General features: G+C 59.0%; 8 protein-coding genes across 19 annotated transcripts; 2 read left to right on the top strand and 6 right to left on the bottom strand.

Moving 5' to 3' along the window:
• Positions 1-1,272: 1,272 nt before the first annotated feature.
• PPP3CC (protein phosphatase 3 catalytic subunit gamma) lies at positions 1,273-36,367 on the bottom strand. Of its 5 annotated transcripts, none has more exons than XM_052805631.1 (15): positions 36,122-36,367; positions 20,053-20,250; positions 19,627-19,751; positions 13,483-13,594; positions 11,288-11,433; positions 10,968-11,107; positions 10,314-10,391; positions 10,125-10,219; positions 9,305-9,430; positions 8,276-8,353; positions 7,412-7,438; positions 6,410-6,491; positions 5,822-5,919; positions 3,076-3,105; positions 1,273-1,772 (listed from the first exon to the last, which is right to left on the bottom strand). In XM_052805631.1, exons 1-15 carry the CDS (start codon positions 36,171-36,173, stop codon positions 1,594-1,596), a joined length of 1,566 nt encoding a protein of 521 aa, XP_052661591.1. In that variant the 5' UTR covers positions 36,174-36,367; the 3' UTR covers positions 1,273-1,593. The 5 variants fall into 5 exon arrangements, with proteins under 5 accessions (XP_052661591.1, XP_052661594.1, XP_052661593.1 ...); XM_052805634.1 differs by lacking the exon at positions 36,122-36,367 and adding an exon at positions 34,227-34,343; XM_052805633.1 differs by lacking the exon at positions 3,076-3,105.
• A 4,525-nt stretch (positions 36,368-40,892) lies between these two features.
• Positions 40,893-50,604, bottom strand: SLC39A14 (solute carrier family 39 member 14). 5 transcript variants are annotated; one of them, XM_052806178.1, is made up of 10 exons: positions 50,531-50,548; positions 47,020-47,099; positions 46,483-46,758; positions 46,209-46,395; positions 43,551-43,720; positions 42,891-43,013; positions 42,608-42,793; positions 42,143-42,350; positions 41,436-41,620; positions 40,893-41,097 (listed from the first exon to the last, which is right to left on the bottom strand). In XM_052806178.1, the coding sequence occupies exons 3-10, from the start codon at positions 46,741-46,743 to the stop codon at positions 40,951-40,953; spliced, it is 1,467 nt and encodes a 488-aa protein (XP_052662138.1). In that variant the 5' UTR covers positions 46,744-46,758; positions 47,020-47,099; positions 50,531-50,548; the 3' UTR covers positions 40,893-40,950. The 5 variants fall into 5 exon arrangements, with proteins under 5 accessions (XP_052662138.1, XP_052662137.1, XP_052662139.1 ...); XM_052806177.1 differs by lacking the exon at positions 47,020-47,099 and having other exon boundaries at positions 50,531-50,604; XM_052806179.1 differs by lacking the exons at positions 47,020-47,099; positions 50,531-50,548 and adding an exon at positions 49,201-49,660.
• Positions 50,605-51,886: 1,282 nt separating this feature from the next.
• PIWIL2 (piwi like RNA-mediated gene silencing 2) lies at positions 51,887-60,520 on the bottom strand. The gene is made up of 21 exons (XM_052806495.1): positions 60,243-60,520; positions 60,047-60,143; positions 59,468-59,641; positions 59,259-59,369; positions 58,833-58,950; positions 58,563-58,687; positions 58,380-58,460; positions 57,922-58,035; positions 57,501-57,689; positions 57,281-57,365; positions 57,046-57,132; positions 56,730-56,870; positions 56,520-56,633; positions 55,951-56,139; positions 55,705-55,806; positions 55,494-55,613; positions 55,171-55,259; positions 54,739-54,844; positions 53,764-54,017; positions 53,507-53,614; positions 51,887-52,933 (listed from the first exon to the last, which is right to left on the bottom strand). Exons 1-21 carry the CDS (start codon positions 60,454-60,456, stop codon positions 52,777-52,779), a joined length of 2,775 nt encoding a protein of 924 aa, XP_052662455.1. The 5' UTR covers positions 60,457-60,520; the 3' UTR covers positions 51,887-52,776.
• Positions 60,521-61,333: 813 nt separating this feature from the next.
• POLR3D (RNA polymerase III subunit D) lies at positions 61,334-63,990 on the bottom strand. Its single transcript, XM_052806680.1, is given in 9 exon segments — positions 61,334-61,867; positions 62,177-62,329; positions 62,419-62,672; positions 62,776-62,947; positions 63,021-63,148; positions 63,239-63,390; positions 63,539-63,582; positions 63,817-63,888; positions 63,890-63,990. Coding segments are annotated over 9 exon segments (1,191 nt in total). The 5' UTR covers positions 63,983-63,990; the 3' UTR covers positions 61,334-61,744.
• A 1,219-nt stretch (positions 63,991-65,209) lies between these two features.
• On the top strand, positions 65,210-69,953 carry PHYHIP (phytanoyl-CoA 2-hydroxylase interacting protein). Its single transcript, XM_052806774.1, has 5 exons — positions 65,210-65,455; positions 66,885-67,068; positions 67,877-68,051; positions 68,260-68,377; positions 68,527-69,953. Exons 2-5 carry the CDS (start codon positions 66,904-66,906, stop codon positions 69,059-69,061), a joined length of 993 nt encoding a protein of 330 aa, XP_052662734.1. The 5' UTR covers positions 65,210-65,455; positions 66,885-66,903; the 3' UTR covers positions 69,062-69,953.
• A 1,089-nt stretch (positions 69,954-71,042) lies between these two features.
• Positions 71,043-92,549, bottom strand: BMP1 (bone morphogenetic protein 1). Of its 2 annotated transcripts, XM_052806301.1 has the most exons (20): positions 92,351-92,548; positions 83,091-83,204; positions 82,849-83,001; positions 82,637-82,754; positions 81,517-81,695; positions 81,297-81,402; positions 80,784-80,908; positions 79,030-79,145; positions 78,644-78,746; positions 77,991-78,107; positions 77,761-77,906; positions 77,248-77,443; positions 77,043-77,168; positions 76,770-76,930; positions 76,458-76,638; positions 72,695-72,820; positions 72,481-72,608; positions 72,169-72,382; positions 71,816-72,066; positions 71,043-71,565 (listed from the first exon to the last, which is right to left on the bottom strand). In XM_052806301.1, the coding sequence occupies exons 1-20, from the start codon at positions 92,490-92,492 to the stop codon at positions 71,431-71,433; spliced, it is 2,937 nt and encodes a 978-aa protein (XP_052662261.1). In that variant the 5' UTR covers positions 92,493-92,548; the 3' UTR covers positions 71,043-71,430. The 2 variants fall into 2 exon arrangements, with proteins under 2 accessions (XP_052662261.1, XP_052662262.1); XM_052806302.1 differs by lacking the exons at positions 71,043-71,565; positions 71,816-72,066; positions 72,169-72,382; positions 72,481-72,608; positions 72,695-72,820 and adding an exon at positions 72,927-73,559 and having other exon boundaries at positions 92,351-92,549.
• Positions 92,550-95,425: 2,876 nt separating this feature from the next.
• Positions 95,426-104,350, top strand: LOC128150547 (collagen alpha-3(VI) chain-like). 3 transcript variants are annotated; one of them, XM_052806810.1, is made up of 32 exons: positions 95,426-95,515; positions 96,351-96,500; positions 96,637-96,953; positions 97,051-97,129; positions 97,252-97,400; positions 97,477-97,572; positions 98,073-98,126; positions 98,236-98,307; positions 98,395-98,421; positions 98,677-98,721; positions 98,835-98,888; positions 98,979-99,041; positions 99,118-99,183; positions 99,331-99,393; positions 99,497-99,529; positions 99,626-99,688; positions 99,768-99,830; positions 99,963-100,025; positions 100,102-100,164; positions 100,317-100,367; positions 100,486-100,521; positions 100,636-100,698; positions 100,771-100,833; positions 100,976-101,011; positions 101,184-101,220; positions 101,455-101,954; positions 102,048-102,147; positions 102,225-102,878; positions 103,022-103,118; positions 103,280-103,527; positions 103,651-103,692; positions 103,887-104,350. In XM_052806810.1, the coding sequence occupies exons 2-32, from the start codon at positions 96,425-96,427 to the stop codon at positions 104,123-104,125; spliced, it is 3,612 nt and encodes a 1,203-aa protein (XP_052662770.1). In that variant the 5' UTR covers positions 95,426-95,515; positions 96,351-96,424; the 3' UTR covers positions 104,126-104,350. The 3 variants fall into 3 exon arrangements, with proteins under 3 accessions (XP_052662770.1, XP_052662769.1, XP_052662771.1); XM_052806809.1 differs by having other exon boundaries at positions 98,395-98,721; XM_052806811.1 differs by lacking the exons at positions 95,426-95,515; positions 96,351-96,500; positions 96,637-96,953 and having other exon boundaries at positions 97,067-97,172; positions 98,395-98,721.
• Positions 104,351-105,583: 1,233 nt separating this feature from the next.
• LOC128149824 (pulmonary surfactant-associated protein C-like) lies at positions 105,584-107,106 on the bottom strand. The gene is made up of 6 exons (XM_052805276.1): positions 107,037-107,106; positions 106,434-106,757; positions 106,250-106,360; positions 106,059-106,169; positions 105,791-105,895; positions 105,584-105,678 (listed from the first exon to the last, which is right to left on the bottom strand). The coding sequence occupies exons 1-5, from the start codon at positions 107,076-107,078 to the stop codon at positions 105,800-105,802; spliced, it is 684 nt and encodes a 227-aa protein (XP_052661236.1). The 5' UTR covers positions 107,079-107,106; the 3' UTR covers positions 105,584-105,678; positions 105,791-105,799.
• Positions 107,107-107,730: the final 624 nt, after the last annotated feature.

Genomic DNA, 107,730 nt, shown 5'->3' with positions numbered 1-107,730 from the left:
TCCAGGTCAAAGTTTAAGTGAAAGAACGAGGCTCTGCTTAACAGATCCAAGCTTCGAAACCCTTGACACAGCAAAGGGGGAGTCCTCTGGAAACCCTCCTTTCACCGGGAGATCCCCCTCCCTCTCCAGCACTGCACAAACACCCTTCCAAAATTTCTGCCAGATCCACTCGGTTCTTCTACCTGCCAACCTACCGTAAAACCATCCTCCCTCCCCTGCAGCCGAGGGAGGGACGCGCTTCCCAAAACCAGGGGCTTTTTAGCAAAGCCGCCTCACCGCTGGCCATCAGCCAACAAGCCACATCTCTACAGAAACGAGCAGCACCATCACCCATCCTTCCCCAGATCTTTATCACAAGCCGGCAAACCCCTTCCAGCTGCTTGGAAAGGCTGATGTGCCCGCAGCTCCTTTGGAATAGCCTCTGGCTAACAAGGTAATGGACAGCAGGGTAAGCCCAAGTCGACCGCAGTAAGTGAAAGACCCCCCAAAGACACATGCTGGATGACTGGGAGGCGATGCTGGCTTAGGGGAGACCACCGCCTACACCCACCGCTCAGATACTGATCAGCAAGGGCCAATTTGAGAGCCGGGCACGTGGGAGTGTGCCACAGGCTCTGCGGTATGTGACGGTGGTAGCGGGGTGTCTTTCTGTCCACAGGTTATAAATCACACCCTTTTTCCTTTAAAATTCAGGCCCTGCAGATTTCCCAAAGACCTGCTGATCACTAGAGACAGGAGATAATTCCTCTGCTCTGAATCAGAGGGATTCCCAGAGGGATTTCTGCTGGATGGGCAGCCCCAGCTGACCAACTCTGGCGTACAGCTGGCTGCACTGAATCGGAACGGCCGAAGCTTCGGGAAGAGCTGCAACAAGGGGCAGCACTTCTCCCACCTGCCTTCCCGTTCTTAGTAAGAGGTTACGTTTTTGCTTGGGGCTCCACTGGAATAAAACTGAATTACTGAAGGAAAAGGTGCTGTGATTGGTATAACACACTGGAGTACTTTAGAGCTAATCCTGAATATTTGGATGTCACCTTGGAAGAGGGATGGATCCCAGCCAGTTGCACCATGCAACGTGCCTTCCACAGAATCGGTTGCTAAAGCAGCAGTTGCAGGTAGGCAAGAAGTCGAAGAAAACAACAGCAAACTCTGGGAAGAAGACAGTTGTGAAAAGAAAAACCAAACCAACCCTATCTTCAACGAAAGGACCTGCTGTTGAAAGCACAGGCTAACTTAGAATTGTACCAAAGTCAATGACCCAAGTTGCCTGGGACTGTTTTTGTTTCTTTTAATCCCCCCACAGAGGTTTGCCTCTCGTGGAGGAGAGGTCAGCTGTACAGCACAACACTTCATATATGCACTAGCAGTTAGATTGGTTTCTAAATTAAAAAAAGATGGACTTTTTATATATTGAACATAAATAAAAAAATTACAAAATGGTCACCTTTCTTACAGAATGGATGCAAACTGGATTATGAACGTGCCTCCAGGTGAAGTTGGTTTCTCCCCTGCCCCCACCCCACCCCAATAATAAATAAATAAAATTCATTAAGTTTTGGATCCTTTAGTGGTGCAGATTGGGCGCTCGGACCGTTACTGGGCTTTCTTCCCTGTGCCATTCTTGTCCGCAGAGTTTGTTGAGGTTACCAAGTTCACCGGCCCGTCTGAGTGCATTGAATCTTTGCGTGGCGGCATGCGTTCGTTAATGCGATCCAGCCCTCTGGCTTCTTCGAAGCTGCGGATCTTGTGCTGCGGTGAAAATCCACGAATGGCTGCAGAGAGAAGGGCCGAGAAAGAAGAGTTAGTCTGAGTCGCGGATCCCCGGACAGGAGCCCTTTAGCACAGGCCAGACACGTACAGGACAGAGTCAGGGTGACAGAAAGCACGTGTCTGGCTACGGGAACCACGAGACGGGTCCGTAGGTGGTTTTCAGCATCGCCAGCTCACGTGGATACCACAGTGCAGCTGGGAAGTTGAACTGCGCTAGGTCACAGCGCAGATCCAGACCGCAGCGACTTGCTCTGCTCCCTAACGGCTTCTCTTTTAATACAGTTTAGTAGCAGGAACTTGAAGACCAGACAAGTGCTCAATGTCCCCAAACAGTGAAATCTCAGGAAACTTTCAAAGCTGAAAAACAGGATACTAAAAAAATAAACAAGGCAAACCCAAAACAACACAACAAAGACACGACCACAAGGCTTTAACTCCAACACAAACCACGCACTGCAACACCAGGAGAGGGAAACAGCTAGTCCTCGGATCACAAACGCAACGTTTCTTGCATGACCAGGAGACACACAGGCAGTCTCACGAGTGATGAAATCCCACCAAGGGCAGGCGTATCTGTTTCATCACTACAAGGCTGAGTACATCATCCTTGCGATGATGACACGGACTAAATGTTTTAACTTCTTTGTATTACGGATAATTTAAGAAAGAGGGGTTTGTGCCAAATCTTTTTACAAGGACTTGGCTGGTTTACAAACAAACTTCCCTTGGTAATCAAAAAGTTCTCTACACAGAGGTACAGCCCCATTCATCAGTAGTTGAATGGAGCTATCGAGGAGAAAATCTCCCCAGCCTCATGAATCTGTCATTTCTACACGAACTACAGGGAGAAAACTGCTTCTCCACACTGGGACCACCTTGGCCCACCTGTGGGGAAGGCAAGGATTACATCAGAGCCGCGCAATCTGCTATTTCCTAGTTGATTTTGACCAAGCGTGCTGGCAGCCTTCACCGGATCGAGTTACCCAGGGGATGAACTCAGCCACGAGGCATCCGAGATCAGATTGCAGGACCCCAACACCAAGGTCTTGAGACACCAGAGCACAAACCGCTCCAGAGAGAGGGCAGTCTTGGAATAAAGGTATTGCACTAAGCAATAGCCTAGTTAAGGCTAAAATAGACTTGAACCAGCCCACTGTGTATTTTTTGCTTCCCAGCAGGGGCCCATCCTCCCGCACTTCTGGTGATGCAAGAGTAAAAAGCTTCCATAAGGCTGATAAAGCTCTTTAAAATTAGCGCACGCACACACAGAGATGATTTGAGTCTCTCGCCGGATTCTAGCCATACCTTCCCGTGCCTCTACCGCTTCTACTGTGGCTGCAATACAGAAGAACAGTGGCATGCAAAAATGAAGACAGAAAAAAAAGAGTGACAGTGAGTGATCTAACATCATCGCTGCGAACGCAGAGCCCACAGCCTCCCAGCCCCAGTGGAGACGACCGTAATCAAAACCAACTGGCAAGAGGAAAAAAAGGTGACAGGAGCTTGAGAGGAAGGCTGAAAGGGGACTCTCTCGGGTTTAGCATCTGCTGAGCACTGACACGGGGGAGTCTCCTTTCCTCGCGTTCGCTGGACTCGTCACACAGATAAATTCGATGGAAAGAAACAGAGAAGCAGAGAGATGGCTTTCTGCTGCATGCACTGGAGGGCTTGGGCGCGCAGGCAACCCACGGAAAGGACAGTGATAGTCTCGGTCTAAGCCTTGGGTCTCCACCTGCATTTGCAGCCCCCTCTGCTCCCAGTTTGGTGGCTCTAGGGCACCCTGGCCACCTTCAGAAGATAAACTATGTGGAATTCACCCCAGAGCAAAGCCCCAACCACCAAAGCCACGTAAGGGAAGTGGCCCCGAGGGGTGTGATGACATTTTGGAGCAGTGGGGAAGAAATGGGCAGTTCGTTCTCTAGAGGAGGGCAGGCAGCAGCAGATACCAGGCTGCTCCGCTCCCGATGCCTTGAATTGTAACAAAAAAAATAGGCTGATGCTTCAAATCCACTTTGGCTTCAGCTCCACCTCCTAAAAGTGTTACCAAGCAACAAGGCACCACAAAGCTGAGCAACATCCCCCTTCCTAAATCTGCTGCAGCAGCTGTCCAAGTTTTGGTAGTCCCTGCCTCAACATCTGGGAGGAGGCCCTTCCCTCGAACAGATCCCCTGCTTTTAGCCTCAAAACGCCACAGTTTTTTGCTTTGGACACAATACACAGGCCACGTGGTCCTTGAGAGGCCACGGAGGAAGAATAGAGTTGTGGCTGAATATCTTTGCTCCAGATTCGGTAACTTTATTCAGCCCTCCTTGCTAAGCTGTACTGCGAAAGGTTGGCAGGAGGCTCAGGGAGGGAAGGGGCCCCCCACCACTACTACCTGCAGCCCTGCCTCTTCTCTTTTGGGGTGCAGAGGCACCCCAAAAGGGGGGCAGCCCCCTCCTCTCCCCGCCGAGCAGACGGGCTCCCAGCACGGCTGCTGAAGAAGTGCCTGTACATGCACCAGGAGGCTGCTGCGAGCAGACGGCGCGGTGCGAAGGGACGTGCGAAACGGGAAGGAGTGAGAGAAGGAGGCACGATGGGGAACGGAGCGTGAGAAGGGCACAAAAAGCAGGGTGCTGCTGAGGGGAGCACGGGGTGCTGGGAGCAGCAGGGGTGGGAAGCCTGCAGCCACGGGAGGAGATGGCAGGCAGGGTCGGGTAAGGCAGCAGCAAAGGTCCAGCTTGTTTGTCCTGTCTCAGGGAGATGCGCAAATCTCAGCTTCTTTACTGGGGGGAGCTGCCTGGTAGCCCCTCAGAGGAACCCCCCCGAGAGGGGAAGGTGCAGGAAAGCATCGCGGCACTACCAGTTCCTTGCGCTGTCAGCTATAGGGGCAAAGCTGCGGCACCACGAGCGAGCTGGCTGCTCAAGCCGAGCTGTAACAGCCGCCTTCCCACTCAGGCTCTGTTCCTATGCCTGCAGCAGAACTGGGGCGACAGAAACCATTATGGTTGCTATAAAAAAAAGAAAAAAAAAAATTCATACTCCTCTGCGGGCAGAGAAACCCATGAGTTTGGGAGTGATACCGCATCCTCCTCACCCTCAGGAGCGGGCAGCAATATTTACACGTTTCTCACTTGTGAACTATTTAATCAAGGCAAGGCAATCCCAGAACAAGCCCTCTTCTGAGCCCGCAGGAAATTACCCAGCGCTGATAGGAAGGGGAAAGCAGGCTGGTGAGATGCCAGCATTCAAAGGCTAGCGGCAGGAAAGGATTAAAACACTAGATTACAGGATTCCCTCCAGGGACACATGTTACTATGATAACTCATTCCCTGACCATCAGCCAATCTCCCTGCCCTGCGAGTTTAAAGCACGCAGATTGCTAGCTCAGTCCTGCTCTCAGCACACTAGTAAGACAGACCAGTTGGCTGCTGAGGGAGGGAGCAAAGTATTTGCCAGCAAGCACAGAAAAGAAACCTCCAAAACCAGATCATAAACAGGGGGCCAAGAGAAGTCTTAATATGAAACATACAGGCTTGGAAGAATCTCCTCCCTTCAACTAAATCTAAGCTTCCTCTGTTTGGAATTCACAATTTCATAGGGTCAAAATTGGAGGGGTTTCGTTTAACAAAGAACAAACAAGCAGGCGCATTTACTATTACATTCATATATATATGCTATCACACAACAGCAGCAGATAGATGAAGCACAGGATGCTTATCATGCAGTGTCAGAAGGGAAATAAATGATAAAAATTGTTGCAGAAACATACAATAAAGCAATACACATGCTTTAGGCAGGGTGCTGTTTGTTGTCTTTTTCTTCCTCGCGTTCCCCTCCTCGAGGGTATACAGGGACATCTTGGAAGGCTCTCCACATCCCCACCTACATTTCTGCTTTTTCCTATTTCTGAATCCTTCCTCCCCGTGGGCCTGAACCATCTCTCAGGTCCCCTGGCACCCTGAAGTACGCCTACGGGAACTGATGGGAGTTGTTTTCAGGGTAGCTGAGGGCCAGGTATAAAACTGCAGGGGGGTACGGTGTTGCAGAGAGGAGGATCATTCATACTCACCGGTCTGTAGGGTCTGCCTCCCCCCTGAGAGCACTCCCAGGGGCAGTGTACCTGTGGGAGTCAGGCCTTTGAGAGTCAGCACGCTCTCGCTCTCCTCTCTGCAAATAGGAGGCAACACAACCGGTTACCGAGAGATTAATGCAATGGCCGTTTAGGTTCACACAAAACTGTTAGCGGTGAGCGGCATGAAAACTGGAGTCTGCCCTGTGCTGACCACAGGCAGCGTGTGTCTGATCTGCTGAGCACCGACCACAACCCTGTCTCGTAAATACAGGACCTCTGCTTACTCAGCCACGACGCATCAGAGCTGCGGCACAGCAAATGCATCCTGAAAGAGCTAAATGTACCTCAGCAGCAGCATTTCTGTTGGCAAAAGTGCCAGTGCTTGAGATGAAGGTTTCTGAGAGAGTCAGACCACCAGGCATACAGAAACCACCACCTCAAGCCTTTGCCATCCGCTCTGAAGCAAGAGTCTCGTAAGATTTTACCCCAACAGGGCTCTGCCTGCCTGGTGCACCCTGACCGACGTCCCCCGTTACCCAGACCCCACACGAAACCGAGACCCCAAATCACAAGCTGCTTCCTTACCGAAGGACCGAGAAGACACGTGCCATCTTCCCAATGGCTCTAATCTTATTCCTGATGATCTCTTTACGGACTGTTGTCCCACCTTAGGGAGAGAAAAAACAAACACCAGCATGTTTAAGGCTTCCTGCTTTCCAGGCACAGGTAATGTCAATATGAAGCACCTGCCTGACTCCAGGAAAAGAAATCATGGTTTACAGATTCACAGCTACACTCTTGAGAGAACAGTGCTGAGAGGATGGCGGTCAGGATGGCAGTGAGAAGGGCAACACCAACGAGATGACACACGGACTTAAAGGTCTAAAGAGAGTAGAACCACCAAAGGAAACAGATCGGGTAGGTCTTGTTCGAAGCTCACCAGGTTTGATCACACTACACAGGATGTAACACAAATGACTCAGCCATGTAGACACAGTTTTGCAAGGCAGAACACTGACGAATCTGACTGCTGATGAACACTGCAGAACACTGGGCTGTGCTCGCCGCGGGGAGGAGTGTCACGCAAGCATCAGCTTTGGCATCCAACGCGCACAGTGAACGGCTGGCCGGAGCCTTGCAACTCTGCTTTGACCCCACACAAACACAAAGTGAGATATGTGAACTCCCCTTCTGCTATACAGACCGAACATGAGAGAAAAGCATGGAGGGTAACTGAAAACAAACAAAAATCAAAGTAAAAGAGGTAACAAATACATCTCCTCTCAGCTGAGATTCCTCACATGGCCCAACTACACATTAGGACAGTACAAGCCAAACCGGAGGTCTAACATGCACCGATGGCTCAGCCATGCACTAAGTGGCTGCATTCAGAAGTCAGATAGAAACGTGACCCCGTTTCTCAAGTTCCTGGAGGAACACAGAAGGGTTAAAAAACACACGGCGCTTATGTTAAAACTGAAAGGGGATGAAGAGACTGCCCAACTAGTCAGCTATTCAAATCCACTCCAAGGAATCTGGTGGCACAGGCAGTGAAAATTAAGCTTGTAGCAAATTCTAGCTGGGTACCTTTCTGATAGCTTGAAATGTAGTGATCTTCAGGGAGAGGAGACACCAAGAAACAAGTAGATGAAGACAGAGATAGAAGAAACAAATTTAATTTTCATGGGAGGGAGAAAGAAAAAAAACAAAAACGAAATGCAATGGGAGAAGCGGGTTAAAGTCTCAACCTGTTGACCAAAGCAGCGGCACCTTGTTGTACCACAATGGTGTTCTGCTTCTCTGAGGGACTGACTATCCTCTACTCTACACGGACCTGTACAGGCAGCTCCCCCGGACCCACCCCCATGCATGCTCATGGCCCCACTTCTTGCTGCAGGCCCCACTGTCTGCGCCTGAGCTTCCTCTAGGTCACCACATCGCTCTCAAGCGATCCCCCCCAATATAGAAACTGCAGATCAGATCAGCTCAGCAACTGTTTTGTCCCTTTCATGCATAGCTTAAAACCAGGGCCAAGAACTGCATTCTACTTTATTTGGGGTGACACAAGAAGCCACTTTACAGAGGAGTTCACTGCAACAGATGAGAAGATTGGGTAGATATTTTGGTGCAGAAAATTTTGGATTGGGGGAAAAAATAACCACTTGGGAAGCAGTCTCTGTAAGGAGCAGGAAACCATTCTCCAGAGTAGCTGGCAAGAAGCGTCTGTCGCAGTGAATATAATTTAATTTCTCTGTGACTGAATAGCAAAAGAAAAAAAAAAAGTTTCCTACCCAGAACTGCACAAGGGTTAGCCAAAAAGGAACAGGAGACCCTGGCTGGGCATCCAGCTATAAATCAAGTGCTGATCACTCTTGAGCTAGCATCATATACCTTCCCCACCTTCACCCCCTCGCACTGTTACCAGCTTGGTCGTAACAACGTTTTTTTTACCTTCCAATGTCTCATCACCATCTGAAATCAACTCATCATCGGAGCATATGTTGAGGATGTTAACGAGCATTTCTGTGACTGTAAGAAATACAGACAGGAAGATTAGAGAGGCCTGGTGCACACACTGGGCAGACAGAGGTATCTGGAGGACGAGCTGGACAAGCAAACGATTTCAAGGTCATTTATACTCGGGAAGTGGAAGCCCAAAGACACTTTTAGCTGCATACTGCTGGTACCTCACAGCAGTACCCAGAGCAGACGACATACTTTACACCTTCTGCCAACGAGGTGGATGCAGTCCAAGCACATCACAGATGAAACAGACGTGGGGAGCAGGGTGCCAACATTCATGCAGAACAGCCTGGGCTCACTGAAGGTCCCACCTCCCCACCCCAACCCGCACAACAGGCCACCTGGCTCTAAGTATGTAAAATCTGGGGGGAATTCAACCTTTGGTTCCTCAAAGTCAAAAAATCTTTCGCACTTCAGACCTTAACGTCATACTCCAAACATACAACACTGGGGTGGAATTTAAACTCACCGGGAGATGTAAAAACCCTTTGCTAAAAAGTTGAGGCAAAGTCTTGGTAATATTGTAAGCTGCCTCGCCTCCTTCAGAATGAAATAAGCCTTTAAACTGAAGTGAATGCTTCCTTTTTGGTGGGCCACAAGCCAACAGGAGATTTGAATTTCTCTGTTGCAAACCCAGAGCAAGAGAAATGTCTCCAAATGCCGAGGTGGGGCTACACCACCCAAGATCAGCTCCATTAGCAATGCAGAAATAGCAAGAAAGGATTGTTTTATTGGTAAAAGCTTCCTAAAACAGGTATCAACAATTATTTTCACAAGAACTTTACCCAGTAATATGCAGATCTCCTTGAACTTGAACTGCCTTCCAGTGCTATTTGGTAGTAACGAGTTACAACACTCTCCCAACACATTTAATAGCCTGTGGGACAGGTTTCTAACACTCAGGGTACTATGACCAGTCACTGGGCAACTCGTAACAGATATCCAAATATCTCTTACCCTTTTCCCCTACAAAAGGCAAAGACCATGTGAAGACATCCATGAAGTTTGGAAGCCAGTACGGATGAGGGGAACAGTTGAACTGCCTGATGTTCATGACATTGTTTTCATATTTCAGTACAGCAGCTAGCAGAGAAAAAGGAAAGACAACACATGTCCATAGGCACTGTCAACTTCTGGGAGTTGTACCTGTGCTAATGAAACTTCATTATGAACAGGAGGTTGCACTCATGCAGAATCAAACCACCACCTCTCCAAAATGAGAAGGCTTAAGCAATATTTTTTCAGTTTACCCATTACGTTGATTCACTAAAGCTTATCATAATAGTGAAGGTCAATTTAACAAAGCTGTTAAAATTTATGCAAATCAGAAGTGATGAACACAGAGCCAAGATCCAAAGTGAGGGGTAAAAAAACCCCACAGCTGAGGAAAGTTCCCCATCATACTCATATGGTTTTAGGGGCACAGAGAAGTTAAAAGCTTGCCTATACTAGCAGCTTCTCTTTTATGGCAGCATTCATCAACAGAGCTCAGTTGTCATGTGGCTGGAAATAAAAGCATTATTCTAGGCTTTATAACTTGACAGCTAATTGCCACAGTAATACATTAAGTCTCCGAGTCAGAGAACCCAGCCACTTCCAGCTCCCCAGCTGCCGTCAGTTTAGCATATAAAGCTCTTTTTCATTTCATGCATAAGAATGCAACTAGAGGACAGTGCAGAGTGGGCAAGGCAAGGGAAGATGGAGAGGGATTTCCTAAGCACGTGAGGACAGTGCTGACATCCAAACAGCAAAAGAGCCCTGGCCTCGCCAGCCTTACCCTTGTTGTTATAGACATCTAGGTAATTTGGTGCAGAGAAGATTGTGATTAATGATGGAAAGCCTGTTGTCTGGCTCTTCCTGTACATTCGGTACCTGAAAAACAGGTCAAGTGTTAAACATACTGGTCTTGCTAAGGATAGCACGAATGCAGACGGAGCCTGCTCAGCTATCAGGCTGCATCGCTTACCCAGCATCCTGGGCTTCGTGAGCTCGGATTACGGATAACAAACTATTGTTCTGCAAAAATTCACAAACTGCAGGATAACTGGAAAACAAAAAGCAAGCACACATTAGTGTGTAGCACAGGAGACCAGACAACACCCACGGTCTTGGTTTCAGGAACCAGCCACTTGCAGCATCCATTCAGTTTGTGTCCAGCATCCCCAAACAAGGCCAGTATTTATTACATCATTCAAAAATTAATTGCAAAGCATTCTGTTAAACAGACCCCTGGTGCCAAATCCTCCCCATCAGCTGGGCTACAAGTGGTCTGTCAGCACAAATGCTTCTCTCTTAGACAGGAAAAGATTATTTCCTAGAGCTCCTGGTACTGTCCAATGCCTGAAAACCACTCAAAAGGCACCCTGCCAGCTAAAAGAAGCATCTCTGCTGTCCGATACCACAATTTCATAGAGCAACATATCCAAAGAGAACTCAACATTATAGAAGGAGAAAACAAACAAGATTTTGTGCATAAGAGCCAACTGAAGACTACTGCAGAGCCACGTACACTGTAAAGTCCCACAGAGTGATCTGAGTAGCAATTTATCTCCCTATACACCTTAGTGTAAGGGCAGACAAAAAGCTCTAGTCCATCAGAGCCCCCTAAAACACCACTTACCTGTAGAAATAGGAGCAGCCTCGAACAGTGTTGTGGGCAAAATGCTCCAGCGTTTTCTCATTGCCGTAATCCTCTGATGGATCGGACCAGAGCAGGTCACACATCGGACCAAAGGCTGGAGGCTCCTTAAACCTGTCTAACTGAAAAACGTACGCAAAATCAGGACAATGCTGGTGAAAGCTGCAGCAGTGTACACACACCTACGGTGTGGACTTGCAGAGCACAGAAGCCTTGACCTGGAACTCCATGCAGGAATCAAGCAAGCCATTAACCACACTATTAATCGTAAGCTATGTGAAAGGACCACGGAGGTTACTTACTTTCCTAATGTCATCTAGACACGTGATTTCTGGAGACAGTCCTCCATGAACACACAGAAATTGCTGGTTTAAGAGGGCAGCAAGAGGAAGACAGTCAAATGTATCCATACACGCATCATACACTCGCTCCGAATACTTGATTCGACCTGGAAAGATGGAGGGCAGGGGGAGGAACAGAGGGAAGAATTGAATTCATTTACTCATTTACACAACAAAGACTGCTCAGGCTGAAAGCAGAGGGTTTGTTGGTTTTTTTTAATCTTTTCTTTTTTTCTTAAAGGGGAGTCATTCATGCATCCAAACCTACATGATATAAGAAGCATTAAGCAAAGCTTTGATCAGCCAAAGCACTGATAAATAAGTTCAAGGAACCTAACTCCTAAGGTGATATGGAAACTCTACATCTATGGCCCACCAAGTTGAACTTTGCATCCGTGTATTAGTGAAAATGCTGACTTAGAAAATGCTTGTTGGACATGAAGATAAAAAGGCTTCACAGTAATCTGGACATGGTCAAGGATATTAATCTCCTTTGAAGCTATTTTCTAGAACACCTGCACCAAGATTAACATAGAAAAGAGGCTAGGTGCTTGCCACTAATAGAAAACTTGGGATACTAATAAAGCCATCCTGTCACTTTCCTACATTCATACTGCACCTCTAGACTCCAAGAGTCTTACCAGCCTCAGCTGCTAGGCAGATTATACACTGGAAAATGCAGCAGCTGTTTAATTTGGCACAGCAATATTACACAATCATTTAAGATAGGAATTGACTTTTCAGCTGGACATGAGAGCTTTGAGTCAGAATTTGACCAAGATGCCTGCAGTTAAATGAATCTTCACACAGGATCTTTCAGGACTACAAGTGATCACAATCTCCACTGGATGCCTCATCTTAACAGAGGTGAAGAGGATGTTTCGATACATTAAACAGAGATACCATGGCCTTTCCGAAAGCAGCTTAGCTTTTACAGCAAGCCTCCAAGTACGTTCAGAAATCTCTCTCAACACTTCCAGTTAGAACAGAGAGCAGGAGCAGAGATCACCACACGTCAAGCGCGTCTTCTTGCATCTGCAGCCCCTTCGCAGGGCAGCAGTATGTTAACATAGCCAGATCTTCAAGAAAGCCCCATTACTGCTATAAAACACGTCTCTGCCTAAAGCAAAAAAAGTGCATTAATGGAAAGTTTACGTTTCCCCCAGCTTTATTTCAGAGATACTAACAGGTTTTTTCAGTTGCACGCGATGATACAGGAAGTGGAAAGGCAGTATCTCCTGTTTTCCAAAGGGGGAAAAAACCCCATCACCTCTGGCGCTCTGGTTCAAATTGAGCCCAGCTCAACAGGAGCTCATCTACCACCATCTGATGACTACAGTATCCAGCAGAGAGCTGGCTGGTGTTTTCCAACTCATTTCTGAGTAAACAGATGTCATCATCTCAGCACCTATCAGACTTACCCTGTCCAGCAGCATGCAGAGCTAAAGGGCTAAAGACTGGACTTGTGCCTTGCCTGTAACTATTCCTTGAGCTTGGGTCCTTGAGCAACTATTCCCTAATAAAGAGCTGCATGTTGCTGGTGTATACCTTTTTTATTGCTTGGAGGAATGACTGTCATCCTCTGGGGAGAGGGGTCATTCCCTGACCTTTCATCATCATTGTTTTAAAAATATGTAAATGCTGCATGAAACTATCTTTAACTCAACTAAAATGATCTTAAAGGTAATGATTCTCTCTAGTGCAAACACTGAGGAACAAATCCTTTATTTGCTTCCAATTGTAATCACTGATCCCAGCTGCACAATCTGGAGCTGAAAGTCATTTGGCAGTAATTATATGTTGCTGGGCCTGAAAGTCAGGGAGGGGGGGGTGCGTGCAACTGGCTCATCAGCAAGACAGGGAAGATGTGTTCGCATTTCTTCCATCCACGCTCATTCTTTGTAACCAGAAGGCCACATCAACATGCACTCAGTACTTTACAGGACTTATATATTTTGGGGTTTTTTTTGGTTGGTTTTTTTTTTTTAGCAGGAGCTGAAACAGGAGAAGAGCTATGTACGCAGGAAAAAACAGATGACAGTTTTTACAGCTCCAGAGCTAACCAGTATCACTCATAGCAGGCACAAAAATTAAGACCCACACCTGGTCACAACACATTAATATATTTAAATCCTCCTTATACTGCTGATACTTACATTCCTGCTTAAAGGTGAAGTATTCTGTGAGGTGCCTGCACTCATGGTTCCCTCGAAGGAGGAACAATGTTTTGGGATGATTTATCTTTAAACTCCATAAATACAGCACACACTGCAAGAAAGGGAAGGAGGAGATGGCATGTAATAAAAACCTTTTATAGGGCACTAATCATCCGTAGACTTCACTAAGTGTTTCTGGGAAGACACCCAACAAGCTGAATTCAAAGTGGAACCCTGATAGAAACCCAGCTCCATAATCGGCAGTAGATCTTATCTTGGCCAACTTCACCAGTGGGGGAAAGCCACACTGAGCATTTCTCTATATTAGGCCTGAGTTGGAGAAGTGACAAATGAGATCGCATTCAACTGAAACCAGCTCTGGGCTGGGTGGGGGCAGCTTTTCCTTCCAGCAGAAACCAAAGCAAAAAGCACCCATTTTCAGAGCAGCAAAGCAAAACCAGCTGCGCAGCGAGATGTGCGCTCCAGATGTCCCACTGCAATTGAAACCAGAGACCATCAAGTATAGCAGCCAGCCATCTTGCTAGACATTTTATCAAGTGCATTAAACATCAGAAAAATTAAACTTGATCTTCCCCACTGACTTCCCCCCCCGCCCTGTTTTTCTGCTTACGCTACAGTCATGTGAAGTTCAAGTTCAAAACAGGAAAAGCCTAGCCAAAAAACAAGCTTAGTAAAGCCTTCTGGCTTTGAAGAGGGCTCTCCACATCCCCTATCTGAGCAGCAACACCTGTAAAAAGATCATCTTTGATGAGGTGCAGACCAAAGTCAAACTGAAACACAATCATTTTTACCAGAGACCCAGAAATATTTCATGGTGGCTTTCCAAAAGCCTACGTGAAGAAGGGAAGGGCTGGAAAGCAAGTGTGCTTACCCTTCTGTGCTATACATTGTCAAGCTGACAGCTAAATCAGCTGGTATCTAGCACGGGGAAATGTTATCACATTTCCCTTGTTGATTTTGAGTGCTGGAAGGACAACCCATAATGACAGCAAGCTTGAAGATCTGGATTAAAGTCTCTAATAAGAGCTTACCCTTTAGGCTGACATGTTACAGAAACGGCACACACTTTGAGAACGTGAACCATGAAGTCTGTCAACAGTTTTACACTTAAAAACATTGCTGATCTGGTGCACAGATCTCCGGGAACCAGCTGCTGTGTCATGGAAACAACCTCCAGAACCAAAATAAACCAGTTTCAAGTTAGTTTCCAGTACAGACACCTTAGATATCATGGTATTTAAGCACTGAACCTGGTTACCAAGGTAAGCTCTACATTAGTCATTCGAGCTACACGCAGGGATCCCTAAAACCCTACAGAGCTGTAAAGCACCCATTTCTGTCTAACTCTGAATTCAACCCCACAGAAAAAAGACTGTATAGCAAATTCTGAATTTTAAAATTGAACAGAAACAAAACCAGTGGCAGGTAGTTTAAGCTGTCATTAAGGCTAGCAAAAATAATGCTTTATTGCATCTGTTAACAGGAGGAACATTCCCAACAAAACCATTTATAATTATTCTGTGATTTAAAGCTTTAACCTCCTGTGTTTGCAACCTAAATATCACTTTTCTGGGCTAACATGAGAACTGAAAAGTGAAAGTCGCTATAAATGAACCAAGTGATTTGCTAAGGACTGGAGGAAGCAACCAGCACTGGCATCACTAGTTCAAAGCAAAGCAAGAAAGCAGAGACACAGCATCAATAAAGAGGAGGATTTGGGATGTATAGAAGGTCAGCAACTTGCATAAGAGATATTTAAAAAACACATTTGAAGTGTTTTAAAGTGAAATGGAAGTGAACAGAGTCACTCGGCACCACAATTCTTCCTGGACACACAGCAAGCAAACCACAGACGTCAAGATCAAATGTCTCTGGTATTGCTGCAGTTCCCCGTGGTTTGCAGCTATTTCACAAGGACATGGGGGCTGCCAGGTACTAGGGGGGTAATGATGAGTAAAGGACATTCGCCAGTCCTCGCGAGCTCCGGAGGGGCTGGAACGAGAAACAAGGGAGGTTTCTACACTCGCATGCCTCAGATGCTTCCTGGTGTTTTGTACGGATCCCTTTCCCAGACTTTCAAGGCACTGTGCCCAGGAATTGATTACTGCATGTTTACAATAGCCTAGTAGCAACTCGAGACAATTATGGCTTACTTGGCTTAAATAATCTACTTCTCTCCTTATTCTGCCTATCCGTGTGGAGCCCAAAGCCAAGCATTTGGGCCCATGCCCCCATTTGATTCCCCCCCTTTCACTCGCAAGGGGAAAGCTCAGCAGGTCACGGTGGGGGAACTGCAAGAAGAATTGCTACCCGCAGCCCCACACAAATGCAAGAGGGGCTACTGCCAAACCTGCCCGCAACAAGCCACGCCGTAATCTCTCGTACCATTTACAGAACCCAGCATTTACAAGAAAGTTATAAACATAAAGCCTGCCAGCTCTTCCTGGAGTAGGCACAGAAGAAACAGCACGGCAAAACTCCATCCCGGTCCCACGTTTGGCCCACAAATCTACCTTTGCTTGTGCCTTATAACATTGACTGGATCTCTTTAATATTCTTCTGGGTAAAACAGTGCATTCAATCCTGGCTAGATTACTGTACATACAATTCTGTAATTAGACGGCAATCATGTGTCCCATTGTAACTGGATTTGAAAAACTAGCCTGGCAAAGGTGTATGCCATTATCACGCCATTTTTACTGATAAATCTCCTCTTTCCATACATTCTAGTTTTCGTCATAATAATTGTTTCATTTTATAATTTAATAAAACAATTCTACTCATCGTATTCTGGCAGTTCTGGGTTCATGGACAAGGATGGTCCCTCATTGACTAACATGGCACAGACCTCTCTTGCGTAAGGGCTAGGAGATGTAACTAAAAACTTAAAGCACTTTGAAGGAAGCATCTTTCCCACTCGCAGACTGATGACAGAATCCTTCATCAGGATGCTGTCTCATCAGCATCTCCAAATGGAGGTGTTCAGCCCGATTTCCATGCTGCCTGTCAGCCCCTTCACTACAACGTTTGAGTCCGTGGCCAGTTAGTCTCGCTGTCGCAGCGGGCTTTGTGGCATGGACTGAAAGCAAACACTTTGCAGGGTCCTCTTCCACTAGACATCAGCCGCTGCAGCTTTCACACCGTTGCTTCCCTCCCCTCTCCCCCCACAACTCTTTTCTTTTAAAAAAACACAACCAAACCACACTTCATGGCCTCATTATACTTACTGGGAATGAATGTTTTTAAATGAGAATTTCCCTAAGCCAGAGGTCCAGAAATAATTTGTTGAAGACATCCAGCTGAGCTGATGAACAGAGGCTTTCGGGGTTTTTAAAGGTTTTGCCTGAGCCACAAACTGCTCCTTTTACCTTGACAACCAAATACTCACAGCAATGGGGAAAGCTTGCAAGGGTTATTTGGGCTGTTAATAAGCAACACGGTTTGCCTTAACACCTCCTTGGCCCCCAGTTTTGCATCTTGTTTCCTGATTGCCTGCATCAGGATGCAATTATACAATTACCTCCTATTTCATTCAGTTAAAAGGTCATGATTATCAGCTGCTCTGGGCAGGCACTGGATTCATATCCCCACCCAGCACATGGATGCACAAGTTTGTGTGGTGACTCATGAAAGCCTGATGATGCTGGCTCTCCACCTTCCCAGTGGTGAAAGCCCAGGGAAACCTGGATGCCTTTCCATCACCTGAGCCTCTGGGATAAAGTGATCAAAACTCCAAACCCAAAACATTCACAGATCAGCCATCTCTGCACTTTAGAGGACAGTTGCTATAGCTTTGCATTTTATAGAAGTCTTTAAAAAAAAATATAATGCAAAGACACCCATTCGGCATTGTTAACTCTTTACTTGTAGTGATCCTCCAAGCCAGCAGCAAACCTGTTTGTTTCACCACAGAAATCAGTTTCTGCACACCCAGGTGGGAATCTCTTAAAACACATCGGCTGCACTTTGCAGTAGGTGGAAAGAAGAGGCACACATCAATAGGAACAAGGGAATCAAGCCTTCTAGATTCTGCTTTATCAGTGACATTTGGATCAGCCCCCGCATGTACTAATCAAAGCCCACCCTGATTCATGAAAGATCAATGCTAGCTCTGTGGGGTAATGGAGCACTTGGTGGCTTTCCCTCTGCAGATGCAGGGTGAAAGAGGAAGGAGGAGGGTCAAGAGCAGCATGAAGTAAGAACTTTGTGCTCAGACCTTACAAAGACCAATTGCTCCAAGGCTTTCCAGCCTGAAAACGCCAGGCTGCCTTGCACAGGCCCTGGGTTGGAGTGGCAGGCCACAACAGTGACCTGATGAGGTTTACCTATAATTTTCAGACCTTCTTCCTCAAAAAAAGTAAAAAGCCTCTTCCCACCACCTCTGTTCTCCAAGGTGGACTCATCATCCACCCCCCTGGAATTCTTCCATACTATCACAGCATGGAGAGACAAGGGCACCGATCCCCAACTCCAGCACTCACTTCTGCAGATCTGGGAGTAAAATCCCCATGTCAGATCAATCGCAGGGTAAGAGCTAAGAGTGGGAGAAGCACTCCACCACCCAGGATCTGTAAAATTTGTGCGTAGACACAGGGTACGACAACTCTCATTTGAAGGTTTCTTGGTTAACACCAAAAAAAATCCACACCTTATCTCAGAAAGAGTTGCTGTGCTATAATATAATCTCTTTTCCAGGCAAATACACTTAAACTGCAAACCCAATTTGCACAAGCCAAGCCATTTAAACAAGTGGTCAGATGCTTGTTGTTCCCCTTCCTCCCCAGGGGTTATGGGGCTCCTCCTGCCAGCACCACCAGAAATCCCAACGGCCACAACCCCACCTTTCGAGCATCCGTCCCTGCTACCCCGGAAACTGCTCATCGTCACACCTTGGCTCACCGTCAGTATTTAGGAACACACGAAGCACAAGGCTGGAAGTAAGCCAGAACGCTACTAAAGCACAAGCTGTCGGCAGTACCCTCCTAAATCCTCTGCAGAATCCTTCCAAGAGCCGCTCGCATTAACTGCTTTCATCGCTGTCCGTGAGAATTCCTCCCCAAAATTTAAAGGAGAAAGATTCCTCTGCAGACCCAACAGCTCAGCTATTCCTGCACTATGATATGCACCCTCCCTCTTTGAAGAGAAACCACTTACTCTGTTATTCCAGGCCAGTTTTGCCACCTTTCATGCCCCCATTTTCCCAAACACCCCCCGTTATGTTGCCTCCAACTGGAATAAGCACTCCTTTTCCACTCAGCTCTGCCTGTGAAACCAGAAGGCTGCAATCCCTTGGGGTTTGTGGCATTTGCTAATAGCTCTCCCATCCTGCCTGCCCTGTCTCTCACAGGTCTTCAGTGAGTTAGCAGCAGCCACGGGGACCCATCGATTACTTTGCCCTTTAAGACCAACAACTCGCAGTGTTACCCAATACTTGGTTGGTGGCATCCCACAGAGCTGCAAAATCCTAACACTATGCCAGATGTTTGGCTGATGTCTGTAAGGTGACAGTGTTACTGTGACAAGGCAGATTGTCACACGGGCACAGCATGGCTAGATACACAACTAAATGCCTCGGCACTAAGCTCGTGGGTCATAGTGAGATGTACAACAGCCTAGGTGATTTATTGCTCCTTTCTCCTGACCCCGTCTCTGGCATTGCAAGGTTGATGCTTTCAGGGGGACGGTAGGGAAGCAGTGACTCAGTAGTGTAGTGCTTTCTTTTCCCTGCTAAGCTGAATCCTGAGAGTTTTTAAACATTTGCTTCCCACTGCCTGGTAGGATCCTGTTGCCTGCAACATACAATCAACTCTCCCTCTTGTTCCCCTGACTGACAGCTACAAGTGATATTAAAACTTGAGTTCAGAAGCCAGAATTTAGTCATTAACCCCACTGCTGCTGTTTAACTCTGTCACTGGGTGAGGATCCAATTCAAAATCATGACATTTGGCCATCACTTTTCTGCCAAAAATCATACCGTAAGTTACCTACAACATGTTCTTCCTTGCATGCAAAACTAGACTAGAGCATAAAATCCAGCATAAGAGAGGTCTGTATTTGCTAGTTTAGTTCAACACTTTCAGTTCGTTTAGTACGAGCACCCCCAAGCTCAACTTTATTTGTCACCTCTATACTGAAGTAGCCTCTGTCCACGTAGTCTCCAAGGAAGAGGTAGCGGGTGTTATTGGGTGATCCTCCAACTTCAAACAACTTCATTAGGTCAAAAAACTGCCCATGAATGTCACCGCACACTAGGGGAGGAAGAACAGCACAAAAGGGGGACAGAATTACATGCCAAGAAAAGAAAGGTCATGACAGCAACAAGGAGCATAGCATGGCTGTGCTCTGACCCAAGCTCTGACCCCTGCTTTACATCCAGCTTCTGCAAAGATGTACTCGATCTACACCAGCAAAATCCTCTCTTCTGAGAGTTCAGGCAATTTAAAAAACCTTGTTGATGGAAGGAACACAGAAAAAAACCTGCTACTTTGAGCAGCCTGTGCTTCCTAGATGGCCCTTATTTAGGACTCCAGTCACAGAAAGCTCTCTGACCTGTGATCGGAGCCTCCACTTCAATCATTGTCTTCTCATGCCTAAGGATGGCAGCCCCATCGTTGATGATCTTCAGTGCCGCATCCTCTTCCAGGCGCCCTTCCTTTACCAAGTGGCTCTTCAAGACGTCAAGCCTAGGCTTCCCATCCTCAAACACCTCCTTCAGAGTGAGCCGCTGTGTGGGAGGAAACGGGACAGCTGGAAATGGAAGTGAAGAAGTTAGCAACACGTCTCTTTTCGGGGGGAAAAAGAATTACAGTCTTTTCAGCAGAAGGCTTTCATTCCAAGCCTCAAGACGAGCATATACTCAGAAACATACTTTCACTGAAATTATGCTCTCAAATACTGAAAGAAGAAAAGCTATGCTGCCAGAGCAACTGAATACACCCCTCAGCATGTTTAAAAAGCCACCGTATGCAGACTAAATGCCATATGCATCCGCAGAAAACGCGGGCACCAAAGCTGTCTCCTAATTCGGTGTGGATAGTTGTCATCGTAATGTTGCACTAAAACAGGACTGCATGCAAATATCAGCAAAAGCAGGAGAAAAACACACTGGTTCCCAGGAACTAGCAATTAAGGTAGGAGGACCAATATGTAAAATTCTCGCTTCTCAGGAAACTGCACATACCCGCAAAGCAGAAGCTGCCTTTACCAGGCAACAGCCTTGCACCTCTCAGTACGGGTCACTTCAAAAAGCTTAACCCCAAACTTAGTAATTGGTAAATCTTGATGGAATCCAACATTTAAGGCAAGTTAAGGCCTCATCTATTTGCAACACATTCCCTGCTTTTTAACTCTAGATAGAAAAACACCCCATCAAAAGCCATTATTATTATTTTCATGCTAGGCAATTGTATTATTTGTGAGAAGGTGACCTCTAGCAGAAAAGAAGCATATGAAACAAAAACAATAGTTACAAGTGAGAACCATCTGACTTCCTCATCTACGTTCTCCTGGGCCCGGCTAATTTAAAAAAGAAAAAGATGGAGAAGACATGACCCCTGCATAATATTTAAAGGCTATATAGTGTCTTGATTTAAAATAAATTCCAGGAAGAAGGCCTGGATGTTTGGGAAAAAGAGAAAAACTGGAAGTAAAATCCTGTCAAACAGCCCCAAATGTGTGGCCCAGCTGCTGGCAGCTCCCGCACACCACAGAGCAATTTGCATCTTATCGCAGCGATGCAGTGCAGAGATCGTCTCAGGTCCCGGAGTCCATTTCCTTCTCAAAACATCTCGAATAACCAGCATCTCCTCAGCCCTCTGGGTTCAGCCCTTTCAACACCGCCAGGTCACACGAGGACCAAAACAATTACGACCAAGCCCTGCCGACGGAGCGATCCTGCAATATGGATGAGGAGGAGATGCTGGGATGGGTTTTGCTTTGGGGTGCTCCCTGGGGTGCTACACACACAGCGGCACCCACAGCCCCAAGAAAAGCCTCTTACCAGCCTCTTACCCCAGTGTGGGTACCGCAGGGAGCTGCCGCTCACCCTCCTGGCCTTAGGGACAGAGCACACCTCTGCGAAAGGTCTTGGAGGCACTGCTGCCCGTGAGACTGCAGGCAGCCGGACAGACCGCCTGATCTTTACTGGGCATCCCCCAGACTACCCCAAAATCTGGAATGCAAACGGGCCTTTTACAGCCGTTTTAATGATTCTGGTGCCAGCCTGCTTCTGAGTAAGCAGTACCTCCAACACACCCCGCGTGTAACGGAACCCACTCACTAGATAATGTACCATCGCTTCCACAGCTCCCGCTTCTGATGTGATCATGTCATGTGGTAAAAGACAGATTTGCACTTAACTGTAATCCAGCTAGAGAAGAAAAATATGATATGCAAATGAAGTTGATGTCCTTACCCATCACCCAGTAAAGACATCCCATATGCCAAAATATGTTCAATTTAACAGGCAAAGCGATAGCGCTGGTCAAATAATACAGTGACTAACAGTAATGCAACCGATCTCTTTTAAATGCAAATAGAGCAGGTATTTAGCTTGGAAACCCAGGGGGCAGAGAGAAAAAGCAGAGAGGCAGCACAAGAGATTCTTTGCAGCTGAACATCAATTTTCAAATAATGTGAAATGTAGGACAGAGGACAACAAGAGCGGATATAATGAAAGGGGAGCCAGCGTCTGCAATAAGGTGGCCCTCTTTCATCAGTCTCTTTGGAAGTTTTGCTCTGCTGGGTGCTTGCTAAGTGCCCTGCGTGCCTTGAACGGTCCAGGGCACACGCAGCGCTTTCCCCACGGAGCTGCCAATTAAAGAGGTTTAAGCAAGACCCCTGCTTATACCAACACAGGCTGGACAACATTTTTTTACTGCATGTATAGCTCATCTCTACAGCCAAAGGAAGAAAAAAAAAAAAAAGAAAAAAGACCCCTCTGGTTACCAATGAAAAACTCGACGTTTTGCAGAATTTCGCATATATTTCCTCCCCCTGCCCTGCGCTCTCTGGGTCTGTGTAAGGATGGCAGTGCTTGCACTGCAGAAGGAGGCAGAGGGAAGCTGCAGGTCTGACACAAATGGGTTCAGCTGGAACAAGGGAGGCCAAAAGGAGCTGGGTGGAAACGTGGGCATGGGACTCGGAGCGAGGGGCAAGGGAGGCTTTGGGACTCCCAGCCATTAAGTGACTGGAAAACGACTTGTAAGTACTTCTACAAAACTGGGCAGTTGTCCTAGCATCTGCCATCTGACTCCAAAGGAAGCGAGAGTGCTTGAAGGTCAAATGATTTATAAGGAAGAGAACAGAGAAATGTGAACCGTTCAGCAACATACTCCCCGTTGTCCCAGGCCTTCAAACACGGCCACCGACTCCGGAGCCACCCTAACAAAGTAAAAAGCCCACCAAAGTTGAGACGAAGAGCTTAATGGAGATGACATGCGACCATAAGAGCAGTACTGCCCATCACACAATTCAGAAGAGATCCATGAAAAGCTCCTGGCATGGTCTGCTTTGCCTTTTCTTGGTAGCCCTAGTGAGCGGAGTTATGCAAGATAAAATATGAGGCTACGCCGATGTGAGCAGCCAAGAACTTTTATGTAAGTTCCCTCGCTGGCTTTGCATGGCTCCACTCCCACAAGAAGCTGGGCACGATAAGGAACCGGCTTCTCCTCTGCTGTGCCTGTCTGCCAGCCAAGCTGCAGCCAGCACGGAATGCAGGAAGAAAAACCTGCTTCAGAGATGCCAGAGAGACCAGCACTGACCTGGGGATGCACACACACAGCAAAGACATCACGCTAGGCAAGGGATTACTCCACATCGCCTCTTTTCTACCTGCTATGCTTCCTGCTAACCCACTCCCCCAAAAGACTTCTCAATTCCCCGAGCCGGTTGTGCAGCGCTGGAGCAGACACTTGTGCCGCGGTGCACCCAGAGCTGTCGAGCACTTCAAAAGCTTCGTGGGGGCTGCATGAAAAAATCCTGCACACGCCAGAGAGTCACGAGAAGCATGCACTGGAGGCCGAGTGTTGGGAAAACCAAAACCCAGCGATGCCCATTTCCCCCATGCAGCAAGGGATGAGGACGAATACTTAAGTAATTAGTGTTGTCAAAGCAAGTAATCCTGTTAGCCAGCATAACCTGTGTAAGGGCTTTAGTCAACTCGGTGCAAGTGGTTATCTGATGCACAAATATCCACTTTTTTAAAGATCTGAATTTTATCCTTATTAATGCTCAATTCTGTTGGAGTGACCAGCACAGCAGGAGGGTGCAGAGGAAGGGGGCTCCTCCTGCAGCCAGCCTGGGCTCACAGACAGTGGGAGCAGCGCTGGCACGGCCGTCAGAGCAAAAGCTGACCTGAAATCTTGCACCCCCAGGGCACTGAGAAGGGTGGAAGAGTCTTGCCCACTTCCTGCTCCTATCTGCAAAATGGGGAAATAACTCCTTATCTCACAAAAAAATGCTGTGGCTACTCCCAGAGTGCCCAAGCAGTGAAAAGATACAGCGTGCTAAGCTCACCCTCAGAGCCAGCTCCTTCCGTGCACTGCCCACAGACTTTGACAAAAACAATGGATAAAACATTCACAACATTGGAGCAGCAATCGCTGTGATCTTCGTGCCATCTTCCCTTTGTACACAAAACCACGTGTTGCACCCAGTCTAGTTTAAATAGTGAAATCTTTAGGTCTGGGACTCATAATTTTGCAAGGGCATCAAAACACACTCTGTAGATCGCTCCTGAGAAGACTACAATTCCCACTCTACCAACAGGACATAGGCTGCATGCCAAAACACAAACAAAAGGACACAAATGCAAGTGAACTTTTGAGGTGTAAAATGGATTAAAAGGTCAGCTGTGCTCAAGGGGCTTCAGTAAAATGAAGAGGATAGGATATCTTTGCTAGAGTATGGTGCAAGACTCCATTTGCTGCAAAATTAACACAGATTTTATTTGCCAGACCAGTAGCAAGTGGGTATTCGCAGCACTCCAAGAGGACATGGATAGTTAAGGATGGGAGAATTTGACAAAAAGCTGCTTCTCAACCACCAACTCTACAGAACTAGAGCATCACAGCCCATTCATTTGCCCCTCAGTGCAAAAAGACTATATTCTATATTCCTCCGGGAGAAAAGCATGTGTTGCATTTCTACATCTGTACTTAAGCTATGCCCCTATTAAGCTTCATCATGGCTCTTCCAGCACAGATTGGGTTGGACCACGTAATCTATCACGCATCTTCGTAAGAGAGTGGTTGAAACAAAGCTGAGATCCTCTCCTCCCAGAACTGGAGGCAGTAGCAGCAGACAGAGCAGGGCTGACTGATCCACACCTCCAGAAAGAGCCAGTACCATGGAAGAGAAAACAAAGTGATCCTCAAATTATTGTTTATATATCTGAAAGTCCCTTGGATTGGTACAAAGCAACAAAGTGAGATTCATTACTGAAAAAGGAGCAAGTACTATTTGCCTGAAGTGGCAGCTACAGCAAAACTCAGTTTGTTCCCTGAGTGTTTGGGTCTCTAAGGAAAAGAGGTGTCCTCCCACACTGGGACATGTGGGACTTCAAGTCCAAAAAAATCACCCAGGATTAAACATGCTTGATAACAAACTTGAGAGAGATTTCTCTGCAACTCCTGACACCCATCTGGGAGTGAATCTGAAGGGCAGTGAATGCAATAGCCCCCTTCCCTGCTTGCTCCTCATCAAATGAATGATGTTACAGATAGATAGTTGAACAGATGGTTACAGATGCACTTTGGGGAGGAAAAAGTACATTTTGGGCAATTTGAAGCAGCCAGTATAGCTCAGACAAAACTAAGCACAAGTAAAAGCTGTCTTTTTCTTATGCTGAGACACATGACGTAAGGTACTAACAGCTTCCAATTACTGTACCCTCTCCACCTGTGCTGGAAGGCATCTGAAATATTTGACTGACATTCGGCTAAGGGTTTGACGACTGGGGATGACAGATGTCCATCTGCCACAACGGAGATCTGGCCGCCACCGAAGCTGGACCCGGCTGTCAAAGGTAGAAACATTCACAGGGAAAAGTCTGTATGGGAGCCATCTGTACCCCCTTTGAAAGGCAAAGAGAAAGCTGCCTCCTGTGTTGAGCTGTGCATAGCAAGAGCAGCAGGTCAGGGGTTTTTTTTTCCCAATTTCCAAATAGCCCAACGTTATTTTTATCAGACATTTCTATTCCCATTCACACCTAACCTACATTTGTCTATTCAAAGTTGAGTCCAGGGCTCAAACAGAGCCAGGCAACGATCTGGAGAAGTTCAGCAACGAAAGGCAACAGCAATGCTATTTTGTGCTTGCAGAAAGCCTAAGTTTCAGGATCGTGCAGAGCTTTGACAGTCATTAACGGGGAACTAAACCTTGAAGGCAAGTGATGCATGCCATCGTTACCTACAGCAACGCTCTAGCCAACCTGCTTCAGTTCTTCCCTATTAGGGAGTCCAGACCAAAAACAAGGATGGGTTGAAGCTCAACAGCTAGAGTAAGCTTGTAAAATTCAAACTTGCTGTTAGTCCTAATATTTATTAGCAGCTACCCAGTTTTCCATGGAATAATCTTTATTTTCTTGAAATTATGAACAATACAAATTTCTGGTCATAAAATGCTGAGATGTCTTTGCTTTAAGAATCCCTATGCTGGTTTGCATGACATTTTCTCTCCCCTGGGGTGCCTCAGGGCAAGTTTACATGAGAGTCTGCAAAAACAGATGTATGCTTGATACCAATTTTTCAAAGCCTGGACCAAGCCCTGACAAATAATCTGTGTCATTTTTCAGTCTGAAGCAGTGCTGGCACAGGCACCCTGACCCTGCTATGTCAGAGAAGTACTGCTCTCTCCAGCTACAGAAGCTATGTGCAAACAAAGTGATCATGAAGTAGAGCAATATATAGCCTCCTACCACCTGAGAAAATAAGTAACTTTTCCCCTTGCCACTGGATTGTGCTAGCATAAATAACATTAACGTCTCAGAAGAGTCACCAAGTAAAGCAAACACCTTCCTTGCATAAATGCAGCAAGAGCCAGAAATTATTACTACTGCCATTTCTGTCTGCCCTCCTCCAAACTTTTGCATGTTCTTTCTAATCTTCCGAGGGCAGCAATTTTCCTTTCTTGCTATGAGTAAGAAACCCCAGATTTCAGAAGCTCCAAAGACTTACAAATGGAGAAAAAGAAAAAAAGGGAAAAAAAAAAAAAGTTTTGTTTCTCACCCCTGGAAGAGCTGTAGGAGGACCCAGCCCTGCACACAGCTCCTGCACTAAGCATCAACCAAAACCATCGCACACCCCATCCCCATTAACAGAGTATCTGGCACACAAGACTTTGGTATCTTTCTCATCCATTTTGCCAGTCTAAATTCCTACTGAATGGCAGCTCCTTCAAATACAGAGGAGCATTAAATGCAGTTCCAGCTTTATACGAAACTAGTCAGAGCTGTGCTGCTAGAGCTGAAGCTGGCCTCCCAGTGTGCAACTGGTTCAGAGAGCTTGCTCTGATCCTTACCTTGAGCCAGATTCCTTTTTGTAGGACAACCAGAATATGTCCTCACAATAACCCTAAAAATATCTATATTGTGTGTCGAATTCTATCAGGCTGAATGATTTCTTTGAAGGGGGAGAGACACAGTCATCACAATACTAGAGTGAAGCGAAATGGAGAAAGACTAATCAACTGAACCGTTCCCATCAGCAAATCTGTCTTTACCTTACCAACTACCTTTCAGTCATTCAAGGAGTAACACCCAAATTTTGAGGCCATGTTGACTTTCGGTTACTAGAATCTGGCACACACAGTCTGTGCAGAAGCCAGGTGCATTTAATTCCAAAAAAAGCAAGCGACAGTCCTGTGCATCAAAATGCAAATACAAACATAATGTGTGCCAAACGAGCATAACCCAGGCCATGCTTAAAGCTCCCACAGACCAGCAGAAATACTAAGTGCAAAGCCAAAAGGCTAGGAAACCATAAAAGCTACCTAAATCAAAAGTCCATCTGTGCATTGCGGAAGCCATACAGCTTCTGAAACTTTATAGCTACCTGAACTGTGCTCATGGACTCCTAAAAACTTTAATCGGGATAGAAGGTAATTATCCTTAAACTGTTCTGATGGCAAAACATCTAGCACGGACAGTAAACAGTGTTATCAGACTACGAAAAAAAAAAAAAGGTGTCTTTGCCAAAGTAAACAGCGGCTACTCAAGGAGGGTTCACCAACAGAGCTGTGTGCCAAGATTTGCCATGGTAGGCAAGCCCAGAAGCAGCTACGATGGCCCCTTGCCGGGCTGCTGACCCGCGAGGTGGAGCTGGCACTCTGCTCCTTCTCCACGCTCCTCAAGGAGCCGGTTGAGATTAAAACCGGGAGTATTTAATTAGAACGGAGGTGACTTAAAACTGTCACTGCACATCAGCCGCCCAGCTCTCAGCCAGGAGAGCTGTTCGCAAAGCTTTCCCTGCGTCAATCGGCTATTCATGCCGGGGTTCCCGCCCTGCCACCGAAAACGAAGCTGAACCTCGGCCATAGCCGAGACCCAGATCCATGCTGTGCCAAAGCACTCTGCGGCTCAGAGGCTCTCCCGAAAAAGTATTCAGTGCGCACTGAATTTCCTCAGCCTCCTCAGGAGTGATGCAGACATTAAAATCATACTTGCTTGCAAGGTCCGTCAAGTTTCCAGCGCCCACATTGCTATGCGTAGGTCCCTCTCTTAATGACCAGCACTGATGCGGATTTACCTGGGATTGTCATTGAGACAATCTGTCCAGAGCGAAGTCCTCTGCTGGGGACACGGGCTCCTTACATCACTGAGTGCCAACTCGCTAGCTACTGTCAAGGAGAGCACATAAGCCCTCAATACCAGCCTGGAAAAAAATCTCTTTTTTTGACCCTCAAGCTCTATAGACTTTCCAGCAGTTAAAAATACACTTATTCCTACAAAACGATCACTCAACAGCACACTGACCCACAGCAAACCTGGTGTCTTCCTCTCAACGTGTCCGTCGGTGGGACGGTCTCTCAGCCCACTCAAGGGGGTCACCGCTAAGCTTGAGTGAAAAAGAAAAAAGAAGGAAAAGGCCGAGGTCTACAGCAAACAGCTGCAGCTACTTAAAAAAAAGTGAGCTCACCAAAGGAGACGGGAGGGGATTCCTAGATGTCAGCAGGCAGGGAAATTCACCACCTGTTTCACAAGGTTAGCAAGCTGCCAGCATGTCCACTAATAGATCATTAATACAAGAACAGCGGGGTCTTTGTGTCAAAGGCAAATCCCCCACCTGCTGGTGAATGTAAACCTGACCCCACCACCAGCAGTGGCCGGGGAGGGGGTGCTGGCTCCCATTTTAAAACTCCTTTAAGCAGACACAATTTTGCACATTGCAAACTTTCAAGATCTTGCTCAGGACAACACTGTAGGCAGGCTGTTCCACATGGGAAACCTTAACAAAATAACACCCAGAAACACTCAGGCTGGAGCCCAAGTACCGCAGTGGAAGCACGCAGAGCCCAGCCTGCAGGCCCTTGGAGAAGTGACTGTTTCATTGCATCCAGCAAAAGGTGGTCACATCACCCATAAACAAGAATTTGAGCACTTGCAATCCCCACTGCAGCAAAAAAAGACAAACTCATACACAGTAGGGTTCTCAGTTTCTCTTCTCTTCCCACCTCACGCTTTAATGCTTCAACCCGAGCTGCATTCGCACTGGATCAAAATAGCGTTGGTTAAAACATTTCTTGCAATGTGCTTACTCCAATGTTTGACATTTATACCCACATATCACCTTATAACCACACAGACGTGCAGACGGTCTGAAGGGAGCTGCAAACTAATTAAAATCTTGCCGGTGGCCATACTGGAGATCAGCCAGAGCAGCTTTCTTGCAAACCAAAGAGTAAGTAGCCCAATAAATGGGCTAAGTAAGTTCTAGCAATGCTTTCAGAGCAGCTTCACAGACATTCACGTGCCAGGGATGGAGCTCAGTGACAGGAGCCCCCAGTTATCGCTGAACCAGCAAAACCAGCCCTCTGCGCCTCTGTCTTCCTCTGGAAAACCTTTGTGATACATATCCGAGACATCACCTTTGGGATAATATTCTCACCGCTGTTTGAGAAGCCATTTTACCACGTTCGCTACACCTCAGCAACTGATAAAAGGGAATATTTTCTACAGCAGGCTAGGGAACCGAAGACTCTTACTGGGATCACTGTTGACACCGCTTCTCCCCGTTTTCCTGAAATTTACCCCGTACTGCTTGTCCTACACAAGGGAGATCCTTGCACACTCTCACCAGATACGGCTTGGAGCAGTGAAGGTGCTTTAAACTCACGTCTTACAGCCACCACCATTGCAAAGGTATTCACTAAAGGCAGGGAAGCACTCAGAAGCCAGGAGACTGATGCAGACTTTTGGAGAGAGAAACCCCACAAGCCCTCTCACGGCGGCATACCCAGGCTCCCAGCTGGAGGAGGTCACATTACTCAACACGCTCACATCCACCTCTGCTCCTAATGGAAACACAGCGAGATCCTATTAAGGTTTCATAGCTGGAGACACTGCAGCCAGAGACAGCAGCAAGGTTTTGCTTCGGAGGCTGCAGGTCTGAAGTTAGGGTGCAGCCCGGATAGCCTGACACTCCTCCTCCCTGCCAGCGAAATCTTTAAAAGCTGCACTGAGATTTCTTTTTCCTACCGCTTTTGAGCACCCTCTGCATGCAGGAGTGCCCACCCTTCATCCTCCATCTCACTTCTGGTCCATGCCATCCTAACCAGAGATGCTCTGGGTGCAGAGCTGCTCCGCATCCCTCCCTCTACCCCTACACCAAGCTCCCTGCCCTGAAGTGTCTTCCCAGTACACTTGACCCGGCTCTTAAGTGTCATCAGTGTATGCCTCTTCGGCACCATGAGCCTGGCAGACCAGCCTCCAAGAGCCATTCAGAGCCAAGTCTTGCATTATAGGATAATGCTGATGCCTTTACATAGTCTGTTTCCTTGCTCCCGCTGCTTAATGATGTCTAATTCCATTACCATCCAAGACATTAATGCACTGTACATCTAGTAAATACACCGGCCATCCCAACACAATCTGCAGAGGAGTGCAAGGGATTGAACAGGGAACACCTGGAAAACCAACCAAGCCAGGAAGGATCCCGGACAAATATAGGTCTCCAAGGAGTATCTTTAGATTAGCAGGCGGCTCTGCCCCCACCGAGACCCCAGGATTTACCTAAATAGCTCCCTTCATCACAAGCAGCCCAGCGTTCATTGCTATTTTAAGCCAGCACCCTGCCCTACTTCCTAAGGAACAGCCTGCCTTCTCCTGCCCATGCAACCAAATGAGCACCAAAAACATTACAGCTAGAGGAGACAAATTCTTCTCAACTCTGCCTTCTTTTATTAAATGAAAAATACTATTTCAGCACAGTACCTAGCTAATCCGGGCTCATTTGTTCCAATTGCTACAGAATGGGCCCTCCAAGCAGCCGGCACAGCCTTGAACCAGGAGAAATGGGATTAACCTTTCACAGGCTGATAGCCAGATAGCAGGGAACCAGAAAAAACATATTAAACATGGGGGGCTCCAGAGGGACACGACCTTCCCTCCTCTCCATCCCACCTCCAGCGCCGATCTGAAGCATCTGGTGTTATTCTCAGAGGAAATAAATAAAAAGACAGCCCAATCTGCTTTCCCTGATGCCTTATCACAGTTTTCCAAACAGGTTTTAGTACCCAAGCCCAGCATTGGGGTTTACGTTTTGCCACCAGTGGTGGCATTTCTGTTAATTAGCATGGCAGCAGAGCATCTCTGTTACAGGCTACAGAGACACCTGGCTCTGGGAAGTTTCATACACAAAAAAAGGGTACCGCTGGCTCGCTCTGGGACAGACGAGGGCTACATGAAGCATACTAGTGCTTGAACAGCTTGCATTACCCTAAGATGTTTGCAGAAGTGCCACTTAGCACTGCATTCGACTTCCGATTCATTTTTGGATGAAGTGCCACATGATCTGGCAAAATCAGCACCAATTCTGCAAGACCCAGTCTCAGCGCAGCCAGAAACCTACCCCTTTTCCTAGCACATCCGATTTACAAATAACAAACCATCTTTCCTGCAACAAAGACTCCCAAAAAACCAGGTTCCCAAGTAATCTGGAGAGATCCTATGGGGTTCATGCTTTAAGGGTTATCTACACTCAGGACCTTCTTGAGCTCTGTCCAGACAAGTTGCTATATTATGACACAACTTGCTTTTTAAAGATCCCACCACCGCATCTTGACCCTGATGGTATTTGCACTTTTCCTCTGGCACGCCCCAGGTCTGAGAGCACGCACCTTGGCCTTTACCTCCATTTTTAGCCATTTTCGCAGCTCTTTTTTCCCCCTCAAGTATTCCTTATTAGCTACAAAATAGCAACACTAAACAAGACAAACCAATTAAAGCATTACAGAAGACAAACATGAAACGAACAGCAATCACAGTGATGGTACTACATATTTTTTCTTTTCAACGACCGCAATTTCCCTTGTATTCAAGATTTTCCTGAGCCTTCCCTTGCTTTCCATGCAATTACAAAGCTACTTTGACTCTTGTATTGGCGCGCTCTGTTATAAAAATTCTCTACAGCTCCCAACCTACTGCTACTGGAGAAAGCCCAATGCTCAACCATCCAACTGCATTTCAAGAGTAGTAGTTCATATTAAAAAGGTAGGAAGGAATCTACACATTTTTCGTAAACTGAAAGCGTCTTCAGCCAACAAGATGAACTAGCACACCCTCTGAACCCTATCCACCTGGCAGCAGCGCGGGGGAAGCTCTCCAAAGCCTCTGAAGACAGCATCTATTGATCTGACGCCGGTTTTTGGCTCCCCAGAGGCACAGCTTCTGCTGAAGGCACCGGGAGCCTCGCTGAACAAATCCCGTGGGATTGGACTCCATGCCTCTAGCAGCATCTCTGCCATGCTACAAAGGCACGCGCTCACTGTGTGCAGAGAAGGGGAGCAGCTCGTCGGGTGTTTTCTGTTCGAGCATGACCTCACCCAAGCTGAACACGCAGGTGGTATGAGATATTGCTGGGGTAAGCGTGCTCAGATTGCCCCAACGTTCCTTCACTCCCACAAACCTTAGCTAGGTATTAAACAGATGATTTACAACACATCTGAGAGGTTCACACCACGAACCAGGCAGCTGACATGTAAGAGAGCATCACGTCAGGGGTCTTACATTCCATACACGCACTTTAAACATCTTTCAGCTGCGGAAAAAATAAACTAGATATGCAGAAAGGTGCCTGAAAAAGCCTTATGAAAGTTCTTATGAAAGGACAGCAAAGCGCAAACTTGAAAAACCCACCTGTTTACAGGACACTTTTAGTTACGCGGTCTCAGCACCGGTCCCAGCTTTACCACCACCGCACAATTCCTCAATGTCAACCCACTGATGGCGGCTCAGTCTGCCTATCTACAGAAAAGCAGAAACCTAGCAGTACTTCATAAAACATAGCACAGGCACTATTGAACAGTACGTGAATTAGGCACGTCACTAATTACTGACAAACACACAAGGGCTGCCAAAAAGAGGGCACCGGATCCTAGCTGCTCCTCGTTCACAGTGCAATGCTTCAATAACACACACATACAGAAAATCACTCTAGATTATCTGCTCTGGCTCAGCCAGGTGTCTAAATACCAGTACCCTGTTTTTTAAAACAATTTTTCATGGGTGCAACTGCAAACACAGTAAGCTGGGTTGCCTTCCACCATTCAGCCATGCTCACGTGTCTTTGGAAAGGATCCTCGCAGCACACAGCTACGCTTACCACTGCTGTTGCTTCCCAGAGGACGTCGCACCTTGCAGGCATGATTCGCTGGAGGTGGAACGAAGCAGGATCGCTTCTGTGCAACAAAAAGCTCTGCAGGTTTGTTTTCACGGGGCTCAGGGTGGGAAGGCAACCACCATGCCCGAGTCCTGAGCTCGAGCATCCAACCCACGTGTGTCAGGGGCACTGCAGCAGCCCAAAGCATCGCGCCCACGTGCCTGCGTAACGTGTATTTCACAGGCTGTGGATCCATCAGTTAATTCAAGCCTATCTTTGGCCTAATGTAGATAACCAGACCTAGCTAATCACTCAGATTTCCAGCATAACCACCCCAAGTGCTCTTATGAGAGCACCAAGTCTGAACATTAATGATCTCAGTTAACATCAGCCATCAGTTTGCTGCTAGAACTGGGCTACTAAAAAGCAGTTCTTGACATACCCTAAAATTAGAGATTTTAATAATGAACATGAAGCTACCCAAGTACAAGTTTAAGCACAAAACTGAGGCAAATGGAAACACTGTATTTCTCCTGACTAAACGTAATTATAGTTAACACTTCTACAGGGCTCTAGAGATGTAAATATATAGGTTAAACATAGTTAAAATTCTACATCCTACTTAATTGTAGGCATTTTCAATTGAACAAAATTAGCTTTTATCTTCAGGTTTAAATTATTAATAAGTGCGAACAATGTCACCACCTTTAAACAATAATCACAACCATGGAAGAAGCTATTCCTCCCCAGATTTCTAGAGACACTCGAATCAGCATCCCAAGCGTACCTGGGGGAAATCAAATCCTCTCCTTGACAAGTTCCCACGGCTCTCGGAGCATTAGTGCATGGAGCGAGCAGGCTCCAGCCAACACCACGAGCCTCCACCCCACCTGGCTACAGACTAATTACCAAAATTAGCGGGGGCCATCCGGATGTGGCAGGGTTGTCAAGCCCCCGAGCGGCATTGGTAACATCAGCAGGATTGCTGATAGGGTTTCCTGGGATCTGGAAGCCCGAGCAGCAGGGACAGCATGTCGGTACGGACGACTCAGCTGAATCATAATGGCTGCATTGACATTACCTTCCCCGAACAAGGCCAACCTAAACACACGCAGCTGCCTGGGATTTAGCAGGAGATTTATGGTTTGCACCAGCCACTCGGGCTGCCTGCAGACCTACAAATCACCAAGCCGCATGCACGGCTCTGGGGAAGACCCCGGGTCCCCCAAATCCATAAGCCCACCAGCCTTATTTTGAGCGGCATGCTGAAAGCAACCCACGAAAGACACCCGCGGTCAGTGTGGAGCTAACCAAGCCCGAGGGGCCTCAAAGTGCGGGCTGCCACCCTAGTCCACTCTCCTTTCATTTGAGGCCACAGTTATTAACGTTTAAACATGTGATCAGCCACATGACAGGCTAAAAAAAAAAAAACAACAAAAAACCAAACCAATTTGGACACATCCAGAAGAGAAGGTAGAGATGGCAGCATGCATCTCTCTGGTGGGCACACCCCATACCCGTATATTATAACCGTTCCTGGGAAACCGCTCCTTTCATCAGCCGGCTCGGGGCAGCACTACTCCCTGCAACGATTCAAGCCATCCAGGCGAGAAGCTTTAATAACCGGGCGATTGTGTAACTTTGACAGCTGGGTGCCTCTTGGCTACAGCGGTGGGTGCTGAGCAAAAGTTTAAGCAAGCGAAGGCGCGCAGTGGATGTTCCCCAATGCGTGGGTACGATAATGGCACTAGATCAATTAGGGCAGTGAAATGTACATCATACGAGCCTCCTCCTAATCCAGGAGTTTCTCAGCTAACGTATTTCTCTCCTCGTTAACTGCTTCGGTGTCTTCTGCTCTTTCAAAAATAGTACCTACTATAACGGGTCCTGAAGAGGGGGCCAGCTGGCACCCGCCTCGGGGCATCGAAAGAGCGAACAGGGCTTTGGGGGAGGCAAGGCACAGGCAAGCAGGCAGGGAGCTGCTGGAATGAGGGCAGGGTGAGCTCTCGCCCCCCCCCCCCAATCCTCAGGGGAAGATACAAAGCAGGGCCAGGCCAGCGCCCTGCTTCCACCCAAAGCAGGGTCTCAGCACCCCAGGCTGGGGGGCGAGGACCTCATGGGTGTGAAGGAACGCAACGCCTGCCTCAGCTGCCCCCCCCCCCCCGGGGCTGGCACCTCTCCCCTCCGAGCCCACCGCCCATGCCCTCCTCTGGGGACTGGGCTCTCCCCAGGACGGGGATCCCCCCTGCCAAAGCAGGGCAGGGATGCCAGCCCCCCCCCCCCCCGCCCCTTGCCACCACCTGCCTCCCGCTACCCGTGTGTCCACAGCCCCATGGGGCCGGGGCTCCCCCAGCCCATCACCCCCGCAGCAGGACCCCCACCTCCCACGCACTGCACCCCCCCCCATCCTTGCACTGCACCAGCGTGAAGACCTGCACCAAAGGAGAAATGAGGCAAGACTGCTCATCCTCTCAGACCGGGGGGGGGTACCCCCCCAAGCCAAAAATGTGTGTGTGTGTGAGACTCCTCTCAGAGCAGGTGCTGCCCCCAGCCTCACTTAAAACCGAGATGCCCCCCCCCAGGCTCCTCCGCAGAGGTTTCTACCAGACAAGGGGGACCCCCCCGGCCTGCCCCCCCCCCTCAGGGCTCTCCCTCAGGAGGGGTGCCCCACCGGAACCCCCCCCCCCCCCCCCAAAAAAAAACCCCAAACCCAGGCTCCCCCCTACCCAACGTGCCCCCCCCCCCCGGTCAGTGCGCGCCCCCCACGCAGACAGGGGGCGCCCTCGCCGCCCCCGGCCCCTCACCCTTGACGATGCGCTCGGTGGTCGGCAGCTTGTTGTGGCCGCGCCCGGACATGGTGAGGGGACCCCGGCAAACTGGGCCGCTTCGTACCGGCCTCCCCGCTCCCCTCACCAAGGAGGGGACCGCGGAGGTACTTCCCGGCGGAGTTGAAGCGGGTCCCGAGTGCTGGGATGAGCCGCTGAGGTGCCCCCGGCGGCGGCGGCGGCTCCGCGGCTGCTCCGCTCCCCTCCCCCCTCCCCCCGCCGCCACACCGCCCTCCTCCCTCTCTCTCTCCCCCCACCGCACTGCGCAGGCGCCGCTCCGCGCCCGCCCCGCCCCTCCGCGCCGCGCCTGCGCGTCAGCCGGCGGGGGGAGCGGGGAGGTGCGGCGCCTGCGCTGCGGGTCACGTGAGTGCTTTCCCCGCCCCCTTTCCTGCCGCCATCTTGGAGGGCAAGGGGGTGTTGCTAGGCGACGGGAGGGCGGGAGGGGGGCAAGATGGCGGGAGGGCTGTGAGGAGAGGGGCGCGATGCCTCTTGCTTCCATGAGGCCAAGGGGCTCCTCACTCCTCAGCAGCCCCCTGCCATGGCCTGGTTCAGGGCCGAAAGAGGAGGGGGGGGGGAGACATAGCAGGTAAAAATAAACCTCCACCGCACCCATCTGGCAGCACAGAATGGGAAATCGGGCACGGGGCGTGCAGCATTCGCGCAGCCCAACAGCTTGTGATATATGGGGAAGCAGAGACAAGCGTTAACACTCCCACTGCAAATAGAAAGAAGGGCTAGAGCTTGTCTGAGGGCCGAGGGTGACCCCAGCCAGGGCAGCTTGCTGGGTTTAACCTTTCTGCTGAAGTGGGTAACTGAGGTTGCAGGCGTTCATCAAAGCATGAGGATTTTGCAGCAAAAAAGAGCCCACCTGAAGCCTCGATGCACAGGCCAGGAGCACTGCTGTCTGACAGGCCCCTGGAAGAACTGCGCCAGCGCTGAGGAGGAGAGAGAGCGAGTCAGATGCATTCTGTGACCTTTCTTCCTTAATGTAGCATTTATTTTTAAAAAACACCACATTATTTCAAGATTTGTTTTCTTTAGCTGTAACGGGGTTTCTAAAAATTGTGCTTGCCACTTGGAACTGGCAGCTTGAGGGTAACGGTATATAAAAAGGCAAAAAAAGTGAAGTAGAAAAGCAAAGTATGCTTTTTTTTTTTTCCCTCTCCTAACGCAGGGTGGGGAAGCAAGGACACAAATAACACTGCTCCGAGTCAGGCTCCCTCGTGTGAGCTAGAGAGGAATACAACATCCCACAGCCTTGCTCCGAAACCTCAGCCTCCCTCCAGCCAAACGTCAAAGCTTGGAAATACATTTAAAAAAAAAAGAAAAAGGGCTTTTTGACTCTTAAAGGCAACTCCTGGAACGCTGTGCCACGCGGGCAGGCTTGGGGGGGGGGGGGGGGTGTCAGTGCCATCTTCCGTTGGGCCTGCTGCACTGCACAGCCCTGGAAATTGGGGCTGGAAAAGCAGGATTGCATCACCCAGGCTTTCCAGCCCGGCTCAAAGCCTTCCCCTTGGAAAAATCCTGAACCAGCGGAGCTCCCGCCCCTTCACACCCCAACTGGCTCTGGCCACAGGGAGGTTTCTGCCGCTAGAGCATGCTTGCAACCCTCCGTCATTACAGAATATATTTTATTTATGGAATTTTACAAATAACTTTACAATTCACGTGACATAAGTTATGTTCTTTGTTTCAACGCTTATCTCTTACAACACCTGAGTTACTGAAATACTGAGATGGAACTTGAGCTTCAAACTGGACACGGGAAGGGAAACACGGATGAAAATCCATAACAAGCTCAATTTGGGTCGCTTTCCCTCCTCGTCCTCCTGCCTGCCCCATCCCTTCTCCGACAGCAGGTACCAGCCTGCCTGAGCCAGGGACAGGAGCTCTCTCCCACCAGTCCTGTGGCGGAAGGAGGGTCCCTCTCTGCGAGGAGCCTTGTTTCTCTGAGGGGTTTCACCCCCACCCACACACCCAATCTTTGGGTCGCAGATTTCTCAAAGTCAACTCAGTTGGCAAGAAACAGGGTTAAACTTGAAATGAGAAGACGACGGACTCATGATCCCCACCGTCATGTGCCGAGGGGCCCGTACCAGCTCCGAGGAAGCCAAGCGTCAGTCCTTGCCACGTTTCCAGCTCTTGGGGACGCAGAGGACCTCCCAGCCACAGTCTGCAAGCACCTTGCGGTCCCCAGGGGACAGAAAACAAGATTTCCCCCCCCTTCGCCTCCAACGCAGAGGCTGTTCCATCTGTGCGCACCGCTGAACGGCTCCTGCCAGCCACGACTTAGCCCTGGCAGTGCTATGGCTGCCCTCTGCTCTGTGGAAAGCAGCCAGCGATACAGTGTTTTCCAAATACTTCCTTGAGAGAGAAGAGAGGGCACATATGCCATTCAGAGGACTCAGTTTTTCCACATCAAGTCGGTCAGACGGGGCTGCAGCTCTCTCAAGCAGGGAAAGGGAGTTTCCAATACCACTTTCCTCCCAACTACTGATAAATTAGCAGCAACATAAAGCACGGGTAATGACTGCGAAGTGCTGCAGAGGTGGCTGGGTGCCCGAGCCAGGACAGGTCACACTGCTTGGAGGTGGCTCTGTCCCACGGACCAGCCGCAGAGGGATGAGTGACTTACGATGACCGTCCACACGAACAAGAGACACTTGCACGGGATAAAGCAGAGCCCGTCTCTCCTTGAGGGCATCACCAATGGCAGCAAGCGGCCCAAGGACCGTGTGGGACCTCTGGGTTGAAGGGTGCTCCCAAGAAGGCTCCCTGCTCCTTGACATGCTGATATTTAACCTTCTGGGTGCGGGACAAAGCCAACAGCCTCCTGGGTGCCAAGGGGACAAAGTCAATGCCTGGCCTAGCCAAAGCCCCCGAGAGCAGAGGTGCTGAGCCACGAGGATACTGGCAGTGCCACATCTCAACAGGCAGAGACCTACAGACTTAATTGCAACTGTTAGGAGCCTAAGAGGAACAGCATCCAGCTGGTACCTAAGGCAAATTAAGAATTACAGTGAGGTACTGGCAGCCAGCGATCAAACCAGGGTACAACGCTACCAGATGGTGCTGAGCCTGCCCCAGGCTATGTCAAGGGCTGAAGTCCCTTGTCTCTTTTGCGATGGGCAGGAAAAATACCTGGCACACCTTCCGCTTTGCTTTCCAACAGGGGTGGAAGGGAAAGTGTGGAAGGGAAAGTGTGGAAGGGAAAGTGTGGAAGGCAAGGTGCGGGGAACCTCAGCTCCAGCCCCCGGTGCTGAGCAGCACCAAGCCGAGGTGGCAGGATGGCCATCACCCTGTCACACACCCCCACGGCCACCTGCACAGGCAGGGAATGAAGGAAGACGCTCAGTGACAAGCCATCCCCGGCACATACACCAAAGCACTTCTCAAAGCCATCCGCACCACTCGTTCATCCCAATCCAGCGCCGTACCCACTAGGGTAAGCCGCCTAAGTCAGCTCCCGCCTATCAGCGTGGCCACAAACTCACCACTCCTGGGTGCAGGATGAGGTCTGGGGGGAAAAGGAGGTGCAAGGAAACCTCAAGCAACACGGGCGGGGTGGGCAACGTTATCAATATGATAATAAGTCAATTCACCTAGTGAATCTGGGGAAAGCCAGCCCAGAAGCAGAGCTGTGAAGTGCCTGTAACACCCTTCTCTGGCTACTCCCTAAGGCTGGAAACACACAACCTAAAGAGGTTTACAGTCTATTTTTTTTTTAAAAAAACACCCACCCCCCACCCCCGAACCTCAGCAACTCAGCAGCATCAGTGTTTAAAAACCGGTGTCCGTTCCCAGGTGTCGGCGTGAGCTTGGTCACAGTCTAAGGACCGATCCCCTGGCTGGGGAGTCTGTGGCTGGGCAGAGGCTCACCGTCCCGGCTCTGCCCTTGCCCCGCGCTGCTGTCATGCCCTTCTCACCAGCATCGCCACATGGGTGCCCTCACAGAAGGAGAAGGGGGTTTCTTCCCCCCCCATACAGCAGCAGGGACCTAAGGGAGGTAAGGGCATCCTGCTAGCCTTCTCCCAGCCGCTGCCCCACGCAGCCCATGTGTCAGTCCGACCCGCATGAGGTGCGGTTTGGTGTCCTCTGCTCCGAGCGCTGACGCCCAGAATATGTGCTTTGAAAAAAAAAACCCTCTTCACCCTGCTCTTCCCAGGGCATCGTCTGGGCTGCCAAGGCAGAACAGGAGCAAAACCAGACGTGGCTCCAGAGACACGCTTCTGAAGACAGCAAGGGTGACGCTCAAATCATGAGCTGTGCTCCTCGAGCCTCCTCTTCCTCGGCAGCCCTCTGTGCTTGGAGAGCACAGCTCCGAGGACTGGCTGGTAGGTAACTCTCCAAGAAGGGTCTGTACTGATCTGTCCCCATCACACACCCCCCACAAAGGGGTCAGGAGAGCATCACATCCCATCGCACCACTCCGAGCACAAGGAGGGGAGCAACGCAGCTAGAGGAGCTCCTGTCTCCCAACTCCATCCTTCCCAGGACATGTGAGGAGAGAAGGGATATGACACTGGAAAGAGATCCTCTGGTCACTTCAGTCCTACAGCAAAGGGGATTAAGCTCCCCTCAGCCTTAAACCAAAATAAAATGAAGTCTGTGGAATAGCTTTAAAAGCAATGCCTCCTCTTCTGTAGTGTGATGTCAGTGCCCACACAGATACCATTGTTTGCTTGCAGCAGGAAAAGGAAAGAAAAAAAAGAAAAAAAAAAAAGAAATACCCCTTCCCCCCCCCCCCAAACCAACCAAACAAAAAAACAAGCGGAAAAACTGGAACAGGGCTGTGAGTCGGGCTGGTCCTACCCTATCTGGATCTGGCCGGAGTACATGGTCAGCAGCACCATGATGGTGAACCCCGTCAGCAGCCCTGCATTCTGGATGGCGAAGGTGATCAGCATGCTGCCGTTCTGCTCGTCCTCCTGGCTGACTTCATTCATTTCAGGGAACTGTAGGGAGAACAGAGAGCGATGGCTGACTTCAGAGACTGGAGTGGCTCCGTCCTTCCTCACTGCTTCCCACCCCGTGCCACCATCCCGGCAAATATTCACACCACCCGTCCTGGGGCTCTCAGCCGGGTCACCGTGCCACCAGCCCAGGAGGCAAAGCAAAGCAGAGACGAACGCCGGCCACTACAGACAGCATCTGTGTTTGCCAGGTGGACAAAGCAAACATCCCCTCTCCAGGCTGAGAGCAAGCCAGAGCTCTTCCTAGCCAGGCAAAAAAAAACCAAACCCTGGCGAGGTCCCAACCATGCACCTGGCAGCCCCCCTGGCCCATCATTTACCATGTCAGCCAGCGCAATGTACAGAAACATCCCTCCGGCCAGCGCAAAGATCCAGTTGGCAGAGAAGTGGCTGCCGGCCACGATGCCAAAGGCCAAGCCCACGTAGCAGCAGCAGGCAGAGATGAAGTTGAAGAAGAGCGCTTGGCGGATGGTCATCCCGGCGTTCAGCAGGATGACAAAGTCCCCTGTGGGAGAAGAGGACGGGGAGGATGAGGAGGGAGGGGGCTATCACTGGGTGGGCAGCAGCATTGGGACAGCACCAAAGTGCTCGTATTCAGCGCCTGCTTTTGCGTGAGGTCAAGCGTGGGCTCCCCATCCCCGCTGGCGCCGAGCGCTGACCACACCAGCTGCCTGCCAGCTCCCGGCCCTGCCCGTGCATAAATTCGGACAGTCAAACCCAAACCGCTGCCCGCCTCCCCCCTCCCAAACCAACGAGGTGTTGTTTTTTTTGTTTTTTTTTTCCTTCAGATGTCTCCATCTAAATTTAAATCTCAGACATCATATTACCTCGTTATTTTTAGAGCTGTGATTACTCAGTGTAGTTTACAGCCTCGCCTTCCCCCCACCCTCATTACTCTGTTTATTCCGCCCAACATTTGCCTTTCCCTCAAGAAACAACGGGTAGGACGAGGAAAGCGGCAGGGTTAGCCTTAAAGAGGGGCAGATCTGAAAGCCCTCGCAGCACCTTTCCCCAAGGACTCACGTACCCAGCTCGTGCGGGAACTCCTCGCAGAGGATGGCCACGGAGGTGCTGATCCCTTGGAAGACGGAGACGGTGAAAGAGGCCCCGATGGCCAACCCGTCGATGAAGTTGTGGAGGCCGTCACTGAGGGTGATCATCCACGCCAGCGTGCCGATGTCGGAGTACCGCACCTCCTTCAGCCAGTAACACGCGCTCTGGGAGGCCTGCAGATCCTGCCATGGCACCCCGACAGCGGGGACTCAGCACCCAGCCCGTCTCGGGGGGAGGTCACCGCTCCCTCCACCGGCCAGGGGAACCCACCCCTCCACGCATTAAATCCACACGAGGCTTGACCCGAGCCGTTTGCTTTCCACTACACACAAAGGATTTTGTCAGGAAGGTGCAACGGGCTTCAAAACTGCTCTTTTTCACTGACATGAAGGTTTTTTTCCACGCGCCCACCCGCCACCCGACAGGAGAAGGCACTAACCTGGACAGAGAGGGAGCCCACCACAACCTTCTCGTCCCCAGAGGGGGTCTTGCACTCCAACTCGCTGGTTATGTGCGGGATCATGTGGTCCAGGTCCCCGTTCTGCAGCTTCTCCGTGATCCCCTCCTCCTGGTCCTTCTTGGAAGGCAGAGCCTCGGGGCCGTAGTGGCTGTGCCCGTGGTGATGCTGCGGGACAGCAGGGATTCACGGGTGTCAGCTACCCCTGCCATTTCTGCTGTTTCCCACCCCAGCAGCACTCCAAGCAGCCCCTGCTCAGCCTCACCTGGTCCTTCTGCTTCAGGAGCATCTTCAGGACCTTCTCCGTGAAGAAGAAGAGGTAGAAGCCCCCGAACACCACGGCGGATTTGGAAACGTAATAATCTTCTTGAGGATTGAATCCAAACGCCTGGAGGCAAAAGGGGACAAGTGACAGGACTGGGGAACAGTCTCCAGCAGCGTGTCTGCCTTTGTCCCTGGCACCTCTGGGGCAACATCACCGCTTTCTGACCTCTCTCTAAGCAGCAGCTGCTTCAGGGGCAAGCTCAGAAAATGCCTTCATGCACCTTTAATCTCCCTCACTCCCCCAGCCAAGCTGGCTGTGCCCCAAGCCATTGGATCCACCACCTTGCACCAGGGCAGGGATGCTAAAAGCAGGCTTAGAAAGCCCCCACTGTCTCGGCACAAAGGTGACCTGCAGGGCTAGAAGGGCAATAAAATAGCACTTCTCTGCTTGAAGCAGACCGGAGGCCTCCCTGGAGCGATTCCCTTCCAAAGAGGGGCGAAACGCCAGCTCCAGCTGCGGTCCCGAAGGGCTTCCAGCCTCTGTACCTCGCTCTCGGCTCCCCTCCGATGTCGCCTTCCCCTTCTCCAGCCAGCGAGCGCCCAGAGAGAAACAGCCCCCGAGAGAGAGAGAAAAGGACAGACCCGACGATCCTCACCCTACCTCGGGAATGAGCTGGAAGAGGGCGTTGGAGTAGAGAGTTCCAATCGCCAGAGCTATGAAGTAGAGGAGCAGCCGCTTGTAAAAGGTCTTCTTCATGAAGGGTACCACGCTGGCTCCCACCAGCGAGCAGAGGGAGATGACGGTCACGCAGAGGAAACCGTAACCCCAGACTGCGGCGTGCGTGCCAAACCCACCCCGGGGGAATCGGACGAGGGGAGGTTGTCGGGGGGAAAGGAGATCAACGTGGGGAAGGGGAGGGAGGGGAAGGAATCCACACCAAGAGGAAAGAGAGAGGAGGGAGGGAGAGGGGGGAGAGAAGAGGACATTCATTAGTGATTGCTTGTTCATCTGGCATTGGCTCAAGAGGGGTGAACCTGGTGTTGAGTGGCTTTGGAAACAGCTCTTTGGGAAGGGTCAGAGGGACACTCCGCTGTGGAGCTCGCACCAAACGACCAAGAGAGGAGCCCTCCCTTGGATCAAACAGCTCTCTTTTAGCACTGGGCTAGAGCTGAGTTTTGGCAGCCAGGACGTTTCAGAGCCAGCACCCTAGCTCTGCTCCCCGAGCCCCCGTGGGACATCGGGTGGCTGTTCCAGTGCCACAGAGCACCAAGGTCCCCCGAGCATCTCGTACGCTCCATCCTTGTCCTGCAGCCTGGAGAGACGCAGCCGGTCCCCGCAAGCCACGCTGGGATGCTCTGACTGACGGCAAGGGTGGAGCGTACGTAAGGCACTTCAGATCCTGGCAGATCAGGAAATATAGGCACTTGGTTTTTATGTTCGGCAAATAAAAGTCGCAGTTCTGGAGTTGGATAGGAGCCTTGAAAAAACATCCCCCGCCAACACGGATGAGGCATTCGCTGCCCAAGAGCAAAGCAGGCAACACCGGGGAGCAAAACCCAGCGGCAGCAAAGGGTGCTCTGCTCAGAGGGAAGGCTGCACCTTAAATGCAGCATTTTAAGGCTGGATGTGCACGAGCTCGGATCCAGCTCATCATCTACCCAGGCTCCACAAGGGCTATGCAAAGCCTCCCAGACCGGGGAGCTGAGGAAGCATGCGTGTTTCAAAGGTGTCCAATCTGAGGGCACGTGGGTGTATTTATTCAACTCCGGAACTGTGCAATTACAACACAATTAATTTGCAATATATCTGTCAGTCCCATCAGAGCACCAGGAAACCTCATGTAAGCCTAAACCCTTGTGGGAGCATCGGTCTTGTAAATCAGGGGGGAAAAAAGGGCAATTAAAACATTTGTAAAAGTTGGCTGACTCAAGAGGAAGCTGGTGCTTCTCTGGGCTGTTCTCTGTGCTTTTACACTGATATTTCCTCCACCTTGCACGTCTTCCCATCTGGCTCACGCCACTAGTGCTGCCGCATCTCAGCGGCCTCAGAGCCAGGTAGCTCTGCATGAAGCAGGGCTGAGCACATCCCTCCAAGGGATAAACTCCCTTGCAAAGCAGACACAGCCCGCGGGGCAGGAGCAAACAGCTTCTCCCACCATCTTCCCGGACCTCAGACCTGGCCAGCAGCATTGCAAGGACCCAGCAGGGCTGAAGGACACAGCCTCCCCGCGCTGCCTGCACACTCTCGAGGGTTTCCTGGTGCTCAGAGGGGCGAGAAAAGCCCTGCGGAGCCCCTGAGACAAGCCCTCAGCCTTGGGTGACGGAGGGATCGGTTCGATTCGGCAGGGTGGAGGCAGAGAGGGTGCCCGGAGAGCTGCCCTCAGAGACGGGAGAGAGGCAGGGACTTTCTACCGCACCTCTGGGATGAGCTGGAAGAGCGCGTTAGAGAGCAGCGTGCCGATGGAGAGTGCGATGAAAAACGTGAGGACCCGGCTGAAAAATGCCTTCTCGGTACACGGTACGATGAAGACTCCGAGCAGGGAGGCCACGTTAATCATTGACACACTGAGAAAACCAAAGCCCCACACTGCGGAACGAGAAGAAACGAGGGCCAGACATTACCGAGGCTCTCGGTGCGGGGAGACGGGGAGGACCCCGAGACCTCGGATCCAGGCAGGTGGAAAAGGCTGGCTCTGGGTCTATACCCTGACGCCGGGGCCAGCCTTGCAGCACCGGAGTGTCTCTCTCTGTGCTCCAGACACTTCAACTGCGACACAAACTGTCATTTTTGTTGCTGGGCAGGTGGAAATGAAGCCACCAGGTTACTTGGAAGAGGCTTTTCTGAGTCAGCCCCGGCCTCATGGCGTGGGACAAGCCAGTGCTGTGCTCAGGGCAGCTGATCCAAGACCTTGGGCATCGTCAGGATCTGGATGTCTGGAAGCTCATTTCGCATCCGCTGGTGGCTGGAGGCCAGCGGGTCCCTAAACGTGCAAGTCACCCCCACCTACCCACAAGGACTCACAGCAAGGTCCCCATCATCCAGCTGTCCCGGAGAGCCGTGCTGCAGGCACAGCTCTGACCTGCGGCGTGTGCGATCGGGGGCAAAACCATGCCGCGAGCCCACGACACAAACCACACCGGGGAAAAACCCGTCAGGACTCCCAGCTGCTGTAGGCAAGCTGCCTCCTCTTGTCTCTGCCAGACTCTGCCTGTGCTCCAGAGCCGGGAAGGAGAACCGGCTGTCCCACAGGTCCCAGGGTGCCTCATATCCCTGAGCTCCGTGCCCCGGGCTGGGCAGCGCTCGTGCCCCCCTGCTTACCTTCGGCCGAGCTGGGTCTGCTCTCCTCTGTCTGCTCGTTTTCCTCATTTTCCAGGTTCTCAGAGGCGCACGCCCCTGACTCCAGCTGCTGCAGGATGGTGGGGCAAAACTCCTTGAACTCGCTGTGCCCCACGGCGGAGCCCTCGCTCAGGTTGTGGATGGCGAAAAGCTCAACGGAGCTGAAGCACTGGGGAAGGGAAGAGACAAGCACATGCCTCAAGACTCCCGCAGCTCTGCAAAGAGACTTTAGGGGTCTGCAGAGCCCCTGCCTTACCCGGGAGAGGTTCACCCTCTGCTGCGGCGGTTGGGAGACATTGGCGTGCCCCACTCCCACATCCAGGCGGTTCAGCAGGGCCTTGAGCTGCTTCAGGCTCAGAGTTTCACTCTCGCCATACCGCTGGAGGAGATCCTGCAGGAAGGAGGCTGCGGAGAGCTCCAGTCCCGCGGCATCCCTGCCCGCCCAGACCCGCGGGCAGGGGAGAAGGCAGAGCAGCATGAGCAGGCAGCAGCCCCGGGGGCCTGTGCTGGGGATCATGGTGTCTCCGGGATGCTGGAAGAGAAACCATGTGCTGCCATTAGCTTTAGCATCCCCAGCGGCTCCAACCACCGCTCTTCCACCCCACAGCTCCATCAGGAGATGGCAGATTTCTTCCCCAGGGAGCCCCAGGCTGGGGAAGACACAGCTTTGCACAGTGCTGAAAGCACCCAGATCCCGAGGAGGAACATCCTTTCACGAGCAATACAAGACCAGCCGCTTCTCCTCCACCCTGAGCCAAACCCCCAGCACCACCTCCCCAAGCACCCTGCTCACTGCAGCCGTGTGCTGAGGGGTGGGGGGCTGCCGGGACACGGCTCCCAGGGGCTCTCCAGCTCTGCAGCACCTCGGGATCCCTGGGGAAGAGTAGCCAGTGGATGGAAAGCAGGCAGCAGCGTGCAGGCAGGGCTGCGATGGGGATCCCGCACACATGCCTCTGCCAGCGGTGCAGGCAGCAAACCCCAGCACAGTTAATTCCAACGCCGGCTGCCGAATTCGGCTCTCCGTGGGGCAAGGAAGTCAAGCACCGGCCATGCTAACGCCACGTTGGGTCCCCCTCGTGCCACCAGACCTGGGACACGCACCCCGCGGGGACCTCTGGCCACCCACGCCAGCGTTCGGAGGACACGGGAGCCCAGGGGACAGAGGTAGCATTTTCATTAAGTTATATTTTAACTACGATAATTACAGCGAACCAGGTCCTTCCCAGCCGCAACTGTAGATGCCTTTGTAGTATTTGCCTAGAATCAATCCTTGCCCTCTCCGCTCCTTTCATATAAGCTAGGAATCAATAAAAGTGGGACGGCAGAGACTGGGGGAGCCGGGGTTCGCCCGCCAGCACGCGTTGGGTGCAAAGGAAGGGGCTCGGAGAGAGGGTGGGAGGCCAGGCACGACCCGCACGTCTACCTTGGGCAGCACCCAAGAGGCTGGAGCAGGGCCCAGGCTGCCTTCCTGGAAGAGCTTCACTGAAAGGTGGACGGCAAATTTGGGATTCACAAGGACAAATAGAAAATAATTTGCTATCCACCACCTCCATACGCCCGGCAGCCATCCCGTTCCCAGCCCAGGGCTTCGCTCCCCTCCCAGAGGCTTGGGCACACACTGCCTCGTGGTTTCCCCTTCCCAGGGGAAGTGGTTTGCAGCCCCTGGATGGTTCCTGCACCATTGTGCATGGGGCCCCATCCAGCCCAGCTCTGCCCTGGCACAGGACCTGCCACCCTGGCCAAGCCGCGCTCCCGCCGGCTGCTCCGGCACCCCGCCATGCTCGTCCCGTGCTGACGGCTTGCAGATTTTGGTCTCCTCCAAAAACAAGCCCGAGACATTTTTGAAGCCCGGCCAACCAATTGTTCTGAAAATAACCTGGGGCCGGGTTTGCGAGGCACAGTGCTGCTCGGGGCGGCGAGGCCAAGCCCAGCGGGACCCCGTTCCCCCCTCCGAAGGTGCCCACATTCCCGCAGGTTTTACAAGCTTACCACCACTTTGTGAGCTTTGTTCTCCAGGAGGACGAAGGCCTTGGAGGTTTTAGCCTCCTCCTGCCAGGGCTTAGCTGGGATGCTTTGGCTTAACCCCTCTCCTCCCAAAATGGGGGAGCGAGCTCATCTGGCGAGGTGCTGGTGATGGTAACACCCTGCTCGGTGGGGGCTACCTGAGGGACCTCTGACTCTTCAGCATCCCCCAGCGAAAGCAGGGCACCTTCTGCCTCCCTCCTACCCAAATCCACCCTTCCAGACAGGTCCTCCCTGGGCAATGCCCTGTCGCAGCCCCAGAAGCAGCCACCGGCCAGGGTGGCCATGTGGGACATCTGGGCAGCCAGTGACTCCCACAAGGTACACAGGCACTGGCACACAGCCCACGGTGGCAAAGGCCTGTCCCTGTGGCACCGCATCCCGGGAATGGCTTGGCTGCCTTTCCCTCTCCGTGCCAGCCGAGCGCTCCCCACGTCCCTCGTCCTGCCGGGAGCCATTCTGCCCGGAGCACGCCGATTATCGCCAGCCCGTGCCAAGGCATGCAGCCCTCTCCAGTGCCAAAATCACCCCTGGGGTTTCTCCCAAAACCAGGTTGAGCCAGGCGCACCCAGGGTGGAAAACAGGACCTCAACTTTTACCCAGCTACCAAACAAAAGGCAGGAAGCGGTTTGCAGGCAGAGCCGGGCAGGGGTTTGAATTGCACAGGCTCGCCACCGTTTTAGGGCAGAAACAAGGTAGAGGAGCCATCCCTTGGGAAGAAGGGCGCAAGGTGGACCAGCCTTGGGGTCTCAGATCCCCCCGAACACCACGGAGACCCCAGGACAAGGCAGGAGGGTTTCAAACACATCCAAGCCCCCCCATCCCAGGGGCAAAGGGGAGCTGCAGCAAACACCCCGGGGACGTAAACCCCTGCTGCGGTCTCTCCATCGCTGCCGCCAGCTGAGCGGGACACCCCCCCAAAAAAAAAGTCCCCCAGCCTCCTGCCTGCTACCTTCAAGGGCGTCCTCTCGCCAGCCACGGGACCTGCTCCTGGGGCCCGGGGAGCCGCGGTGCCGCGCTCGGCCCAGCGCCTGACCTACTTTATCGCTCGCTGCCGCGCTGGGACGGGGGAGAGGGAACAAACCTCTGCCGTGGGGAGGGGATGCCCAGGAGGGTGTCCTACGGGACGTGCCCGGGAACGATGCCCGGCAATAAAAAGAATCGCGAAGGAGCTGCCAGGGCCAGGCAAAGCCCCTCTTCTTTCCCACCTCCCTCGGGTTCGCTTCCCAGAGCTCATCGATCCCGGTTGCAAACCACCCCCCCTCCGACCGCGAAGGTGAAGCCGGGAACAAGAAACGCTGGCAAAGCCGAGCACGGCCCCGGCGACGTCAGCCCCACGCCACACGCTTCCCAAAATCCCACGCAGGGACAGCTCGCTGTCGCAAACCTGGAGGGGAACAGCGGGGGCCCCCCAAAACCCCCTTGGTTTGCATTCCCCCCCCCCCACCTCCCGCAGGGGTGGTTTGCAGCCAGCGGTCTCGACCTCCTTCCGGAGCAAAAGCCGCTCCACGTGTCTGGCAGCGAAGGCAGGACCTGCCTGCTGGCAAGGAGGGTTTCCATGTCCTGGGGCACGTCTGCAGCCTGGAAGGACCGCAGCAGCCTGCCACGCTCACGCCGGGCCACGGCCTCCGGGCCACGGCCTCCCTTTGCTCCCCCAGGCTGCCTCCGGTCACTTTCTTGTCCCTTAATGTCCCCTAAACCCCTGCCCGCGGGCCCTGGTACAGGCAGGCAGGCAGCAAAACCGGCTGCCCTGGAGCTACCCAGGCTAGCCCACCCCAAACAGCCCACTCCCCCACTCCTGCCCCGGTCCCCCACTCCCTTGCCGGACCTCCCCGCTGCCAGCCCCACTCCCTGCCGCATCCCAACACCAGTCCCCACCCCACAGCAGCCCCCCTAGCCCTTCTATCCCCTGTCCCAGTCCCGCCTGGCCCCGGTCCGGCCCCGGAGCTGGTACCGCTGGTACCAGACCCCATAGCTGGGTTGTCCGCCCCACACCTACCCGCACCCTCCCCTGGCCCCACACCCCCACGGGCAGTCCCAAAGCGAGCCCCATAGCTTCTCCTAGGCCCCAAACCCGACCTTAGGCGAGGTCCTAGACCCCCAAACCGGTCCTAGACCCCCAAACCGGTCCCTGCATCCTTCCCTGCATCCCATCCCAATCCCGGGGCTCGGATCCCGCTCCCCCACCACCCTCCCCGCGGTGCCCCGTCCTCGCAGCCGCTTCCCTGCCCGCTCCCGCTCCCAATCCCATCCCATCCCATCCCATCCCGGCCCGCTCCTACCTCCCGCTCCCGCCGTCGTCGCCGCCCGGTCCGCCCGGTCCCGGCCGCGCAGGGCGCACGCTCGGCCGGCGGCACGGGGAGCATTCCCATTGGACGGCGTCACGGCAGGTCCCGCCTCCCTCCTCCCAACCTCCCCCGCCCCGCGCCCGCCGGTCGCTGCGCAGCGCCGAGCACCGCGGCGGCAGCGGCGCGGCACGGGCGGTGGGCTGCGGGGGAGCGGGCACCCCCGCGGGCCTTTCCCGGGGACACGGGGGTGTAGGGCGCTGCAGAGAGCCCCCAGGCGCCCCATGGCGCTACGGGGCTCCCCACGGAATCCTCCCGCGGGGACACAGCACCGCACAGAGCCACCCCCCCCCCCCCCCGGGTGTATGGCACCGAACAGACCCCCCAGGCATGCCTTGGTGGCATGGAGCACCCCATGGACCCCCCCAAGCACCCCTTGGGGTTATGGAGCACCCCTCAGACCCCCCCCCCAAGGACTCTCTGGGGGCATGGGGCACCCCACAGACCCCTCCTGGGGGGATGGGGCACCCCATGGATGCCCCCTGGCCATCCCTTAGGGGTATAGGGCACTGCACAGACCCCCCCCCCCAGGAACCCTTTGGGGGCACAGGGCACCCCTCAGACCCCCCCAAGCACCCCTTGGGGACACAGGGCACCCCTGAGCCCCCTCCCAAGGGGCCAGAGTACCAAATAGACCCCACCTGAGGGGACGTGGCACCCCAGGGACACCCCTGGAAGGGACCGGGGGGGGGCTGAGTATGCCAGCCAGGGGCCATCCCAGCTCTCCTGCCGGTGCCAAGGAGCCGGCAAGGACAAGGCAGCCTTTCTCCCCGCCGGCAGCGGCGACGGCACGATATAAAAAGCCGGCTGGTGGGAGGCCAGGCACACCGGGGGCCCGGCCAGCTGCCCTGAGCCATCACCCCCACTTTGGCCCCAGCACCCCCCCAGCCGCTCGAGGCCAAGCGTCCCCCTGTGCCAAAACACCCGCCCGGGCTGGGCGAGCGAAGGCTGCCAAAGTCCGCCGGGACCGGCAAATAAAAGGGGTAAAAGCTGTTATTGGCAAGGGTGAATGATTAACCCAGGGCGCAAAGGACGTGGTGACAGGCTCTGCTCCTGCCTGCCAGGCAGCATCGTGTCACTGCTGTGTGTCCCCCTCCCTGTCCCCTCCATCCCGGGACCCCCTGGGGAAAGAGCGGTCAGGACGTCCCCACGAGCACCCAGCCCCTTCACCCACTGTCAACCAGCCTACACCGAGAGGGAGCAGCTTCCAGCAACACTTTTAATGAAGTTAACTGAAAACTACAGTTACAGGAAAAAAAAAAAAAAAAAAATTAAATATTTTCAACTTTTTTTTTTTTGCAGAAAAAGGGGAGGGCTGGGAGAGGCTCCCGCCGTACCCCCACCCCTGCTGGTGCTTGCACAAGGGGTGGGTCGGGGGCACGCGGAGGTGAAATCCAGCTGATTTTGGGGATGCTCCTGCAGCCCCTCCACAGCCCCCCGACAGCTTCAAACTCAAAGCTCTCAGACACCTCTTGACCAGGGCAAAGAAACATCCGAAATAGCAGAAAACTCAAACACGCACTTTTCCCTTGGGATATCGACCTGCTTTCCTACCAGCCCAACGGAATAAAAATAAATAAATAAAAATAATAAAGACTTCTTGGAAAACCAGTGACTTTTTAAGGACGTGACACCCAGCCGAACCAGAGCTGGGTTTGTTAAACAGGAGCTCGAAAAAGCAAAGTAAGATTTTAAACTGGAGGCTGTCTCAATGGCAATGCAAGAGATTGGGGGAAAAAATACCAGAAATCTTTGGGTTTTGCATCCAGCACCCGCACGGGGCAGGGGGACGGGCAGGGATGAGCTGCAGCCTGTGCTGCGGGAGCAGCATCACCTTTGGGGCTCATTTACTCAAATCCCTTTGCTGGGAGGACTGGAAACCAGCAAGCAGAGGCTGGCAGCCTCGCAGCAGAGGGGTTTTGCTCCAGGTTCATTCCCATGGAGATGAATCCCAAGAGCCCACGGCTCCGGGGCCCTGCCACTGCGCCAGAGCGCTTCCTTTTAAAACAACAATAAAAATGAACCCAAGAAACCATGTGCAGAAATAAATTGGAAAAAAAAAAACCAAACTAAAACAACACCTTCAAGGAAAGACAGTCCCCCTTGCAGGAGACTTAACAGCAGCGTCTGGGGGAGCCGAACCCCAAAGCGAGCCCTTTCTCCCCCCGTTGCCAGCGCACCGGCTATAGGAAGAAGAGCTTGTCGCAGAGCTGGGCGCTGGGCTCACGGTGCAGGACCTGTCCCGAGAGGAAGGCCAGCTTGTGCGCGTACTTGCAAGGGGCAGGGACCCGGACGGTGCCCGGCCAGTTCCAGTACAGGTGACAGAGCTTGAAAGTCAACCTGGGGACAGCGAGTGGAGAGGGTGTCAGTGCTCGCTGGCATCCCGGGGCTTGCAGGATCGCTGCTGCGGGGACGGATCCTGCTCCCTACGGCAGCGCCGTGGTCCAGCAGCAGGGAGCTGCAAAGGCTGCAAGGTCAAACCTGCTCACAGGGGTGTTTTCTTCCTAGTTGCACGAGATAAAGGTCAGGCTCTGCCTGCCTGGGCACCGATAGCGGCTGATTGCATTAATTACCCGGGTACTATTTGTGTTTCAACCCGCAGCAGCTCTCCTGCAAGGCCACCCAGGCCAGCACTAGGTGACACAGATTTTCCTTTATCACACTTGCAATTAGCTCTTTCGCAGAGAGGCGGCAAGACGGATGCCATCCGCCTCCTCTCCCTCATCCGCTGCGAGTCCTCCCAGCTAACCCAGTATGAAGAGCAGATTCAGCCCAGTACCTGCACAGGTACCTGCTGCCCTCCCCGCTAGCTCCAGGGGACTGTTATGCAAAAAACCAAACAGATTTAGGAGGTCAGACATGGGTCCCCACGCTGCGGGATGTTGAGGGGGGCTGTGGAAAGCCTGCCCTTACCTCTGCAGGTGCTCGCAGCTGAGGTTGGCCGTGTTCAGCACGCAGACGTAGCGCGTGGGGATGCTGCAGCCCTGGCGAGAGCGATGGGCCAACAAAAAGAAATCCTGCCTGAGAGGGAGGGAAGAGCAAGGGTTTTTTGCACGCCAGTTTGTTTGTTTGGGGTTTTTTTTTTCAGTTTTGTTTGCACACAAGGGTTTTTTTGCACCCCATATGCAGCTTTCCCAAAAGCAGCCAGCGCTGCTGCCGCTGCCACTCACCAGTCCGAGCTGGTGACCGTGTGGTCGATGACCGTCCCCGGAGGAGGGGACGTGAATTGCTCCGCCGTGAGGGTGTAGAAGTTGGTGCTGATTTGTTTCTGCACCACCATGACCACCATGCTGGGCTGGTAGTTCTCAAAGGTGTTGAAGCACTTCTGCATCTGTGGGATCTCGTACTTGAGCACAGTGTTGAGCTGGCTGTCAGACACGCCATCCCTGTACACGACTATCTTCTTGGGCAAGCAGTGGTTCATCTGGGGAAGCAGAAATTGGAAGAGCTCGCTGTTTTTTCCCCCCCACACCGTGCACAGGACTGGCTGGCAGGGGGAGATGCATGCCCTGGCAAGAAGCTGGGCACTAGATGCCCACCAGGTCTCCAGGGCTGACAATTCAGTGGTTTTGCAGCCTGTGAATTCAACCCATCACCCTCAAGCTTTGCAGAAAGCCCCTAACCATACACAGCCCCAGCAAATGCATTTCAAAACAGGTTTCAGAAGGACTGGCAGGGCAGAGAGAAGCAGTTTTTGCACTAATCCTGCCCACAGGCAAGCATTCGGTGACCAGCAAACTTCCAGTTTTCAGGGGTGTTTCTCCAGCACCCGCAGAAGGATGAGAAAATCCCAAAAGCAGGTCCTGGCTCCTGCCCTGTCACATGCTGTTTTTCTCACGCTGGGGACGTGGGACAAGAGGACAGGACTCAGCAGTTCGATGCTGATACGAGCAGAGGTGTAACGTGGCACTTCCCCCAGTGCAAACTAATCCTTGAGGCAGGTTCACATGTTCCCGAGATAAGGGTGAGCCTCCCCGGGCACGCGTGGCTGCGGATGCCGCATCCAGTCCAAAGGCTGCCGAGGATGTCTGCTTGCTCGCACGCGCTCGGGCTGACAGGTTTGGGGTGTTTTTCCCTTGCTTTGAGGAGACATTAAACCATGGGAGGGCTTTTTTGAGAGCGCCGGGCTGGGGGTTTGGCCTCACCTCGTGGAAGTGCTGGAGGGCATCGGCCAGGCAGAGCTGCAGGCTGTCGGCGATCTCCTGGTGGGGCATCTGGAAGACCACCCTGGAATACCACTTGGTGAGGATGCTGGGGACGGAAGGGGGACGAGCGTCAGGCACCCCCCTCGCCAGCCAAAGTCCACCGAGCCGTTGTGCAACCAAAACCGACCCCAGCTCAGCACTCGCGGTGCCTTTCCCACCGATACGGCGCTGAGGGCGCGCCAAAGGCCGGCGCTGCCTGCGCCCGTGGCCAGCGACGCCCAACATAAACACGCTGGCAGAGACCTTGCTGAGCACAGCAGCTTCACCCCTTTCCCAGCAAAGGAGAGGCAGTGGTGATGCTGGTGTGGGACCCTCCCCGCATCCCCAGGGTGGAGGCGGAAGGAAAGCCTTCCCCCCCAAGGCACCACGTACTGATTCATGCTGGCCACGAAGCCGATGACGGAGCGCATCCCTTTGCTGCGGCCGTGGTAGACATCCATGCCGATAACCATCAGATGTTTCTGGGGGGGAAAAAAGGCAGGTGGGAGTTAGGGGTAAGTCGGACACCTCCAGGCTGCCCTCTCCGGATCCCTTCAGCTGCGAGGGACGTTGCACACACAAAACGGAGACACCGACCCCAATTGTCCAGATGGTTCATCCGCATCCCCAGAGGGAAGCCTGTGACCACAACAGTTTACGCCCCGGAGCTTGCAAACTCATCGCACGCATGTGCCGAGTGGTTTTGCCCGCCTTACCAGGGGGATGTCGACCCCCCAGAGCTCGCCACCGAGCTTGCAGTTCAACTGCAGCAGGACTTTCTGGACCACACTCCTCATCTTGCCCAACTGGCCTGCAAGGGTCTGCGCGTTGATGACCTGCGGGGGGGCAAAACAGGGAAAAGCGAGGCTGGAGATGCCCACAGCTTCCCTGCGCCGGTGGTCTCCTTCTGCCGAGCCCCTCGCTTACCTGGGAGGGCACCGGGGACTGCACACAGCACAACTTCTTGATGGCCCCGTACAAGTCCTCCCGGCTGCTGGAGATTATGCACAGGAGCAGCTGCACCTTGTCCTGCAGGGAAGCAGAGCAGGGGAGGGCGATGCACAAGTATTAGATGCACGGGGATCCGAGAAGACCCACCGGCTGCACACCCTCCCCAGCAGACACACGAACTTTGTGCTAACCTGCGCTATCCCCCTGAGCCCCTCTCCTCACCTCACTATCCAAAACGGTTCGGATAGTCTTGGCGTAGGTCTCAATGCGGTCATCCTTCAGCTCCACCAAGGCGGGACGGCTGACGCGCATGCCGATGGGGCCGCAGACGCTCTCCATGGTGGCCACCAAATTCTTCGCCAGGTCCTGCAGGCGCTTTGGGTAAACTAGCAGCCAGTAGTTCATAGCGATCTAGGAGAGAGGTGAGGACAGCCCTTGCCTCGGGGCTGCGACTGCCAAACCATGTAGCTCCCAGCCCTGCAGCACAGGAGGAAATTTGGGAGAGGGAAAGCGGCCCAAGAGGAACCTAAAGGGTGCACAACATCCTATTCCAGCAGTCTGAAAGCCTTCAGCCACTCCAGGAGGAGGTGGGAAAGCAGATGCTGCGGCCATGTACCTCTAACCTCCTTAGGAAAAACAGGCTGAAGCATAAAGCCAATATAAATAAGGGAAGGGTTTTAGCTCGAACAAGCTCAGACGGGAGCGGGGCAGACGGGATGCCAGCACTAAGAAAACCCATCCCAGTTTTCAAACAAGGGGATGTTGTTGCAACGGCCGAGCCGTGGGCTCACCGCCGAGATGGAAGCTTCTCGCGTGACCTCCCTGTTCCAGCTCAGGTCCTCAGTGGGGATAAAGGAGCTGTGCCGCATGTTGATCCTCTCCGTGGGCAGGACTCGGCCCTGCGTCTGAACAGAGCAGAAATCCCTGGCAGCTCCGGTGCAGCCATTGCCTCCATTCCCTGGGTAGGGGAAGCTCAGAGCCCAGCACCCTGCAGCCCCTACCCTGTGAATATCCGGATCCAGGGTGAGCCCCCAGCGCATCAGCTCCTGTGAGGCCTCCGGGCTGTCCTTAATCCTGCGCAGGAGGCTGGTGAGACGTGCGTAGTGCTGGCTGGGACTCTGCAGCATCTCCCGCATCACGTCCTGCAGCAAGCGGGCACGGGAGGAGGTGGGTTAGGGAAACCCCAGGCATGATGCGGGGCTCTGAGTTCCCCCCGTCAGTGGCTGGCCAGGGCTTAGCTCTCCAAACCGGGCAACGCCAGCTCAGGTGAGCAGAGACCATCAAACTATGCTTCAGACCATGCAAACATGCTCTGACCTTCACCATTCGACTGTCCTTCCTTATCTCGGGGACCCCGGTCATGAAGGTGAGCTCTGGCACGAGCAGTATCACGTCCAGCAGATGCTGCAGGGAGGAGGACAGGCACTTTCAGCACCCCGAGGGGGCTGCAAGCCCCTGCCCTCCCAGCAATGGGCAGGACATGGGCTGGAAGAGCCGAGAAAAGACTGTAGGTCTCCAATTTTCCCTCCCCAGGTCTCCATGCCTGGCTTACCTTCCCCTCTGGCATCCGTTTTTCCTTGGGCCTGTGGACGAGCAGTGGCTGGTCCAGCTCGCTGATGGTGATCCCATAGGCTTTGCTGGAAAAACAGCAGGGAAATGGCATCAGGTGAGATGTTCCTGTTCCTGCCCACCCACGTCGGGTCAGAGCCAGGCATCAAGCACTTCCCCACTGACAGACGCTCATCCTAAGGGATGCTCCAGCAGGCCCCTACCTGTAGTAGTCCACAAAGGTGATCTCCTCGCCGCTGGCCAGAGTGAAACTGTCCCTCGGGGTCTTGTTCCAGTCAATGTCATCGATGCGGTAGGTGCGGTTGTTGTAGCGAGTGATGACCACATTGCCCACCAGCTGCTTGGTGCACTCGTCCTGGAAGCTGCTGACACTTTGTTTGTAGATGGCGTGCCTGCGGTGAGGAGAGAAGGAGGAGGATGAGAACAGGCTCACGGTGATGCTCCCTGCCCGTGCTACCCCAAAAATAAAATGCCTTTTGCCAAACAGCACCGGTGGCCCGCGGTCCGGCGATCGCAGCTGGCACTGCCCTTGCCGAGAGCCAGCCCCAGGCACGCGGTTGCTGGAAAACCACCCTCACCCCTAAAGCCCTGCAGGGCTCTTCCGTGTTTTTTCCCTTCTCTTACATGAAATTGAGGACGGAATCACTGCGGATGACTTTGTGGATGGCGTCGACCAAGAGGAAGAGGCCGCCATCCTTCTTCCGGATGCTGACAGAGTATCCCGGCCAAATCTGCATCCTGTGCCCGGAGGGGAAGATGCCCAACGGCGCCTGGGTTAAAACCGGAGCCGCCTGCATGGCGCTGCCAGAGAAGCCGGACAGCCGTCCTGCTCACCAAGAAGCACTCAAAACACACGGGGATTTATTTCCCAGCTGGCTGCCAGCTTTCAGCTAATAACCCCTAAATTGCACTGCAGAAAACAGGCACTCTGAGGTCAGGCTAACCAGAGCTGGCCAAGAGAGCTGACCTGGCAAAGACTTCTGAATTTCCAGCCTTGCACTACTACTGGGGGGACAGGGACATCCCCGTCTCACACTCAGGCCCCTGGGCAGCAGCAGGAGAAAACCACATCCAGCACCCACCTGTAATGCTGTAATACGGTGGCTTGGTCAGGTTCAAAGAAATTTCTCCCAACAAGCTTCATATCTAAGATTCTCATCACCCTAGGAAAGAAAAATAAAAGCAGGATAGGCCCAGGCTCCGAGGGAGGAGGAGGAGGAGGGTCTCCTCCTTGGAGCTTGGGGAGGGTCTCTGCCATCCCTCACCTCCGGAAAACCACATTGTAAAAAGGGATGCAGAGATCCGAGCTGGGCTCAAGTACTTTGGTTATCTGGATGGTGATGGTGATCTCCTCCCTGTCGCTCCTCCTCTGAGCCTTCAGACTGACCAGCTGTGGGGTGAGATGGCACGTTAGCCAGGGCAGGAGGGATGCTTTCCTACCCAGCACGTGGGCTGGAGACCCGGGGGGGGGCATCCCTGTGCCCCCAAATCGGCTAGAACAACCTCACCTCGGTGCAGATCGCGTCACCCCTTACCTGGGGGAGCAAGATGGGCAGGTAGAGGATGGAGCCATCGAATGCGGTCACGTTCCCCGTCACTGCCTGGTGCTCCTTCAGCATGGCAAAGCGCGTGCTCCTGCACTCCACCTCGGGGCTGCCGCAGATGGGAATGCATCGCCTGCCACCGCTGGCAAGTCCTTGGTCTTTTAACCCTCCTCTACCCCCCAATGAGACCCCACGCAGGACACCAAAAACTCCACGAGGGGAAAAAAGCTAGAGCTCGTTTGCTTTGCTGCCCTGCAGCAGCTCTGCCCGCAGGCACCATGGCTGCGCCGGCCGCTCCATCTAGTGGCTACTGGGACGGAGAGAGGGAGGGAGAGACACGGAGGGCTCTGCCCCGGAGGCACCCACCCTTCAGAGGGGCTGCGGGGGGAGCCCGGCCCCCCGTGCCCATGCCGATACCTGAAGGTAACGTGGTACTGGTAGACGGCTTCATTCTGGCAGTGGATTTTAACTGAGTTCAGCCCCACGGTTACGGGTGTTCCCTTCGCCACCGGCTTCGTCCACAGCGCCCTAGGAGAGACAGGGCAAAGGCAGGGTGGTGAGCCGTGACCCCAGCCAGTGCTCAGACCCCAAAACGTGGGGCTGGAGCTCACCGATGCTTCACTTACGGTCTGCCGGCAGCTGGGGGGGTCCCCGGGGCGGGCGCGGGCGGCAGGGAGGGCTGGGGTCCCGATGGATGCAGGGTGGGCGCAGCAGCCATGCAGGGCTTCCCGTAGGACGGCACGGTGGCATCTCTCCCGGGGGGGCTGGGCAGCGCGTCCCCTCTGCCTCGCCACAGGATCCTGCGTCCCCAGCGCGGGCAGAGGTGAACCCCGGCACGCTGGGGTCACGTCGGCAGCGTCCTGGCTGCAACCCCCCGGCGATGACCCTCCCCACCACCCCCTGGCGAACCCCCCCTGGCTCCTGCCTCCGGCAGTCGGATCCCCCTGCTCATGCCCCACATGCAGCGGGTGCTCCGTGCCTGGAGATGCTCAAAACACCAGGTTTCGGTGGCAAACCGCCGAGCCACCACACCACAGAGGGAGCGGAGCAGGAGGCGGCACGGGCACCGGCTCGGTCACCACAACGGTGTCACTTGCAGAGCGTCCCCCAGCCCGCTGCCACCGGGGTCGGCGATTAAACCATCTGAAGGACCGGGGGACCGAGGCGGGAAGGGGGGGATAAGGGGAGGGGGGACGGGGACTCACCGCCCGCGTGCGGGGAGCGCTGCCGCCATCCCCTCATCGTCCTTCGCTGCCAGGCTGGGCCGTGCCAGAGCCTCCGCCATGCCAGCGGTGCCGCGGCCTGCGGGAAGGAGAGGGCACGGTGGGTGGTGGCAATGGCTGAGGGGGGGGAGGCCAGGCTGGGCCCCCCCCCGCCTCTCCCCCGGGCACGACCACCTACCGAGGGGCCAGTCCCCGGCCTCCAGAGAGGGGCAGGGCCGCTCGCCCAGGCCCAGGCCACAGAGCAGGGTGGAAAGCGGCACCAGGGAGGGCCGGGGTTCGGGAAAACCCGGCTGGGGCAGGCGCTGGGCACGGCTCGGGATCCCCCGCAGCCTGCCCGGGGGAGCGGGAGCCGGACCGGGGCCGGGCAGACGGAAGGACCGGGCGGGCTCCATGACCGCCCCGTCGACGCTCCCGCCTGCAGCGCCGAGCACGATGATGCCGACGCCGACTCACTGCGCAGGCGCGGCTCCGCCCACCCCCCAATCGCTCCACCCCCTATCGCTCCACCCCCCATAGCCCCACCCCCCTACATCGCTCCACCCCCTCACCGGGGGAGCTCCCTAGCCACGCCCCTCGCGGAGATCCCCCCCCGCACCTGAGGGGCTTCAGCACCGCGGACAGCGCCCGCCGCGGGGGCGGGGCCGGGGCAGGAGCGGGGGGGCAAGATGGGATGGGGGGGGGCAACAACGGGGGGGGGGGGGGGGCAAGTGCAGCCCCAGCCCAGCTCTGCATGGGCAAGTGGTGCTGCCCTGCCTGCCGACGGGGGCATCCAGGGAGGGTTTGGTTCCATGATGGGAGGTGGTTGGGTGATGCTGTTCCCCCCCCTGCCACAAGACAGGCAGCCCCCAGGATGGGGATGGGGTGGTGGCCACTCACTAGCCACCCCCCCCCCCCGCCAAGCTGCAGCATTGCCCAGGGCCAATGCTGGTCCCCAGGGGGGGTCTCACAGACCCTGCTGCCTCCATCCTGCTTCCTCAGCGTGGAGCAGGGAAGATGCTCCCAGTGGCCCACTCCCTGGGGGTGCTCAGCCCCCCCCCCCACCGGCACAGGCAGGGGTTCTGCCCACCGAGACCTGGCAGCATGCAGGGCCCCCCCCCCCCCCGGCTCTCCCAAGGGAGTGGCGAGTGAGTAAGCGGTCGAGGATGCGGCCCCATCTGCCAGCACCGAGCGTGCCATGCCGGGGCCAAGGCACCCAACAAGATGGTGGCAACTGGTCGGGCAGGCACACGGGGTGGAGGCACGACGGAGGAGACTGAGCAGCCCCACAGCAGGGGGAAAAAAGAGGTTTTTATTCCGCATTTCTCCCACCAAGTGTGTGTCCTGCTCTCCCCAGCATGTGCATGGGTGCTGGAGAGCCAAGGGGGGACACCACGGTCCCACGCATCCAGAAATCTGTGAGATGTAGGCAGCCACGACCCTGCCTGTTTTGCACAGGGTGGGCAGCGGGTCTGGGGCGTAAAGCCAGAGCCCCCCACCCTCGCTACTGCTCCGCTGCAGGGTTAGGAAGGAGGTAGGAGCCGGTCCTGCACCCACACCTGCAGAGGACACCTCTCCGTGTCCCAAAAGCAAGGCTGGAGGGGCTGAGGGCAGAGCCAGGGTGCCGCAGGGTCCCCAGGCTGTGCAAGGACCGTCCCCACGGCCTGTGGGTGTGGGGCTGGGGTCCCCCCAGCTCCCCCTGGGCTACCGGTGCCGGTGCTCCAGCAGAGCCTCAAAGTCCGGGGAACACACCAGCTTGTGCTTCACGTGGCCCAGGACGATCATCTCGCCCGTCCGGTTGTCCCCAATGCCGACGGACACCAGCTCCTTTTCCAGAGGGGAGAAACACCCGTGAGCAGCCCACTCCCACGGGAAACCTGTTAACTGTGGTGGGAGAAGGGGCGAGGTGCCTGCCTGCTGTGGGGGGCTAAGCCTGGAGGAGATGTGCCCCCCTGCTACCCCCGCCCTGGGGACAAGAACAGTGGGGATCCTTCCCCACCACTGTCACAGGGACAGGCTGCCCAAGAGCCATCTCACCAGGGGCCAGCATGACCCCAGCAGGGACCCCCAAGGGGCTATCTTGGGGTGCAGCCCCACAAATCGGGTCCCCAGCACCCCCCTCCTCAGCCCCCATACCTGCAGAAAGGAACAGGGGGTCCCCATGGTCACGTCCAGGGTCACCTTGCCCAGCACCAGCTGCACCTTCCCCGACTTGCGGATGAGCAGTTTCCCCACCTGCCCCTCGGGGAGGTCGGCCAGGGTGCAGGTATTCTCCGCCTGCCTCGCCTCCTGCCGAGGGATACCGCGGAATGGGGGGGGGGAACATCACCAAGCTGTCCCCCATCCCACCCCGCTGCCCCCCCCACTGAGCCCCCTACCTGGCTCTTCTCCTGCTTCACCACGACAACTTGTCCTTCCTCGTTTTGCAGCTCTGTCTTGATGGGTTTGGTGTCCTGGGTGGGCGGCTGGCCGGGCAGCGTGTCGGGCAGCTGCAGGAAGAGCAGCTCCTCCTCGGCCGACAGGCTCAGCCGCTGCAGCAGCTCGGCCACCGAAATGTCCCGGGGGAAACCGGGGGGTCCCTTGGTTTGCGCCGGCTTGGGCAGGGGGTCCTCATCGCACGGCTCTTCTTTCACTGGCACCGGAGGGGTTGAGAGGTGGCGGGTGGGCACAGGGAGGTGGGGGGGGAAGCCCCCCCGCAGCCTCTGCCCGCTGGGATCCCCCCCACCCCAGTGTACCTTTCACTGCTGGCAGGTCCAGCTCCATCTTCTCCTCTTTGGGGCCAGGCAGCCAAGGCTGGGCGTCCTCCTGCTCCGCTGCCTCCTCCTTGAAGAGCCAGCCCGAATGGGCCAGCGGCAGCTGCACCGGTTTGTTACGGATGTCGTTCTTCAGCCCCGGATCGTCGAGGAACTGCGGGGAGGGGAGAGGGGACACTAAGCACGAGCCCGGTGACACCAAAGCCACCCCACCCGGCCCCACTCACATCATCCTTCTGCAGCATCCGCAGGATCTGCTTCGTCTCCTCGTCCGTCTCCCTCTTCTCCTTCTTGATGTTGATGATATGGGAAGGGCCGAAGTCTGACATGTCCACCGTCTTGTCCCAGGAGCCTGCTGGGGAGAGGGGAGCAGCCCTGGGGTGAGCCCCGAGCCTCAGGGGACGGCCTGGAGACCCCCCCAGGGAAGGGGGGCAGCTCTCGTTACCTTTCTTCTTCATCATTTCAGCAGGACCCTGCTCAAAGATGGAGTGGGACTGGATAACCTCGGGCCGGCCCCGGCCCCGGCCATGCCCATCGCGCTGCCGGTCCCGGTCCCGCTCCTTCTTTTCCTTCTTGACGGAGACATCCTCTCTGGGCCTGGGGAGCGGGGAGGTGACCCGTCACCCCCACCCCAGCAGCGGGTTCCCCTCTCGGGGCACGTTTTGCCCACCGAGACCCCACCGCGCAGGTACCAGCCGGCAAAACCGCCTCCGCACCCCACAGAAGTGCTTACGAGGCCACTTACTCTTCCTTGATCTTCCTGCTAATTATGTTGGGGGTGAAGGTTTTCTGCAAACGAGAGCAGAGGGACAAGTCACTGCACGAGCGGAGATAAGCAACAGAAACCAAACCGGCCGCGGGGCTGGAGGCGGCGGCTGGGGACCCGGCCACGTCCTGCACGGACCAGCACCCCGAAACCGCTCCTGGGGCTGTGGGGGGTCCCCAAACACCCCCCAAGCAGTGGGGTAGGAGGCAGGGTCACCCCAAAAGGGTGGGTTTTGGGGAACCCCCAAGTGTCCTCACCTTCTTCACTCCTCCCAGGGTGAGGTCTCGGGAACGGATGGAGGGCAGGCGTCCGGGGGTGAGGGGGGGGGGCGGCGGGACGCCTCCCGAGCAGCCCCCGTGCCCCGGGGAGCCCCGGGCGCAGGCTGCCCGGTGAGCTGCTGTCGCTCGGGCCCCCCTCCGCCATCCTCGGCCTGGCCCTGCGTGGAACACACACACACACACACACGGACGGACGGGACACGGTGAGGGGCACCCAGCCCAGCACCCTGCACAGGGGGGCCAGCCCCCCCCACCCCCAAACAGGGCCCACTCGTATACCCCCACCCCAAATTGCTTCACCCCCCGCAATGCACCCCCCAGGACCCACTTGCACGCCCTCCCCAGGGTGCTCTCCCCCCCCCATACGCTCCTAAACAGGGCCCACTCGCACCCCCTTCCCCACGGGGCTCAGCCCCCCCCCCCGGACCCATTTGCCCCGCCACGCCGCCCCTTACCGGGTCCGGGCAACCACGGGCTCACAGCGCCAATGCGCATGCGTACAGTGCGACCTAAGCTTCCCGGAATGACGCCGCGGCGGCCATCTTTATTGAGGGCGCGAAGGGCCCGCCAATGAGCCGCCATCTTTGTGTTTGGCACTGGCCGGTCCCCTGAGGAAGGTGGCGGCGCCATCTTTGGAACGGGCAATGCCCGGCCCGTGGGACACTGGGCACAGTGGGGCGGGGACACTGGGGAGGCGAGGGGGGGCTGTCACTGCTTCATTTGAACCCCCCCCTCGGCTGCCTGGGCTGCAGCCACCCCCCTGCAGCCCGGGGTGAGGTGGGGGGGGCACCCAACCAGCCTACAGCCCCCCCGGGGGAAGCATGCGTGGGCACCCCACGCACTCGGGGCTCTGGGGGGGGCAATGAGAATTTTTTTTTTTAGGGTGCTCGCCCCCCCCCCGCCCAAACAAAGGTGTCCCCCACATCACCAGCAGCAACCCAGCACCCCCCCCCGGGGATTTGCACCCACGTTTCCCACGGGGGTCTCGCGTGGGGTGTCAGCACCCCCCACCCCCGCAGCCAGTGCACCAGATTTTGGGGGGGGGGGGGGTGTCCCGGTTGTGCCGGGGGCGGTTCCCGCCCCCGGCACAACCGGGACACCCCCCCCCCCACCTCCCCGGTCCCCAAAACGGGGGGGCTCAGGCAGCACCCACAAAACTGCACCCACAGCTGCCCACACCCCCTCGCAGGCAGGAGCCTCTCTGCCTCCATCACCTGACGCCGAACACAACCCGCCACCGGATTGGCAGAACAAGGAAGGGTTTGGTTTTAGTTCCCCCCCTCCCCGAGTCGCTTAGATATATATTTTTTTCCTTTTTTTTTTTTTTTCCTCCTTAATTTTTTTTTTTTTTTTTTTCCCTCCTCTGGAGGGTGTTTGCTATTTCCGAGCTGGCTGGGAGGATCCCAGTCGCAGCAGCCGCAGGCAGCAGCGCGGCATCGTTGGGTACCATCGTCACCGCGCTCTCACCGGCATCCTCTGCCCTTCCCGCTCGGCGACTCGGCCCCACCGGGGCTGCCTGCCCTGCCTTGCCTTGCCTTGCCTTGCCTTGCCTTGCCCTGCCTGCCCTGCCACCCCACCGGCATCCCACCGCATCCCGGCAGCCCCCCGGCACGGCCAGGTAAGGGCCTCACCGGCATCGTGGTACCGGCAAGTCGTTCAACCTGCGACCTCCCGATGGCATCGGTCGAGTCCTGGCAGGGGTCGTCCTGGGGGGGACACGCGGGGACACGGGATGGACGGACATCACGATCCGGCTGCAAAACTCCCGGTGCGAGGCGAGAGCCCCTGCCCCACCGCCGGCCACGGGAACGGGGCGGCGGGCTGGCGTCGCCGTCCCCCAAAGCGCTGACCTTCCGCCTCTGCCTGACATTGGAGGGGGGGGGTGTTGGGGTGGTGCACATGGGGTGACACCCAGCTGGGGGGGTCCGGCGGCTACCGGGCACTGGGGGTGCCAGGGGAGGCTGGGGGTGCACGGTGCTGCTCGCCGCAGGGCTGCGGGGGCAAGCGAGCAGCCCTCCGTGGGATGCCGCACACGGAGGTGGCGGTGGGGGGGGGGGCGTGCGTGGCCGTGGGCGGCCGTGGGAGCGTGCCCACGGGTGCCCACGCGTGGGGCGGACGTAGCCGTGGGTGCCGAGCGGTGTTTGCGGCGGCACGGCGGTGGTGGTTGCGATGCCGCGCGGCGGTCGGGGGGGAGCGGTGGGAGGCGGGGGTGTGCGGAGGACCCCACGCGTGGGCGGCCGTGGGCACGCGTGTGCGAGCCGCCGTGGGCGTGCGCCCCTGCACGTGGGTGCGCGGGGGGCTGCGGGCACGTTGGCAGCCCCGCGGTGCCACGGTTCGGATGGGTGCCCGCCGCAGCACCGCCGCTCCCCGCGGGCCTTGCGCAAGCCCTGGGGGTCCTGTGCCGGGGTGCATGGTCGGGGGGGGAGACGGCACCCACCTCCCACTCCCCCAGCCTCCTCGGTGCGTCCCCTGGTTCCCGTGCCTTGGTGCCACCGACGGCATCCGCACCGCCCCGGGGCTGCAAAACACCCCACGCACCCACCCCACAGAGCGGCTTCCCGGGGTGCGGGGGGTGAGAGCGAACGGGGAAACTGAGGCACGGAGCGACCGTGGGCCAGGGCAAAGGCGGATCCAGCTTTTCTGGTGCCAGCTGCCTGCGTGCAACCTTCCCCTCTCCCAGCACTCCCTCCGCTCCCCTTGTTTTTCTTTCCCCACCCAGTGTTGAGCAAACCCCGAAACACCCACTGGCGGAGAGCCGGGGCCCCGCGGCATCCCGGGGGGGGGGAGCGGCCGGGTCCCCCACGCAGCCGCTTCCCGAACGGGCTTGTTCCCGGCTTTCCGCTGCCTGCTCCTGCCTGCGTTGCCTATTCCTGGCTGCCGGCCGCTTTTCCCACCCCGGTGCCATCTGCTCCGCCGCGGGGGCCACCGGTGCGGGCGGCCGCCCGCCTTGGCAGCTGCCGTCGTGGGCAGCGGGCGCCCCCGCCGCGCTCAGCAACAGTCCCGTCCCCCCCCCAAAACCACCACCACCACCCCCCCTCTGCCCGCAGGAGCTCAGCCCCACCGGCCATGGAGCTGCTTTCTACCCCCAAAAATATCGAGATCAACAACATCACTTGCGATTCTTTCCGCATCTCCTGGGCCATGGAGAAGGGGGACCTGGAGAGGGTCACCCACTACTTCATCGACCTCAACAAGAAGGAGAACAAGAACTCCAACAAGTTCAAGCATCGGGTGAGCCTGGGGGGGGATGCGGGACCCCCCCGCCCGGGGAGAGGAGAAGGGGTTTTGGGGGAGGCAATAGGGTTATAGCCCACTCCTACGCTGGTTTGGGGTCAAATCTCCCCACGGGACGTGGCCGGCGGAGAGGACCGGGACGGGGACCGGGGTGCGACCGACCCCCCCGAGCCCCTGCGGGGGAGCGGAGCCACAAACCGCTCGCGCTCCCCCTCCCCCTGGATGCGAGTCACTAATTCAGGACGTTTTTAGCAGCGCGGTTGCCAGGGTGATGCTATTTAATGTTTAACATTATTTTTTTTCTCCTCCCCAATAATAAGGGGGGGTGGTGGGGGGGTGGGATTTTTTTTTTTTCCCCTGTGTCTCCCGACTTCAGCATCCGCTGTTGCCACAGAAACGGCTCTGCACTGCGGTGCTGCTCGGTGGCCTATTGACATCGCGAGGTGCCACCGGGAGTAGGGGGTCCCCAAGACCCCTCCGGGGAGGGGGACACCCATGGTCCCTGTCCCAGCAGCAGCAGCTTTGCTGGGAGGTGTTTGGGGCCGGTGCAGGCAGCCGGGGAGGAGGGAGAGACGCCGGGGCCGGAGCTGAGGGGGGGGTTGCAGCAGGAGATATGGCAGCACGCTGCTTTGGGGGTGTCTCGGTGCCGGGCAAACCCCGGCAGAGGCACCGGCCGCTGCACCGGCGTGGATATTTTGCAGCGTGCGGTACCAGGCAGCATCCCCTCGGCATCGGGCAGGGGTGGGCAGGGATGCGGGGCAGGGGGGGGGATGCCACCCTGCCTGACCCTCGCCCCTTGGCGCAGGACGTCCCCACCAAACTGGTGGCCAAGGCGGTGCCGCTGCCCATGACGGTGCGGGGACACTGGTTCCTGAGCCCCCGCACCGAGTACAGCGTGGCGGTGCAGACGGCGGTGAAGCAAAGCGACGGAGAGTACTTGGTGTCCGGTTGGAGCGAGACGGTGGAGTTTTGCACCGGGGGTGAGCTCGGTGGGGGCGGCCGAACCGATGCTGCCGGGGCCGGGAGCCGGGAGGACGGGGGCGATGCCGTGAGCTTGCACAAGCCGGGGCCGGTTGGAGCGGCAGCTGATGAGTGGGAGGACAGGAGGTGTGGGGAATGGGAGCTGCGGGCAGGGATGGGCTGCCAGGGGGGATGGAGACGCCCTGATGTCCCCGTCCCCGTCCCCAGACTACGCCAAGGAGCACCTGGCCCAGCTGCAGGAGAAAGCCGAGCTGATCGCCGGCCGCATGCTGCGTTTCTCCGTCTTCTACCGCAACCAACACAAGGAGTATTTCCAGCACGTCAGGTACCCCCGTCCCCGCTCCCCCTCCCCGGGGCCACCCGGTCCTTGCCGGGGCCCCGTCCCCTGACCCTGCCTGTGCGTGTGTGTGTGTGTGTGCGTGTGTCCCTCCTCCTCCTCCTCCTCCTCCTCCTCGTCCCGGTCCCCGCACGCAGGATGCACTGCGGGAACGTGATGAAACCGTCGCTGAAGGACAACAGCGGCAGCCACGGTTCGCCCACCAGCGGCATGCTGCACGGCATCTTCTTCAGCTGCAACACCGAATTCAACACCGGGCAGCCCCCCCAGGACTCGCCCTACGGTCGTTACCGTTTCCAGATCCCGGCTCAGCGCCTCTTCAACCCCAACACCAACCTCTACTTCGCGGACTTCTACTGCATGTACACCGCCTACCACTACGTCGTCCTGGTCCTGGCACCCAAGGGTTCCTCGGGGGACCTCTTCTGCCGGGAGCGTCTACCCCAACTGGACATTTCTTCCAACAAGTTCCTGACGTGCTGCGTGGAGGAAGGCGAGCTGGTGTACCGCCATGCCCAGGACAGCATCCTGGAGGTCATATACACCGAGCCGGTGGACCTCAGCCTCGGCGTGCTGGGGGAGATCAGCGGGCACCAGCTGATGAGCCTCTCCACCGCCAACGCCAAAAAGGACCCCAGCTGCAAGACGTGCAACATCAGCGTGGGGCGTTAAGGGTGGGATGCGGGCAGGGCCGGGGAGGGGGACGGGTGCCCGCCGCGGGGGCTTCTCCCACGGACGCTGCTGGGTGGAGGACCCGGATGGGTGCGGGGGACCCGGCCGGTGTAAATAGCGGCGTTGCCTGTACCCCCTGCCCGCTCGGGGAAGGAGCCGGTGGGATGCTCGCCCAGCACGGAGGCAGAGCCCATGCCGCTCTGTGCCCCGAGGGAGGAAGCCTTCATCTCCTGGACTGGCTGACAGCATCATCCTCGCTGACGTGAGCCCCGCGCTCTGCCCTCCGCCGCGCAGCCGCTGCGGGACCCCCTTCCCCTCCGGCATCCCCCGCATCCCCCCGGCCCCCCGCTCCAAGGCTCGCCCCCCCACCCCCGCCGGCGACACGGCTCCCGGGGAGCCCCGGCCCTGCCAACCGGGACTGGGGCTCCCCGGCCACCCCAGGGGGGTTTGGCGGAGAGGCTGGAAGCACCCCCCCCCCCCCAGGTTTTGAACTGCTCCCAGGGATGGAGGGGTGCTCGGGCAGGGACCCCCCGCTCCCGCCGGCGCCGCTTCGGGGCTGCAGTCGTGGTGCGCGTGTCCGCAGTGGTGTGGGGGACGCCGTGGCATCCCCCCTGTGTCGTGCAGCGCTGTGCCGTGTTCGCTCTCTGCTCTAGCCGTCGCTGTGCCGCCCGAATCCCCGGCCCCAGGAGGCAGCCGGAGGAGCCGGGGTGGGGGAGCGGACCTAACACCCCCCCCCCAACCCCATCTCCCCCCTCCGCCGCCCCCCGCATGAGCCGTCGGCAGCATGGCGCTTGCGTGCCAGCCCCCGTGGGCTGCCCGCTTCCCATTTCTGTGTATCCGATGCACGCTGTAACGGTAGAAGAGAACAACCCCCCCCCAGTCTGTCGTCCCCCCCACCCCGAGCATCCCTGTGCTGTGCTGGCGGTGTATCAATAAACTGTGTGCGGTCGCCACCGGCCGTGTCACGCGCTTCTGTCCCCCGCTGGGACGCGGGGAAGCGGCTCCAGACCCCGGTTCAGCTCAGGGAGGTGGGGGGGGGGACGGGGTTGGGAGGAGGGGGGGGGAAACAGGGTGGCACAGAGGGATGCTGCGGCAGCGAGGGCACAGCCACGGGCACCCTCCTGCCCTCACCAGCCCTGGGACAGCCACCCAGGCCCGGGTTCGGCACCTCTTCACCCATCACCGAGGCTGCAAAACCCTTCTGGATGAAAAGCCCCGGTGCCCATCACCGTCTCGTCTGGGCGCAACCCACCCCAGGGCATTCCTTGCCCGGGCAGCCGCTTTCCACGCTGACACCCTTGCAACTCCCCCGGCATCCCGCCGCAAACCGGGGCGAGGAGCATCCCCGATGGGGAACGCCAGCGTCAAACCACGAGGCGAAGGAGGGGGACACGAAGGTGCCGAGGCGCGTGGGAACGCGAGGCGGGTGCGGGGGCCTGTGCCGCAGCCCACCGACCATCTGGCAACCGGTTCGCAGCGGGCGCAGGCGGACGGCACGGCGTGGGGAACGCGGCGGTGGCTGCGGCACGCCGTGGCTGGAGCACGTGGCACCCATCCGCCCCGTGCCGGGGAAGGTGACTTGCTGTGGGGCGATTCACCGGCTGGGCTGGGATGTTCTTCTGGTTGAGATAACGGTGCAAAAGAAAGGTGTGGGGTGAGCACCTACCTGCAGAGCTACCCAAAGCAGAATCTTTGGGGGGGGGGGACCAGGCGGCTCCCTGCAGCGACAGCCCCCAGCCCCCAGCACCCAGCGAGCGACCTGCCGCTGAGCCCTGCCACCTGCTCCCTCATCAGGGCAGAAGCGTTTGGCAATTAGCTGATTGCTCTGCTCCTTCAGCTGCGACTCGGGGAGCCCCGAGGATGGAGGCGGGGGGGGGGGGGGCTGCTGCAGGGTGTTGGGGTGCTCTCCCCTCCCTGGGTCCAGCCCCGTTTTCCTCGGGGGAGGCTGGGGTGGAAGCAAAGAGGCTGGGGCTTGCCCCCCTCCAAGTACAAGGGTATTTATTTCATCGGTACAAGACAGAGACAGCACCTTCCGTGTGTTGGGCTCTTCCCGGTTACTGGTTTGTACATTCAGAGAGCTGCGGCCGGCTCGGCCGGGGCGAGGAGGGGGAGCGGGTCCCGCTCAGCCCCCCCCAGCGCCAGGGGGGTGGCTGCTGGCAGAGAGGACCCCCCCCTCCTCCTCTGCCCTTGTGCCCGCGGGCGCCCGAGCCCCGGGGCCCCGTGTGAGCGTGTCTTGAGTGCTGAGGTTGGCTGTGTGCTCCTCCATGCAGTCTGCGCGGGGCTGCGTTCCCCCCGCTTCCTTCATCCCTGCCCTCCTCCTCCTCCTCATCCCCTGCCCGCGGGGTGGGGGGGACCGGGACCCCCAGCCCTCATTTTCTCGTGTGCAGCGTGTCCTGGAACTTGGTGCTGGTGTAGCGAAGGTGGAACCCCTTCTTGTTGATGGTGTCGTCCGAATGGAAGCGGATCATCACCGAATCTCCGGCCGAGTAGACCTCCTCGGGGGGCTGCCGGGGTGAGGGAGAAGGGTGCTCAGGACCACGGGCATCCCCGGGATGCGCGAGCATGGCGGGGGGGGGGAGGCGAAATTTGCAACGGGGAGGGTGCAAAATCATCACACCCCTGTGTACAACCCCAAATCCCCCCGGGAATTTCTCTGCACCGCTCTGGCTTGGCTCAGCTTCACCCATCGCCCTTGCAGCCTCGCATCTCTCCCTGCCCCGACCCACCCCGTCGCTCCCCCCATCCCCAGCTCACCCCGGACCCGCAGAAGCGGCCGAGGCGCGGGGCCGTCCCGTCGTAGCCGTCGAAGAGCTCCATGTAGTCGTAGCCGCAGTCGGCTTCCTCCTCGATCTCGAAGGTCTGGAAGATGAGCTCCACGCCGTAGCCCTCCTCGGCCATGATCACCCACTCGCAGTCCGAGCCCCCCGGGTAGTTGTTATCCCCAAATTGCGCGTGCGAATACAAGTCCTTGGTCTTCACCTCGGCACGGACCTGGCCCCCGCACACTGGGGGAGAAGCCGACAGCGGGGGGGGTGGGCAGGGAGTTTAGGAGGGTCCACGCTCTCCCCCCACCCCATAACCAGGTTCCCCCAGCCCCGCGGTGGTACCTGTGGTGTGGGTGGCCTCGAAGCCCTTCTTCTGGACGGAGTTATCGGAGACGAACTTGAGGAACATCTTGTTGCCCGAGGAGAGGAGGGGCTCGGGCTCTTTGGCTCCGCAGAAGCGGCCGAGCGCCGGGGCTTTGGCATCCTTGCCGTCGTAGATCTCCAGGTGGTCGTAGGCACATTCCTGCTGCGCCTCCACGTCCAGCTCCGAGAAGGTCTGCGGAGGCGACGGCCGAGCCGCCGGCATTCGGCAGGGCTCGGTGGAGGGGACCCCCCCGGTGCTGCCCGCCCTCCCGGTCCCCCCCCCATCCCTACCAGCTTGACGCGGTGCCCCGGCGTGGTGGTGATGGCCCAGGTGCACTCCTTCTTGCTGGGGTATTTATCGGGCCAGTTGGGGCTGGTGATGGTCCCCGAGATGGATGTCACCTTATGGTCGCAGCCGGCTGCGGGGACAAGGAGGGGGTCACGGGTGCGTGGGTGGGGGGGTCCTGCCGGGGATAAAGGGGGGGGGTGTGGGGCGCAGACCCACCTTCCTTGCAGTCGTGCTTGTTGTCGTGCAACACGAAGCCGCTGCGGCACTGGCACTCGTAGCTGCCGAAGGAGTTGAGGCACTCGTGCTGGCAGCCCCCGTTGTTCTTGGAACACTCGTCCTTGTCTGCCGAGAGAGCAGAGGGACCGCGGCTGAGCGGGATGGGAAAGCCCGGCGGCCGGCATCCCGGTACGGCATCCCGGCACGGCACAGCCCTGCCCGGTGCGTGCCGGTCCCCAGCCCCACACCGCTGCCCTCCGGGGAGCGACCAGCCAAGCAAGCGCCTACGGCCAGCAGCAAGCAGATCCGCCGTCCCTTGCCCGAGCCGGGGCAGCCCCCGCGAGTGGATGGGATGGGTCCTCCTCTCCCTGGGTTCACCCATGGGCACAACCATTACCTGCTTACGTTACGGACGGGGAAGGCAGAAAAACACACAGTGACAACCAAAGATGCACAAGAAAGACCAGGACGCGGGAGTCCCTCTTTACTCATCGATAGGGAAATGTCACAGACACGGTAAAAATCGGGAAAAAAAAAAAAAAAACAAGATCAGCTGGTCAATGACAAAAACAACGGGGATGGGGCAGGAGGGTGCTTAAAACCAAAAAAAAAAAAAAAAAATTTTTTTTAAAAATTAAAAATAAGGCCAACAACCAGTTCTGTCAAGCAAGGGGCTGCCGGGGCCAGTGGCACGGCTCGGCTCGGCTCGGCCCCGGCGTGCTCCCGCGCGGCGGCCGGGGCCGCGGCGTTCCTGAGAAAGATGGAGAGGACGGCGTGGCTCAGGAGGGGCCCCTCGGCCGCTTCTGCAGGCGAAACTTCAGGCCGGGCGGGCGAGATTTCGGGGGCTGCAGCTGCTGCTTCTTCTCTGCAAAGAGAGAGGGAAAAAAAAGGGGGGGAGCGATGGGGGAGCGGGGGGGTGGCGGGGGGCGGCGGGGACGGCGGGGCATGCAGAGCGGCAGCCGGGGAAGCAGGCAGCGGAGGGGACCCCCGCGAGCCCCTCGTGCAGCCGGGGCTCGGCGGCGAGCGGCTCTGCGGGGAGGAAGAAGAGGAGGAGGAGGAGGTGGTGTGGCTGGCTCTGGGAGGATGAGGATGGGCTTCGGGTGGGTTCCTGGGGGTGTCTGGGCTGGGGGAGGTGTGGGAATGGCAGCGGAGGGGTTCAGGCTCGCCCGGAGCAAGGCGTCCCCCCGGGCTGGCCGTACTTACCTCCCAGCGCCCACCACCTGCCCGAGGTCCCTATCGCCGGTGTCCCAGGGCTCGCCACTCCCCCCCCCCCCCCAGAGCCCCCCGCTTTGGGGCCGGGCCGGGATGCTCCATGGCTTATCACCCCTCCTTGCTCCCCCTCCCCACGGGGCGACGGTTTGGGGAGTGGGCAGCGGTGGGGGGGAAGCCAGCGGCAAGCGGGCACCAGCTACCCGAGCATCCCTCTCCGAGCTCATAGCGATGCTGGAGAAGAGCATCCCTCCTGGAGCCAGCAGCAGCAGCGAGGGTAGAGAGGGGGGGTCCTGCCCCAGCCCCCCCCAACCCCTCGGGGCAGCCCCAAGCCCCGCGGCCGCCTCTCAACCGGAGGCTGTAACCTGACGTCTCCTAGGTCTGAGAGAGGAAGCGAGGCGGAAAGGCTCGTTTGGGGATGGGAAGGGGCTTCGGATGGGCCGGGTGGGCTCAGAGCAGCTCCAGCACTGGGGGAGCGTGCGTGGCATCGCCCCGCCGGCAGGACGGAGGGAGCCTGGGCGGGCGAGACAAGAGCGGAGAGAGTTGGCAGAGGAAAGAAGCCCACCGGGTCGGTGTCTTTAGCAATCCTTTATTCTAACCAGCTTGCTCGCCGCAACCCGGCATTGCCGTGCGCTCACCGTTATCCCGGCGTGCATCCGATGGCTCCGGGCTGCTCACCGCCCCGCAGCCCCCGCCTGCACCTATCACCCCGCTACGGACCCCCCGTGCACCGGGGCTCGGCGGAGAGCCAGGGGGACGTACCTGGGTGCCGACACCGTGGCGGATTCCCGGGCGAACGCATCCTTACGCGCGAGCCGACGGAGCCGGCTGCTGCCTCCCGTCGCCCCGGCCCGCGAGGAGGAGGAAGAGGAGGAAGAAGAGGAAGGGGCCACATCTTCACCGGGGGAAAATGGGTGCCCGGGCGGCCAGGCTGCCCACGGCACCGAGGGGCAGAGCTCGGTGGCTGGCTGCGTCCGGAGCGGTGGGGAAGGAGCGCAGAGACCCTCCGCGGCTAAAAAGGAGCCGCACGGGAGATGCTTTGCCCAAGGCTGGCCGGGAGCGACCCTGGGGGGGGACCGGAGGAGGGACCCTGGTGTGGCCGAGTCCTCCAGCGTGGTCCTGCTGCCGGGAAAGCCCGAGACCTGAGTGGCGAGAAGTGGAGGAGAGGGTTCGGTGGTCCGGGATAGGGGCAGCCCCCCATGGGACCGCCGCACATCCCGGTGGGAGGAAGAAGAGGAGGGCAAAGGGGAGAGGGAAGGAACCCGAAGCGCGGCGAGGGGACACTCACCCGGCTGCCCCGTGGTCCCGCTGCCGCTCGGCCGCCGGGCTTTCCCGAGGTCTCGCTTTGCTGGAGGGTGCCGGCTCCCGATGGCTGGGCCCCGCTGGGCCACCTTACTTGCCTTGGTTTTAATTAAAAAAATAAAGCAAAGATACTCTACCCCTGGCCCGCGGGTCTCTGCCGCTCCGGCCAGCTGCCGGGCTGCCTCGGGGAACCCCGAGGGCTCCTGGGGATGCCGGCTCCCACCGCTCTCCGCAGCCGACCGGCCACGCTGCCCCTCAGAAACAGCCTCGACAGGGCCAAAAAGCAGCGGGAGGTGCAAGGCATCAGTGGTCCGGTCCAGCCCAGCCCAGCCTGTCCAGGAGGTGCCGTCGGTCGGTCGGTCGCGGCCGGGCTGATGTCCAGGGCACCGCGCCGTGCCGAGGGAGACCCTCTCTTGCACGAGGGTCCCGTGGCAGCCCCCAGCCCGGGGACCGGCCCCGGGTGATGCTTGGCGGTGGCCGGCGGCGCGTTTCGCTCCGTGTCCCCATCCCTACCTCCCCAAGACCCAGCCGAAGGTGACACCATCTCCTGGCCGGGTGGCCCAGGAGAGGGGAGAGGACCACAGAACAGACAGGGATAAGCAGGTAATGGTTTTTGGGAGGAGGGACCACTCCGGAGACCTGAGACATGGTGGTGGCCGGATGCTGATATTCCCGCTACGGCGTTAGCCGGGATGCGGAACACCCTGCCCGGGAAGCGGAGGAAGCCCGTGGCCGTGCAGCGTAGCGGGGTGGAACAGCACAGCAGGCAGCAGAGCGGAGCATCGCTGCCCTCCCCGCGGTAGCATCGCCCGAGGGGTGCAGTGCCCGGCCCGCGGCGGGGCTGGGGGGGTGGGTGGGGGGAGAGCTGCTCCCCCCTGGCCAGCGCTGGCCCCTCCAGGGCTAAGCACATCCCTGTCCCCAGAGCATTTCCCCCTGCCTCTGTGGATGCAGCTGGAGCCCAGCGCCCGCTGGCCATTTGGGGACCTCCCGGGAGCACCCCAGCATCTGAAGTAGGACCCAATTGCCCCCCAAAAGAGGGGAGAAGCCTCAAGAGGCAGCAAAATACGCTGCCGGAGGGGGTTCAGACCCCACGAGGCAGAGACCCAAGGATCACCCTGCCGCCGGGCTGGGACCGGGGGCTGCACCCCCGGCGCGGGCAAGGACAGGCGTTAGCAGCGGTTTGGGGGTGCGGGGAGGGTGGGCTCGGTGAGGGAGGGCAGGGGACGCCCGTGCCAGGGCCGGGCAGCTCTACCTGAGAAGAAATGGGCTTTGAAGCCCTTTTTGGAGACGGTGTTGTCGGACTTGAACTCGATCCTCATGTTGTTGTACTGGGAGGTGATGACGTCCGGCTTCTCGGCGCCGCAGAACTTGCCGTGCAGCTTGGAGTCGGCGGTCAGCCCGCTGCGCACCTCCACGAAGTCGTATTTGCAGACCTGCGGGGTGCAAGGAAGGGGAGGGGGGGGGACGACCGGGGGCTGGTGGCACGGCTGTGCCACCCTGCGAGCCACCGGCAGCATCGGGGAGACGCACACGACGGAGAGGGGCTGCTCCCCGGCTGACTCACGTCATTGCCCTCGGTCTCGAAGAAGTCGAATTGCAGGGAGATGCGGTACTGGGTGGGGGCCACCAGCTGCCAGATGCAGTTCTTGTTGGGGGGGTACTCCTTCGGCCACCCCGGGCTGGTGATGGAGCCGTTGAGCTTGGTGAGGAAACCTCCGCAGGCGGCTGCAGGGTGGGAGGCACCCAGCGCCCGTCACGTCCCCGGGCTCCCTGGGATTAGGGATGCTGCACGGAGCGGGTGGGGGGACGGCGAGGCCGGGGGGGGGGGATCACTCACCCTCGCAGCGGCGCTTGTCGGAGGCCAGCTCGTAGCCGGGGTCGCAGGCACACTTGTAGCTGCCCAGGGTGTTGACGCAGCGCTGCTCGCAGCCGCCGTTATTGGGACGCGAGCACTCGTCCACCTCTGGGCAGGGGCAGTGGGGTTGAGCGGGCAGGCAGGGCCCCCCCGGCCCCCCATCCCACTCCCCCGGCACATCTCTTACCTTTGAAGAAGTTGACGGCAAAGCCCGCCTTGTTGATGGAGCCGTCGGAGACAAATTTCATCCAGAGCTTGTTGGAGGTGCTCTTGATGTCGTCTGGTTTGTCGTAGCCGCAGTAGCGCCCGATGAGGCTGCTCGACTCGCTGCTGCCATCCCGGATCTCCAGGTAGTCGTAGGCACAGCTATCGTGCCGCTCGATCTGGCGGGGGGTGTTAACGGGGGGGGACACCGTCTTGGCCTCAGCATCCCCAAACCCTGCCTGTCGCTTTCCTTATGCCCACGCTTCCAGACCCACGCACCCACCAGCCAAGGGAGGTGGTCCGCTGCGTGGGGAAACTGAGGCACGGAGGCAGTGCAGAGGGATGCGGGTAGCCAGGCAGGGCAGCAACAGCCCCGCTGCAGCCCCAAGCCTGTCCCGTGGGGTGCATTGGGTCGGGGAGATGCCGCTGGGGAGATTTCTCCTTCCCACCCCAGGGAAGGGGGGGACCGGCACAGCACGGGGGGATGCTCGCCCACCTCGAAGGACTGGAAGGTCAAGCCCACGTGGAAGCCCTCGGAGACGGTGATCTTCCAGATGCACACCTTGCTGGGTCGGTAGTCGTCGGGGTAGTTGGGGGACTGGATGTGCCCGTTGTCCTTCTTCACGTCCCCCCCGCAGATGGCTGGAAGGGAGGAGAAGCTGCCTGACCCCCCCTCCCCACCTTGCCCCACCGCCGGCCCCATGCCCCCTCCCTGCCCTCCCCTACCTTCGTAGACGGCGAAGAAACCTTTGCCCACCCAGTTGCTGCTGCTCCGAAACTCAACCCAGAGGCGGCTGTCGGTGGAGATGATGGGCTCGGGCAGCTTGTTCCCGCAGAACCTGCCTGGGGATGAAGGCGTGCTGGGCTGCCGCTGGCCGGGCACCCTCCTCTTCCTCGCCACCACGTCCTGGTCTCATCCCCCCCCGGCCCCGCACCCCTTGCCAGCATCCTAAAGGGAAAGCGCTGCTTCTCCCCCCGCTCCCCTCCGGCTTTTCTGGCTGTTTCACAGAAACTGGTTATTTCAGAGTGCGGGGTCAACTGGGATTTGGGGAACATCCAGTTCACGGGGATAGGACCGAGATACTGGCATCTCCCTGGGGAGAGATGTGCCGGCCAGCTGGGTCAGCCGTACTGCTTTCACTGGTATGGGCCAGCAAACTGGTGAGCCCCGTTCACCCCCAAAAACCCCTCCGGGGCCAGCTTCCCCCCGCCCCAGGGCTTTGGCAGGTCACGGTCGGGCAGGGATACAGGCAGAGGGGAGCCCCTCGCCCCGCTGCCTGCACCCGGAGCATCCCCGTGGGGCAGGAGGTGAGGGCAGCAAGGCGGGCAGCGGGGCAGGCAGTGCCGGCCGGCCAGGCTAAGAGCTCCGGGTTGGTTACCTCGCAGCGTGGCCTTTCTCCAGAACCCGTCTCTCACCTCCACGTAGTCGTACCAGCACAGCCGGCTTCGGTAGACGTCCAGGGTGGTGAAGTTCAGGATGATCTAAGGTTGGGGACAGGGGGGGAAGAGAGTGGGGTGAGCCCCCCCAGCACCCCGCGGGGTCTCCGTCTGCCGTGCTCGGCCGTGCCGGGTGCCAGCGGTCCAGATGGCACCAGGACCCGCTCGGCGGTGATGCCCGGCAGCATCCCGAACCGTAGCGAGGCACCGGGCAGTGGGGATGCTGGGGTTAGGGGCACCCCGAAAAAAGGGTAGAAGGTGGGGCAAGGAGGGAGAGGAGGGCTGGGAGGAGGTGGGGTGCCTTCGGAGCTGTGCCGGCGGCTGGTACCTTCTCTCCGGGGGTGACGGAGATCCTCCAGACGCAGTGCATGTGGGCAGAGTATCCGTTGGGGAACTCGGGGGAGGAGAAGTTGCCCTGGCTGTCCTGGAGCGTCTCCCCACAAGCTGCAAAGGGGGAAAAGCAGGGGTCAGACCCCCCCCGAAGCCCCCAGCATTGAGATGGGCGGCATTGGGTTCAGACCAGCTCCTGCTTCCAGCCCCCCCTGCACCCTTTTACCACCCAAATTCCCAGCCCCGAGGACAGCTCTGCAAAACCCCCACCCCGCACCGCCTTGCTGCAGCAACCCCCAAAACCCCCAAACCTCACCGGAGAGGCTGGTGATGCTCCCGGCTTCCCGGCACCCCCTCGCAAGCACCGTGCCCCCCTCCCCAGCCACCGAGCCCCGGATGCAGGAGCCATCCCATGGCCCCCCCCGTGCCCTGCCACGCCGCGGGGGCCCGGCTCGCCGCCTGGGCTTTGGGCAGGTTTACGCAGCCGCGGCTGGATCTGGCCCAGAACTGCCATCTGGAAGCCACATGATGCCGCGGCCACGGCACACGGCGCTTCGCTCCGGCTGTCGTGGGGCCAAGGCGGCCGCCCCCCCACCTCCCGCTCGGGGGGGGGCTGTGAGATGAAAGGTGAAATGTGAAAAAAAAGGCAGCTTGAAACCTGGGCTCGCTGCCTTTTTTCCCTCCTTGCTTCATAGTGGAAACAAAGGGAAGGGAAAGCTGGGCTGCAGAGGGGCTTTGGGGGGGGGGGGCTGCTTTTTTGGGGCTTTTTTTTTTGTTCCCCCCTCCAAACTAATCACTTTTCCTGCTCGCACTCGCAGCCCCGTTCCCCTGCAGCCCCCGAACGTGGCACGGCTGGCTGCTGGGGCCCCTCACAAAGGCGTCCCTCTTCCAGGCTGCTAATTAGTTGCTGGGATTAAGCGGGAGCGTGCGGGAGCCAAACTCCTTGCAGATGTTGCTGGTAAAGTCCCAGAGCACGTGCCTGCAGCCGGGGGACTCGTGCCAGCCTCCCCAGTGCCCGGGGCAATGCCACCGCTCGCGGGCCACGGTCCTCAGTGCCGTTCAAGGTGCCGACACGTGCGCCGGTCGTGCCGAGCATCCCTTGCTCTGCACCGGCCCCGGGGAGGACCGTGGTCTGCGGTGGGACCGTGCTGTCCCACCCCGCCGGTAACAGCCCGGCATAACGCCCAGCCGTGCCTCATCCAAAACCCTCTTGCTGTTGGGGTGGGTTGGAGGATGCTCTTGGAGGATGGTCTCCGAGGATGCTTTGCTCTCGGAGGATGCTCTGCTGTCAGAAGATGCTCTCAGGGGATGCTCTGCTCTTCAAGGATGCTCTTGGAGGATGCTCTTTGGGGGATGCTCTTTTCTCAGAGGACTGGGAGGAGAGGGCAGCTGAGGATGCCCTCGCTCACACCGGCAGAGCCCCGTGGCTCACCGAGGTCTCGCATTTAGCTTCTGCTCACAAACACCCCAGAAAAATGCCGTGGATGGAGGAAAGCAACTTGCGTGGTCCTCGCGGGGGGGGTCCGATGGCGAGGAGGACCCCAAAGAACGTTTTGCCACTGGAAACAGGGGATGCAGCCAGGGCGATGCTTCCTTTGTCAAGTCTCGGGGTGAAAGCAGAGCCGTTCCCCGGGAGATACGGCCCCGTGCGCGCTCACCCCAGGCCGATCAGCCCGGCGGCCGCTCCAGCCCCCCGGCAGTGACACGCCGCCCCGGCCCGGGGCTCGGCAGAGCCGTCCCGGTGGCACTCACCCGGGCAGCGGTAGAGCTTGCGGGCCTGGGCGATGTCCCCTTTGCTCAGACGCGTCCGCTGGCCGATGGCAGGCCGGACCCCGTTCACGTCATACTTGGGCAGGATGGTGTCGAGGAAGATGCCCCTGGGGCGAGAGCAGGCAGAGGCTGAGCAGCGGCTGGAAAGCGCCGGGTCTGCGGCTGCTCCCTGCTGCTGGGGGAAGGATGCTAAAAACAGCCTGGCTAATTAAAGCCTGCGGGCCGGTGAGTCAGCGGGGACGTGTCCCCGCCGGAGGTGACCGCGGGGACAGCACCATCCCTGCCCTGAAATGGGATGCCAAAGGGCTTCATCCTGCCCGGCACGCCGTGGCACGGCTCTGCTGGAGATGGGAGCCTGGCACAAAGTGCGTTAACCTCATGCAAAGCTGCTGATGTGCCACCGTCTCCCCCTCCCAGGGCTGGGGACCCCATGCCACTGTCTCCGGTGCTGTGGAAAGGACAGAGACCCGTGGGCGAGCCAGCCTGGCCGCATACCTGGAGAAGGTGTTCCTGGCGTAGTGCATGATGCTGTCGAAATCGTACGTCTCACCCAGCGACTCCACCTCCTCCGGCTCCATCTTCAAGAAGTTGTACTCCTGCCCTGCGGAGGCAGGTGGGATGGGGATGCCGTCAGGGGGAACCCCGGCTTTGGCAGCACCCCATGGCAGGGAGGAAGAGGAGGAAGAGGAAGAGGAGGAGGGAGGCTGGTCCCTACCTGGCTGGATGTTCTCCCTGATGATGGAGACGTGGTCGTCCCGGTCGGGGCGCGTGTGCTCGTGCCAAAACCCGATGACGTGTCCCAGCTCGTGCACCACGATGCCGAATTTGTCACAGTTTTTGCCGATGGAGATGGCCTGGGGTCCTCCTCCTCGGCGGCCCACATAGGAACAGCACCTGGGTGGGGAGGTGGGTGGCACCGGGTCAGCCCCGGCTCTCCCAGGGGATGCCCCTGCGGTGTGGGCATCCCGGTGCTTCCCTGGGTAAAGACATGAGGCAGGCTGGAAGCATCAACCCTCCTGGTCCCGCTCGGTGTGGAGCATCTGGGAAGCATCCCTGCTGCCTCGGCTGGCTGGAAGCTTCAGCCGTCCTGCCCACGCAGGGAGCTTGAGCCGTGCCTCCAACCTCAGCTCCGCCTGGAAACTGGGAGACCTCTGCTCCTGCCCCCGGGCTGCCTGGCACGGCACGGCACAGCACGGCACGGTACGGCCGCAGGCAGCCCCGGCATCCCGGGGCGCTGCTCCCATGGGTACCCATCCTGCACCGGCGATGGACTCTCGCTCGCGCCCGGCAGCTCGGCTGGTCCAATTCTGCACGCCAGCCCCAGGCTCGGGGTTTGCGCCCATGCGGGGGCGCGGACCGGCACCCCCCGCCGCCGTTCACAGCCCGTTCCAGGGGAAAGCCTCCTCCTAACCACCATCTGCTTGGCTGGGGCTGTGCCCTGACGCGTGAAGACGCTGAGCTCTTCCAAACCCCTGTTTCCTTTGGCGTCAGCCCTGCTGCAAGCCCGGGCTGGTGCCGCGCCACCGACCTCAGCCCCCGGCCCCCGGCGGCCAGTGTCACCGGTCGGTGGCTCCGAGACCTCCTGTGCCCCAACCACCCGCAGGGACCAGACCCCAGGGACGGGTCCCCTTTGCACCCCAGCCCTCCACGAAACCGAGCGGGTCTGGGCCAGCCATTTAGCACCACGCACGCACCGAGGTGGGCCTTTTGGTGCCAAGGCACGTCAGCCGAGCATCTTAATAGCCACCACGCTCCCTCCTTGCAGCGCAAGAGCCAAGGGGCAGGGTGGTCCCGGCGCATGTCCGGGACCCCCCCCCCCATCCACGTCCACGTACCCGCAAGGGCGGTAGGTGAAGACGATGTAGCTGTCCTCATCGTTGCGCTCCAAGAAGGTGACGCACGTGTGCTTCTCCCAGTGCCGCATCGCCTGCCGGAAGATGGCTCGCTGGCTGCCTGCGGGAGGGGGCGGCGGGGGCCGTCAGCCCGGCATGGGGAAACTGAGGCACGCCGGGGACGGAGCATCCGCCCCCGGCTCGCCTGCACTCACCGCTGAAGTTGCCGCTGATCACGTAGGGGATGACCCCGTCCGGCCACACTCTCTCCGGCCGGGACGTGGCGGCACGGCGGCTCCGTGCCCGCTGCCGGCCCCGGCTGCGCGGCTGGTGGCCCGGCCGTGGGCTGGCGTTGGTGGAGTTGCTGCCTGCGGGGAGCGGGGCGGGGGGGGGATATGAACGCGGGCAGCCCCCATGGGGACGGAGGCGGCCGGGAGGGCTGGGACCGCGGCGGTACCTGAGGAGTTGGTGGGCAGGCGCGTGATGGTGTGGCGTGCCAGGTCCACCACCCGGTCCACCTGGAAGAGCTGCAGGTCTTCCTCGTCCAGAGCGATGTCTCCCAGGAAGGCAGCTGCGGGGGGGGGAGGAGGTGTGAGCCCCCCCCATGCCGCTGCCGAGAGACCCCAAACCCCACCGGGGCTGGGCTCCCCGCACCCAGCCTCTCCCCAGCCCCTCCGCACCCGGCATGCCCCTGAAGAGGAAGGCAAGCCCTTCCTCCTCCTCCTCCTCCCCCTTTCCTTCAACTGGGGGCCGGGAAGGAAAGCGAGCGTGGTGCTGGCCGGGCTCCCCCCGCTCCCCAACCCGCCACCGTGTCGGCTCTCCCAGCAGCCAGAGCCAGCCCCGTGCTGACATCTGGTTCGCATAAAGCCCGGTCCGTCACTTTTTAGGGTTTCTGTTATTATTTGTGTTGCAAAACTGCTTTTTTTTTTTTTTTTCACTGTGCAAAACCCAACGCTGGGCTTGGGACCCCCTTCCTGCCCGGCTCCTGGCCCCCCCAGCCCGAGTCGAGCTCCGGCAGCCCTGAGATGCTCCAGTGACCTCTGAGTCATCTGCCACCACGAAGCAAAGCCATATGGCCCGGGAAGCTCCCGCTGCGCCCAGCACCCGCAGGAACGGAGCTGGCCGAGGAGCGTCCGTCTGTCCGTCCGTCTGCCAGGGCCAGGAGCCCCTCCGGCACCGCTCCGCCACGGCTCCCGCGGTGCAGAGATGCTTCGACATTACAGGGCTGGAGGACATAACCCTGCCCGGCCCTTCCTCCTCCTCTTCCTCCTCCTCTTCCTCCTGCCCTCCCGCGCGCCACGGCTTCGCCATGAGTCAACGCTGCAGGACGCGGCTCCCGGCTTCGGCATTTGGCCGGCGCCGAGCCCCGGGGACCCGGCTTTTGCGGAAACACGGCGGCCTGAGCACGAGGGCTGGCTGAGGTCATGCCGTGCCGCTGCGCCAGCGCCGGCACAGAGGCTCTGGATGTGGCCGGCGCGGGGTGGAGCTGGGTTTCTCGCCGGGTTTGTGGGCATCTGGGGCGAATGGGTGGTCCTGGGCATCCCCTGCCCTCGCCGGCCCCTGGGGAAGGGCAGGGAAAGGGCAGCGGTGGGCAGTGGGGTGGCTGGACCAGCTTAGGGGCTGATGGGGAGCGGCGCCAAGTTCGCGCTCCGAGCCATTAGCAAGTGGATCCCAAAAGAGCCACTAATTACGAAAGCAAGGCGGGACATTTAGGATAAGCCTGACAGGTCCAAAACAACCGGCACGGGGTGAGAGGAACAGCCCGGGCACCCTAGCTCAACCGGACCCCGTGGCTTTGCGTGGCACCCAGCCCAAACCCCGCTCCGGCGGTGGCGTGGAGCATTTTGGGGTGAAAGAGCCATGTTTTGGGGCTGTCCCCGGCACCATCCAGCCGGTGGGCCCATCCCGGCAGAGGAACCCCCGGGGCGGAGAGCAGACCGGCTGGCAGAGCCAAGGGAAGAGCAAACAAGCCGGGGCCGGCACCTCCCCTGGCACCAACCTGCCGCTGGCACGGCCAGGCTGCAATTTGAGGGCAGAGCAGAGGCAGGAGCCGGCCCCGGCCTCCCCGCACCCTCCCCGGGGCCGGGAGAGACGTGTCCGAACGGGCAGCGCGGGGGAGGACCAGGGCCTGGGAGAAGGACGAGCATCCCGTGCCAAGAGCTGCATGGAAAGACAAGGGAAAGTAAGCTCGCTTACAGCCGAGCAAGCGCCGGCAGAGCCAAGTGATATAGAAACCATATGTGAGGGATTTGGGATACGTGAGAGAACCGGGCAGGCGAGCGCGGGGGACGTGGGGCTGGTTTCCCAGGCGGTGCGAGGCAGCTCGACTCCCCCAAAAATCCCCAGCCCGGGGCGGGGGGAAGGCGGCTCGCTGCTCCCGGAGGGGACATCGGAGCCGTGGGGCGGAGACGAGGGGGTGTCCCGGCAGCGATCCCTGTAAGGACACGTTGGGGACAAGCCCAAAGCGTTGGATTGAGAAACTTCCACGTTGGTTTGGGCTCTGGTCGCGTTCTCCTCCCATTCGCTCCCTGTACACCCTGGCCCCGGCGACACGTGGGCTGGTTTGGGGGTGGGGGGTCTCTGCTCACCAAAATCCCCCAGACGCTGTTAACCTCCCCGAGGGGCTTCGTTGGAGACGCTGCCACGCTGCTGCCACTTGTTCCTTCCCGATTCATGCCTCAGCAGCTCGCCAAGCGAGCATCCTCCCTCCAAGGTGGAAGGGACCCCGTGCAAGCGAAGGGGACCCCCTGCAAGCAGAAGGGACCCCCTGAAAGCAAAGGGGACCCCCTGCAAGTGAGGGGCTCATGGGGTGAAGGTGCCAGGGGCAGGAGAGGTCCCAGCCCACCGCCACGGGCAGCGAGGAGCTGCCGAGGTTTGGCAGAGCACAGGTCAGAGGAGGGGGAAACTCATGGGGGAGCAGGGCTGGGGTGCAGCAGGGAGATGCCAGCCCGGCTTCGTGCTCACTGGGGAGCGGACAGCACCCACCGAGGCGTCGCACCTCTCGGCACCCATGCCCAGCAACCTGCACCCTCACCCTGCCGGGGCTCGATGCCACTCGGGTGCCCGAGAAAACCCAGGACACGGGGCACAGCTCCCCAGCCATCCCTGGAGGGGACCCAGTGCCCCCGAGCCGTTCCCAGCCCGTGGGCTGTGCCCTCTGCTCAGCCCGGGGCTGGCCGTGGAGGCACCGGGGGCAAGGTCCGAGCCACAGAGATGCCATCGGGTGGGATGCGGTGCCAGCGGGGCAGATATGATGCCAGCGGGCAGGACGCGGTGCCAGCAGGGCACCCGCTTCAAGGGCAGGCACTGGCCACAGGGTCATGGTGGCCCCATCCTCGTCCCCATCGGCCAGAGAGGAATGGGGATGGGAGTGGGGAAGGGAAGAGGGGGAGCATCTGGGCTCTGGCCATGCGCATCCCTCCCGCCACCCAGAAAACAACCAGCTGTTTGGGACCCGCTGGCGAGGCTCCCACCGAGCTCTTCCTCACCCCGAAGCCAGGAGATAACTCAGCCCTCCGCTGTTGTTTGACTTTTTGTGCTACGTATTTTCTTTCGGGTTCTTGGAACGGTGACGTAACCCCCGGGGCTGAAGCTTTAGACAAACAAGGTTTTTCATTCGGAGCCGGGGCCAACCCCTGCAGCACCCCATCCCGATGCTACAGGCATCTCCTGCCCGTGCACGGCTCGGTGGCTGTCCCTGCGCGGTCCCTCTGTCCTCCCTGCCATGGCACACCAGGGATGGACGAGCTGCTCAGCATCCTTTATACTCCTGGGCAAGGCAAACAGTAGAGAGGGGTACCCGTGGGCCTGACCTCTCCGGCATCACCAGGATGTTGGGTTGAGCCTGACCTCAGACTCCACCAAGGCTGGGGACCGTGTCGCAGGAAAAAAAAAAAAAAATAACCCGCGGGAAGAGGCCGGGGCACGAACGTGGTGTTCTGGTGAGCAGGCAAAAGCAAACAGAGCGGCGGGGAAGCCTTGGCAGGGGAGGGCGGCAGATAAACAGGACGGGATCATGTTCCAGGTCAGTCTGGGGCAAACGAGCCTCCGTCCGCGGCGCCGGACGGGAAGGACCCTCGTCCCTGCACGGCTTTCACCAGCCCTTGAAGCGGCACAGGGCAGGACGGGCTCCCGCGGCTCCGGCAGGATGGGCAGCATCCCCTGCCCGGGAGCGAAAGCTCAGCCCAGCCTTCTCTCGCTGGTTTAGCAGCTCCGGCCCAGCCGCCGCGAGTCCTCGTGCGATGCCGAGCCATGAGCATCGCTCCCGGTGCGAAGCGGGGAGCAGAGGGAAGGGTTCGGAGCGTGAGAGAAGGCAGGGAGTGAGCCGCTCTGCCCCAGCCAAGGACGGAGGCATCGCTGGGGTGGGATGGAGGAAAGCGGTTTAATAGGTGCATCCCGGCCTCGGCCGAGCTGCCGGGTCGTAAAGCCGTGGAGTCACCGGGGCAGCATCCCACTGGCTCGGCAGAGCCGTTAAATATGTGAGGAATGCTCCTCGCGCCGCCCCCTCGCCCCCGCACGCCAGCCCAGCTGCGCCCGCTGCGAGCTCCGCTCCCGGCAAAACATGCCGGGGCCACGGCGAGAGGAGCGGGGCACCCCGCTTAGCCGGGCCTGGGGGGGTCCCCCCATTCTTCGGGGGTCTGCCCTGCCCGGAGACCCCTGGGACGGAGGTGTAGGTGTAAAGGCGGAGGGATGCGGAGCATCCCAGGGGCTGTCGGGGTGGGGGGGAGAAGCCCCCCATTGCTGCTGCCTCCTGCCGAGGTCTCCGCTGGGTGCCAGCTCTCCCCCTGCCACCTCTGCGGTGGCCCCGCAGAGACCCCGAGGACAGCGGGGGACAGGACGGAGGCACGCAGCGGAGGTGAGCCAGGCCCTCTCCTCTCCCCCGGCAGCAGCGCAGCCCCTCTCCCGGTGCCCCTCGCCGGCAGCCGGAGAGAGGGAGCAGCCAGCCTGTAAATGCCGGGGCGAGGAATATTTGCTTTCCCAGAGCACCTTCCGACGAGCGCAGCAGGCACAAAGCAGGAATTCAAGCCTCGGCGGCCAGGCTGGGAGCCAGGCCAGATCGTGGCCCCCTCCGCAAGCAGTGGGGAAACTGAGGCAGGGGGGAACGGAGCCAGTCAGCACCAAGGGGCAACCCCCCCAAGAGCCAGTCCTGGCACACAGCCGCTCTGCTATCGGTCACTGTCCCCGCAGGCAGCCTGCAGGCAGCTGGGACCCCCTGCCTGCTGTTTCCTTGCCGGCACATCCTTGTCCCAGCCGGTCCCTTTGTGAGACCGGCAGCTGTACCAGCGCCGGGCACCCTCCTGCCAGCAGCCCTGCCCTCCTTTCCCCAGGGTGCAGGCAGAAAGCAGCATCCAGGCAGCTGGGGAAGGCAGAGATGCTAAAGTACAGTGTCCAAGGCGGAGGGATGATCCCTCTCCCCAATTCCCCTCCTGTCTCCTCTGTGCATCCCTCTGCGGTTCAAGGCACATCTCGCCCAGAGGCAGCACCCGTCTCCGCCACCGCTTCCCCGGGTATCCATGGCCAATTCACCTCCCCAGCCCTGGGCATCGGGGTGCAGGCTCCGAGCCCTTTGCCTACTCTGTGCCGGGCGATGCTGCAGCATAACATGGAATAAGCACCGTGAAGCCTGGCCTCTAATAAACACGGCCCGCAGCAGCAAACATCTTCCAGCTAATGAATGTCCGGGGGCAGGTCAGGAGCAGGAGGGATGGTTTGATCACTCCGGGGGAGGATTTTCCTTCTGTTTCTCTTCCGTGACAGCAAACAGAGGAGAAAGCCTCCTCCGGGGCTCAGCGTGGAGGATGCCAAACCTAAGGCATGTCCGAGCCCCTGGGAAGAAGCGGGGGAGAGTGCTGCAGAGCCGTGTGTGGGGAACGGGCTCTCCCTGCCTCCCCTCTGCAAAGCCAGGTCACCGAGGAAAACACAGCCTGGGCCAGCGGCATCGGTCACTTGTGAAAGGGAGAGCTGCTGGAAAGGAAAATATTTGCAAATCGCTCTGCCAAGGGGATGGGGGGGAGGTTGTTGTTGCATTCCCCTGCGAGGAGGGGAGCCCAGCGGCGGCAGGGTGAGAGCGGGGACCGGAGCCCATCGGGGATGGGAACGCGCCCCGACACCCGGCTCAGCACATGTGGGGGGTAACCTGGGCTCTCAGGGCTCGGGGCGGCCGCCCTGGCAGGACTGGCCCCCGGGAGCGGCACCGTGCCTGTCCCTGCCGCTCAGCACCGGCCCTGCCAAGGGGCACCGGCTCCCAAGGGCTCCCAGACCTCTGTGCATCTGCCCCAGGGCTCTGGCTGCAAACATATACCCCCACCTCGTGCTTTTATTGCTCAACCCTGACCCCACCGGCCCTCCCCAGGCACCGATTAACTCCTTCCAAAGTTTGCTTGCAGCTCCCTGGCCGGGCTGCTGAAACCCTCCTGCAGCTTGAGAGAAGGGGGGATTTTCTCATTGCCTTTTGCACATGTATGGTGGGGGATTTGCCATGCAAAGCCCCTCCTGGGGTAGACGGGACAGCGGTGACCGACAGCCCTCCTGCAGCCCTTGGCCAGGTTATAAGCGGGACAGTCGCTCTCCGCAGCTCGGCGGGATGGCAGTGGGATGCTGTTTTCTCTCCCCGCCGTGATGCCGGAGACCCCCGTGAAGCCTCGGCGAAGCGGTGGGCAACCAGGAGGGCACGTTCTCACCCAGAAAACACCCTCCGCGGCACAGTCAAGATGAAAAATTTGGGGGAAACCACCCATGAGCCATCCTCCCTCATTTCCCCGTATCCCTCCCGGCTGCTTTGTTCTCCCCGGGTCCGGCCGCGGCTCCCCAAGGCCGCCCCATCCCGCCGGCCATGTGTTTCCCAGCCCCGGCACGGCGGCGGATAAAGCCTCAGGAAACGCCATCTCCCCCCTCGCCACGACCCGCCGGCGTGAATCAGCAGCCGGAGTGTTTCCCAGGAGCCGGGAAGGGAGGGCAGCGAGGGCGGGTGGGCAAGCGAGCCCCCCGGCCTCGCCATCGCACACCCGGCCCCCGCCGGAGCACGCCGCCGCGCCGAACGGGTGATTACACAAAGATAAAGCAGATCCCGGGATCGGCCTGAGATTTCCAAGGTCTCTGTGCCATCCTGAGCCCCGAACCGCAGGCCTCCCGCCGGCCCCGGCTCCGCGGGTGGATTTTTTACCCTGCATGAATAAGCGACATATAACGGCTGGAAAATATTTTTGGGCAGCTTGACAAGTGTGACTGCAACCAGTAGCCTTCGCTGACTACGCCTGGAAAGTGTAATCTAGGTGAAACCCAGGCGGCCGGAGCCAGAGCGCTCCAGGCACGGCTGGGAAGCTCGTACACCCAGGGAGGGGGGCTCAGGCCCCCAGCCCCATCCACGCACGTGATGCTCCCCGTGCCGCCCGTGCCCATCACTCTGCCGTCACCCCGCGGGCAGGAGATGCTGAGCCCCCCCGTGGACAGCGTGGGAGAGCAGATTCCCCCTGAGCAGCTGCCTCGGGGGGCTGCGTGAGCCCTGCAGAGCTGCGCACCCCCCATATCCCCCTCCCCACGAGTGGGGGGAGCAGGGTGACAGCACGGCCGTGGGTAGCAGAAGCACACTAGCCCCCCCAGTTTAGCCTGGCACCTCCAAATGTGGCCGTGGAGCCGCACGTGGGGAGCGAGGCGGGCTGCATCCCTCCCCAGGTGCTGGGGGCACCCGAGGGGTCCCGGCTCCCGTGGCCGAATTGCTCAGCAACCCCCCCAGGATGAGCCAAGAACAAACACTCGGGCCGGGCGTGTTTGGTCAGTGCTCGGACAGGCTCTGCAAACACAGGGAGCCCCGGCCGAGCTGCTCCCCCGGCGTGGCGGGGTGTGGTGGGAGCGATGCCGGCTGCCTTTCCCGGCCGGAGACTCGACCAGGATCCAACCCAGCGGCTGCTCTCTTCACCGCTGGGCACCGAGACCTGGATATCCTGCTGACCGGGTGAAGGGAAACCGGGGCCACGGCTAATTCCTCCCTCCCTGGCTGCCCGGGGGCTGGTCCAAGGGCCGGATCTCCCAGCGGTCCCGTTTTGGCATCCCTGGCAAAGAAGCGGCGGCACGGGCGGCTCTTCCCCTGCTGTGGCAGGGATGGCCCGCTGGCACCGGTGCAGACGGGTGGCATCACCGGGGCGGCCGGTGAGCCGCGGGCAGCCGTCCTGCCAGGGCGGGCGGCCTCAGGATACCTCTGGCACGAGTTGTGCCGAGGAACCCAAATTCTTCTCCCGGCACTTCCCTTCCCCGTAGCCTTGCCGGGAGCCGTGGCAGCGGCGAGGCCTCGGTGCTCAGCTTTTTCCAGCGCTGCCTGAAGCCTGGGGGGGGGACTCGCCACCCCAAAACAAAAACAAGCCCCCGCATGGGTCAGGGGGATGCTGGGGGGGGGTGTTTGTGGCTGCCGAGCAGCCCCCCGCTGGTGGACCTCCCCGTCCCAGTCCTGTGGACATCAACTGGGGGTAAATACCTGGCTCGTGCGGTGCGTGGCAGGGCCTGATCCCCCCCCCCCCGGGCCCCCAGGGAAGAGCTGCAGTAATTAAATTAGTCACATAAGGATCTCGTAAAGGCACGCCGGGAAGGCCGGGGGGGGGGGGGGGAACAGCCACCTCGCCGGCCCCGAGAAGCGATGGGGGTCTCGGGGTACGCGGGAGCGGGGCGAGGAGGGGGCCCTCGCCCACTAGCAAAACCACTCCTAATTAGTTCGGCTCATCAGCGGGCAAAGCGTTCTCTCTCCCATGCAGCTGGATGAAGCGGGAGCGGAGCGGAGGCTCCAGCCGGCTCTGCCCGGACAGTTTTGCAAGCCTAGCTGTTTCAGCCCGGGAGGGCAGGAAGGGAAGGATTTTTGGCCAGAAAAAGCCCTCATGTAGACAGAGTTATATCAACAGACGCCTTCCAGTGCAGACAATGCCATTAAAGAGAAACGTGATCCTCCAGCCAGGACCCGCCAGACCCAAGCCCTCGCCTCTGTGTTCAGCCCTGCCTGTCCCTCCTGTGCCTCAGTTTCCCCCCCCCCCAAAAAAATCCTTCCATCCCCTTTATCTCCCTCTGGGAGACAAGGACTGTCCCCCCCGTGGCACCCAGCCTGCTCCCAGCCCTTCCAAAATCTAAAGAACAGCTCAGCAGCAATCGCCTGACCCAGCACGGAGGGACCCCGGCCCGGGGAGGGGGGGGGGGGACGACAAACACCTCCCGGGCTGAGCCTGGCCCGGGCGTCCCGGGACGCTACAGCCCGACCGGCCCCGGGGGGGGGACGACGACGAGCTTTCTCCGGTTGCGGTTTGGGAGAGAAGGAGAAAGCCAAGGGGCACAGAGCGTGGGTCCGGCTTTGGGGTGGGATGGGGGGGGGCTGCCCACCGCCTTTGACAGCTGCCGGTGCGGCCAAGGCTGGGGAGAGAAAGCGGGGCGCCGGGCCAGCCCCCCCCCCCCCCGCTCCCCAACCCTAAGTACAACCAGATGCATCCCCGACCGGGGCCGGCCGCTGCCCCCCCTCCCCGTCCCCCGTCCCCCCCAGCCCCGCAGCGGGGAGCCCCCAGCCCCGGGGCCAGCACGGAGCAGAGCCGGGGGGGGGGGGGGAAAGCCAAGTTTCCCCGTTGCAAAGCCCCGAAGTTTCGGAGCCGTGGGGGGGCACACACTCCCCCTCACTTACACTCACAACCAACAACCCCCCCCCGCCGGGCTCCCCTTTGTCTGCCGGCCCGGCCGCCCCCCCGGTCCTACCGGCTTTGCAGGGGTCCTTGTAGTCCAGGGGCTCCGCGTCCTCCTCCTCTTCCTCCTCCAGCACGTAGGAATAGTCGGGGAAGTGCATGGCCCGGGCCAGCAGCAGGCAGAGGAGCAGCCCGCAGGTCCGTAGCCCGGCCATGGCTCCGCGGGCAGCGGGCGGGCAGGGGGGAGGCGGGCGGCTTTTTTTTTTTTTTTTTTTCCCTTCTTTCCTTCCCTTCTTCGCTCCCCCTTTTTTTTTTTTCCCCTCTCTCTCTCTCCCTCCCTCTCCTTTTTTTTTTTTTTTTTTTTTTTTTTTTTTTTTTTTAGGGAAATGAGATCTGGCGGGGGCGGGTTCAAGCGCGGAGCTCGGCCCCTGCAGCCCCGGGCGCAGGGCTGGGAGCGGGGCCAGCGGCGGGGGGGGGGGGGGGCGGCGGGGCCGCGCTGCTGCCGGGGACCCGGTCCGCAGCCCCCGCTTCTGCCCCCCCCCCCCGCAGCCTCCGGTCCGCAGCCCCCGGACCCGGTCCTGCACCCCCGGACCCCGTCCTGCACCCCCCTAAGTCCCGGTCGTGCTTTCCCGTCCTGTACCCCCCCATCCCCGGTCCCATCCCGTATCCCCCAGCACCGGTCCTGCCCCTGTATCCACCAACCCCCGGTGCTGAACCCCCTCCTGAGCCCCCCCAGCCCCCGGTCCTGCACCCCGCAACCTGTGCTCCTGCACCCCAGTCTACACCCCATGGCCCTGGTCCTGCACCCCACATCCCCAGCCTGCAGCCCCCAGTCCTGCACCCCTTCCCACACCCCCATGTCCTGGTCTTACACCCCACATCCCTCAGCCCTGCTCCTCGCACTCCCTCCACATTCTCCAGCCCTGCACCCCAATATCTCCTGGCCCTGGACCCCCCAGTCCCACAGCCCTGGTCACCCCCACATCCCACGTCCTCCCAAGCCGTACTGGAGCAGGAGGAGGAGGAGCAGCATCCCTAGCCCACGCACTCTTCCCAAACATAGGTGAGCTCCAGCCCTGGAGCAGGCACCGAGAAGCTGCCTGCACCCCACAAACCCCCAGGGCAGCATCACGGACCCTGCCTCCTCCTGGGGGGGGCGCTCAGCCCAGAGCCCCCCACCCCGGGATGCCATGGGAGCGTGGGGCCGGTGCTCCATCTGCCTTCCCTCCCCAGCACCAAAGACAGCCCTGCACCCAGAGACACCCAACCTGCACTGGTCACAGGCCTGCCAGGAGCTGGGCGAGCACCCTGGGGAGGGTGGGCGAGCACCCCAGGAGCTGGGTGAGCACCCCAGGGAGGGGAGGGCGAGCACCCCAAGAGCGGAGTGAGCACCCCAGGCTGACCAGAGGGTGCCCAGACAGCCAGGCATGGGAGAGGCGGCTGGCAACCCCGGCTGGGCCGCGTGGCCGCGTGTGCAAGCGTGTGTGCACACGTGTGCACGCGTGTGCGCCGAGGTCTGTGAGTGACACCTGCTGTCAAAGCTTTGCCACTTCAGCAAAGCCCGTCACGGCGAGGTCCCCACGGGCCACCCAGCTCCACAGTGGGCCATGGCCCTGGCACCCAGGGGGCGGGTGGGGGGCCACGCCGGGGAGGTGATGGACACGGGGCAGGACGAGCCCACGGTGCTCCCAGAGGTGCCACCTCGCTCGCTGCCCTCTGCCAGCTCCCAGCTGCCCACCCCTGGGGAGCTGGTGCAGGGGGGTCAGGGTGGCTGCGTCCCCCCCAAGTCAGGGGGTGAGGGTCCCCCCAGCCTGGGGAGGGAAATGGGGTCCAGCCACCCACTCGCCACTAGATAGAGCTCTGAGTTCAGCCTTGCTTTGCCCGTGCAGGGGGGCCCCGTCCCCTTGCATGTCCCCTGTCCCCTTGCACTGTCCCTCCCGCACGTCCCCAGCCCCAGCCTGGGACGTGCCGCAGTGGGGACGAGGGGCTGAGCGGGGGGCCCCCTCCGGCTCCTGGCTCATCGTCCCGTGCAGCGTAGCCTGCTCGTGCTGTTCCCGGACAAACACAGTCCTATCGTCTTACTTACAATGTTCTCACAACTTGCATTAATGTTATTTTTTAAGTTTTTAAGTGTTCAGTGTTACTGCATACAATTACTGCCTCGGGGACATGCTGGATGCACACAGGCATCCGAGCTCCACTCCCTCCCCTGCCCACTACCCCCCCCCCCAAAATCCTCTTTCCCTTTGCTTTCAGGGACCTCCCGCGTTCAGGGCCTGACTCGTTCCCACCAGGCACAGCAGATCGTGGGGAAATCTCCTTCGCGCCTTATCTCAGGCCGTTATTTTCCTCCCCCAACAGCAGATCATCTCAGGATGTGTTTTTGCTCATTAGCCCGGCATTGCAAAACCTACATGCAGTAAACCTTTCCCCTTCAAGCGAATAAATAAACCCCTGAAAACTGGTCTTGCTCTGCTTCCCCACACCGTCCCCAGCCCACACATTGCACGGTGCAGCCCGGGGATGGGAACGCGGGGAGCGACTGCCTAATTCATCTCCAACCTCTAGCTGGTCTCCCGAGAAAACAAACAGATCCCCCGTGAAAAACAAGCCGGGCTTTGAAATACTTTCCGTTTCCATCCCTCTGTTTTGCTTATGCTGGGAAGGATGTTTGAGGGCTGAGTCCCCGGATGATGTAAATCCATTATGTCAGGATCTGGCCGCTGGTTTCCACCCTGATATCGCCCCTTTCTCACGGAGCGCTCCGGGGGCCCGGGGCTCTCGGTGGAGGTTTTTCCCCACATCCCTCCCCGCACCAGTCTGGGTTTCCCGCGCTGGTGTTCGCTCCCTGGGACCCAACTCCCTTGCAGACGTAGTTTTCCAAGCACCACAATCTCCCTCGACCATCGATGGTCTGCCCCATAAGCTTCTTCTCGCACCTTCCCAGGAGGCGATGGGCGGTCGTGGGGTGCCGTGGTCCGTGCTCCACGGCGGGCAGCTGCCTGCTCCGGCAGGGCCAGCCCCACGGAGCCCGGGAGCCTCTTCCCTGGCTGCAAGGCAGCTCCCCCTGACGTGTCGGACATATGATGTTTTCTCGAGCCCTGGAATAAATAACCCCCCAAACGCACATCCTCCCACGCAGGCGGCCAGCTCCTGCAGCCCGCGGTCAGCTGCACCGTCCGGCACTGCCCGACTCTGCGTGCCGTGGATCCCCCGCACCGGCGAAGGCGCAGGAGAGGTAAGGGGGTTTCCTCTGTCCCCAAGCAGTCACTGTGGGGTTGTGGCGATGCCGCAAGTTCGGCTCCTACCGCAGTCTTTGGTCCCTCACTTCGCTCATTCCCGAAGGTCTGGGCTCCGGCCGCCTTCTCCCCTCTTGCTCCGGCCACGCGGTCGGGCCACGGGGTGGGTTGCGTCCCGCTCATCGGCAAAGCAGGCAGGTCACCCGGTGTGGCAGGACGGGCAGGCAGGGCTCCTGGTGCTGACCTCCGTGCATCGCTCTGTCCCTCCGCTCCCTGCCTGTGGAGCGACAGGGGGATGGCTGCTGCGCCAGCTCCCAAGGGCATCCCCAAAACCCTTGGAAAAGCTGCATCTCCGCTGCGTGCTGCCCGAAGTGCGGCCCTGAAGGCTGAGCTGGGAGGGCGGCAGGCTGCGCGGGCATCCTCGCAGCGCCGGGGGCAAAGCCCGTCCCAAAACCCTGCCAGGAGCGGTTCAGCTCCGTCAAGGAGCTCGGAACCCCCGTGTCCTGCCCCGCGTTGCCCCCGCGTCCTCCCCAGCTACCCTGCAGCTCACCAGGAGTGAGCGCTTGCAGCCCCGGGGGTGCAAAACACCCCAGCAAAACACACCCAGCGCTGTCTGCAAGCGGCCAAGCAGGTGGGCAGGATGAGGCCAGAGCTGGCTCGGCTCGGACAGCCGCAGTGGCCCCGGGCTGGGCTGCGCTCCATGGATGACCTGTCAAGCAGTGATGGATGGAGAGCCGGAGGCAGCTCTGGGCCCGCCGTCTCCCTAAGGCAGGTGCTCTGCTCTCGCCGCTGCCGGTTGCTGCTTGGCCGCAGCCCTGCCTTCACGCCTTGCAGCTGCCGGGCACGGGAGGTGCTGATTCCCTGCCGGCGACCGCGGTGTCCCACCGAGCCGTGCCACGCCGGGGGAAATGGGGCTGTGCGGGGTCTGCTTCCCTGCAGCTCTTCTCGTCCTCGCAGCTGCAGGGGTCCGGAGCCGGCAGGCGGGTGAGTGAGGACATCCCTGTGTCCGGGGAGGTATCCCACCGCGGGGCGCGCGCGTCCCCGTGGGAGATGCCGCGCTCCGGCCCGCTCAGCCAGGATCCCACGTAGCCCGGCTGGGTCTCCGTGCTCTGCCCCGCAGGACCGTGCACCCTCCACGTGCTGGTGGCCCTGGATGTCACCGACTACCAGCAATCCAACCTGCAGCCCTACCTGGAGCGGGTCCTGCGGGACCTGACCGCGCTGGACCACCTCACCTGCAGCCCGCTCAACCTGAGCCTCAGCCTGCAGAGCACACAGCGGGAAGGGGAAACCCTCTTCCAGGAGCGGCTGCGGGAGCCCTGGATGGACGTGCTGCAACGCCTGGCACGGGCGCACGCTTTCCAGCGCTCCTACCTCAACCAGCTCGCCCTGCAGAGCTTCCTCGGCACCCTGGCACGGCAGGCGGCTGATGCCAAGGTATGGCACCGGCACAGGCGTGCCCATCGCTCCCCGTGCGCTCCCACTCTTGGGGGCTGCTGTAGAGCACCGGACCCCCCCCCCCCTCCTTGCCCAGGTGCTACTGGTGTTCACGGACGGGCTGGACGATGATGCGGGGAAGATGAAGGAGGCGGCAACGTCGGCTTGGCTGCAAGGTGGGACGGTGACGGCTGCGTGGGGCTCGGATGGGTGAGCCCTGTGAGTGGGGAAAGCTGGCGGGGACCGGGGGGGGCCACCCGGCACAGTGTGACACCCCACAACGCCCCGTCCCCTCCAGACCAGGCTGACCTGCTGGTGACGGTGGCGGTGAACAACGTCACGGGGCTGGGGGACCTGCAGCAGATGGAGTTTGGGAGATGGCTGGCGAGCGGGCAGCACCTCACCGTGGACATGCCGGAGGTCGGCGGGCACGTGGCGCAGGAGCTGGTGAGGATGGGTTGTGGTGGGGCAGGCGGTGGGGGTCCCGCGGGCTCTGAGCGGGGTTGCCACCCTCTCCCCACAGCTGGCCCTGGCAGAACGGACGTGCTGCCAGATGTGTCCCTGCACCTGCGTGGGGCTGCCCGGTCCACGAGGCCCCGGCGGCCCCCACGGGGGGAAGGTAAGGGGCCGGGGGAGCGGGGGGATGCGGGAGGGGTGCCCAGTGCCGCAGACAGCCCGGAGCAGGGCTTAGACCTTTCCCTTCCCCATCAGAGGGGATGTTTCCCCAGGCCCCCCACCATGCCCGTAGGAGAGCAGTCCCACCATTCCCATCCCTCTCTACTGGGACAGATGGGTGGGCTCTGGGCCGTGCCCGCCTTGATGCTGCTGCCACGATGCCAAAGCGCTGAGCGAAGCAGGGGGAAACTGAGGCCCAGGGGAGGAGGGGGTCTCCCCACACTCCCCCAGGAGAATTGCACCCCTGTGCTGCATGCACAGCCCCGGATCCCTTTCCCAGGGCCGAGAGGAGCCCTGGGATCTCGGCTCAGCTCAAGCCCTTGCCCTGCTCAAGCCCTTCCTCCCCGAGCTGGGAAGGGAGCCCAGCCGCGCTGGCTCCCAGCCCAGGGTCCATCATGGGGCCGGGGGGTCACGGCTGCCGCTTCCAGGGTCTCTCTGTTCCAGGGGGTGACAGGCAGCAAGGGGCGTGCTGGAGACGAGGGCGAGCATGGACACAGCGTGAGTTGGCCGTGGGACCCCCAGGGGTAGGAGAGGGTGGCCCCGTGGGTAAGGGGACCCCCGTCACCGCGTTGCCTCTGATGGCCCCCCCCTCCCCTCCCGAGTGCAGGGGGAGCAGGGACCGCGAGGTCTCCACGGCAGCCGAGGGATGCAGGGATGCCCAGGACAGTATGGACAGAAGGTGAGGGGCTGTCCCAGCCCGGCGTGGCTCTGTCCCGCAGCGAGGGTGCCCACCGCTCCCCGGCTGCTCTCCTTTGTCTCTTTGCAGGGCTTCATGGGTCACCCCGGGGAGCAGGTACGTCCCTGCCTCGTGGTTTATCCTGCGGCTCCTGCGGGCATCGATGGTGGCCAAGGCCATGGACAGCTGGCAGCGGCAGGGAGACCTCGAGGACGGGCAGGGAAGAGAGGGATGCGGGGAGGGGAATGGGAGATGGTCATGGTGGAGGGGTGGGATGGCCTGGGGTGCTGCGGGAAATGGGGCAAAGCCAGGACCTGGCTATTGCACCCCATGCCGTATAACCTGGCACCAGACCGTGTCACCTCCTTGCAGGGACCTCCTGGAGAAGCCGGCTATGACGGTGTGGACGGGGAGCAGGTGAGCTGTGCAGCGGCACATTGCACCAGCCAGCCGGTGCAACCACCCCTCCATCCCGGCACAGACACCCAAGTGGGACCAGGCACGGGCACAGCCTCCTCTCTCCTCCCCAGGGTGAAGCGGGGACCCCCGGCCGCCCCGGAGAGAAGGGGTCCCGGGGGAGGCAGGTACGGCACTGCACGGCTGTGCCTCGGCGGAGCGCTGCCTCCTTCGCCCACCGCCTGGTTGCTAAATCCCTTTCTCCTGCCTTCACTTAGGGGCAGAAAGGTTCCCGGGGTGCCCGGGGGGAGAAGGGTCCCCCAGGCTCTTGCGGCGAGGTGGTGAGTAATGGGCTCGCAGCCCCGCGGCTCCATGGGGTGCTGGGAGGCTCGCTCAGCACCCATCTCTGCTCCCCAGGGGCCACCCGGGAGGACAAGCCCCGAGCCCGGCACCCCAGGGTGGAGAGGAGATGGGGGTCCCCAGGTAAGGTCTGGCAGGGGCCAGGACCATGCTCGGGGATGCCGGGTGGCAGCAGTGGAGCAGGCGGTCGGCAGGTCCCTTTTTGGGGATGAGATGTGCAGATAGGACAGCTAGGAGCTCTGCTTCCCTCTCAACGCCAATGATTTCCAGGGAGACCCCGGCCAGGATGGTCCCCCGGGGCCAGCGGGGCCCCCGGGTCCCCCTGCTCACCCGGTAGGTGCCGCGGGCAGGGGGGCACCGAGGTCCACGCCGGGTGCCCCAGTGCCACGTGCCCCTGTCGTGGGGACACGGCGGCTGATGGCATTTTCCTCCACAGACCTCGTGCCAGAAAGGGCAGCAGGGAGTGCAGGTAGGGCTGGCCGAGCCCAGGGATGCGGGGGTCCGTCTGTCCTGGGGACCGAGGGCATCTTCCCGCTGGAGCCTGAGCCATCCTGCCTCCCCGCAGGGCAAGAAGGGGAACCGTGGCAGCCCCGGCCCCGAGGGACAGAAGGGCTACGGAGGTGCCCAGGTAAGGCCAGGGCAGACCCCGCTGGCACCGGGACCCCCAGGTGGGCATCGCCGCTGCCCCCTCCATTCTCCCTTCACAGGGGCTGCCGGGGCTGCGGGGGACGAACGGTGTCACCGGTCACCCGGGGCGCAGAGGACTTCAGGTGCCATCCCCCTCCCAGTGCTGGGGTCCTTGGTGGGTGCTGGTGGCCACCCCAAGCTGGTGGCCGTGCCAGTGGGTGCCCAACCCACAGGTGCTCCCCAGCATCCTCGATCCGCCTTTGCCTTTCACCTAGGGTCTGCCCGGAGCCGAGGGCTCCCAGGGAGCAGCCGGACCAGCTGGTCCCAAAGGGGACAAGGTGAGGGATACCACGGCACGGCATTTCACCGCGTCCCCTGTGCACCCCCAGCCTGCAGCCCTGCTTTCTCTTCCAGGGGCAGGCAGGAGACAAGGGCAAGAAGGGGAGTGTGGGACCGCGGGGACCCAAAGGCACCCTGGTAAGGCTGTGTCCCTCGGGGCCGTGGCATCCTCCCCAGGGGCACTGCAGCGGTGGAAGGCATGGAAAAGCCGTGGCCAAAGAAGCTTTGGGAAGAGGGATGTTTTGGTAGGTCCTACAATAATCTGCTTTGGGATTTTTCTCCCCTCCCAGGGTGAGAACGGGTGTGACCGGAGAGGTGCTCCAGGGAGGAAGGGTGACAAGGTACCGGCAGCGCGGAGCAGGGATGGAGGCGGGTGGGATGAGCGTGGGGCAGAGCTCCGTCCCTGCCCGTGGGGCTGCCGGGGGTCCCGACCCCGCTCACGTGTGATGCTTCCCCCAGGGCGCTCGGGGCCTGCCGGGATACCCCGGGGCTCAGGTGAGTGCGTGGGGGGGCCAGGAGGGGACATGGGGACCTGACCAGGGCCGGCCAGTCCACGCTGTGGGCTGCTGGTAAGGACACGGTCGGCTTCCTCCGAGTGTCGCCCCCCAGGGTGATGGGGGTGAGAGAGGATCCCCGGGGGACAAGGGTGCACGAGGGCTGCCCGGGCGCAGGGTGAGTATGGTGCAGCCCCCTCCCCGTTCCCCCCTGCCGTGCCCACCCGCTCAACTCCTCGGGGTTTTCCAGGGCGATCCCGGGAGCAGAGGAGAAGCAGGCAGCCGCGGCAGTGCGGGACCTCCGGGAGAGATGGTGACTCCCTGCAAATTCCCTTTTTCCTACCACATTTCTGCAACCATCCCGTGTCGTGCAAAGAGCGGGGAAGCCCCGGTGCTCGGGGACGTGTTCCCTGTTCATATTTCCTCTTTATTTCTCTCCTCTCCTGCTGCTCCAGGGCCCAAAGGGCTCGCCAGGCATTCCCCCCTCCACGGTACGGGATGCTGGCGTAGGGCCGGCTGGGGACGGGGACCCAGCCTCGAGGGGTGTCCTCGGGGGACAGAGAGGAGCTCGGTGGCCGCCTGGCCCCAGCAAGCCTTGCTGGGTTTGCTGGGAAGAGCTGGGTGGGAGAGCTGGGACTGACAACGCTTTGTGCATCCCTCCAGCCTTGCGAGCTCAAGGCTTTCATCCGCCGGAGCTGCGGTGAGAGCCTGGGATAGCTAGCGGCGGGGATGGCAAGGAGGGGATGGGGGCCGGCTCGGTGCGGGGGACCAGGGCAGAGGGGACAGAGGGACGGCTGGATGACGGGGGCACAGCCGATGGATGTGTGCCTGGAGGAAGGCAGCAGTGGACGGGTGGGCACGGCTCCCACGAGGACAAGGTGTCCCGGGGGGGAGCTTTTCCAGCAGCCCCTGAGATGCCACCATCCCCTCGCAGTCACCACCTCGCCCTCCTGCCCGCTTTTCCCCACCGAGCTGGTTCTGGTGCTGGAAACCTCATCCACCGTATCGCCAGCCCTCTTCTCCCGCATGAAGGAGCTGCTGGCCCTGCTGCTCCGGGACCTGCAGATCTCCCCGTTGGGCTGCCCGGCGGGGGCCAGGGTGGCCGTGCTGGCCTACGCGGCCACCCCTACCTACCTGCTGCGTGCCGGGGAGATGGGGAGCAGGACCGCGCTGCTGGACCGCCTCCGCCGCCTCTCGCCCACCCGTTCCTCCCGGCGCGGCCGCCTGGCCACCGCCATGCGTTTCGTGGGGCACCACGTGCTCAAAAGGGTCCGGCCGGCCACCCTGGGCAGGAAAGTGGTCCTCTTCGTCACCAGCGGCCGAAACCAGCACCTGGAGGGCATCGGGGAGGTTGCTCTGCAGTACGAAGCCCTGGGCATCGTGCCGGCAGTGCTCACCTTCAGCCCGCTGCCAGAGGTGGTGCGGGCTTTCCAGGTGAGCCTCGGGGCTGGTGGCTGCTCCCCCTGGTCCCTTATCTCCCCCCCCCCCCAGCCCTCACCCCTCACCCCGGCTCTGCCTCGCCCCCAGGTTAACAGCCTCTTCCGAGTGGTCCAGCTCTCGGCGGCGGAGCCGGCTGGCGATGCGGCGGTGCTGCAGGATGCGGTGCTGCCCTGCATCCTCTGCTTCGGTAGGCAGCCCCAGGGCTGCACTGGGGATGGGTGCCGGCCGGCTCCGGGGCTCAGCCTCCATCTCTTCCCATCGCAGATCTCTGCCGCCCCGAGAGCTGCACCGCAGCCGTGCCGTCCCCTGACCCGCTGGACGTGGACTTGGCCTTGGTGGTGGACAACGCAGCCCCAGGGATGCTGGCGGAGAGGCTGGAGGCTGTCGGCGAGCTCTTCCACCATCTCCTGGAGCACCTGCAGCTCACGGGGCCGGATCTGGTGCAGCGTGGCACCCGCATCGCCCTGGTGCTGACGGGACCCTCCACTCCCGGGCAGGGTTTGGCCGAGGTCCCCTTCGGGCTGCCCGGCTCCGGGGAGCAGCTCCGGGAGCGTCTCCACCTCGCCTTGGTGCCCAGGCCGGCTGCGGCATCCGCCAGCGGCGCGGTGGTGTGGACCCTCCGGCACGTCTTCCCGCAGAGCTCCGGCGACCGGCTCCGCGTCCTCTTCGTGGTGGGGACGGGGGCCGCGTTGTTGTGGGACGGGGAGGCACGGCGGGCGCTGGCCCCCTTTGCCCCGTGTGAGGATTTTGGCATCTTGGTGCTCTCCCTGGGGCGAGCCGGGACAGAGCAGCCGGAGGCGGCTGTGCCGGAGGCGCTGCCGGCGTGGCGGTACCATTCCCTGCGCCTGGGCTCGGTCCACCCACCCGAGATGGGGTACGCGGAGAGGACGGCGCTGGGCTTCCTCAGGAGGCTGCGGGGTGAGCGGGGTGGGGAGGTCTTGGGGGGCTGGAGCATCTCTGCGTGCCGTTCCCGGCTGCTCCGGGAGCAGGCGGCTTCAATCCCCCCAAAACCTCCTTGCCTGCACCTCTGTCACGCCTCCGCTATCGCTTCTGCTCCGCAGCGGAGAGCAGCCAGCGCCCCGGCACCCCGGGGTGCCCCCAGGAGGTGCCCCCCGCCGGCACCAGGACGGGCAAGCCCCCCCCAGGGACCCCTGCGCAGTGAGTGAGCGGCACCGGGACCATCCCCTGCTTGTGCATCCCTCGGTGCCCCGTGATACGAGTTGGGGGGCTAGGGGGGTTGCACCTCCTCTTCCCAGAGAGGGGGTCCTCCGTCCCCCAGCACATACTAGGGGGGGGTTTGCTCTGATTTCCCCTCCCAGGACCCCCGAGGTCCCCACTGGGATGCCCACGGCACCCACCGGCCCCGGTAAGGGCCGGAGGGCTGCGGCCGTTCCCGGACCGTGCACCCTGGACAAGGACCCCGGCAGCGCCTGCACCCAGTTCTCCGTGATGTGGTACCACCGGTGGGAGACGGGGTCCTGCGAGCGCTTCTGGTATGGGGGCTGCGGGGGCAATGCCAACCGCTTCGGCAGCGAGCAGGACTGCATCCGCGCCTGCGTGGACCTGGGTAGGCGAGGGCGGGCAGGGGACGGGGGGGGACAGGACCATGGGGGTGCCCCCAGCCCGAGCAGGGGGCACGGTTGAGGTTTCGGTGCCACCGCTCGGCTGATGCCGTGACCGTCCCGGGCAGGTCCTGATGAAGCCGGCGTGGGCGAGAGCAACGTGACGCAGGGTGAGGAGCGTGGGGGGGGGGGGGGTTAAAGGGGGTGTCCTTGTGGTGGGTGACTCGTGAGCAGAGAGCAGGCAGGGAAGCAGGCAGGGCTGCCAGCTCATGCACCGGCTGGCTCGTGGGGTGCATTTCCCGGCACGCAATCGTGCCGGGTGCTCTGGCCCTGCCGTAAGGGTGCTGTGCCGCCCGCCTTGCAGCTGCCTGCCTGGAGGTGAGGGACCCGGGACCCTGCCACTCCTTCTCGCCCAAGTGGTTCTTCGAGGGTCACCAACCCGGCCGCTGCTCGCTCTTCTGGTACGGGGGCTGCGGCGGCAGCCGCAATCGCTTCGAGAGCCGGGAGCAGTGCGAAGCCGCCTGCCTGTCCCCAGGCAAGGTGAACCCCCCGGCCCCCCACCCCGTCAACGCCTCTGCCTGCACCTCTGCGCCCGGCTGCTAGGGCTGACAGCCCCCTTATCGGGGTTTGGGGTGCCTCCGGTCCCCCCCCCTCCGGGATGCAGCACCCGGAGGCGCAGCGCTCGTCCTCTGCAAACCTCGCCTGCCCCTGCCTGCGCAGGCTCGAGAAACGAGGACACTTGAATTATTGCACAAGGACCTCGAGGTCCTGCCAAGTTTCTGACAGCTCATCTTCAGCTGCTCCATCACTGGGGGGGGGGGGGGAAGGCTGAGCCGGTGGCGGGGGTGCTGAGCCCTTGCAAAACTCTGCACACCCTTTGCCATCCGCTGCTCCGGGTGAATCCTGGTGCCCAGGGCTGGCCGGTCAGCCCGGGAGCCTTTCAAATAAAAACCACACCACGGTTTGTGCTCGCCGGTGCAGCTGAGCTGGGGGTGGGCGAGGGTTTTGGGGAGGGGGGGGTGCCCCAGAGCCGCAGGAGGCCCTGGATGGGAGCCCCGCATCCCAGCCAGCCGCAGCTGCGCTCTCCCTGCGGGGAGAAGCTTCCCTGGCTGCCAAGAGTGGGGAGCGGGGGCCAGATCCAGGCGTGGGGGTGGTGGGGTGCTCATGGCCCCCACCCCGGGATGGCCGCGGTGCCGGTGGGAGGCAGCTGCGCTGCTGGCGGGCTCCTGTCCCCGGGGGGGGCTGCGGCTGCGCTGCTCCACGCTCCCCCCACTCTGCACTGGATGCTTGGCCCTGGGGCCAGCATCCCGGTCCTAATAACGCCTGATCCTAATAACACCAGCATCCCAATCCTAATAACGCCTGATCCTAATAACACCAGCATCCCGGTCCTAATAATGCCAGTCCTCGGGCAGTGTCTGGTGGCCGTGGCCGCCTTCGACATGGGCTGTTGCCAGGAATAGCTCCGAGACCTGATTCTTCCCCTTATCCTTTATTCGGTTCTGCAGAGCGGGAGAGGACAGATACATTTTTCAGGACAGCCTTGCCTCTGGCAGGGCTGGCAGGAGGAGCAGACAGCTCAGGTCAGTCCCGTGCCTCGGTGCCGAGCGATGCTCGGGGGGTGCCCCCCCGTGAGCCCCCAGGCTGTGGCCGCATCAGAAATTCACCTAAATTCTGCTCAGAGCCCCTAAATGCATTTTTAAGGCAAAGGAAGCCGGGAGCTGCCGGTAGCCAGGCGAGTAGGGAGCGAAGAACTGGAACGGAGAATTTTGTTTCTTTAAATGTCATGTTTTTTTAAGCTCATTTTTGCACTTGGGTTTGGCGAAGCTGGGAAGACTTAAGTGACAAACCAGCTGTCCCCCGGCACAGCGCGGCGCTCGCCCAAGCAGCCACCCACCCACCGCCTCCGGCCCCCCCAAGCACCGCAGTTGCAGCAGGGATGCGGTGCTGCACGGCGAAGCGGAGCCCCCCGCGTCCCTCCAACGCCAACCCCCTGACGCCACAACCTCCTGCTCAGCCCCGTGGCATCGCGTGGGCCCCGGCACCTCCCGAAATTGGGGTGGGTGAGGGGTTGCCGGCGGGGGCAGCTGCAGAGGTGTCGGTGATGCTCCTGGAGGGACGGAGGGGCTGCGGCAACGCCGTGTCCGTTGAGGATGCTGCAAGGCAAACCTGGCACCGTGAGGGTGCTGCTGGGTGGGTGGGGGTCCCCCAGTCCTCCCTGCCAGCCCCCTGCCCACCGCTGCGGGCAGCGGGACCCTTCGCACTCACCCAGCAAGGCTAAGCCCAGTAGACAGGGACGATGCTGCAGAGGATGCTCGCTGTGGTGCCCAGGAGGAAGCGATCAGCCAGGGGCATGGCGAGCCTTTTCTCAGCCTGGCGATGGGAGAGAAGAAAAAACGAGGCAGGAGCAGCGTGATGCTGCACCCCAATTCTTCATCGGGGGGGTTGCATGAGGCACGGTGCCCGGGGCATTGCCATGTGCCCCCCATGCCCCATCCTGCCCCAGCCGGTGCCGAGCGGGGTGGCCGGCGCTCACCTGCTGGCGCTGGAAGGTCTTGGCGATGGTGTCCAGCCCCGGGATGTTGTCCTTGTCCACGCGGGTGACATAGCAGGCATGGTCGAGCCGGGATCTGTAGCTCACCAGCAGCTGTTTGCAAACAGACCCGCATCAGCTCGGTCCCGTCACCCCTTCCCCGTCCCCCCGGCCGCGCAGGGCTCCCCGCTTACGTTCTTGTAATCATAAACGACCATGGCCCAGTTTCCATCTCCAACGTCCAGGTAGAAAGTGGCCGCATCCTCTCCCCAGGCCGGTTCTCTCCACAGCCCCATCCGCAGGACCTGGGGGGGGAATGGGGGGAGCTCACCTCCTGCGCCAGCTCCTTCCCGGGGGGTGATGGGGGTCCCTACTTACGGCGTCGGCGTGCTGCTGGTCCACATGCAGCCACATCAGCAGGGCGCCGGCGATGATGACCACCAGCAGGACCACCACCACCACCACGATGAGGAGGCACTTGAGGTGGTGGCAGCTGAGGAGCTTGCGGGGCAGGTAGCAGAGCAGGCGAGGTACGAAGCAGAGGGACCGCTTGATGCAGGCGCAGCCGGGACAGCCGGGACATTTGGGGCATTTGCAGCACCGGGGCATGCAGCATCGGGCGCATTTGGAGCAGCAAACGGCACAGGGCCAGCAGCAGCAGCCCGGCTTGCAGCATCCCTGGGAGCAACACTTCTCCGGGTCCTATAGGCATGGGAAAGGAGGAAAGCCGGGGTGAGGGGGAAGGAGATGAGAGCTGGGGGATGCGGGTGGGCCGGGGATGGGTTTGCCCCGGGGAGCAGCTCCCATCCCGCTGCCCCTGGGCTCTGGGGATGCAGCATCCCGCAGGCTCTTCCTCCATCCAACGCGCACCGGTGCCTCGCTGGGATAAACCGGGCAAAGCCCTGTGCCGAGCATCTCTGCTGGGCACAGGGATGCTCCCAGCGTGACCGTGCCACCCTGCTGCTGGTTGCAGAGACTCACCAGTGGCTCTTCAACCACCACCTGCTTCATGCTGCTCTCCATGGCTGCCGCCTCCTCCTCCTCCTCCTCCTCCTCCCAGCCCAGGCTGCCCCACAGCAGCCGGGGCAGAGGGTTTTATACCAGGACACAGGGGTGGGGAACGGGGTGGCCCCTGTGAATGGGCTCGTGGCCCTGGTGTGCAATCGGGCTTTGGCATGCCACCCACTTCACTTGTGTTTGCCGACCGCCTTCCCCGGGGCTGGGTTCCCCTGGGAACCCGCTGGTCAAGAGGCTCTGAGGGCACTTGTCCCCGAGCACGAGGGGTCTCTCTGCTGCCCTTGGAGCGAGGTGTTGGGGCCAAAGCAAACCCTCCTGCGTGGGTTAGAGCTGCTCCCCAGGGTGGAGCATCCGGCGATGGCCGCGGCCAAGGCGAGACCCGGCTCGGTGCCCGTGACCCTTCTCCAGCTCGGGCACCTGGAGCTGCTCGAGGTGGGCAAAGTGCAAACGGGACATCAAAGCTTTCCCACAAACCGCAAGCGGGGTCACCACGGCGTGGGGACATGTCCCCGGACCGTGGCCAGGCTGGGTGCTCCGTAACCTCGGTCCCGAGGATGCTCGGGCAGCACGGGCGCTCGCGTCGCCGGTGCTGGGGCTTTCGGGGCTGCCCGCGGTGCGGCTTTGCTCTGGGCGAGGGGGGGTCCCAGCTCTGGTGTGT

This window comes from Harpia harpyja, chromosome 13 (genome assembly GCF_026419915.1).
Source record: "Harpia harpyja isolate bHarHar1 chromosome 13, bHarHar1 primary haplotype, whole genome shotgun sequence".
NCBI classification, from domain to species: domain Eukaryota; kingdom Metazoa; phylum Chordata; class Aves; order Accipitriformes; family Accipitridae; genus Harpia; species Harpia harpyja.
The sequence above is the reverse complement of the archived record's forward strand: the minus strand, read 5'-3'. Positions and strand labels throughout refer to the sequence as shown.

Bases quoted from the DNA above. Each gene is read 5' to 3' on its own strand.
- PPP3CC (XM_052805631.1), bottom strand. From the start codon at position 36,173: ATGTCCGGGCGCGGCCACAACAAGCTGCCGACCACCGAGCGCATCGTC. The intron at 13,595-19,626 runs GTGACAAATAAA...CCTTTCTTGCAG, and splicing joins GAGGCTACTTCAGTATAGAG to TGTGTGCTGTATTTATGGAG. The intron at 7,439-8,275 runs GTAAAAAAAACG...CTCTCCCTGAAG, and splicing joins TGGTGATGAGACATTGGAAG to ATCACTACATTTCAAGCTAT.
- SLC39A14 (XM_052806176.1), bottom strand. From the start codon at position 47,175: ATGTGTGCGGGATCCCCATCGCAGCCCTGCCTGCACGCTGCTGCCTGC. The intron at 46,759-47,019 runs GTGAGCAGGGTG...TTTCTCTTCCAG, and splicing joins CCCCTCAGCACACGGCTGCA to CATCCCGGAGACACCATGAT. The intron at 46,396-46,482 runs GTAAGGCAGGGG...TCCCTTCCCCAG, and splicing joins AGAGGGTGAACCTCTCCCGG to TGCTTCAGCTCCGTTGAGCT.
- PIWIL2 (XM_052806495.1), bottom strand. From the start codon at position 60,456: ATGGAGCCCGCCCGGTCCTTCCGTCTGCCCGGCCCCGGTCCGGCTCCC. The intron at 57,133-57,280 runs GTAAGCCAGGCA...TCCTCCCTGCAG, and splicing joins AACGGATGCCAGAGGGGAAG to CATCTGCTGGACGTGATACT. The intron at 55,260-55,493 runs GTAAGGCGGGCA...TTTCCCCCCCAG, and splicing joins GGGGGGTCGACATCCCCCTG to AAACATCTGATGGTTATCGG.
- PHYHIP (XM_052806774.1), top strand. From the start codon at position 66,904: ATGGAGCTGCTTTCTACCCCCAAAAATATCGAGATCAACAACATCACT. The intron at 67,069-67,876 runs GTGAGCCTGGGG...CCCTTGGCGCAG, and splicing joins CCAACAAGTTCAAGCATCGG to GACGTCCCCACCAAACTGGT. The intron at 68,052-68,259 runs GTGAGCTCGGTG...CCCCGTCCCCAG, and splicing joins GGTGGAGTTTTGCACCGGGG to ACTACGCCAAGGAGCACCTG.
- BMP1 (XM_052806301.1), bottom strand. From the start codon at position 92,492: ATGGCCGGGCTACGGACCTGCGGGCTGCTCCTCTGCCTGCTGCTGGCC. The intron at 77,169-77,247 runs GTAAGAGATGTG...GCCCCTGCCCAG, and splicing joins TGCCGTCAACTTCTTCAAAG to AGGTGGACGAGTGCTCGCGT. The intron at 72,067-72,168 runs GTACCACCGCGG...CTTCTCCCCCAG, and splicing joins CGAGGCCACCCACACCACAG to TGTGCGGGGGCCAGGTCCGT.
- LOC128150547 (XM_052806809.1), top strand. From the start codon at position 96,425: ATGGGGCTGTGCGGGGTCTGCTTCCCTGCAGCTCTTCTCGTCCTCGCA. The intron at 97,401-97,476 runs GTGAGGATGGGT...CTCTCCCCACAG, and splicing joins GGCACGTGGCGCAGGAGCTG to CTGGCCCTGGCAGAACGGAC. The intron at 99,394-99,496 runs GTAGGTGCCGCG...TTTCCTCCACAG, and splicing joins CGGGTCCCCCTGCTCACCCG to ACCTCGTGCCAGAAAGGGCA.
- LOC128149824 (XM_052805276.1), bottom strand. From the start codon at position 107,078: ATGGAGAGCAGCATGAAGCAGGTGGTGGTTGAAGAGCCACTG. The intron at 106,758-107,036 runs GTGAGTCTCTGC...CCATGCCTATAG, and splicing joins TGGTGGTTGAAGAGCCACTG to GACCCGGAGAAGTGTTGCTC. The intron at 106,170-106,249 runs GTAAGCGGGGAG...GTTTGCAAACAG, and splicing joins TCGTTTATGATTACAAGAAC to CTGCTGGTGAGCTACAGATC.